The sequence below is a fragment of the Synchiropus splendidus genome, chromosome 1 (assembly GCF_027744825.2).
Source record: "Synchiropus splendidus isolate RoL2022-P1 chromosome 1, RoL_Sspl_1.0, whole genome shotgun sequence".
Lineage (NCBI taxonomy): Eukaryota > Metazoa > Chordata > Actinopteri > Syngnathiformes > Callionymidae > Synchiropus > Synchiropus splendidus.
This window is the reverse complement of record NC_071334.1, coordinates 45,874,710-45,986,763: the sequence shown is the minus strand read 5'-3', so window position 1 is coordinate 45,986,763 and position 112,054 is coordinate 45,874,710. Positions and strand designations below refer to the sequence as shown.

Sequence of the window (112,054 nt, the reverse complement as noted above, 5' to 3'; positions counted from 1 at the left end):
ATGCAGAAAATCGTTGACCTCTTTGCACTATGTGCCTCAGCATCCGCTGACCCCTCTCCATCAGTTGACATGGCCGACCACTTGGTGGCTGAGTTGCTGTTGTTCCCAAACTCTTCCATTCTCTTACAACAAAGGTGACAGTTGACTGTGGAAATGTCACGACTGGATGTGTTGCCCAGGAGGCATCCTATGACAGTTCCACGCTGGAATTCACAGAGCTGTTGAGAGCGACCCATTCTTTCACAAATGTTTGTCAAAACGAGGCCAGGCCACTAGGACACCTGATTCTCATCATTTGGATGGCTGAGCAAATCATTTTGGTCATATAGTGTATGCGCTGACGACGATCCACGAACAGTCGATCATTCCCGTACACAGCTCCACCAGATGGCAGTGTTGCTAAACTTAAAAGCATTGTCACCGTCCTCTGCTGCAGGTACGAACTGTTTGTATGGTTCTGAATTGACCTGTTTGGTTCATATGCAAACAGTGGTTGAAGTCAACTTTGACAGTTTTGTTCTCTGACTCATGACATATTTTGGCTCGACTAGTTATTGATACAAGTAGATAGCATGCTGGGTATGTAACTGACTGCCGAACTTTGGTGAGAGAGGCCCATTTAAAGTTGAACACTGTTCCAGTGTTTGTGTAAAAACATTTTAATCAACTGGAGAAGTTGAGTAATAACTGATTCTCGATTGGAAATTGGAATGGATTCTACATCTGAAAATATCTAATCTAAATAATATCAACAGCTTTTAGTAGTCGCCGTCAGTATGCTTTTCTGTCTATAGTTGTTATGAGACACAGTCTGATTTTCATCTTCCTTCTCATCCTGTATTTGTGTATATTCACTCGTCCAGGAAACACAGCCGTGACTGGCCCGTTTGAAGGGCAAACAGACCATCTTGTGCCCAGTTTGTCCGCTGCCCTCCTGGAGTGGATCTGTTTGTGATGGCCGGAAGGATGTGGGCTTATATTTGTCATAAATATTTGTAAATGCCCAGTGTGTGCACAAATAGTCAGCGGCGTGCGTTTGTGTTTTGATGTCCACAAATGTAACTCCTATTTTGGTATTTACAAATAAATGTGGATTTGTAGATATGACATTTTCTTTTGCAAAACAAAAATACATGTCTAAAACAGAAAATTCTGTTCATGCAAGAAGACGAAGATGAACAAAGAACCGACCGATTCACGTACGCTGCCGAAACGGATGCCTTGGCTGAAATTGAAGTGTCTGTTGTATGTAACACGAATAACCAATCAAGCCAATTCCGTAATAGTTATTTATTAATAATGACTTATTGTTATGTGTTTTTCTATATGGCGAAATATGTCTTATAATGCCTACACACTAAAAGTACTGTTTTTTCTGTTGTAGGATGTGGTGAAGGTTATCCTCAGTGAATATGTAATGCACGTTAATCCTATGGTTAGAAAATAGTCATGTTAAAGAAGGTTACAGGTAGGCTAACCCTTACTAGAACAAAGTCGACTTAAACCGCAGTGTGCATATTAACTAAACAGGTCTCGTGCTGTCTTATTCAGAACAAGGTCAATAGGTCATTTACAGCAGAGGGTAGTGACTGCTCCCGACAGGTCCATGATTTTTCTCTCAACTAAGTTTTCCCCGCTCCCACCACAAAGCTAATGGAAACACTACCATCTAGTGGAGGTATGCATGAAAATCCGTCGGCTGATGGTGGATCTTTGTGCATTCGTGCATCTCCCGTAGTGTAGCGTGTAATTTCAGTTCTACAATTTCATTCACATTTAAGTTTTGCAAGTGCATTTTTGTTTTGCAAATAAAAATGATGTACAATATTTACAAATCCACATTTATTTGTGAAGACCAAAATACAAGTGACACATGTCAAACTGTTAAACTCGTGGATATCAAAGCACAAGTGCAAGGTCACCCTCTGTGCGTTTACAAATATCCATGAGACAAATATAAGCCGATGGGGTTAAGGCCGGCCTTGTTGTCGTGGTGTCAGGGCCGATTAAAAAAACAAATCACCAGAATTTCACTTTTGCATTTTAAAAAATGCAATAAAAAAAAAGACTTAAAAACAGCCAGTCTGGCATCCTTGGACCATGCAGACGAAGAAAAAGATTAAATTGCCCAAAATCCATCGACAGTATTTCTTCCCTCAATTGTCTGAATCAGTGCTTCAATGTTCTTTTGGCCATAAAAGGAAAACTGTGGAAAGCAGGTGGTCACAATGTAATGGCTTATATGTGTAGCCCACTATTTTGTCTTCAAGACAATTGCTTCAATTTCCCCTCTTGAACACATCAGCTATTGGAGATAGTGGGAGGGAGACAGCGATGAATCCTCACTCGAACGTTTATTGCTCATATATGCAGGCGATGACTCCTGGCCTACAACCATATGTGCAACATCACATTGTTTAACCTTGAACGTCCTTGAATGGGAGAGGGAGAGAGTGAGCAGGCGAGAGAGAGTGAAAGGTTGGGAGTAGAGGGGGAGGTGCAAAGTCATCAATTATTTATGGTGGAATCTAATAAGAGGCAGTTTCGATGGAGTGCAGGCGCCGCCGCAGATTCAATGTTTTCCCTGCAACATCACATAGTGGGAATTCAAATCTGCCCCAAATGTATGGAGATTGTTTATAAATATTTAAGAAGTCATTATATTCAACGACGATACTTTACAGTATGTACCAGTGCCATTTTATTACAATTTATTGTTGATTTATTCTATTTTAAATTTTTATTTGGTTTGATGTACTTTTTTTCCTTACATTTATTGCACGTTTTAGTCATTATTTTAATTTCTATTTTCTATTTCTTGGGTGGAAATATCATTTCCTTTGCCCTTTAATTGAAACATTATTTCATTTTTGTTTTATTATTGCACAAAACAAAGGTGTGCAAGTTTTCTTGTTTTGGAAACCCTAAGTAGGGGCTGTGCTGTGTTCCTACTGTCTGACTTGTGTTGGGGAGCAGACAGACGGTATCTATTCATACCTAACCTTCCTCTGAGAGGTTGTCTCCTCATCTTAACCCCTCACCTGATTAACGTGTGAAGAAAGTCTAGTGTCTTTCTCTGCTGCTCCCTCAAAAACCTCCAGTGAGCATCTGCAGCAGGAAACTCTGCTAATGACGACTTGGCTGTCTGACAAATGACAGGATGCATGACTTGATCTCACACTTCAAGAGTCGACAGAAGAGAATCATCCAAAAGTTCTTACCGCGGCTCCACTGACTTTCTTTTTCATTATTTGGAAATCAAGAAAAACAGAAAGAAAAAAACAGAAAAATCTAGAAAAATGGTTGGTAGGGAATTACAAAATAGATGTAGGGTTTTTTTTTTAGTGAAGAGATGAAACATAGGGTTGAAAATAAATATCTTTACAAAGATTTATTTTCTATTTGTCAGTGCAATTCAACTATTAAGAGGGAAATCCAATGTTGCTTGGATATTTTTGTTCATGTCACAAGATTTAACATAAAATCATCGGTAGAAAAAAAAAACTGATTCACAATATATTAAATTCATCCTCAAAGTGGAGTCTGTATTTGTAGAATAATTCACTGCAACATGGATTCCATTCACAATGATTTGAACCACAGTTGTGGGCCTATAACAGGAAATAAGAGTCAAAACAGAATGTGCTACTCCATTTCACAACCTTGCCTTGAATTCTTTTCTATCAGCATGAGAAACTTTGTTGACATGTAATGGTGTCTTTCTAGAAAACACCTCCTCAAAAGACAAAACATGAACCTGTGCTGCTGTATCAACCAGCAACAGAGGTGAGTTAGTTTTTTTAAACTGACGTTCTAGTCAATGCTAACTATTTAAAGATCTTGCAGGTCACACAAAACGCCTTGGTTTGACACTTGACATAAAGGGAACTATGACATATTGGAAGTGTAGTGACACATCAATGTAAAACTGCATTATATTGGTATGCTTCCACTGAGATGAACCCAAACTCTCCCTCCAGTAGTATCAGCAGCAAGGTGGCCTCTGGTGTTGGGTTTCATTTAGGAAAGTTGATCCTTCACTCATCCTTGTCTCCAGGTTCCTCATCCATCCCTTCCTCATCCCACCTGCCTGTTTCCTCTGCTCTGCCTCGCTTGTTAACCCGAGGCCATGTTGCTCCCACTACACATAATCTCATTTCCTCATGTGCGTTATTTTTCTTCCTCTCTCCCTCCCGACTCGACTCTACCCACACGTCATTTTTCACACAGTTCCCACTAACTCTGCACTCACTTTTCGATGAGGCGCTGTAACGCTTGAGTAGGTCAGCACCTTATAGAGAGAACCTGGATGAAGTGAAAACAAACAACATTATGCTCCACCAGATATGCTGAACTAAGAACCTGTGAGAACCATTAATAAATACATATGTTTTGTTTGCAAGAGATTTTTCATTACATGCCTCTTCCAGGCAGAACATTGAGCTCTTTTATTCATTATGTTTTGAAAAGGAATTTGTTTCCTGGACGCTGATGATGGCGATGAATTGATGCTGGATCAATGATGGATCCATGCAGTTTACACACCCATCGCATGTTATGGACACGAAGGCTACAGAACTGAAAATACCAATCCAACTTTCCTGACTCATATTTCAAATATTGAAGACCTCCTTACCATATTGAGGCTCCGCTTTGAAGTTATTGCTTTAAAATCTCGGTGTGAGGTTACGAGAGCAAACCCTGACTCTGCCTCAGGCTTTTAGCTAGGGGTGTGTGTAGGAGTCCTGAGGACGCCCTAAAGATGAAAAAATGGACGCCATTTTGCATTCAGAACAGGCTCCCAGTTTTTCCCAGCAGGATCATTGGAGTGTAGATATGACCAATATATGACCGATAAAGAGTGTTTTTGCCTGGTAATTTCGCCAAATATGACGGAAACGTGTCAATTCGCAATCCTGTTGCAGTCGTAGCACGCCCAGTTGTAATCTCGCGGTTATCCACATCTCACGAGGCGCCACACTTGCTTCATGGAAGCACGCTGTGATTAAAGTCGAGATGAGTTCCACACTTTAAACAATTGTTTACAAAACAAACTCATAGATTTTTAATTGGAGGACTACGTTTTTTTCTGTTTTACATTGTTATGTTCATTGTTAACACAGGTTGTGTGTGTGTGCATGAACAACACAAACTGTCCTGTTCACGATTTGTCCGTCATCACAGGCAGACACCAAAGACAGAGAGGGACACAGAACTAAGCCAAGTCTCAGTCATTTCATCAGTATTAAATACAAAAGTGGTCCTTACTGACTTCGGTCAGATTCCTGCATAAATGCAGCTCTTCCCCGACTCATGGCTACAAGTGTATTTTGAGTCTAGAGTTTTCCGGAGACCAAAGCAGGTGTATGTTCATATTTAAACAGTGGAGCAGAGAGCACAGGAAATGATATCACACGTCAACTTGCTTGGACTGATGAAGAAGTGGGGATTTGGCTGCAAGTGATTTTGACGTCCAAGTGTGCAGTTATGTGGAGTTAAACAGTGCAGCAAGCTCCTGTTCCATGTGGGAGGCGTCCCAGACAGCAGCCTGATCAGAGGCAAGCTAAGGTTTCCCCTGACCAATCACAGCAGAGCTCAAGTGTTTTCAATGGGCGGAGCTTATGCACATTTTCTGTTATACATATTTCAAATTGTGTTCTCAGAAAGCAAATCGGGAAGACAGACAAGTCTTTGCTTGCTCTTTGATTTCGCTTTTGCCATATTCAGCTATGGTTTCTTCTCGTGTGAACAGCAAAACAAACAAAACTGTACAGTGGTACCTCGGTTCTCAACCACAATCCATTCCAGACAGCCGTTCGAGACGCGAATTGCTTGAAATCTGAATCGATTTTTCCCATGACAATTAATGGAAAAAGATATAATGCGTTCCAAGCCTTAAAACAGGCTTTTGTAGGAGTGAATGTAGAGTGTCTGCTGCAGGTGCGCTGTTCCTCTATGTGTGTGGCCGCTGCATGTGGGAGGGGTTGCCGAGTGAGTGACGTCTCTCCAGAAGTGAAGAGGTGCCCGGTGCGTGTCCAGCTCTGAATGTGCGCTTCTGTGCAGTTTGGCTGTGACAAAGTCATAAACCAAGTAACACTCTGTCCCAGACTCGCCTCATCCCTGTCCCAGCTCCAGCCGACAACAGGACATCAAACCCTAGAGAGCGCGCTCCAGCCTCGGAGGTGTGCAGACAAGAAAGGTTTTACACCTCAATATGAAGAAAAAACAGTCAGTAACTGTAGCTAACGGGACACGTCTGCATACAAAGCGCCTCGTGGGTCGGCTGATCGATCTGCACACGTTATGTTTTTTCCTGCTTTTTTCAGGGCCGTTCGAGTTCTGGATTTTCATTCAAAATCCGAAGCAAAAAAATCTCGAAATTTTTGTTCGAATTCCAAGACGAGGCACCACTGTATTTGTAAAAATAATGCTCAGATGTTGAAAAATGAAGGATTCAGGCAAATCACTTGAGAGGAGACAACGCTTATTAAAACATATTCACTCATTAAATGTTGTGCTGTAATCTAACTGGGACATATTTCGTGGCATAGAAAATCTCTCACAGAAAACTTTCAATCACTAACAGCAAAATAGGTCAAAGCAGCTGGCAGACGCTTCCTCCTGGGGACACAAGGATCTAAATATTGTGCCCTACATACAGGGATCCCAAATATTTAGACGTTTGCAAACGTCTGCGCTCCTTCCTTCGATCGCGTGTCTTCGGGAGAACCTACACATGATCAGGCAAGTGGTCATAATGGTGCGTCTGGTTGGAGGACATGAAGCAGAAGTCGAGGTGATGCCTTCACGGCTAATCTAATGCTTCCTCTCTGGTGCTTGACCTTGCTGCTGACCACCATTTCTGAGAAAACACCCCCCTATAGACCTAATTAGTGTGAGTGTATTGATTTGAGTCAATTATGTCAGACGTCCCTCTTGCCCTCACAGTCCTGAGGGCTGCTGAGGATCAATAAGCACGATCATTGATGACTTACACGGCATCGAGTCATCTCCAGGATGTCCTGGGAAAAAATAGTCTTGTGCTACTTTTTTGGAACAATATCCAAAGATGCAACTCACTCAGGAGCACTGTGTGTAAAAATAACTTTCATCTCCACAATGTTGCAGTATTGTTGGTGTGTTTGTAAACAGAATAATGGGATTTCGTGGGATTATTTCAATGAAACTTTTACCGTTGATGGATTATTTACATGCTGCTCGACCTCCTCTTTGCACCACGTGTGTGTGAAACCTTCTGTGTACATACTGTGAAAACATGAACCATTAGAGGCAAAAAAATAGTTTAAAAAACTGCAGAATGCAGCAACAAAAGAACTGAAAAACATCTAATTTGGTGAGTTTCCAGTTTGGTGAGTCTCTTGAGACTTTTCTATGTCCGTGCAATATTTACATACTGGCCGCTTGTAAGCGGGACTCTGAGGCAGAAAGCACTGGATTTATGAAAGTTTCCACTCGAAAACCTTCAAAAGTTACAGATTCAGGTAGCTAACGAACGCTGCACCTGACTCCAAAATGGCGACGGTTCCGGTTGTTTCTGTCTCCGCAAAAATGACATCTGAAAAAAGCTGCTCATCTAGCTTGGTGAAATGAATGATTATTTCTTGGGCAACTTGTTTAGCGTTCCAAATGTCACGCTCGAACCGGCGGGTGTTGTGTCAGCTGAGCTAACAGCCTCCTGCTGAGGTACCAGCATTCTCACTTTCACGAGCCCAGAAAACTCTGCGCTCCGTCAAGTGCTGGCACTTTAAATGCGGCGTATTTAATTTTAACACGTTAAACAGCATTTTCCTTCCAGCTGTCACACATGATCGTTTGTTGTGATCGGCAATGCCAGGTAGTGATCGGCATTCACCGATCACGCAGCTGATCACGATTGGAGCATTCCGATAAGAAATGATCTAAAATCTTCTGAGCAAAGCAGCAGCAGACAAGTATTGGTGGTGCAGACCAGGTCCTTCATATCACTGATGCTTCCTCCTCCAGATCTGCCACTGCTGATATTCCCTGTTGCATTTGAGCACTCTTGATCCCTCAATATAGCAGCCATGTGGCCACCCTCGTACAGATTCCCTATTTTAAGACTAATGGCTCCATTGTTGCCCATTTGTCCATTGCACACCGCAAATAACAGAAGAGGGGGCTCTCATTTCTTATCGCCATAAACTTCACAAAAACAAATACCACTGCACTGCCACCTTTACTGCTCTCTTGCATATCTAACTCGGATAATCAACAACCCTCTGTGCGCTGGAGGGGATTCCGCGCAGCGATATATCTGGGCAGAAAAACAAAAATGTCCTTCTATTGTGGTGGCGCTGGCGTCTTACTGCTGATTAATCTAATTAGGCTGATAAACGATCCTGCTGGCAGCAACAAAGCCTGGTAAAGCCCTCATTAAGCTATTCCTAGAGCCTCATGCCTTTTGTTTTGGTTGTGCACTTGCCCCGCTGCAAATATCCACTTGCTGATGCACACGCCAGCCAAACAGAACTGTGGCATGCGTGACGGAAATGCCTGAACACTTCAGATGTCTTCACTTTTATCTCCCAGCAACTGCACACATTTGGCATGACAAACGTGCACGTACTCACTGGATGGAACTGGTTTGGTCAGTTTATAATTTCAGCCACATTCATTCACATTCACTGAGTATGTGCGTAGCACTTGTTCCCACTGGCATCATGTGGTGTTCAAGAATACATGTTGTGTTTCTGGAGCAAATATTTTAGAACTTTTTATGGGATCTTTTTCCTTTTTTGGACAGAGCTTTAAATGTCGTTAAACCCAAGAGTCAGAGCAAGTCTTGTGACTATCAGGTGTTACAGAGTCCAATTGCGTCATGTCCTCACGGTTTACATTCTGCAGAAGAGAGCTGAACTATCGAAATATCATCTCTACGATGAGTGTGGTGGCACTATGAGCGCATCAGTCCTTCCGGTTTAGAGTAACATGCAAAGCTGATATGGTTTAATGCCGTCATGGACGAGGCACTGAGTTTTACTGCCCCAAAAATCCAGGCTCAATGGGTCAAAGAAGTGACTCAGACTTCTGTGTGAGATAGTAAGGATGTAGACATGTATATTAGGAGTTGAAACAAGTGAAACCGTCCTTCTTAACACCCACCTCTGCCCCATCAGGAGAGATGCATGTGTATGAAATGCATGTTTATTAACAGGAAACAGGAAACCAGCTTAAGAGATTGCAATATCCATCTCCCTTTAAGTTATTGGCTAAATTTAGCAAAACTATCTTGATGGTTCATAACCCGCTTTGTGTCACAACATGCATACTTTCCAGATTCAAAGTTTCGTGCTGCCAGGCTTTTAGCTAGGGTTTTGAAACAGGGCGTTCAAACAAACAGTAATAATCATAAAAACATTTTTACTATGATTCTTTCCCTTACTAGAAGCCATTGTATGTACAATGTATATTTATGCGAGATAAGCATGCAGTTGGATCAGCTGTGACAGTTTTCTAAACCCTCACAACCACAACATTCATTCATTCAAACAATACATATATAAAGGCTTGTGGCCTTTATATATATGTCCAAGACGCCCCCTGGCTAAAAGCCTGCTTGCTGCTAAGATTACAAATGTCAATCGACAGGCTGATCATATTGACACTCTTCAGTGAGGAATTTACTGACTTTAAGCTGGTAAGGGACACATATTACAACTTGGATTTGGCCCCTTGGCCTTGAGTTTGACCCAGGTGCATGGAAGAGACAAATGTCTAAACTCTAAAGATGAGCGTGGCCATAATTAGTAAGTACTTCAGCAGAGCCATTTTTATTTGTGAGTGAGTTGAGTGGTGGCATGCTGCGGAGGAGGGAAGGATGTGTGACAGAAAATGATAGTGACATTAAAAACACAACGTGGTTCACTCTCCATTGGATGGCTGACAATGGACCAATCCAGATGACAGCTTGCATCACCAACCTGTAATCCAGGCCAGGCACAGAAGACTCAGAAGATGAAGGAATGAATCAATAGCCTTACATCGTGTCTTTGTTGTTCTGGTGTCAAGTTTGACGGATCTGCTGCATCTTTGATCACAATGGACCAGTGTTTTTTTTTCTGACACAGAGACACATTTCGCTGCCAGTAAAAAAATGGCATCTCGTCGTTATTAAGCTGAAAACATCTTCAGAGACTGCAGACGATTTTCAGTTCCTGCTTGTTTTTGAAGTTATGGAATACTTCTCATTATCAAAACATGGCAACAACACATCATTTGTTTTATTTAGAAATAAAGACACAGCAGGGTGGTTGTTTGAAAGCGTTAAGCAAGGTTTGGAATTTGGACATTTCACTGGTGTTTGTTTCTCAGTGTCACATGACAAAATAACAGAGAAATATAAATTAGACAGATTAGAAGTGTCACGAAGTCAAGGATGTGGAGCGGGACCCATGTGCAGTGATGAAAGTTACAGGGAGGCAGGAGTGAGTCAAAAATAATCTTTTAATCATTAAACAAGAAAACCACAACAGAAAGCGTCACCGAACCGGGAGAAACAAAGCAAAAACTGAATGTCCAAACGGAGTAACCAAAACTAGCAGAAGTCCATAAACATGAGTAAAAAGTCCAAACAGAAAGCGTCACCGAACCGGGAGAAAACTAACTTAAATCACAGGGAACTAGAGGAGATGAAAGCACAATGAACCGAGAGTCAATCACAAATGAAACCAGGAAGCACATGAAAACAGGAAGAAATAAAACACCAACTCAGGCACCAGGGTTTAACACAGAATAATCAAAATAAGCTAGTGCACAGAACGAGAGAACGAACAAGGAGAGCCATGAGAACCAGGAGTCATCACAGGAACGAGAGAGGAAATCACCGGGAAACAATGGGAGACGATCTGGCACACAGTGCTGGAGTCCAGGTGCTCTAATACTCTGGTGATCAGGGGTTGATTGGCTCCAGCCGTGTGCCACACAAACATGAAGAACAGAGGGAGAAAACAAGACTCACCTGACAAAATAAAAGCGGAATCATGACAAGAAGTTTCCTTCTGTGTGTGTATATGTGTGTGTCCTACTATGTGGTTACCAATAATTAATAAGAAACCTCCCAATATCCTCACAATGATAGAAATACAAGTGTGTGTGTGGAGGTGTGTGTGGGGGCTTGTTTATGCTGCCTCGTGGGGACCAATTCTTGATAAAACTATGTCCTTGTGGAGAACTTGTGTCTACGTGGGGACCTTTTGCCAGTCCCCACAGGTCCAACCCTCAATTCGAGGATGAAGACTTCAAAATGATGAGGTGATTATAATTGGGTTTCAGTTTGGTTAAGTCCTGGTTAAGGTGAGCCGTGTGTTGGAGGGTTAAGTTAAGGGTGAGAGGCTGGGGTAAGGGTTATGGCAATGAGAAACCTCGCAATGTCCCCACAGGGATAGCAATACAAACATGAGTGTGTGTGTGTGTGTGTACTTGTGGGGACATTATGCATTTGTAAGGACCATTTGCCTGTTCCCACAAGTTCAAGCCTTATTTTGAGAATTAAAACTTCCTTTTTTTCTGTTTTGCAATTTGTTTTGGATGGTTAAGTTTCGTATGAGAGGCTGACAAGGATATAGATACAAAACTGTGTGTGTAGAATGACTTGGACCGCACACCACATGCAGCCTTAGATCCAGTCCAGTGACACACGAGTGCTGAAGAATAGACAGCTGCTTCTCTAAAACTGAAGAGAAATTAGCACCTTGAAGACCAACATGCCAGACTCATAAATAAAACATGAAGATTAAGGGCTCCAGACACATTAAGAGAAGATTAACAGCAAAGATGTAAATATCTTGTGGTCATTTTCATCCCGATGATTTAAAAGACAGGATTTGTAGATCTGCATATTTGGAATTGTTCTGGAGGGAGGATAGCTGAGTGTAGAACAAGTTTAGCAAGGACGAGAGAATGAGAGGAATAGTCAGGAGACACCAGGACCTTGTTAAAAGCTGAGCTGAAACATGGCTGCCATTGATGAAGTAAGCACAAAATCCAACATGTGGACGTTTCGTATTCACTGTGCTCAGACCATTGTGGAACAATCTTGGGCAGTAGTTAAACTGATATTACTAATGTTGTATGCTACTACTACTAGTACGACTGCTAATAATAATAATTCTTCTTCTTCATCTTCTTCTTCTTCTTCTTGCATACATTGCCCTCCTTCTCAATAACACAATTGCAGCATTCTTCTTCCATCAGATTCTCTTTTACTTTTTTTACTGCTATAAAAGATGCTTAAGAAAGTAGAAGAACGAAAGTCCTGTTTGAGAGACATCGATTCCATGGGCTTGTAAGTGCTTTAGCGCTATTTTTAGTCGCCAACAAAATTACCACACCGTATTCAAAGATCCTCACTCACCGGAGCCGCAGCAGATGGCTTCCTACTGGACTGGTTTCAAGGTGGTTTTCGATGACGGGTTGTTAGCCAGCACTAAAATTATAATTTGGAAGCAAAGCGCTGCTGTCATCAAAACAGTGCCGCTTCACATGTTTCTCCTAAACGGGGATTGTTGAGTTCCAACATGCGAGTGAGCAACATGCTTTGAAAACAGCCTTCTCCTTTCAGGCAAAACAGTCCAATAAGTGGTGCAAGTTTAAAAACAACTTTTTCTGAAGTTGCTTGTGCCCTATTGTGGAGAGAAGGTTTATAAGTTGTGGAGTGCTATGAGGTTGGTTTGCTACCCGGTTTGCAATTTTGTACGACAGTTCCACAGAAACAAAAAAAATATATAAAGAAAAACGTTCCATTTTTGGGATTATTGGCTTAATGGCTGCTAATAAATGATAGTTTCAGTCTAGATTTTTTTTTAGAGTTGGGTAAACAAGCGCACTGCCTCAAGTGTGGCCCTTGGATTGTCCTCTTGGCCCTCCATCGGGCCAACCTGGAGGGCAAGTCATGCTTCACCACCAGGGGACTTTTAAAAAAAGATAAATACAAGCGCCCACCCACTCCATGTAAACAGAGGGAGCAGCTCTATCACTGACAGGCAGAGCTCCGTGCAGCTGCCAGTGCAGCAGACTGTCTATGCCTTCAAGAGCAGCTTCCCTCCTCATAACTTTCCCTAAACACAGACCCCTCTTTCACGCAAAACATTCGATCACCAATATTTCATGTAAATTCCGTAATCATCGGGCCCTATATTTGCTGTGACTTGTGTGTGGTGACTGTTATGCATTTAATCCCATCGCCCCCGATGTGCATTGATAATATTTGGATCATTTAGTGCCATTTATTCGCGTGTGCAAGGACCTTCAGTCAGACGAACAAAGTGTTGCTTCTAGCAACAGCCGGGATCAAAAAGGTTAAGAACCCCTGCCTTGGCATATTTGTCAATATACAAAACAGAGATGAGAGCACAGAACTGAAATATACAGCATTTCAGGTGCATCCAAAATACTGTCCAGAGAGGTATTGAACAGTACAGGTGACACAAACTGTCTAGCCCTCGCTGAAGATGGGTCTGAATTATTTGTAGCAAGGAGAGACAGACTCTGGCACTGGTCATGAAGCGAAAATATCTTGTGATTTATTTAGAAGGTTTGGGCTAGACTGTTGCTACAGCACATTTCTGATGCCTGTTCTTCACGTTTTCTTTTTTTTTTAAATTGTGACAAGGTTCACTGACACAACATTTCTTTTTCCTATTTAAAAAAAAACGAGTTTCAATCTGGACATGGATGGATTTGATTGGAGGAAGAGGTTTTATCTAATAAACTCAATGTTTGGAAAAGTTGCCCCTAAATATCAGGCAAAAATAAAACAAATAAAGTCACCAGATATAACGCGGTGCCCCTTCGGTGACTTTGGTCAGCAGTGAAGAATTGGTGGAGCTGTAATATTGTTGTTTGCCGTCTCCTTCAGTCATCCCTGATCTAATATGGAGCTGTTATTGCTCAGCAGATGGGAGGAGTGAGACAGACACTTGCAGAGTCGAGCTACTCAGACACACACCAGCACAAAGCATTATTCCGCCTCATCTTCTGCCACGAAAACGATATATGCATTTATAGAAGTCTGATTAGAACCTTCTTATCTCTTCCACCATCTGCGCCTGGGACTGATCACCGCAGACAGACCCATCATTACAACAAGGATTTTTAAATGTAGTGCAGCATTCGTAAACGGACTGGAATTCGGAAGAGGAAGACTCTATATCTTCCCTGGTGGCTCTCGCCCCGTATCTCCGCTGCTTTTGAAGTGTTCCAGTCGAAGCAAAAAGGCACATGGGGGAAGATCTCATGAGACGGTGAGGAAGGATTTAAATAGAGGAGCGTGAAGATGAAAGGGCCACGGTGTTCTTGATGGGAGGGGGTGGGCAGGTGTATGAGCATGCTGGACAGTATCGCAGCAATATCCCCCAAGGTTAGGATCAATGGTGACCGCACAGGAAGCAGCCATCCAGATTTATAGCGATGACCCACCGCCTCTCATGGGTTTGTGTGGCCGCCTCTTTTAGCCACGTTTCGAGGTAGTGACGCAACCATGATCTGATTGAACATAGCTTCACACAAATTGTACTGGTATTGGCAAGTGAAAAAAAAATCTTTTCTCACTCTTTTTACTACTGCTCAAAGCAATACTGTGTCCCCCCCTTACATGAAAAAGAAGACTTATCTATTATTTCCTCCAATGGCAATGAAAAAAAAATCATTTTTTTATTGGCATTGTGGTGTAATGATTCCTCCCTTGCAGTTCTGATTTGTTGAACATAGTCAAACCTCTTAGCCCCCCGCCTCACCATTGTGGTGGTTTCACATGTTTGCATCATCCCGTCTGTTCGCCTACAGTGTCTCTCTTCCATGAATCTGTACCTGCCTAATGAAAGCCATGTTGCAACAGCTCAAGCTCATTTCAAATCTGATTCTGTCAAGTCCTTGTGGGACGTTGGTTCAGTGTAATGACGCTATAAAGAAAAGCTGGACGTCATTTCAACAGTAAGGACAGAAGGGAAGCTCAGGATTTTGCTATAAAAATGTTCAGTGGTGAATCACTGCCATTTAAGATGCAGCTCCATGAGGAGTAAATGAGAAAAAAAATTGAGGACAATTGTCTGGTGTTTTTAAGCAGCTCATCTGTCAACGTTGACATTTTTTTCATCAACGTGTGTGCGTGTGCACATGCCAGCGTGCATCGGAGAGAGCCATGAATTAAACAAAAGCTATCTCGCGGTTGTTCAGTAATTCTCATTTGAAAATGAAGAGGTGACTCATGGTGATCGTCTGCACGTCCTTTGGCTGTCAGGATGATGTTTGATCTATCGCACCGCCATTGAGGATAAATTCAGTTTGTAATTGCTGCTCTTCACAGAGAGGTCAGAGATCAGGGTTAGCAGTGAAATAAAGCCATCCAATCCGAAGCGGCAAAGCAGGTGACCTGCGGCGCTAGGCTTAAATCCAGCAGAGTTTATTAATATGTGACTATCATTTTAACAAATAGGATGTCACATGATCGCTTGTCAACATCGCACACACACACACAACAGATGTTCTCAGCAAAGGCTCATTTGATGCTGGTGGAGTGCGTTTTGAAACAGAAAGAAATATTTACTGATCCACAACCTTTACCAAACTCTTCTAAAGAAGTGTAATGTCTCATCCATTTGTGGTTTTTCACGCGCATGAAAAGGGTGTCAGACTTCTTCAGGATGAAAATGAACCCTCATCCATGTTTACTGCTGTGCTGCCATCCGTCACTCCTAAACAATAGAGACATCGTCCACTCCCCGCTAATCCACACCTCCCTGCGAGCGTGCACCACTGTACACACAAAAATACACATGTGTGTGTGGATACCCACCGGATACTGGCATTCATGTCCCGCCCGTCAGAAACTGGTGCCGTTTGATCAAGGCTTGTTTGGATTGAAATAGATTGATCATTGTTTTGTTGATAGTGACACGTCCTCTCCGCCATTAAAAGTGGAAGGAACTTTTAATTGGAAAATAAATGAGAAGCGGTGTCTTGGTAATCAACGGTGCTGATGAGAACTACTGATGGAAGCAGATGAATCTTCACCTGGATGCTGCGATGAACTGAAGCTGGTGAATTTTAAAATGCAGAAAGCTTGTCTTTACTCATGGGGGGCGGAATGATTAAAAGAATATGCAAAATAACCTTCTTTGCAGTTGTGGAGTGACCTTTGCCTGAATAAACCTGGAGAGCAGACTTTGGCTTTGACGCTTGGATCGACGCTCTGGGTGGGACCAGTTTTTTTTTCCATTTCCTCTCCCTCCTTCCAGATTTATTGGGGTTGAAACAGGCATGCGACATTAATAACATGCAAAAACAGACACACATTTGTGAATGCTCACGATACATCCATGCGAACACATTGATCCTCACCATGTGTCACAATCCAGGCCCTGCCGTCGAATATATCCTGTGTTCTTTTATGTGGACCATGTATGGATGGTTGGCTGGCAATAAAATTTGAGGCTATCATTAGAAATGTTGGAGATCAAACCCAAAATGCTTGCATGGAGAAAGACGTGTTGTTTAATCAAATATCAGAACATGCAGTACTTTTGATTAGATTAGATGACTCACTGGTTAACACCCTTGCCTTTCCACAAGAAAGTTGCAGGTTCGATTTCCAGCTCCGACGAGTGGACATTCTGTTTGGATGTTGTCTCCCCGTGTTCGTGTGAGTTTTCTCCGGGCACTCTGATTTCCTCCCGCAGTCCAAAGAAAAAAAATAAAGTAGAATAAGTGTTTGTTTCTACATGAGCACCTTTGCTTGACTGCAGTTTTCTGCTACTCAGAATACAATTATGTAAGTCCTTGAGAATAACTGGCGTGGAGTGTTCTGTCAGAAGTTATTTTAACACCAAACAAAGAGAGGTGTGCTAAATTCAGCCAAGGCACAAAAAAAAGACTTATTTCTGAAAGGAAATATCCTTTTATTTTTATATCTTTTGTTCATTTGCCAAAGAGACACAACTTGCTTTTTGAGGTGCATTCAGTATCGAGGAATTGATCTGTTTACACAGATGAAATATATGAGATACAGATTGTGTCCCACCGAAATTATTTTAATAGTAACTCAATGTATCCATTGTTATATCGGTTGGCTTGGTACTGCCAGTAAAACCTTGTGTGTGTGCTTTCATGTGCACCTTCACGTTTGCCCATGACACGCTGGCACCACCATCTGCTAACCCAAACTCACACAAGCAGACTGTCCTGTTTGTGCTCTGACCTGCAGGTGGCATTGCAACAGATGACAGTGACTACACGCTGATCCATCACCCTGTTCGCCCCTCCACACAAGAGTTTGTCTTTGAGTGCATGTAGGCCTGTTCAATGCAGCGAAAATGTGTGTGTCTGTCATGTTTCCCTCTACATTGTCTGGCTCCGTTTCTCTTGGACCCAGAACACAGGAGCACTTCCTGACAGTCATAAACAATGTGTGCTTTTTCAGAGAGGAGCCTCAAACAGAAATCCTGGTGTCAGATGGCAAGCGTTTGTGCTGGTGGTGGCGGGGGGCGGGTGGAGTGATAATGGGGGTGGATGAAGGAAGGGATGGGATGGAAGGAAACAGGAGGGGGGAGTGCTAGTCTGTTCACAACTCTTCAGCTTTTGTTCCCCCGGATAATAACTCTCCACCCCCTGACTTGGTAATAGGGATCCAATCCCAGGCTGAAACATGAGCGACATTAAGACTCACTGGCAACTATCTTTATTTGCAGTCTGGAACAGAAGTGTGTCATATTCTTCAAAGTCAATTATGGATGCCCAATGTTGACCTAAAAACTGAGCATGCTTTTAATTCCGTCCAAAAAGTGAGTGCAGGGGGCTGTGAAGCCTCGTCCCTGCCAACTCGCCTGAAGCACTGTCGAGTGTCTTGCCAGGATCAGTGACGGAAGCTGATATCCAAAGAGTAAAGCACACAAGGAAAGGGAAAACATTTTGTTTGAAATACAAATCTAGAGACCAACGACTATCAAAGATCTTCTGTGAACTGATGGAGAGGAGCATCATCAACCCCCACATCGGATCTAAAAATACTTCTGTGCCATTGACTGCTACAGTGCTGGATGATGAATAAGTAACACACTTATTGTATGTGTGTGGTTTCATAGCGGGGTGGTGGAAACCGGATATATTATGGACTCTGCTCTTTCTATATCAACAATCTGTTTGTTTAGCATTTATGATGTCACATGATCTGGCACAGAGATGATGCTGTGTGGAATAACCTTGTGACGCAACACTGCAAGTTCAACAAGTGACACAAATGTACTTTTTTTTATATGAACAGCTGAGAAAATCCAAAGCTGGTCTTTATTTTTTAACCCCTATTTTGATTCCTATCTGATCGATTACAGACTTCAACAGCTTTCCAAAAGTCATATTTCAGTTTTCAGGTGCCCAATCCCAAGTTGTGGATATCTCTACAGACAAATTCTAAATGCTACGTTGTTGAACCAATGTTCTCAAAAATCCCATGTCTTGAACCAACGGACAGCGGCAGCGACGGCTCCGAGCTTTCACCCGGTGAACTTCACACGCTATTTACAATCCCAGATAACCAGTGGAAGAAACTCATATCTTATCTCTCAGACGCAACCCACAGCTTGTGACTGTACGGTAGGACCATAGATCACCTTTTAAGTGCCGACAGATTAATTCACAATCCTCATGACTGCAGACGCAACACAAATGCACCTGTCTCGGGACAGGAACTCTCGCCAGTCTGGAGTGAGGTGCAACCCATTTTTGACTAGTATTTCCTTAGTGATGATTTGACCTGCTTCAGATTTGGTCGCGAACATGTCTCAAAAGAATTAGACCTCATGACTGACGCAGTTTGTGTGCGTGAGGGCTGTTCAACAAGACTTAAAAAAAATCCAGGGTCTATTTTCTTTCTTTTTCTTTTCATTGTGTATACGTTGGTTGTCAGACTCGACTCAGGAATGTACTGTCCACAGAAATTCTTGGATGCCGCTACGATGATAGGCCGCATTAGTGATGACACTGTGGTGGGTTAGAGAGGAAGGGTGGGACGACTAAGGTGTAGAAAAATAGCTCCCACGCAAGAGGATCAAGACCTCAACGCCTTGTTGTGGGCGTCCGGCGGAATTACATGGGCAGAAGATTGAAAATGTGGAAAAAGAACTGGGGATTTACCATAACAACGGGCTGGATGCCTCACACCACATCCTTGCCCTCCACAAAGAAATCTCTAACTCTCAAGACACTCGGCTGAAAGAGAGGAGACACTACTGGAATATCTGTTAATTTGAGAGCTAAAAAGTACCTGTCAGCAACACGGAAATATATATTCTCTTCAAAAAACTACACCAAAATACATGTTTATTGTTGTGCTTTAGTGAAGAGTTGTGTAGTATCACTGAGGGAATGTCTGAAGTTCTCATGTCATCAAACTGAAGATGGAATCCATGCTGTTTTTCAGCCTTCATATGGAAAGTCTATTCCTTATTAATCCATTCCAGGGAATATGCTTTATTATTTGAACTTCGGGTGATTTTTCTGATGAAAGCAACAGTCACAGACTTGTATTTCTCCCCTGGCCTAAAGCCCAATGAGTCGAAACCATTAGCAGAGACCCCCGGGCTGATCACCTCAACACCTCCTCTGTGGTGACCTCCCCCACCTGCCTCACTCTCCGCGCTCAGGACAGGTGCGAAGCCAGCAGAGCCTCCGGCCACGCGGCCAATCAGCGTCCCTGCGCGTCACCACGTGACTAAATCCCGCTGTCTAAATTTCCGCTGAGCGGCGAGCAGCGCGGAGTGAGCGGCAGCGCCGAAAGTGACAAGTGATCTCGGGACGCGCTGCGCAGGTAAGAATACTCCTCTATTCCTCTCTGTTGCGGCTGGGTATGGTTTGCTTGTGGGGACTAGAGGCTCGTCGGCTCCCCGGTGCAAGGACCGGACAGCAGCATCCTCGGCAGGTTGCTCAGCACCGTCTGCGCATTGAAACTCCGGCAGCAGCCCGCTGCTCTCACCGCCCTCCCCCGCTCCGCCTTCCGATGTCTCTGGCAGGAGGCTATTGATAGTTGGCAGAAGCCGTTTAATCCCCGACTCATCTGCTCTGACCGGTCACAACCATCCCCGAGACCAGACTGCGGGTTGAACTTTATTTCGCGTCCAGTTTGTAATAGCTTGGATTGACGCCGCGCGCGGACGTGAGCTCGTGTGTATGTGTGTCGCCAGCATCCCCGCGAGCAGAGGCGAGCTTTTATTCCTGAATTATTTAGAAGCCTGGCTGAGAGGGGATGCGCTGCTCAAGGATGGAGCCGCGCTATTTATCCCCCCATCTGGATATGGAATGATGAGGCAGTAATACACCAGTCATCTGCGTTGTTCCCACCGTCATCCTTTAGTTTATTTGCCCCGGCGTCGACCAACATTTGTCACGTTTATGTAATTCTGTTTAGCTGATCTTATTAAAACTATCTCAGACTGTCGTGTTGCCTTGCTTACTGTGGGTCATGTGGACATTTCTGAGCTCTCAAGTCATTCCAAAAATATTTAGTTTTTAAAATGCCCCCGGAGGACAGTGAAGGCAACGTCGCTATCTAAATTAAACCTTTTTTGACTGCTTGAATGATTGAAATCCAAGTGATAAACATCTTATATAATGAAATGTAACCACATAGATATAACTTAAATTAATAAACATAATTTTAAAAGTGCATTTCTACAAATATTACCGCCTTAGTCGTATTTATTAGTCGTTGACGATGGTTTACAACAACAAAAAATAAATATCTAATGGTACCTCATGTGTTATCAGAGGTTATTTACACGGAATGCAACTGAACACGGTCATTTCGCTGATCAAGTTGAACATAACACGGAACCGCCACTGCAGTTAACAGCTCCGCTTCACTGCGATGCGTTGATACCATGAGCGCATGCGCAGTGGCGCCCCGGTTGTCAAGGCGAACAGTCCGAGCTTGTCCTCGCCGCTGCTGGACGCCACCAGCCCCGCGCGCCGATCGGACTGTTACCCTGTTTGGATTTTTCAAAACATCAAGCCCTTTTCAAACTCCTTGGAAGTTCATTGACACGCCTGTAAGTCGGCTGATATGATTATTATTTTTAGTTATCTGTCTGTTTGTTGTGGTGCGTTGACGTGCACGTTTCAGCGGCGCCAGTTAGATGAGTTTAAAGGAACGACTCTGCCTCGCTGTCTTTATTTTGCCAACAAAAATAACAATGTTTTCCGACTAATTTTCATCGAGCTTTCGATTTCATGCAACAAGATCTAAACGAGGAACTGTGTATCACACGTGGTGTCCACTCGACTTCCCTGTTTAACTTACAAAGCGTTCAGCCTTGTGTTTACAATGGATTGAATTCATATTAGCGAGGTGAAGGCAGGTGCCCGACAGCAACTTCCGCTTCTTCCACTCGTAAAATCTCATACACTCTGTATTCTGTCGAGCTGTCAAAAACGCGTATCTGTTGTGAAGCTTTTCCTGCCGCACCATCATAATCCAGATGATCTTTTTCGACCTGTGGGTCCGTGTGCTCGATCCTGAAAGACAGAGAATGAATTGCTGACTGATTTGCTTCCTGCTGAACCAGCTAGTTTTCATACCAAAACACGCGCTGTTGCGCTCTAACACTCTTCCACTGTCCTCTTCTGCCGACAAGCCGTCAGGCTAAATCACAGCCTTTTATTTGGACCAACTTGTTTTTGTAGCACTTCTGGTTTCAGTAGTTATCCGTTTCTTGTGCCTGGTGCTCCACTAATGGCTCATTTCCTCTGGTTTATTTTGGTTTGCTCCACCCAGGTTTGTGTACAGGACTTGTCCCTGCTAATGCCACACCTGCCCTCTCAAGTAAAATGTGGGGTGTCTTTGTTTAAAGACCCGGCCCTGGCTCCTCACACATAGCAGTCTGATTTATAGACTGCAAACAGGCTGCTTTAGTTGACACTTGTTTTAGCTCCATAATGTTGCTCTTGTGTCGCTTCACTGTGGCTTGTGTGTACCACTTGCATAGGTTACTTTTTGTTTATGTCGTTTGCTTAGGCAGCAATATGTGTGTGTGTGTGTGTGTTTGTGTGCGCGCGCTTGAGGTTTTGCAGACTCTTTCTCACTAGCTTTGCTCGACAGTGAACTCTCTATCCGCACCGACAAAATAAGAGGATGAGCTTGTCATGTACGATTACAATGTTCTGTCCTGCTCTATTATTTATGTGCGCATAACTCTCAAGGCATCTTTTGGTTGATGTGCTATTTGGGCTCAGTTCCTATTTGGAGGCTGTGTAGTAAATTTTACTGGCGTCTTTCAGGGAGGCTTGACTGTGGTGTTTACATGACAACGATATTAGTGCTGTCCAGGGACAAAAGGCATTTTTTAGTCACAGACAGAGACAATTTTGTTCATACAATTGTTTATGTTTGCTGTGTGTGACTGGACATGATCCCGGACACAATGAGAACAGTAACTGGCTCACTATAGAATATGATCATTTAGATTTCATTACCTGAGCTTATACTGTACAAGACAACCTTTTCACCGTATTATTTTTTTTGTTGAACGTCTTATTTAAAAACATATGTTCCTCTAAAACTAAATTCTAATATTATTGCTAATATATTATTTGTATATCACCATCCTTGAATGAATATATTATTATTTGTTGGCTTAGGTTTGTTGGCTAACTTATTGTGCATTTTTTTATGACAATATTGAATATATTTCTCCACTCACTCGATATTATTCAATATTTTTTGTGTTCTCATCTGCGGCAAACTTCAGTCAAACGTTTACCAAGGATTCGTTGCTGGATCCATGGAGCTGACGCTAACATGTTAGCACATTCTGCACATTCCAGAAAAAAACCACACATCTCACTGTCAGCTTTGGGAGCGATGATTCTTTTAGGAGACCTTGATGCCCTGTGCCAGTTACCCATTGATCACGGCCAGAAATAAAAGTGTGTGATGCCGGCAGTAAGATGATGGCCTTGGGAGGAGCTATATTAGGATTTGCAACGCCATTATACGGGTGTGGTCATTCCACAGCACCAAAGCTTTGAGCTTTGTGTCTTCGGCAAATACCTGGACACACACAATCAGTTTATCTGCCGCTGGCATCTTCTCCAGAAACAGAGCTCCTATTTCAGAATTTAGCATAGAGCAGCACTTCTTCAGTCGCGTCCAGCGAGGAAATGTAAGACTAATGCAATTGACTGGAGGTTTAGTAAAAGCTATCCTAATTGGGTAATACAACAGCTGGCTGCCAAGGCTCCAGTAAGCACAACAGGGAGTTGTGTGGTGTCCCACTGGTGCTCTGGTGCATGAGAGAACAAACAGGGGTCAGACAGCAAGAGTGTGCTTCTGTTTCTAATATTCCTGTCAATGGAGCTGATTGACTTCCAGCTGACTGAGACGGTTGAGCTGACCGCTTCATTGTTTGGCACACGGATGCAGGATACACACATGCGAGTGTCTACAGGAAAAGGCTGTGTTTTGTCGCACATGCATGTTTTCAGGAAGCACCATGTCTCTGCACTCATCAAGTGCTGTTGAAACAGGAATCTTGCAGATGCATGTGCACGTGTGTTGCAAGAGGAAGCAGGAAAGAACAACAGTGCTCCTCACAGTCGGCGCATCTGTTCCTGTTTCTTTTCACCTTACTGTGCACGCACCGACCGTCGAATCTCAGAGAGGCAAGTGCGCAAGATGGCCATGTAAGGTTTCATCCAGTACAGCTCGGTTCTGACACAAACATTGAACCTTGACTAAGCTATTCAAGGATTAACCTTCCTGCTCACTGTAACTTGAACTTTGGCCCAGTGTGACTCCTTCACAGTGGAACAAAAGCCTGCATTCTTTCTACCGAAATGATCTAACACTCAAACTAGACGACTTCAGATTCCCAGCTGATTTACTCAGTGCTTACATCGACTGGCTGCACAAACCCGGGATGACCTGATAGGCCCTTCCCAGCTCACTTCTCTGTGTATCATACTCCTAGTGTTTCCTAGGATTTTGATCTTGTGCGACACGATATCGCCAGATTTATTTACCACAATAAATCTTGTTCAAGTAAAAAGCTGTCTTGTGTGCCCACATTTGCTGCGTCTTCTCAGCCAAAAATTGACAAGAAGAAGGAGAAGAAAAACAGAGGCAGGCTATTGAGTGCAGCAGAATGATGCTGAGAAAACATCAGCACTGACTTTGAAATTGTGTAAGTGGCAGCAATATTGGGTACTGACTGGAGATAATAAATGAAAACCAAGCAGCAGACGCAGACAATATTGTATGGTTCCTAGAGGATAACATTAGCTCTATGCTAAATCACCACCTGAAGTTGTCATGATACTAAAATTGCCAACAAAGAAATGACAATAACAAAACTATTAATGAATTAAATAAAAGTATTGAATGATCAAAAAGTGAAACAAATGCAGACATTTTCACTTCTGGTGCAAAAAATGCAGAAAGACAAATACAAGTGATAGGTGCTGGATACTCACTGATGTATTGCCACAGCCACAGCTCTGTTTATGTTCTAAGCATTAGGAGACTCAGGATCATATTTTTGTGGCCTTTCAAACAGTAGTAGTAGCAGTAGAGTGGGCTGTAGCTCCTAACTGTAGGTTCGGTCGCAGGTTGACTTCACTCTGCATCTTCAGTCGAAGGAAACATGTTAGCAAGCTAAAGGCTGCTAGCAGTCACGCCACTAGTTTCTCCACAACAATCACGATTAGCTTTTGGGTTTAAATTGGGCAATTGACTTCTACAAAAGAGGATGGGACGACCTGTCTAAATTCTGTCGACCCCCATTGATGGATTGGGGGTCCTTTCAGAGTGATTCCCACCTCTCTCCTATTGTTAGCTGCTGCTTTCCGGCTGTCTCTGGGGACAGCAGACTGAATGAATGAATGAATTGAGTAAAACCAGAACATTAAGCGTCAGTGACCTAGTGGTGTCTTATTCTGTTTTTTGCCTTAAGCAAACAAATGTGATGGTTTAGGTTCGTGTTCTATTTCACTGAGTGGCAGGCAAAGTCCTGAGATTCCCTTTCACTTTGACAGTAAGATGAAGGAGGCCCATCTGCTCTATCGCTCTGCCACTGCGGATCACTGAGTGTCACCTCTCAAATCACACACACTTAGAGCTACATGCAACACATATCCTACACGTGCTGATTCCCCATTTACAGAGGCTGCAGCCAAATTCTGGGCTCCCTGAGTCTCTAGCTGTTGAGAAATTTGCTTGCATGCAAGTGCGCTCTCACTCACATGTGTACCCCCCCGCCCCTAATGTTGCAGCTCAGCTTACTGTGTCAAAAAGAGCTTAGATCAGGGAAACCATAGCTTGCCCTAGTTGGAACTTCCTGGAATACCCAGCTACTTATTTTAACCAAGCAGGCCATGTTTGTGCTCTGACTGGACCGAGGCCAGATTTAATCTTGTTATGGTTCAGCCATTGTATCGAGCTAAGCTACTGTCTCACTGGCAAGACAACAAAGGCGGATGCGATCTTACACAGCTAATAGGTTGTTGTTCTGAAGCGCTTAAATATTGCTGACACCGGAGAAAAGTCTCCTTTAGCAAGAAGTGGAGTTTCCATTTTTCCATTGATGGATCACTGTAGGCCAATATGTGGATGACATGGCACCAGTAAAAGCTATCACAAAAGTTATTCACTGATCTGTCATGCTTTGGGATGGTGGCCAGTCACGTTAGCACAACTTTGATGTGGTGGGGAGACCACTATTATTATACATCTGATTTAGAGGCACTACTGCGTTATACCCTTCCTCAGCCACTTTGCGCTGCTATAATTATATAAATCCCTCCACGTCGTCCAGGGTCCGCCTGCCCAGGATCCGTTGCCTGGTGTGTGCCAAACCTCATTCAACTCAGATGCAAAATGATCCAGTGAGAGCTGATGGTGCTGGTGAGTGAAGCCAACCTAGGCAGCGATGTGATCCGCTCATAGAAATCCAGCCCATGAAAACCAGGAACAAGCACGGTGACTGTGCATGCGCCGTAAGAAGACCAGCTACCTCAATGTACAACTCTGATTTCGAGCTGCATAAAACAGCGTTCAAAGATTGATCTGGAACCTTATCTCGCCAGCCTGGTAGAGTCAGTTGCTGGTAAAAATACGACTTATGACTTTATTGCTCAATTTTGCTGCCGGTCATTAAAGCACTCCAGCTTCCAGTCAAAGTCTTGAAACAGTTCTCAAATACTGAGCCCAGTTTAGAAAGGTCAGAAGGTGAAATAATTGGCCTTTGCACTGAAAGGTCAGTGTACCAGGTCAGTGATGGTCAGCTTTGAATGTCGTCTGTCTGTATATGTCTACATGTTAGGAAAAAAGCCCCATGGCACATGGAATACCTTTGGTGACGGTAGTCATTTAAATCCACAGATCTTCTGAAGGGTCTGTCACTGTCCATGTAGAGGTTGGTTGTCAAACTGATCCACAATAGGGTCACAGTGGTTGTGGGTTTTTGTTCCATTCAAATAACCTCACTTTAGCTATCCAATCAGGCGTCTGCTGAAACAAGCACCACGAGACTGACTATCAATGGATTGCAGTCTTCAAACACATGACTGGTGTCCTCTTGGTTGGTTGGAGCAAAAACCTGCACTGGTTTGAGAACCCTAGTGTTGAGAGAACAGCTCTTCCTTCATTCCTATTGTGTGTGTCGGGTGAGCGAGTTTAGGAACGCTACTGCCACCACCTGTCCCATTAAAAAAACAAAACAAAAAAACAAAGCAAAACATATGGATGAAATAAATGCAGGGCAATAATATTGGCCGTAGCTGTAGACCACGACTTCAGCTGCCACATGAATGTGCCAGTGAGTCATGTTGTGTGAAAACGAAAGGTCCTCGTAATCTTTCAGTGGTGTCAGCAAACACATAAAACCAAAGTGAGTCAAACCAGAGATTATTCAATATATCGTGCCTGAACACAGTTGACCATGGCTTATTTCTTGTGAATAAAATCCAGTGTCCGTGTTTGTTCACTGTGTAAACTATTTAGTAACATATTCTTTTGACCACACTGCACAGAAATATTCTCGTATTTACACTCCCCGTTTTAACTGCCTCGCATGACTGCTTTAAATACAGGACAAAATAAACACACCAGCTCAGTTTTAATATCTCAGTATGAAACACAATTTTTACAATCGTTTCCCTCACTTTCAAATATTGTCTTTGTTGCTGCCGGAGGAACAATGAGCAATCACCAATTTAATATTGACAGTTGATTAAATGAATGGAAACATGAATGAGCCTGTGTCGTTGCTCAGTCATGCAAAAATGTCATTGTTTATAATCGCTAACTTTTTAACATGGTTATTTTCTTCGCTGCCTAATTAGGTAATGTCGTTCCTAATGCAAAATGATGTCTATTCTTGTAGTTGCAGCCGTGACTTAACGTCAGCTGCTCGGGTCATCATTTCCAAGACAAGCCGGGCGGAATAAGGATGGGTTCGGTGTATAATGACTGCATTTATTTACCTGATATATTCATGTATCCACTAGCTACCGCCTGGTTTTCAGCATCTCCGTGTTCACCTTGTCACTGAGGCTTCGAGCTCATTTTAATTCCTATCCGCTGCATGTACCTGGATTGTGTTAATAATCCCCCTTGGATTTCACTCCTTTAAAAAAAAAAAAAACTTCTCCCAACGCTGGTTATACTTCATTGAAGGTGATACGAATTGAAGGCATTATAAGTGTTTAGTCAAATAGAAGAAAAGGGAGAAGTGAGTGTCACATGCTTAAATTGAAATACATTTTCCATTGTTGCTGCCTAACCCAGTGTCCGTTCTTAACAGATTAGTTCCCGCTTCCATGCTAAGCTGTGGTGTATCAGCATGTAATTGGTAATGGAGATTATCAGTGAGATGATAGGTGGGACTGTGGCTTTGTGTGTGTGGAGAGATTTCTTTATCTGATTAGAAGGGATATCCAATAAAGAAGGATTTATAGGATTCGGATTTCTCTGCTCTGCACGCGCACACCAAACCTCGCTCACATGCCCATTAGGAGGAAGAGAAAAGCCTTTTTATTGACTGCAAATCGTGTTTAAGTTGACACACTCCGCGCTGTCGGCAGTTGTGAGTATGTTAATGTGTGGTTATGTCCCCCAAGCTTGCGTGGCCAGGGATTGAAGACGGTCCTTTTGCCCAAGGTAGCTGGGATAGGAGTGACACTGAAGCGGGAGATGATTTTTTGGATCTAGTTTGTAAGTACGCACTCATATGTATAGCATCTCTGATCAAGCCAGTACCTCTATGTTTTGTGTGTGTGCCAATGGTTGGGGGCGGATTTGGTGAAATGTTCGAAATATTGGTTGAGTTCTTTTTCCTCCGGCACTGTATATAAAGAAGGTAGACAGTCATTTTGTTCAGCTGCGACATGAACGTGCCAGTAAGTCGTGTTGTGTAAAAACGAAAGGTCCTCGTAAAGGTCCTCGTAATTGTTGTGTAGCGGTGCCAGCAAACAAATGAAACCACAAATAAGAAGATTATTAAAAGTATTGTGCCTAAACACAGTTCACCGTGGCTTATTTCTTGTGAGTAAAATCCATTAGGTGTCAGTGTTTGTTCACTCTGTAAACCAGAGGGTGGGCAATTACATCTTCTAAGGGGCCAAGTTATGTATTTTGACCGTTGAGAGGAAGTATTGGTTTAGTTCTTTTTCTTCCGGCACTGTAAATAAAGAAGATACGTGGCAGTACGTGGCCTGTTGTGGAGGAAGAGCCACACCTTGTTTGCTGTTTGAGGTTGGTGAAGGTTTTTGGTGGAACAGGGGCAGGTGGACAGACTTCATTTGATCGGATCGGGAATGCTGAAGTGGAATATCTGCATCACAAAAGACAAAAAGCAAAGACTTGACTCCTAAATCAATCCAGCAGATGACAATGTAGACAATGTGTAGAATTTCAAAATATTGTGAACAAGTTGGTTGTAGGAGTGAGATCACATTTAGCTGAATACATTTATTCAACTAAGCAACAGCAACTCTCAGCACTGCTCGTGGAACTTAAGTCCCAGCCAGACGTTTGGAGGAGGCTGGAATGAGATATACGATTCATGTTTTAAAAAATAGCGATTTTATTGTCATCAATTCAATACCTGTCGAAACTCCTTACTTGCTGCCTTGTTTCTCGGCTGGATGGCTACTGGATTGGCTAAAAAACATTCCATATTAGGTCAGCGTACCCCGCCACAGTTTCAGAAAATCCTGGGGGATTCGGTGATTAGACTAGTTGTTTGTTGGTGTTTTTGGCAACACGGGTTGATTGTAGCATTAGCCACCAAGCTATCAGATCCGACATGGCGCATGATGTCAGTTTCTGTGACTCGCTTCCAGCGTGTTGGAAGACTCATGAGAAGAAGACAACAATAATAACCAGAACGAGCCACCGTGGAGAGCAGGACAGATGATGCCAGTTATTGGGTATCTCTGGACAGACATAGCGCTGGTAGCTACAAAAACGGCCTGCAGTACAAATTAGGGGTGGGCGATATGGACAAAAAAATTATCATGATAAATGTTGTCATTTCAGAGATAATGATAATTATCACGATAAATAAATTTTCATACTATTCCATGTGTTGGACACTACAGTCTCTCTTGAAACTGTTCTATGATGAAACCTATTAATGGAGTTTGTCTCCAACATCACTATTTGTTTATGTTCAAATATAATAGTTAACCAAGTGTAGAGATGAGAAATTCATTGTTTCACGTCTCTGGTAGAAGCTGCTAGTGTCTGACAGACTGCTCTGCCAGCTTTATTTAGAGGTTAAATTGAGCCGTCTGTCTGCTATATCTCATGTCTGAACAGTTGAGATGCTATTGAAGAAATATTAGAAATCATTTGAATAAATGATCATTCAGTCATATTGTATTCTCCAAATCAATATTCAGTCTGTCAGTCCTTTGTTTGGTGTGAAAAAAAAACTGCACAATTCTCCCTCCTGAAATGTTTGCTTTTCATTGCCTTATTGAAGATTTCACTTTGACCACTTGAGAATTTGCTGATGCCGGGTCGTAGCATCACCGCTGCCTGTGAGAGTGTGTCCGCGATCAGTGAACCCTAATGGATGCGGAAGAGGACGCTGTGGCCAATGCCGGAGCGGAGGTCCGTCCAATATCCAACTATTTTCACCAGGGTGTTTCGCCGAGACCTGCATGTGTTGATGTGAACCAATGCAGACGACCTATGAGGACCACTCCATCTAATAAAAAAAACACAGATCCAGAGACTCATAGTCGACCGGTGTCATTATCAAAGGTTTCTTGTATTAAAAATAAGTTTAAAACTGCGATGGTGAACCTAAGTCCACCACACTCTCCACAACAGTCACACGACGGTGTCGGCTGTCAAGCGTTGGCTGTCTCGTCATGTTCATGTATGCAAGTCAAATGCAGTGAGTGGGCCGCGTATTTATCGAACTTATTGCGATATGCAGAATCCTCATCATGGAAATTGTTTTTGACGGTATATAGTGTACGATAAGTTATCGCCATGGAGATTCATGAGGACACTGCTCAAGCCTGCTCTTGCTTTGTCGTTTTTCATTTTCCCTAAAATAACTATAGAAATAAAATATCTCTGCTTTTATTAGTTCTCTTTACTGATGCTTAAAAAACAAGCATTTTATAAACATCAAAATAAAAAGATGAGAATAATAGATATTGAGCGTTATGACAACATATCTGGTGATATTGTTTTTATGCCATATCACCCAGGTCTACGTCAAAACATGCTGGGCAGTTTTCCCAACTCTGCCATGCAATGTCTTCCTCAGCTTGTTAGGCTCGGCAGAAGGCACACAGTCAGACCCAGGCGCACAGGCTATGCACGCTTCAACTGCATGCCTGTGAGCAGGAAAAACTCCTCTGTGAAGCTTCTCCATATTTCTCTTGAGAACTTTGGAAGCCAAGATTTCGTCTCACTCCAGCACTCACGCCTGTGTCAGTTCAATTACACACCACCCTGTGTGAGAGTGTCTAACTATAGCTGGGGGACAAGTGAAAAGCCAAAAATATTTATGCATCTGTAGTTTGGCTCAGCCAAACCCTTGTGTGGCGGGCCCACGCTTCACCACCCTTCCTCTGCTTAGCAGGAAGTGACTGCACGTGTCTTGGGGGCTGAAGATGGGTAACATTTTCATCATCACCCTGACTGGCTATCCCACTTGCAACTCTCCCCGTCTTAACTTAAAATGAAGACAACCATGGCAAGGATTCAGATTTTAACGTAATTGCATCTCATTTTGTCTTCTGAGCAAAACCTTCTGAGAATTACAAGTATTCTTCAGGCTCGCATTTCTGCCGGCTTCCTGAAGTAACAGGCTAAAATTCATGTTGCAATCAGAAAGAGAGGCAGCTGAAGTGTTATTGAGGTTAGCAAGTCAGCACCTCCATCATACCCGACTCATTGATTTTAGATGCCGGACAATTTGGAAAAACCGAGGTCCGCCTGTCGCTGTCCCTGCGGCTCACTGCACTCTGTCATGGGTTGTTTGTCCCCTGGCAGATTGTCACCGAGCTTGAGAGTTTCTCTCCATTGTGATTGTCATCTTTTCTCAAGTGCAAGTGCTTCTGAGGTGGCAGACCTCCAAACTCTTCTCTTTGCTTGAGTTGCAAGTAGGTCATTGGATGACTAAGCTTGTCACTTGATGTCTACCCTTTTGTCTTGTTCTTTTGGCGAAGGTCTCTGAGTTTGTGAGCCTTACCTTCTGGCTCAGCTCTTTGAGTCCCATCAGTGCAGTAATGAAACTGTCTCTTTGTAGCCAGGAACAGTTCCGATAGTGAGTGTTATGTTAACCTATGGTTGAAACTGTTAACTCACCTGAGCCGAAGCGATCCGGTGGGAGGTCAAAGCTCAAGACAGGTCAAAGCAACAATAATCTGACCTGAAAATGAACTGTTGGATCTGTGATGGGCACGCTTAGCAACACCCGCTGGTCAGAGCGGGACGTTCGGAATGACAAGAAATAATTATTTATTTCACCAAGCTAGATGAGCAGCCTTTCTCAGGTGTCGTTTACGGGGAGACCGAGATGGAAACGACCGGATCAGTCCCCGTTTTGGAGTCGGGCGCAGCGTGCGTGAGCCACCTGAAACATTTGAAAACGTCCGGAGTGGAAACTTTCATAAATGCAGTGGTCTCTGTCTCAGATTCACCTGCGACGTCTCACATCAAAGTGTTTTTCAGTTGTCCTTTTGACAGAATAATTGTTGCATTCAGCAAGGATTTTCTGTTTTTTGCCACCTTGAAGAGGTATATAAAATGTGTAATTTTTTTTTCACGTCATGGACACAGAATATCTCCTCATTTTGATTGACAAATTCATCGCCAATCCATGTGATCGGTATCGTTGATCAGTATCGGTGAGCAAAAGTCCTGATGGGATCATCCCTATCATCGAATCATCCCTCTTCTAAATCCATCCATCGGCCATAGATTTTCCTCGGTTTACTCAAGGTGCGGTCATGGGGACAGGCAGGGCTGTGTGCTACTGAAAACCGCTGTTCGTGTTCACTTTGAAATACATATACTGACGAATGGCCAACATTAGGAAAGTGTGCTGTGGGGGCCCGTTTCACTGCCGCGCGCCAACACTGCAGCATGTGCACAAGAAAGGTTGCACAAGAATGGCAGCCGACCACAGCTCTCAAAGCAAAGCACATGTTCGCAGTCAATCCTGCTGAATTGAACAAAGGGAGATGCTTGCCGATTAGAGGCCAGTTCCATTGAATTTTTCCTGTTTTTTTTCTTTGAAAGTCGCTCGTGATTAGTCAAAATGTACACTGACACTGGGCAGTTGCAAGCCTTTCTGACCCAGACAGCGCTGGCATGGGTGAACTTCAGAAGTATAACTTCAGTTCCATAAGTAGATGTGAAGGCTTCCACGAAGCACTGAGAGGCCAGAAAACAGACCAAAATCATGTTGGATTTAACATCTTACTTGAGAAAGTGTGAATGTTTATAGAAAGTGTAGGTGTCGGTGTAGGTGTAGACAACTTTTATATCAACAAGATACAGTCCTTATGACAGTAAAATCAGCCAAGCAACTGCGGTAATGCTTCTCCAAGAAGAAAATGTGTGTAAAAGTGTGAAGTCAAACACACACACTAAAAAAGATTTAACCATACCCAACCCGAGTGAACGTCCCTCTTCATGGATAATACCGGAGAATACTGCGGTGTGACAGTCTTTCAGCCACATCCATGCACCAATGTAGAATAACTAAAGAACTAAAAGAATGTATGATAGTGTCCAGATCCACTGGTGAAAACAAATACTCTCCAACTTGGCTGGTGTACCATGATCCTGTTGTTGAACATTGAGTGGACTTTTGATCAAAACATGCAGTAGGATGGTTGTAGACATCTACTCAGCTGCTCCACAACTGGCAGACATATTGAGATGCGGAGTCGTAAATGATTCTTTTTCTGCTTATCTTTGATCTTCTTTTCGCTGAAGCTCTTAAGAGCAGTGCTGCTGCATCCATCTTTTTTTTTCTGTCCATGGTGCTGAACTCTGTCAGGGATTGTCTTTCCTTCTTTGGTGATGTTCGGGGGAGATTTGGAGGATCAATTTGCAAAGTCTCTCGAATCATTAACTTTTTCTCTGGATATAGTTTTTAATTTTACCAACTGAACTTGGAAGTGTTTCTGTGAAGTCTTAGTTACCAGCAAAGACAAGTCTTCTGAATCACGTCGGTTGCCTCGCTGGACATCCCACGCCTGTCTCACATATCATGCGGATGGTCGGTTCTTAGTCACACAGAAGCTTTCATCATTATCAGTGCACCGCGGATATGAGTGCAGCTTTCAAGTTTTCAAATTCAGTAGTTTCCACAGCGGAACATTTGAATAGGCTCCTAATATTTTGAACACCATTTAACATCAATGAAAAAAATACTGATCTCTGTCCCAATGGATTTTAATATTGGTTTGGATAATGAAGATATTCCAGCTGTCATTTTTTATTTTAAATGTGATTAGTATTTTTATCAGCACAACCTTATTCGAGATTTTCCTGCCAGTCAACATGCGGAGTTGCTTTTATCATGTGGTTCACATTCACACAGTGAACCTCTTTTGAAACGTCAGCCTTTGTCTGTCTGGTTTTATTCACTCTTACCTGGTCCTCTTGAAGGAGTGAGATCACATTTAGTTGCATGGATAAATGCTAATGGTCACGTAATGGAGGTAGGTAGATTTAAAATAGTCAACACTAGTGGCTCTTACATGTTCATTTGTAGATAGGGTCGAGGGGAAATGGACTGGTTTGTGAGTCGCAGAAATCTAGGGTCAGTGAAGAAAAAAGAAACTATGACTTTACAGTGAGAATTCTGAGATTAAAGTCGGAATTCTATGAAGAATTCTCACTTTCATGTCAGAATTTTGCCATTTGTTTTTTCACTGGCCCTAGTCCTCTTCTGTAGAAATCACCAAGAGTAATGTGGGATTCCAATTTCAGTTTGAGAGCTGAGGCCAGCGTGTCATTCGTCTCAATCTCCTGCGTGTACCGGGGAGTGAGAAAGATGTCACTCACTCCCGCCCACCTTAATTATTATCTTCATCTCTCAATTATCCAAAATAAATCAATCGCCACAGGTACCTTTGAGTGGGTGGTGAGAAGCCGCAGGTATTTCTACTAATAGAGATGCAAACGTGTCATTATCCTTTCACGCCCACTCAGCATTTCTCTAAACATCCCCGACCACACACAAACACCACAAGTGCTCGAGATGCCGCAGACGATTTGAGCCATGAATTACAGACTGTAGTTGGATCAGCTATTTCTGACCAACATCGCAGGTTAATCCAGCTGGACCACAACTTCAGGGATATTCTGAGCTGTGGCTTTTCTTAAAATGGATGTAGCTGTTGACACTGACCAAAACCAATCCAGATAGCATTAGTGGAGACGAGGGATGGGCGATACGGACCAAAAAAGTTATCACTTTAAATATTGTAATATCAGCGATAATGGTAAACATCACAATAAATTGATTTTATAATATATTTCATAAATGGATTTTAATTCTTTTTTGACACTTCTGACACTGCAGTCTCTCTTGAAACTGTTCTATGATGAAACTTATTAATGGAGTGTCTCCATCATCATTATTTGTTTATGTTTAAATATAATGGTTATCTAAGTGCAGAGGTGAAATTCAATGTTTCACGTCTCTGGTAGAAGCCGCTGGTGCCTGACAGACTGCTCTGCCAGCTTTATTTAGGGGTTAAACTGAGCCGTCTGTCTGCTATATCTCATGTCTCTGAACAGTTGACTTGAACTATGGACCAGTCTGGACACATTTCCTAGATGCTCTTGAAGAAATATTAGAATTAAGGTGAATAAATGATTATTTAGCCATATTCTAGTCTCCAAATCATTATATAAACTCTCAGTCCTTTGTCTTGATGAAAAACATTTTCATACTTTGACCGCTTTAGAATTTGTTGATGGTCCGTAACTGGTGCCGGGTCGTAGCATTAGTGCTGCCTGTGAGAGTGTGTCCACGATCAGTGAACCCTAATGGGGACGCGAAAGAGGACGCCACCGCCAATACCGGAGCCGAGCTCTGTCCAATATCCAACTATTTTCAACACGGTGTTTCGCCGAGACCTGCATGTGTTGATGTGAACCAATGCAGACGACTGTGTCAGAGAACCTATGAGGACCACTCCATCTAATAAAATAAACAGGGGTCCAGAGAGTCAGAGTTGACTGGTGTCATTATCAAAGGTTTCCTGTTTCAACAATAAGTTTGAAACTACAATCGTGAACCAAAGTCCACAACACTCTCCACAACTGTCACACGCTGGTGTCGGCTGTTAAATGCTGCGGAGTCTCGTCATGTTCACGTGTCTAAGTGTCACAAGTCTAATGCAGCGAGTGAGCCACAAATTTATCGTTAGATGAGGAATTGTCATCGTGGAGATTGTGTTTGGCGGTATATTGTGTACGATAAGTTATCGCCCATCCCTAGTGGACACCACGATAAGTAATATAGGGTAGAATCGAGGGGACACCAAGGCTGGTCCTTATTTCTGTTACCACTTACTGTAATAGGCAATGCATGTGTGCAGTCTCCCAGCAGATATCAGTTCCTTCCTCAGATAAATGGGTCGCACCGACACCCAAGCAGAACATACATTGTGACAAACGGCCTACACAACCCTGAGCTCGAAGCATTCCTCATCAATAAAACTTTTTAATTACTGCTCAGAAGTGCTGAATGCTGCACATTGCGTGGTTTATAGCGTCGCTGCTGCAGCTGCAGAGTAAACTTAGAAACACAGCAGGAAGTGGAATATTCCGGCATTTTTAGACGCGTAACAAACAGATGGTTTTGTTCACTTTAAGGGACACCACATTTTAAAAATGAGCCTCATTATCTAACATTGGCTCGGCAAACATTTAAAACATACATATAAAAGTTTAGTAAAAGCAAAAAAGGTTATCAGCGACATTGTAGAATTTATTTATTCAGATTTTGTTTTCCTAGTTTTTCCTATTTTTCCTATTAAGTTCTTCAGTCATTGCTGCATGAAATTATCTTTTTGCTGCAAAAATAAGTGTAAGAAATCACATTGAATGAATGATAAATAATATACATATATTTTGAAAAGGACTTGTGTTCATTGTATTTTATTTAATTTTACACTAATATATTTGGATCCCTCTGTCTGATTTAGCTGGACACCGACTTTGTTAAAAAATATCTCCATTCCCAGCTGTTTTTTTCCCTCAATAATAATAATCTTCAACACATATCAGAACTTGTGCAGCTCAATGCAGTTTCTTTTTTGTTGTTGTTTTTGTTAGTTTAGTCGTAAATTATTTTTCTTCTTCTTTTGTAATAGAATTAAGATAAGAGGTGATGGAAACGGAGAAGCGCACAACTCTCTAGTCTGTTGTGGGAGAAATTGAATCTGATCATATAAGACTGGCTGTTCATGGAATACATTATTGCATATAAAGGTGAGAAACAAAGAGGAGTTTATTATTCACAAATGAGATGGGAAATTCTGGAGATGATGGCTGTGGTGTGTTGTGTTGTTCTCTGTGATGCGGACAGTCCGACAGACACACTTGCATGACTGATAATGGGCGAGAGTTGAGACAAATGCTCATCATCCGTCTGATGTCTTGGAAAAACAGATGGAGAAATCGATCACTGCAGTCAAGACCAGGATTCGATGTGCAACACAAAACCAGAAGATCATATTGGGAGAGTTGTTTTATATATCCACCATGTCCAATTTGCGACAAATGAGTGATTCACAAGTCAGAGGTGGAATGTTTTAGAGCTGCCTTTATGTATGAAAATGCACCCGTCCCTTTCAAACGATGGTACCGTCACTGATCGCATGCGTTCTTTACATTGCTGTTCACCAATATATCCACCGGGGGGAGCAGCCCAGAGTCAAAGGTTAATGAAAACAACAAACTCCTAAACCAACATGGCAACTGTGGAAGATGTTTTGATAATGTACCTCATGTACGAAAGAGGAAACAGAGGCAGCATTGTCGGAGTCGGTGGTTGGTGAGGCAGTTAGATATATCGCGTCTGGAGGATGGAGAATTTATTATGTCTTCTTCGTGTCTCATTAGAGCTACGTATCAGGTAGTAACAGCAACTCTGCCCCCATGGTTTACAGTAATACAGCTCTGTTTGGTCTGTATCCATGTGCTTTGTGGAAGCCTGCAGAAATACGGGTGAAATGAAGGCAGCTTCTGCTTCTCCATTAGAGATCAGTTTCATGTCAAAGTTCAAGATGATGTCAAGGTTGAGAATCCATTGGCTACAACAAGTCCCATCATCAAGATGGTAACACGTGTTTGCCACGCACCTAGGAAACATGGCCCTGGATCATTGTTTTTATGGAAACAATGCTGCCACGTGACCATTTCACAGTGAAGTCGATGCAAGACAGAAGGTACAAGTGGTTGCAGGTTGGGGTTCGGTGTGGAGGGCAGGACACACATTGGTGAATAAAAGGCATTCACATGGATGAAGCGAGGAGAATCTCCTCCCAGCCCAGAGGTGAGGAGAGACGCTGACTTCTGTTTCACACTGATACCACAGACAAAATCAATATGATGCCTTCTTCTCGCTGCTCTGGCTCTCACTGTGGGAATTCTGTGACCCAGTTAGCTCCTCCACCAGGCAGCAGCAGAGTTATTTTTATATATTAACAGTGGAGACAACACATTGTCCTCTGCTCGTCCTCCTCTCATCTGCATTCTCCCTCTCCACTGCTCCCATTCTTTCTTCTTCATCTTCTTTGATCGTCGCTCAAGTTATAACTCTTCAGCCACTCCTTGAACGACTTTAGTCAACTGTCTTCTCGAAAGCAGATATGTCTTTAAATACCCTTAAATGTCTCACGCTGGAGCACTGCTTGGCGGCTGCAGAGACGTCATGTTCTGATTGGCTGATTCTTATTCATTGCCTAACAGATCGACACAGACCTGTGTTTCTCTGGGCACTAGGGGTTTGCTTTTTGCCTCATTACACAGAGAAACACAGGATTCTCCGCCATGAGGCTGCAGGATCCCACTTGGAGTGAGCAAAGCACTGGAAACTGCACATTAGTGTTCAAACTAGGGCAGTAGCTGTTGTTTTAATGATTTCCTGAGACGACTTCTTGAATTATTGAGGGAATACAATTGTTGTGTACGCAGGTTTAAATGACTTGTGTCTTAAATCGTATAGAAAATTTAAAGGACACTGATGAAAGTGGTAGTAGTGGTGTCACAGTAGCGTGGCACAGTCAGAATAACGTTGAAACTGTGAGCAGTTTCAATTGTTGTGTTGAAGAGGTCCAGGCTAATAGTGGTTCTATCATTGCCTTTCATCGTAATGTAGTCAATTTAATGTATTTTTGAAGCACAAGTACACATTAAGCTGAATGACCTTTTTCCTGCCACAATAATAATACTGTGTCTCTTTTAACATGTGAGTTGCTGATATGACTTTTTACCACTGATGACGGTGAAGACCGGAAAATGTGCCCGTTCAAACTATCATACTACTATTTATTTATTGTATTCTAAGAAATTTATTGGAGTTCTCTAATAAGACTTTGTGTTTTTAGCAAATTCCTCTGAGTCTGTTTGTAGCACCACCCACTATCATTAGCATGTGGTTTGTTCTCTGGTACAAGGAAGTTCTCATGAGAGAAACGGAATCCAGTGACCCAAATTTGCACGACTCGCGGTGTGCCGAGATACAGAAATCTTAACTGTGAATTACAGTATTACCATCCACTGGCAGGGATGGCGTTGCTGGTGCCTGGCATTAAAGAAGCCCCAGCATTATTACTGTTCTTTCTATAATGGTATTATTATTTGTATTATTATGTTATTTTCTTGATCTCTATCATCCTCTTTCTCTTGGCTGCAAAAATGGATAAACAGTGATTTATTTTTCTTCTTCAGTATATATTTGCTATCTGGTTTATTGCTGTATATTCTGGACTACAGAAATATTCTGTCAGCCTTTTGAACTCACCACTGCAATTGAACCAGTCACATCTTTTATTGAATTTAAAGCAGTCAATATGCGCTGTTTCCGTTCGCATGTCTAAAGTTCCGACACCACAGCCGGTCTCAGCTGCTGCTTCTTGTCTTCGGTCCTCCAGGAGATCGGCTCTGTTGGCAGAGCTGCGGAAACACGGCCAAAAACAGCACATCTGGAGCGCCTGGGATTTCAGCTGTTTGATGTGATGAGCCTCAATATTGTGCCGGCACAAAACTTGCCCGTAAAAATACATATATTAGCTGTGTTGTTCTATAAGCTGCAGGGTATCTACAGTATGGAGCTGCGTTATTTTATTTACACATATTCCCCATTTAGTCCATCATATTGTGTAGATGTTTGTTTTTGTATTACTTTATTTGTATTTTTACACATTTCTGCATTGCCTAGTAGACATATCTTATTTCCCGTCGATAGTTTCTCACATACTATTTGTGATGAATTTGTATTCCTTCTATATCTATCATATATTTATATGCTTATTCCCGAGAGGAAAATACGTTGCCTCACACTGAATACTGAATTAAAGGTTTTGTTGAACATGGTTTTCCATTAAGCTGTAATCTGCTTGTATCAGAATCTTTTTCTTTCAAGCTCTCCTTTTATTAAGCTCCCTAAAACTCAACTCCCGATCCCCGGCGCCCCCCGCTCCCCCTTCCTGAGTGTTAAAGTACAGAGAGTGGCTGCAGGTGTGGACAGGCCATCTATTCACCTCCTAATGATGATGGATGGCAGGAGTGCAGCGAGCGAGGACAGAGAGAAAAGTGGAGCGATGCAGGGGGATAAAGAAAATAGCACAGTAACAGAAGACCGTGTTTATATTTGTCCACTGGCTGGCAGATGCTGGGAGTTTTTGGTGACATGTCAAGCTTCAGATGTTTAAATCATTCTCGTCATCGACCTGATAGCAGACAAACACGCACGGGAAGAAAAGGAAACTCAGAAACATCCATCAGAATCGCTGAGAGCACAAGGTAACATCCTAAAATAGCTTGTAATAGACCGGGCAGCTGTCTAAAGTAAGAAATATATCACTGAAACACAAGGCACTTTGATGGCGCAAGAAAACAGCAGTGGCTGCGAAAGCAGCTGAGTGGTGGAAAATGTTCATGAGCGATTTAGTCTGGATCTTAACAAGGCCAAATGATGAAGCACAAATGTTATCTTGCAGCAGTGAGCAGCGCAGTGGCTCACATCAACATTAGTCAAATGTGAAATGAATTATTCATGAAGCTCAACACCAGCTGAAGTAATGGTCAGATTCTGACTTTGCTGTGGTAACATTTGGCAAGAATGACACGCTGTCAGCTAAAAGTAAAGGGTAAAAATATCTCCTTCTAGTGGATCATTTGATAAAGAGCAACAGGGTTCTCCCTAGGATTTTCCCCAGCATCATATCCTACCTGACATGGCAAGAGTCCTACTCGACGGACAGTTGAGGGAACACTGACATTAGCGCCATATTTCATGACATATTGTCAAAAGAAGCTGAAAACTCCTCCTATGCTGTGTCAGAATCCCATAATTCTGTTAAGAACTGAAGAATTCCACGAGCAGCTCATCTCCTGGAAAACAGTTGAATTAGTCATTTGTCCATAGACACATCTCAACATTATACTGACTGAGCAAGTAATTTTGTTTGACAGTTGAACGTCACTTCATTAAGTCCCTTTGTCACTTGATATCGGGATGAGTGGTATTTTCTAGGGGTGGGATTCGATCAAAAACATTAATCTAGTTAATGAGAGAATGTGTGATTAATTCATCTCAATTCATCGCAGTTTAATGGTTTAAGAATATTTGCCACAAGAAGCCACATTTTTCAATTGGAATGAATTTGGTATAGTACTGAATCAAATGATGGAGCCATACATACATTTAAACAACAAAATATTGTTTATTTTGCATCAGTTTGACAATAGCACAATAAATCACAATGGTGGCTATATTCAAGTTTTTATATCACCTTATTTAAACTAAAGCTCTTTTAATGTCTTGAAAATATTTGAATAAGAATTACAATGTTATAAGAATTTCAAGTCCATTCAGAGTAGTGGAAACCCTGGCCATTGTGTTGTGAAAAACCTCCCTGAACCAAAGCAAACAGATGCTTTTGTTTGCTTTGGTTCAGGGATTCCTCCATGTTTGTTGTTGTTGTTATCATCCTAGCTGCCACGTGTCTTGTGCATCAGTGGGATCAGTGGACCAGGAACTCCTGCACTGACAAAGGTTCCCTGTTGTCTGGAGAGCAAACTGTTCCATTAAATTTAATCAAATTATTTTTGTTGTAATTAATTAATTGTAATAATGTTGTAATGAATTAATCATAATTGACTCGTTAAAGTCCCACCACTAGTATTTTCATATTTTTTTTTTCTCTTTTTTAAATCAGTTTCTCGATACGTAGTATAAAAATGTTCTTGACATACGGTATGTTGAAAAACAGTATTCCATGAACCATGAGTCGGAGCCAGAAGGATGTATGCTCACCACGATGGCTGCGGATCTTCCCATCTGTTGCCGAAAAATGAGTCTTCCTACAGATTTAGCTCTTAAATGTGCAAGCTGCATGTAACCTGGACAGCCACAATCTCCATATTACACCTCCCACAATATCACCATTTTCATGTATAGACAAGCTGTCGCTTTCGCAACCCAAAGAAACTGACTGAACCAAATTGGTGAGGTGACACCAAATAATCCTGTGGGTTGACAGTGTGTCACCCGGTACGATATGCCAAGATCAAGGTGAAATGAGCCCCTTTTAAGTGCAGTCTTTCTCATTTATGGTTGTATGAGCAAATCGACGCAAGTTTTGGTCAAATATTGCCGAAACTGCTGAGGGTGAGTCTGCCATTCGTGCCACTTCCTCACAATCGAATACTCGGTTCCCAGTTTCTCAGCCTCAATCTGAATTTCACACATCATCGCTGCGATGGCAAGTGCAAACAACCTCTTCCCCTTTCCTGACGTCGCTTCCATCCTGTGTGAGAACAGGCCCCTGTGAGACTGATAGATGTGGATCTGTCCTTGCCTTCCTGCGGCTGAACGAGGTGCGATGTCTGTTCCTATTCCAGGAGGTGTTGACTAGTGCACCTTTTATCAACATTCACGTGAAACGTGCTTAAGATCCCAGGTCTGAATGTTGTTCCTCTGAGTGTTTCTTCAGTGGCTTGGTCCCACCCATTCTTACTCCAATGGTGGAATATATTGACACTTGGAAGTAGAGATCCACCAGTCCGACTTTTATGGTCCTGATACTGATACAGATACCTGGGCTTCGAGTATCGATATCGATCCGTTACCAGTGTTTAACTATTAACATTCTTCCCTCGCTGTGGCATAGCACTGGTCATGCTTCAAGTGAAAAGCCAAAATGATTTCATTGGAATTACAAACTTGATATTTATTTAAACAAAGTGTTGGGCCGCAGCTCTGCGGTGTATGAAACCAAAACCATGGCTATTTGAGTGTGGATGACTGCAGTTCATGATCGTGGTTTTCATTGTACTTCTGACAGAAGAAACAGTTGCGATTTGATTAGATCCACAAACACACTGGCGTTTCATTGGACCTAACCGCTGTCTTTCTGTTACCTGAAGCGCTGCTCACACAGTCAGGATATGCTGCGGAAGGTGGAACATGCTTCGCTTGAAAGCCTAATGCTTCAACACGCGACACAGAAGGCTGCCTTCGGCGTCAGTATAGGACGCTAAAGTCCACTTCCCAACGTCAATGCTTGATGTTACATTGCCCCACTGTGGCACTCATGAAGGCCATATAATGGAATTACGCCAAGGGAGGACGGGTGTTTGATCAGTATCAGTTATGGAAAGTTCTTCAACTCCAGGGCTGTCCAATTAACCATTTACAGTTATTAACTCACAAAGCGCCTGTTTCTCTTTTGACTTGCAAGTCTGTGATCTCTTCATGAGGCCGAACGCTGGGCTTCATCTCTGACTCTACCCTACAGTTAGAGCAGGCCGTGTGTACTCAGAGTGAGTGCTCAGCTGCAGAATGACTCGGTGTTATGCATGCAAGACTCTATTCCCATCTGAATGCTACTTGTTGAGTTTGGAGACTCGCACCTGAGGTCCCTGTAAATGGGCACCAACTACTGCAGAGGGCTCCAGTGACCATGGAAACAGAGGCCTCTTTGTAAATGTCACTTTACCACCAATGACTGGAGCTCATTCTTGCTATGGGTGTGTGGAGTGTGCATGCTGAACATTTTGTGTGTGGGTGTGTGTTGTTGGAGAGGTCTGTTTCAGTGTGTGAGAGAAAAAAGTTTGTGCACTCAATTTCGGTCATTATCATTTGACTCTCAATTGGGGAGGACAATTGGTGCTCAGAACAGACTCTTGTAGCTCAGCTTCAACATTCCTGAGAGATCTCGGTCGGTGATCATATATGAGGTATAACATACCTCAACGGACGCTATTTTGACAGTAATGGCTGCTTTGTTTACATGAGCTAGGTCCCTCTGAAGTGAACATGAGGGGGGCATTGTGATGTCATGACTGGGAAACGGCAGAATCCACAAGAATGAAGTCAAACAGGCTGAACCAGTCAACTGGCTGGCACCTCTCACTTCACCTTTTCTTTCCTTCTCACTTCTATTGTTCTCGGGTGGCAGCCTCTTTCTTCCTGAGTTCTGTTGGATGGGTGTGAGCTGCTCTCAGGCGTGGTTCTGGAACGTGTGCCGGGTGGAGTTTACCCGATAACGTTTCAGTATCAAACTGGTCTTTCCTCCTTCTGTAATCCCCAAATCTACTTCCTATCAGGTTGACTTCTTTGGCCGGGCTGCAGCCCATAACTCAGTGTCCTCCCCTGCAGGATATTTCCTGAGATTGAGTAAGTAGAGATCTACTGAGCAGCTGGTGAGTGCACTTGTTTGGCTGATTAAAAGTGTTTTGATCGTGTCAAGAAGTTGCTAAGCGAACAGAAGCTAGAGGAGCTTGTTCTTGTGCTTGTTATTAAATGGGCAGTCCGACTTGAACCTCCACCGTCTCGCCGCCTCAAAGCTACGCACGCTATTTCCAAAAGGACTGGGCTCCATTCGTGAGAGTGTCGCTATCGTGAATCTGATTTATGGAAGAGATTATCTGGATTACAGATGCATTTGATGTTCTTTAATTAAAACGCTGTCACTTCATTATGCCATCATGAATATGTAATAGGATTACTGGATTTGATCTCAATAATGGTAAAGAGGGGAAAAAAAAACCGCTTTTCAGTCTCAAAAACCTACAGGTCTGTGAGCAAGAGTATCACTCCTGTGAAATGAAGTCTGAGTAGAATAGGCCTTTGTTAGTGTGACACAAATGTTCATCACAAAGAAGGTAACTTAAAGAAAAGAAAGGAGCAGTTTCGCAAGATAGTTATTTTGGGTAGCAGGATTCCACCAGTGCTTTAGCAGCGTCGGGGCCTGCTACTCTGGGATTTGTGAAGTGATGTCCAGCACAAGTCAAACAAGTCATTTCCAAGTTACTTGTTAAGTCAGTAGAATGTGCTTTAGCAGCGTTGGAGCCGCCTACTCTGGGATTTGTGAAGTGATGTCCAGCACAAGTCATTACCAAGTTACTTGTTGAGTCAGTAGAATGTTAAGGTGAATCCATGGACTGATAATTCATTCAACTTCCTTGTTGTCTGCTGAGTCATGTGACCAAGTGCTGTCCCACTGAATTAGAATTAAATAATCATGTAGAATATAAAAAAGGTAGGGCTAGAGTGATTCTAGCTGCTCTGCAGAGTTCTTTAGTTCTTAACTTATATTAATGTAATTGTGTAAACGGGGTTCTCCGCTGTTTGTCAATATGTTGTGACGTGTGAGACGCAATATCAGCGCTTCCTGGCCATGAATCACGGAGGATCCCGCCTTTTAAGGTGGAGCGTTTAGGAAGGACGTGTCAGCTGGTGAACATTTAGAAAATATCTTGCCAGTCTCTCGCACTTCGTATGATTCCAGTATTACTTCAGCAGGGTTTGAAATGTTTGCCAAGGGGAAGTGATCAATGTAAACAGACTTGTGAAGTGATTATCACGGTGTCGGTAATTTTCACATAGATAATAACTGACAGTGGTAACGGTGGCTAACAAGTTCAGTAATGTTCATGGAGTTGTTTGATGTGTTGGATCTTTTGCCAACGGCTGCTACATGGCTGTGATTCATAAACACGTTTACATCTCAATGCACCACTGCTTCTGAAAGTGGGATTTATCACCAGTAATGGTCCACAGCTGAGCAGTGGAATGAAACAACGCTTTATTTATGAGCTGCTTTGTGACTGTCTCTTATTAATCTATGAGAATCAATTTTCTGTTGTCTTCATTTATGCAGCGAAACACAGACATTTGTTGTCTGATTTGATTGTTGTGCTCCTGTAACAACATTCCATTGAGTTTACACTGATGCTGCACACACAGAGACTTCAGCTAATCCTGCCATGAAGTATTTAAAATATTGTCATAAAGATATATACGCTAATGAAGAGCTTCTGTTTCAAAGTTTTCAGTCTTGTAAAGAGCTGTAAAAGATCTCTTTTTGTTCATTAATAGCACAACAGGTGGACAAACCAGCCTGAAGGCCTGAAACCAGCAAACAAAAACCCAACAAAATGTCTTTAACAATCCTGTGATCGACTTCAACTGTTGCAGCACAGTATGGCAAGAAGGGTGGAAATGGGATCAAAATAATTGAACAAGGGCGCCATTAAAACATAAAAGCATAAAAGTGAGTTCAGACCAAATCTGTGCAGATGCTGTCTGTGATCAGATGTGCAACACTTGTCAGAGCTGCACAGTCAACAGTGAACATTTGTTCTGAGGTGGTTGTCCTGGCTGAGTGGCTCAGATGTGTTTACTCCACTGTGTCTATGTTCAGCCTGGTTCATCAGGTTCAATATTGACACATTTCTGCTGACTTGACTGTGTTTTTGGTTGTTAATTCAAAGTACATTTGTTGTTAAAAACCTGTAAACCTGATCAACCCATAGTGCAAACTTGATTTCTGAATGCTGTCATCAACCATATAGAGAATGTAAGAAATAATGTGTGCTTTATTTTCACTTAATCTCATTTGGATCTCAACAACTTTTTGCTTTGCCTTATTTAAATCACCAATTTATCCTCAATTTAGATTCCCCTCAGGCTCTGGCCTTGATATTCATCCACAGTGTCTTTGCCTCCTATTTTGCTCCGTTTTAAACTCCATTTATTCTGTACACGTCATACCGTTGCTGTCTCGCTGAGATACGTAAATCCAGTAGCTGCCCCTAATCTGTATTGACTTTTTACAGCTGGTTGTAATATAATTACACAGTGGAGGCCCAAGGTATTTAACAATAACTTTAAGCTTCAATAACAGAGATGGAATCCTTGATAACAAGGACCTAGTGAACTCAGGCCACGAGTGTGTAAAGAAAAGGCCTGAAGTTGCTTGAAATTCCTCTAGACGGGGTGTGTTTCTCCTCCAAGTCTCTTTCCTTGCTGCAGCTCAGATTCAAATGCAAACCACTGTGTACATTCAAAACAGGTCAGGGAGCGTTTTCTAATCTGGCAACTGCAGATGATAAAATTGGGACATTAAGGAGCCCCTGGACTCGTGTGACCCGTCTCTCTTCAGCAAAGGCAGTTCCAGTTAATGAATTATTGACTGACTTGATGCTGTGACTGTAAATACGTCTTTACTCTGTGAGTTGGTGAGGTTTCTCTGGGTACGCCTCACAGACACTCCATCTGACAGCAGTGATAGCTTCTGTCTTGCTGCCACAGTATGATCACATCAGTTGCATGAGCGACTCGAGGCAACTTGGATTCTTGTGCTGAGTCTCTAAAGATGCCTGACCTTTGAACTTGTGCTTCGTCAGGTGCTGCATTCCGTCTGCTGCGACACACAAACAACAGACCAGGAAAAAGAGAAGCGTGAGCCTGAAGACGGCCAGGAGGACAGAAGGAGGTGAGTGGATTCATTATTGCTGCTTAAATTCACTGTTTCAAATGTGCTGCGGCTGCTGGGCGCTCAGTTTTTTCTAATAAGCAAGTCATGATGAGAAAGGTCGTCCGGACTCCTGCTGTGCGAGCGCGTGAATAATCGTCACTATCATCGGACTCCTCTGCACCTCTGGCTGTGTGAAGTTCATTTCATCTACTCAGCAGATACGCTGTAATCATTAGCGAAGAAACGTAAAAGTGACAGATGGAACAAAGCTGGGAGCCTGAATCACACATGTTGATGCTCACGCAGCAGACGAACACCCACTCCAAGTCTGTTTCCCTTGTGTTCACCATAAACCATGAAATTGTTTACATCCAGCTTCATGTAAAATAAGCCTAATGTGTTGGAGAGGACTGACAAATTCCCCTATAAGCCCGTAACCATGGTAACGTACATCTTCATGTATCAACCCTTTTGATGGACTGTGTGAGAACTGAAGCATTTTTCATGTCGCTGTGCGTCTGTTTTACTTGGATCTACCAGCGTTGCCTTGTTGTTGTGAAGGTGAAACTGAGAACACCTTGAGGGAATAACTTTGGCGCAGGCTTCCCCGGCTGTTCTCCGGCAGGATCTAATTATAATTTGGCAATCAGGTAATAGTGACCTTGACTGAGCCCCACTTTGTTGGTTCCGTGTGACTCATCATCGGAGTCCAGCGTGAACATTTATACTTCACATTCAGAGAGGCTGTGGCTGTTTTCTAGTTTGGAGCAAATGTGTTTGAAGCCGGTGTTGCATCAGGGCTCCGACGCGTCTGCGAGGTCAGAAACATTCTTTGATCAGTGTTAGGGGTCTGTGGTTGTGGTCCAGCTCCTTCCCAGCTTTATTAAAACCCTCTGTTTGTGGATGTAAAGTAGCTTCCACGCCATCCACTCCTCTGCCGCCCCAACTATCATCTCGGCAGGGGTGTTTTGCTCTCCGCATGTGCGTTGACGTGTAAATAATTGATTGCTGTAGAGGTTTTACAGAATCACCGCTGAGACTCAGAGCCGGCACGATGAACTCGCAACTGTTTGCTCCCCTGCATTTAGAATACTCTGCAAACCGTGTGTCTGTTAGCCCTTTAATTAAAAACACATTCCAGAAAATCATATCTCTTAAGAGTTAGATTACATATTTATACGATGATCAAGTACTGAACGCTTGTGTACTTTAAGTCCATCCCCTGATACTTATGTACTTCAGGAAAAAGCATTTTTATTAAAGTTATAGATTTGTTTTGCTACATAACGTCTGATGTGTTTTCAGTGACTTCACTTGCGCTTCAGGCACTTTTCACTCATCACAACACGGCAATAATCGCTGAGTTTGTGATCTTCTGATCCCACTTGCATTCCACCATTGGTGGAGCATTGTCACACAAAACCACCTGCTGCTTCCTGTGGTGGTCTGGTGACATGTCCAGGGCAGGGGCCATACATACATTTAAAGAACAAAATATCATTTTCCATCAGTTTGACAATAGCACAATAAATCACGATGGTGTCTATATTCACGTCTTATATCGCCTTATTTAAACTAAAGCTCTTTTAATGTCTTGAAAATATTTGTATAAGAATTTAAATTTTATAAGAATTTCAAGAACGTCCAGAGTAGGGGAAACCCTGGCCATTGTGTAGTGAAGAACCTCCCTGAACCAAAGCAAACAGATGCTTTTGTTTGCTTTGGTTCAGGGATTCCTCCATGCTTGTTGTTGTTGTTATCATCCTAGCTGCCACGTGTCTTGTGCATCAGTGTGATCAGTGGACCAGGAACTCCTGCACTGACAAAGGTTCCCTGTTGTCTGGAGAGCAAACTGTTCCATTAAATTAAATTAAATTAAATTAAATTAAATTAAGTTATCATAGTCCAGGGTGTTCCCCTGTATATGGCCTAAGATCTATGTAGCCTCCTGCAACTCTTAGAAGAATTTTGATGAAATGCATTTGTTTGCATAGGATTTATTATTTTTTATAAAAAATAAATTAAAATCGTCTTTTAGTCTCAAATTTTCAAACTGAAACAGCTTCTTACCTTGTTTCACGTGGGTAAATATGAGGGTTAGAAAATGTGTTTCAAGTCATTTCAAGTAATATTTTTAAACTACATCTTTAAACGAATTTTACTTGAACCAAATTTCCCAATAGCGACCACTCAGCGAAGACCCGTAGAAGCTGTCACCGTATCCGCATACTAGCGTGTGCACACAGAGATGATTCAGAGTCCCTCTGCATCGCTCCCCTCCCCAATCTTCTTCCCCTCGCGTAGGTCCAGCGACACACCCAAGGAGGCTCCGTCTTCCTTCCACTTGTTCCATCATCACACACAGCCTTACAGTACAACCCTTAAGATCTTTTTCAATTAAACTTCCTGCTCCTTCCTGTCTGTCTTTCATGCTCCTGTAGCTGCAGTGTCCTTGAGAAAGAATGACTTTGACGTTGAGCTCAGCAGAGTGCATCAACTCTCTCTCTCTCTCTCACACACACACAGAGGACCTCTGTCATCCAGCCTTTACAAGTCTCTTTCCTTTAGTCTTGATAAATAATTCATGGTTTGTAATCCTGCCTTCTATTTTATGCACACATTGACAAACCTTTGCCAGAGACTGGTGTAAACTTGCATATACTCCACTCTGAAATCTAGCCTGTGCAATAATTAAATGCCCTCCGCCTGTAAATAGCATGCATTATACATCAATGTCTCCTTGAGCTCATACAAATGACTCGGTGGAAAACTGATCCCCGAGTGTCCTCGCCCTCATTAATTGAGACTTAACTAATCTTGGATCACGGCAGCCCATTGTCGCAATTTTCCGTGGCTCCTGAAATATTGATGGGCTCTGATTGTGTGCTCGTAAAATGAGATGATATTGTCTTCGGAGGCTGTTTGTCCTCTCTGGGTTTCTAGTTTCCATTGGAGTTCACCCAGGTGCGTATGGGGTCAGTGGCTTTTTGTTGCTAACACGTGATCCCCGCACTGGAGATCAAGTGTCGCTCGGGTCGTCCTGGTGACTTCATTCATGCTTTGATTATCAATAACATGTCCTTATCGTACCGTCCACAACTGGCATATGAACATGGTTGGGACCAGACCTTTTTCAGAGTGGGTCAGATGTGTTGAGGTGAAGATGCATGTGGTCAACTGTTCACCAGGTGCCAACACTCTCCGACCAACATGTCCCCTGCACATTCCAAATGATCTGTTTTTCAAACTTGTTGCTTAGATCCGGGGTTCTTTACCTTTTTGATCCCACCTTTCCCAACAAAGGGGCCCGGGACCCATTCAAATAATAGAACTGATACATACTCTTGATTTCATTTGTGATCAACATCCATATCTACTTACACGTAAACAAACCAAAACCTTGTGAAATGACACGAAACCATGTGATCATCGCAAAGATATTTATTTGTCATAGAAAAGTCCAACCAGCAGCAGAACCAGGTGCAAGTCATATTCATCAAATTTACTGAAGGAAAAAATACACTTGATGCAAACTGTCGAGAAAATTGGAAAAACCAAAGAAAATTCTTAAAAATAAATATAATAAATCCATGTCCAAATATCTATATATAACATAAAATAATTAATTTTATTTCAACTCCATAGAAGATATAAGTAAGTGTAACTGTAGGGAATAAAAGTATTGCCATAAAATGTACTAATTAATTTTCAAAACTGCCTCAACAGGTGCTTTCATGAACAGTTTTTACTGTTGGGGGCGCCATCAATTTCTTTATCATTTTTTCTCTTCCAGAACTCCTCCATAGTAGGCAACTATCACAGATTTGCAGCTGTCAAGTCAATTGTGTGACACACTACTGCCACCATACATGGCTAATGTAGTAAAACTGAGCGTCTCCCAGCCCTCACGGTGTAAAACAAAAACCGTAGGGCCACGGCCCAACCATGGTTAAGAATCACTGGCTTAGACAACACCTTTCATGTTTTCAGTGTCACACAACAAAAACATACCTCTCCATAATTCATCCCATAATCAATCGTATCTCCTGACTTTGTTGAATATCTGTTGATACCAAGCACTACTACAACAACTAGTTCACATAGTCTACATTAACTGAGTATTAAACTAGTCGCAGACGGCTTCGTGCTTCCACTTGTCATGACGTCATCGGGCGGTTTTCCATGTGAGCACAACTGAACAAAAGCGGGACCAAGTTCTCAAAAGTAATGGAATTTGACTATCGCCAGACGCAACATTCGCCTTTCAAAACACATTTTAGGCAATTTAAATTCAAATGTAGAGTTTCAAAACATTGGTCACCATGCAAGTGTTTACGACAATTTGAATACTTTTTTTTTCCATTTTAGTTTAGTTTAGTTACACTATGATCAGTCATCAACTACGTATTTGCTGTACATCGACTACTGGTCAATATAGTCGATTTTTGTTTACAATGCTGACAAGCCATGAATAATAGATTTTAACATAGAGGCAGAAGGCCTTATGAAATTAGATAATGACTGCAATGTAGGCTGCAGGCTAGACTTTGATCGTGGTTGGTTGAAATTCAAAATAATCGCTGAGAACATGAAAAGAAAAGGAAGATCTGGATATGTAGTGTCTGACAAATTAGCAGAATATTTGACTTCGATCATCTCTTGTCAATATTACACCTTGAGGCACAGAGGTATGTAAATTGTTACTAAAACAGAAATGAGTAAACTCACCTCAAAAGTGACTTGAATGTACGGTGTATTCATGTGAGTCAGCAACACATCCTCACTCCCATGGCGTAATATATTGACGTTGGGAAAGGAGAGACTTTTGACGGCGAAGGCAGCCTTCAGCGTTGCATGCTGACACTTACGTTTCAACGGATTCCATGTTTCCTTCCTGTGTGGTGTTCCAGGCGGGTGTGTGGTGTGGGGAGCATCGCGGGGGTTGGAGGGCGATTTAAAGGGGATTTAAAGATGTATGGAAGCTCTCTTCACTGAATCATAATGGATGTCAGTGGCTATTTATAACACCTAACGTGGCTCTCCTCCTTGCTGACGGTAGACAGTCACCATGACGAGAACGCACTGGCTTTAAATAGCAAGTAACATGCTGTTACATGTAGGATGCATGGTGCGCCATCCCATGGCGCTCCACACCTCCATCTTTTTTTCATGTTGCAAAGGAGGCTGAATGTTTGCTTCACTTGAAAGCCTAATGCGTCTACAAGCGACACTGAAGGCTGCCTCAATTGTCAGAGATTACGATTAGAGATTAGAGATTATGTTCGCCACAGTGGTTTCTTCACCTTAAGTCAGTCCCTCTCCAATATTTTCAGTTTCCCTACCATGTTTTTCCACTATCATGCAGCCTTGATGTGAACGCCTCTTTTTTTCATCAACCAATCCTTGGACCATATGCGTCCAGGAAAAGTGTTGCGCCCCACTATTTGAGTAGAGCTGCCTTAAGCACAGGGTTAATGACCAAGTAAACATTGAAACAGGAAGGAAGTGCAACTGTGTTCCGAGCTGTGTAACCCACAACACAAAGACATAGAAGCTCTGTTGAGCTTTTACAGAAGCAGAACCCTGTGGTGTAAAATGGCCGAATAAAAATCCGGATAATTACCATCATATGTGGAGGAGTTCATGTTCTACGTTACCCCAACATTCTCTCTGGCCTATTAAAATATGGATTCAGACTCCAGTCCAGCGGTGCGGTTTTAGTGCCGGTGTTCTCCACCTCTGTTTAGGCATTAGGGGCTAGTAAACTCTTAATGTGATCTGGCAGTTGCTGCAGATTCTCTTCCTGACAACTGTGTTATTTGTGGAAGCGCAGTTGATTAGTTCTTACATCTCAAACCAAAAGTCAGCGTGCTTCTCACACCTCTTTATGCGCATCCTACCTTGAACTGAAGAGAAAAATAACCTGTGGTAGCCATGGCGACGGATCCCTGGGGAAAAGTTGGATGAAGCTGAGTCTTCTTTCTGTCCTTTGTCTCTTCCTTTCTCGCCGCACACCAACAATCGCCTGACCTATTTTAAGACACAACGTCTTCATTAGAGGTTTTCTTGTCCTCCATGGATCTGCTATCCGACATTAATTTCTAGTGTTAAAGGATGTAGGTGAGTGTGATAAATGAATCTTCCTGACTGCCCTGCAACAGGACCTGATCGTGATCTTGTTCCATCGAGCCAAAATCTGATCTTCATTAGCTGCTTTCACTTGCTTCACATGATATGCATGAATACAGGGAGCATGGATGTAGTGTCTTGTTCCTGTTGTAGATTATAATTCCATTTCTGAGACTGGGATGCTGTTTTTGTCACATAAACACACTGAGACAGCATAATCTCTTGATTCTTAACCATAGGTCCATGGTTGGGCCGCGAGCGCCTCCTTGACAGCCACTAAAAGTTTTTTTTGTTTTACACCTTTGGGCCGTGAGACGCTCAGTTTTAATACATGAGCCACGTATGGTGGCCGTAGTGTGTCACTGAATTGACTTGACACCTGCAAATCTGTGATAGTTACCTACTATGCAGAGGTTCTTGAAAAGAAAAAATGATAAAGAAAGTGATGGCGCCTCCAACAGTAAAAACTGTTCATGAAAGCTGTTGGAGCATTTTTGAAAATTCTGAAAATCCTCTTTGGAGTTTAAATAAAGTGTGTTATTTACACATGGTTTTATTATATTTATTTTATTCAGAATTCCATTCAGTTTTTACACTTTTCTCAACAGTTTGCATCAAGTGTATATTTATTTCTTTAGTAAATTTGATGAAAATGACTGGTTCTGGTCTGCTGCTGGTTGGACTTTTTGATGACAAATAAATATCTTTGCGATGATCACATAGTTTCATGTCCTTTCACAAGGTTTTGGTATGTTTACGTGTAAGCAGATTAAATATGGTTGTTGATCACAAATGAAATCAAGAGTCGGTTTGGTGGAATGGGCACCGGGCCCATTTGTTCTGGGAAAGCTCGGCTCAGAGATCAAAGAGGTTAAGAACCCCGGATCTAGAGGTCACCCAGAAAGTTCTTGATAACGTTTATGGATGTGAACTGCTGACACCCGGAAACAGGCCAGTCCCGATGCCCATCCATAAGTCGGTCCCCATCTGATGTTCTCATTTTCACTTTTATTTTAATGTTTAAACTGAACAAAAACTGTGCATGAAAACGAATACAATTCTGTCAGAGTCCAGCTGCTGTTCAATACTGAGCTGTTCCTTTCGATGAATCTTTCCCCGAGATTTTCTGCATTCTGTCCCTACCCTCAACTTTGCCTCTCCATCTCTCTGTTCCTTCATTTTCCGGAGTCACTGAGATTCTGTCAGGGAAGCGGGCGAGCAGGAAGTCTGTAATGAAACCACCAGATAGAGTGCACGCTCCAAATTGACCTGGAATGAATGGAGCCTGAGATCGGCCCCTGCTAAAGTGGTGGAAGTGAGAGTGAGCCACCTGAGGGTGTACAGTATAGTTATTTTTGAACACCCATCAGTCTTAACATTAGGATCCAATGGTCAGCTTTTCATTGATGTCTCAGAAATCTGAGGAAGTGACTGTGAGGTCGGGGATGGAAATGGCTGTTTTGCATTTTACTCTTCACCACCTATCGTTCTTTGTCGCAGCTCCTGACCACTGCCGTCTTGGAGCACACATGCAGGGTTGGCAGCTATAGCGGGGTCCTCTGAAACCACGATTGCAAGGGAACATTTCTTCTAAAAAGCAGGAAAATAACAGGAGGCCGAAAGAATCCATCGTGTAAAATGAATATCTTCAAAAGACTTGATCCTCCACTTTAATGATGAATCCCACTAATGTGCTCATCTGCCGCCGCCACCCACCGGCGCTCTCCTTAATGAAAATGGACTGAGAGACGTGGAGAGAACCGGCACGTCACCGTTATAATTTGGTATTACAGTTTGACCGCTCGCCCACTGGTGTGTTTTATAGTTAAAACCCATTTAGAGAATTAGTGCACATCTGGACTTCCCTGGCCAACCCTGCTCTCGCCACACGGCAGTTTTCCGCCTGGAGAATTGTTTGATTTTATCGCCATGTGACCTCAATTTTAGTGATATTTCTTCTATTTTCTGACCATTTCCACAAGAGGACCTCATCATATTGGAATGAATAAAAATAGGGATGGACTTCCTTAACTATGAATGAGAGTCTAGCTTGTATCTTGGTCAACTTTAGCTACAGTTTTTTGAAAACCTTCAGTGAGCTAGACGGGCCAGAAAGTTGACTCGCATTTCTCAGTTCTGCAAATGTTTCTTCCTGTCTGTCGTGAGAAGATCATGTTTACTAATGTTGTGTTTTGGTCAACATCAGTTAAAGACCTTCACACTTCACAGTTTCTGAATAAGACAACTATTATTTTGTTTTAAAGGACTACCTTTAATAACTTGTTTGTCATGTTTCAAATGAACCTGAAATATATAGAGAGAGCACACGCACCTCAGTGCCATTATGTTGAGATACTTGTCATATAATACCAAATGTGTATATTAACTAAACTGCTTACTCTGATAGCATTCCTGATTCCACATTAAGTAGTGGATGATTAATTCATTCCACATTTTAAAACACTCTTCACTTAAAATCATGAATTATTTCAGGTCACATCAGCTTCTCTCTCGTAAAATATGAATTCAATAACTCGTCTGTTTCCACTAAAATGTTGCAGTTTAAAGGCAACTTTGGGGGCGAAAAAACAAAGCACGCTATAGAGACATACAGAAACTTTTTTTTAAATTGGTGCCACATTATTTCATGATAGTTACCATGTATTTTAGGATATTGAGTGCGTCCAAGCACTGCGTGGGTGAATGGCAAGCGCTCGCAGAAGCAGACGGCTAACCAACAAGGTGATGACAATAAAGGGCATATTTGCATTGCACAGCAGGTGACGACTTCTTCACTCATCTGTAGGCAGTTTCCTGATGTTCTTGAAACAGTAGTGGTGTAGAAGGACAGATAAGTCTGTCGAGGTGAAGCAGAAGACTTGAAGCCAATACTGTGGACAGAAACTTGCTTTCGTAGTCGTCACTCTTATGTGATGCAGCTGAGGCTTTTATCGTTGAGCGTACAGGATGCATCATGTTTATTCAAACAAAACTACAGTGCATCACGTTTCTCAATAATGTAAATCACTTTACTAAAAAAAACAACCATTACATCCAGTTGAAAATCTTAAACATAAAAAAATAGAAAGAGGTCGTATTTAAACCTTAACACGTTTAACTAGACCTTGACCATACAAGATATCAATTATAATCCAGTTGTTCCCTCTTTGACATAATTTTCCAACACATATCAAGAAATAACGTAATTGTAAATGCTATTAATGATATGATTTATAGCTTTTTGAAAAAAAATTCAATATGTGTGATTAGGCTAAGCTTTAACAACATGAATAATTTTGAAGTTTCATTCTCTTACAGACTAAATCAACAGTTCATTTGGCTCCATCTCTCAATGCAGACTGGTGGCAAAGTGTACATTTGTCTGCAGCGTTGTTTGTCTTGTAGCAGAGAAAGAAAGCGAGAAAAGATGTCGATTTTTCCATTTTAATTCACGCCTGCTTTGACATGAGTTAAGCTGACCGTACATTATTAATGACCTCATTAGTATTGTCAATGTTCCTGTAGCAAGTATCAGTTATCAACAGCGGCTGAAGGAATTACGGCCTTCCTACTTGTTAACAGGGTCATGTACAGCCCAGCCTTTTCCTCCGCGTGATCCCTTTATGTTGTCTGCATTTACTTGATTCGTCTGCTGGTGTCAGAGTGAAAGAATCTTTACGTGCCATTACACCAGCACAGGCCGGCGCCCAAAGGCTGAAGTGTGTGAACAAACATGAGCTCTGCAGCAAACAGCCTTTCAAGCTGGATTAGCCCACAAAGTGTCAATGGGACAAACAAGCGGGCCAAAGACCAAGAGCGTATCGCTTACGCCACCTCAGTCCGTGGGTGTGTTTCTGAAGTCATTAAAGAGTGATGCAGGCGGGAGGATAGCTGAGGAAATAATGCACGTATTTGTTAGTCTGCAGACGGGCTACAGTGCCACAGCAGCATCGAGTGAGCCATCTGTTCCTGCTGAAATCAGCACAGTAGGAGCTCACTGGTGTGGTCCCACCCACACACGCATGCACGCACACGCACAGACTGGCGCATCAGCATGCCGCAAATGGAGCATTGAGTAAAACTGAGCAACTCAAGGAAGATGGATTTAATGTTGTGCGACTGTGACCCCAAGTCTCTTTGGTCTGACACCACCAGCAGCTGGAGGTGTTTACACATGCATCGCTCCGTTTTAATCATTGACCCGCGGGAACAGCAGCGCTTCCTCGCTACCACCGGCAACATCAGCGATTCCTCTCCTCGCTGCGACCTCATCTAAATTCTGTGCGCTGGCATCCTCCTGACCCCTCACCTGGACTGAGTCAAGTGTTCCGCGTGAAGGCGCTTCATAGGCCACGTCCGGGCCTGTGTGCGATGCCACACACAGATGAAGACTTCAACTCCCAGGTGGAACTAGACGTGACTCCAACTCTGATGCCAGGAATTTTAGCTGGACGTGCCAAGCGTTAAACATGAAAGTGTGAAGGTAAATTACTCCAGAGAAGCGGTTGAAACTGTGGGGAAATCATCACGCTAATGCTGGACAGGTCATCAGTTTGTGCGTGTTATCAGTGAAATCATTTTCACTTCATCCATATTGGATGAAAGATTACGCTCCTGACTCACAGAGGGAATGTGAGGAGTAACAGAAGTCAACACTCATGAGTTGTATCGATTGAACTCATTCAAAAGTAGGATGGCAGTGCAGCGCCCAGCTGGGTCTGTTAGTGATGGTGAGGATGCCCACGTGAAAAAAATGTGCCGATTTAATGCCTCAAATTGAAAACAGCTGGCCTCTGTTTTGTCAGGAATTAACCGATCAGCCGTGGTTCTTATTTAATCAAGAGGTGAAATGGAGCCAGTTGTGCCGTTCCATTGTCAGGCGGCGGTTTTCACCGGGCCTGTTATCACAGGTGTTAATTGCTTTCTGTCCCGAGCGTCGACCATTAGCGCCGCTGCAGGAGCGAACAAACAGCCAAGATCATTTATTTGGGAAAAAACATGTTGCTGCAAACGGCCCTCGGTCGTGAGGCCTGATTGTTTTCAGAGCACGCATGAGCAAGGCCACATCGTGAGCATCATATCCTCTGCGTGGTTTGCCCGGTACGTGTGAGACCAGCCTCATGGTTCTGCATTCATCATGCATGACGCAGATCAATGGCCACCGTCACACATTACACAGAGATGACCAAAATAATGTTTGTTCCTTAGACACTTAGCATTTATTCATGTGCTTGACTTTTTGTCACTCTTAAGGGTGGTTACCTACTGGTCTAACTGAGGCATCACCAGATGGACACTTCTCTTACTGAGAGGGCTGGTAGTCGCCTGAAATCTCCATGTTGTCAAAACCTCCTACGGTTGGTAGTAGGCCTGCTCGATTCAGGGAAAAGTATGAATCTCATTTTTTTTAGCTTATAATTGATATCTGGATATTCTGCCACGATTGTTTTCCTCATGCAATATGAAATGTATTGCACAAACTCCTACATGCAAGGGTATCCTTCAGTCCCTGTGCCAAGAATAACCAGTCTGTAGGCACTTCATGGTTCAAGGCAGGCAATCTCAAATATTGGAGTGGAGCATTTGACCTCAGGGAACATACTTTTTACTATACTCATGATTATTTTTTTATTTTAGGCAAATGAATGCACTTTAAGTCTTTTCTGTTGCAGACAAAAACAAGGTTAATAAAGTTATTCTGTATTGTATGTTGCTCTATATTACTTTCTTTTTTCACCTTCACCTTCACCTTCTTCTGCCGCTTATCCGGGGTCGGGTCGCGGAGGCAGCATTCGGAGCAAGGAAGCCCAAACTTCCCGGTCCGCACAAACCTCCTCCAGCTCCTCCCGGGGGATCCCGAGGCGTTCCCAGGCCAGACCGGAGACATAATCTCTCCAGCGAGTCCTGGGTCTTCCCCGGGGTCTCCTCCCGGTAGGACATGCCCGGAACACCTCCCCAGGGAGGCGTCCAGGGGCATCCGGATCAGATGCCCGAGCCACCTCAGCTGGTTCCTCTCGATGTAGAGGAGCAGCGGCTCCACCCCGAGCTCCTCCCGGATGACCGAACTCCTCACCCTATCTCTAAGGGTGCGCCCAGCCACCCTGCGGAGGAAACTCATCTCAGCCGCTTGTATCCGCGATCTCATCCTTTCGGTCACTACCCAAAGCTCGTGACCATAGGTGAGGGTGGGAACGTAGATCGATCGGTAAATCGAGAGCTTCGTCTTGTGACTCAGCTCTCTCTTCACCACGACGGTCCGATACAGCGACCGCATCACTGCTGCCGCTGCACCAACCCGTCTATCAATCTCACGCTCCCTTTTTCCCTCACTCGAGAACAAGACCCCGAGATACTTAAACTCCGCCACTTGAGGCAAGAACTCTCCACCAACCTGGAGAGAGCAAACCACCGTGTTCCGGTCGAGAACCATGGCCTCAGACTTGGAGGTGCTGATCCTCATCCCGGCCGCTTCACACTCGGCTGCAAACCGACCCAGCGCATGCTGAAGGTCCCGGTCCGATGAGGCCAGCAGAACAACATCGTCCGCAAATAGCAGAGATGAAATTCTGTGGTTCCCGAACCGGATCCCCTCCGACCCCTGGCTACGCCTAGAAATTCTGTCCATATAAGTGATGAACAGAACCGGTGACAAAGGGCAGCCCTGGCGGAGACCAACATGCACCGGGAACAGGTCTGATTTCCTGCCGGCAATGCGAACCATGCTCCTGCTCCGGTCATACAAGGAGCGGACAGCCCCTAGCAGAGGGTCCCGCACCCCATATTCCCGGAGCACCCCCCACAGGACATCGCGAGGGACACGGTCGAACGCCTTCTCCAAATCCACAAAGCACATGTGGACTGGTTGGGCGAACTCCCATGAACCCTCGAGCACCCGGTGGAGGGTATAGAGCTGGTCCAGTGTTCCACGACCGGGACGAAAACCACACTGTTCCTCCTGGATCTGAGGTTCGACTATTGGCCGAAGTCTCCTCTCTAGTACCCTGGAATAGACCTTTCCAGGGAGGCTGAGGAGTGTGATCCCCCTATAGTTGGAACACACCCTCCGGTCCCCCTTCTTAAACAGGGGGACCACCACCCCGGTCTGCCAATCCAGAGGCACTGTCCTCGACTGCCACGCGATGTTGCAGAGACGTGTCAGCCACGACAGCCCTACAACATCCAGGGATTTCAGATACTCTGGACGGATCTCATCCACTCCCGGGGCCCTACCACCGAGGAGCTTACGAACAACCTCGGTGACTTCGGCCCGGGTGATGGGAGAGCCATCCGAGTCCTCAGTCCCCGCTTCCTGAGTGGAAGACGTGACGACGGGATTGAGGAGACCCTCGAAGTATTCTTTCCACCGCCCGACAACATCACCAGTCGAGGTCAGCAGTCTCCCACCCTCACTGTAAACAGCACTGGTGAGGCACTGCTTCCCCCTTCTGAGGCGACGGACGGTTTGCCAGAATTTCTTCGAGGCCGACCAATAGTCCTCCTCCATGGCCTCTCCGAACTCCTCCCAGACCCGAGTTTTTGCCTCCACGACTGCACGGGAAGCGGCACGCCTGGCCTGCCGGTACACGTCAGCTGCCTCAGGAGTCCCACAGGCCATCAAGACCCGATAGGACTCCTTCTTCAGCCTGACGGCATCCCTTACTTTCGGTGTCCACCACCGGGTTCGGGGATTGCCGCCGCGACAGGCACCAGAGACCTTGCGACCACAACTGCGTGCAGCCGCACTGACAATGGAGGAGGAGAACATGGACCACTCAGACTCCATGTCACCTACCTCCCTCGGGATCTGGGAGAAACTCTCCCGGAGGTGGGAGTTAAAGACCCCACTGACAGTGGGTTCCGCCAGGCGTTCCCAGCAGACCCTCACAATACGTTTGGGCCTGCCCGGTCTGACCGGCTTCCTCCCCTGCCAGCGGATCGCACTCACCACCAGGTGGTGATCGGTTGACAGCTCTGCCCCTCTCTTCACCCGAGTGTCCGAGACACGTGGCCGAAGGTCAGATGACACGATCACAAAGTCTATCATAGACCTCCGGCCAAGGGTGTCCTGGTGCCAAGAGCACTTATGGACACCCTTGTGCTCGAACATGGTGTTCGTTATGGACAAACTGTGGGTGGCACAGAAGTCCAGTAATAGAACACCGCTCAGGTTCAGATCGGGTAGGCCGTTCTTCCCAATCACGCCCCTCCAAGTCTTGCTGTCATTGCCCACGTGGGCGTTGAAGTCTCCCAGTAGAACAATGGAGTCCCCGGTTGGGGCACTGTCGAGTACCCCTCCCAGTGACTCCAAGAAAGCCGGGTAGTCTACACTGCTGTTCGGCCCGTAAGCCGCAACCGCTGTGAGACACCTGTCCCCAACCCGTAGGCGTAGGGACGCGACCCTCTCGTTCACCGGGGTAAACCCCAACACGAAGCTGCAGAGCTGCGGGGCTATGAGCAAGCCTACGCCAGCCCGCCGCCTCTCCCCGCGGACAACTCCAGAAAAGTAGAGGGTCCAGCCTTTCTCAAGGAGTTGGGTTCCAGAGCCCAGGCTGTGCGTGGAGGAGAGTCCGACTATATCTAGCCGGTACCTCTCAACCTCCTGCACAAGCTCAGGCTCTTTCCCCCCCAGCGAAGTGACATTCCATGTCCCAAGAGCCAGAGAATGTCCACACGAACCAGGTCGTCGGGCCCCCCGGCCCCGACTGCTACCTAGTTCTCTTTGCACCCGACCCCTATGACTCCCTCTGTGGGTGGTGGGTCCGCAGGAGGGACGGCCCATGTCATTCGTTCGGGCTTGGCCCGGCCGGGCCCCATGGGCAGAGGCCCGGCCACCAGGCGCTCGCATTCGAGCCCCAACCCCAGGCCTGGCTCCAGGGTGGGGCCCCGGCTGCGCCATGCCGGGCGACGTCACGGTCCTCGATGTTTTTGGTTTTGTCATCGGGGCTTCTGAACTGCTCTTAGTCTGACCCGTCACCTAGGACCTGTTTGCCATGGGAGACCCTACCAGGAGCATAACGCCCCCGACAACATAGCTCCTAGGATCATTCAAGGTACACAAACTCCCCCACCACGATAAGGTTGCAGTTCCAGGGGGAGTACTTTCTTTTTTCATTTCTTAAATGTTAACAAGGATACAATGTTATGCAGATGATACTATTTACAAAGGTGGCAGAGAGTTTGGGGGTGTGAAACATTTATAAACTTTCCTGGTTTCCTGGCAACAGAAAGCCATTGAGAAGCCCATAAGGAAACAACATTACCACTATGTTAGCAACTTAGTTAGTCAGTTAGTCTGTTTACGACAGTGATCGACTGTGTAGTTCACATACGCCACATCTATCATCCTCGATGGACAATATAATCTCCAGAATATCTGATTTTATTCAGAAAAACGAGTTTAATTGCAACCTGCCGAAGGAAGCGTGTTGACGCTGATGACAGCTCCATGACAGTGACGGTGTTTAACCATGGCTCCGACACACCTCTGCACTGTTTTGATGTTTTCATCCGTTTGTGTGCGTGAGATTTCCTCAAAAACAGATCATTGTGAAGGGATGGCTTCACGTGCTTCTCATTTAAGCCATGGTGGTGCGCCATTCTTGGTAATATGTAGTGGAAACCCTGGATTGGTGGGAGGATTTTCGTGACTAGTACCTGGTTTTTCATTCATAGTACATCTGTATCAATCCTGTCACTGAACTATCTTATCACTACCACCTGACTTTAAGGCCCTTTGTCATTGGCTGAGGGTGAAGCAATAAGCATTGTGGGAACAGAACAGAATTGGTGGAGAGCTGCGCCGTGACGCAACACACCTATTCAAGTTGTAGACCCACAGTGTGAGAACTTCATAGCAAATGACCAGAAAAGACAGACGAATCCAGCCCTGGTCATCCGGTGGATCTGGGGCTGGTTGTGGCCTTGTGGCAGCCTGTGTCTAGCCCCAAGAATTATTCTGTTCAAATATGTTTCTGGAAACATTATTTTTGCCATTTCAGAACACTTTTTTTCTCAAGTATTTGATTGAAAACTAAACTGTGTAAATAAGCAACATTAATGTGTGTGTTCCTTTCACCACTGTGACAAAGGCAATGAAAGACATGTAAAGAACTAATGGTAGGGGATTTTATGCAATTCTTCGCTTGACACCTTCACGGGAACATTTTTACTTATAATAAAAAATATGGCGTCCTATTCAGTAATCTGATATTTACTCTTGTCCTCCTGGCTCTCTGGCCTGCTGTCCTCTCCCCATATCGAAGCAGCAGAGACATGTCATTTACACCACAGACGTGGTCTGATGGAGGCGAAGAGGAGCATGATTCTGCATGTGTTCTATTTATTTGGCACCACATGGTTCGAGCGATTTCATCACAGGGGTTTGCCGATGCTGTGGTAATAGCTAGTGCACAAAAGTAAACAGATTCGGATCCATCGTGAGGCGAAAAAGACCTCCACAGAACACAAGAGAAACAGAAAACAATTTGACACAAAAAACAGTGAAAGAGTAGCAGTGTTTCAGAGGACCGAACAAATTCATGTAGCATTTAGAAATGAGTCTATTGTTTTTGACCATTCTCTGTGTGATCTTAGCTGTGGGGCCAAACGTGGCATTTGTGTTTTTTTTTTTTTTTTAATCACTTAGCACCAACACTCATTCACCACTTTTCCCTTCCCATTTATGTCCTATTTCTGCTGCCAGATAATAAACAGCTTGATAAACACAGAAGCCTTCAGTTGTGTCTCTTCATATCAGCCCAGCAGCGATACTGGCTGAGGTTTACAAGAGGTGCCGCAGTGGGGACTCTTACTTGTACTTGAAGAAATTCAAGTTGAAGAAATGACAGCCGTACAAACTCTTCTTTCCTCCTCTTGCCTCCTCACCATTTCAAGTGACCCTCTGTCACAGTGAGTCTCTGATGGATCACACAGATTCTGACTCTCAATTTCAATACCCATTTAGGAGACTTATTGACACTCTTATTGACTTGTTGACTTGACAGCTGCAAATCTGTGATAGTTGGAGAACAAATGATAAAGAAAGTGATGTCACCACAATAGTAAATGTGGCAATACTTTTATTTACACTTCACTTATTTGTTCTTTGGAGTTTAAATATATTATTTTCATTTTATGATATTTAGACATGGTTTTATGGTATTTATTTTATTCAGAATTTTATTCAGTTAGTCTTAGTTTTCAACAGTTGCATGAATTTTTTTTTCATTTTTTTTCGTAAATTTGATGAATATGGCTGCTGGATGCTGGTTTTTCATGACAAATATCTTAATGACGACCACATGGTTTCATGTCATTTCACAAGGTTTTGGTTTGTTTACGTGTGAGTAGATTAAATATGGTTGTTGATCACCAATGAAATCAAGAGTCATGAATCAGTTCTATTACTTGAATGGGTCCCAGGCTCATTTGTTCTGGTAAAGATCAAGAAGGTCAAGAACAGCTGCCCAAAGGGATGCTTTCTCCAAAAAATATAAAGCTTTAGGTGGAAGAAAAGATATGTATGAGCCTAAACGCTGTAAAAATCACCATCCTGTTCAGCTCTCGCTGGTCCTCCAAACATAATAGCATCGTGTTCACTTTTCCATCGTCTGGTACTGTTTCACGTCACTTAAACACAAGGGTTCTGTTGTCACCTCTTACATGAAAGATAGCTGCAGATGACTCACAATGTTTTCCCAAAAGGAAATCGGTCGTAGCTCTGACGCTAGCTTTGTGTCCGATGCAAATCCAAGTCTTAAATTAGATCTAGAATTATTCATGGTCCATCATTTCGTGATGACTAATGTAAGTCAGTCCCACCACTCATACCAGACGCCCTGTAACACACTGCAGCTCTTTGAACAGAACCAAATGTGGAAATCAAATTAGCATGTTTTAGCAACGTGAAATCTATTAGATTTAATAGAAAGGTGCACTAAGAAGCTGTCGCCAAACCCACTTACACCTTTCATAGTGCCCTCTGATTGACATTGTTTTCATATTTTGTAATGACATTCTTGTCGACAGTAACCTTCCCAAAGAAGAGGAACCTGTCAGATTTGACCAGAAAGTTTGGTGTCGGCTATAATTTTCTCTCACACTTCACTGATAATAATAACAGCTTGTCTCCTAATGTCACACCACAAAGTAGACACAAATCTTCAGTGTGTAATCACCATCCTGGAAGAGAATTCACGCTCAGAAGCAGCTTCGCTGAGCCCTCATTACCACCCTGGCTTCTTGTTTGTTCTTTTTTTATAGTCAACAGATGAAAAGGTGTAAATTGGAACCGCCTCAGCAAATTCTCCCTGCTCACTTCCTGACGCAGTGTTTTCAACAAGAGTATGCACATTCATGGTAAAACCCTAAGAAGCGAACGATGAGACGGCTGTTTTTTCTTATGGTACCGTAGCGTGATATTCTGTCACCTGTTAACTGAAAATAATACTTGACACGTAGCTCTGTGGCTGGACAGTTGGTGTTGACGCTACTCCCATCAATATGGCTGTTTGGTAAAAAATATGTGTCCAACGATATTTATTTGGGTATACAAGTGTTTTTTTTTTTTCAAAATAAATAAAGTATTCCCCATTTAAGGTAAAATATGAATTAAAAGGAGTCAATATAATTATTCTTTTATGTAATTAAAATAAATATATAAACAATACACCAGGAGGAAGCCAACCATTGAGACTCATGGATGTGATATAGCAGTGATTCTTCAGCATAGGGCCCATGGTTGGGCCGCGAGTGCCTCCTAGACGGCCGCTACAAGTTTTTTGTTTTTCACCTCTGGGCTGTGAGGGCCGCGAGACGGTGGCTTTAATACACTTGCCACATGCGGTGGCAGTAGTGTGTCACTGAATCGATTTGCAAATTTGTGATTGTTACCAACTACGGAGATGCTCTTGAGTAGAAAAAATGATAAAGAAAGTGATGGCGCCCACATCACTGTTCACCTGTTGGAGAAGTTTTTAAAAATGTATGTACATTTTATGGCAAGTTTATTTATGAAAAAACATGTTTTATTATATTTGGATGTTGCTTTATTATATTAATTTTTTTCAAAGTTTTATTCATGGCGTGTTGTTTTTCCAATTTTCTCAACAGTTTGCATCAAGTGTATTTTTTTCTTTAGTAAATTTGATGAATGTGACTTGCACCCTCTTCTGCTGGTGGTCGGACTTTTCCATGACAAATATCTTTGCGCTGGTGACATGGTTTCATTTAATTTCACAAGGTTTTGGTTTGTTTATCGGTACTGTATGGTATTGAACACAAATGAAATGAGTCATTCTGAAATCAGTAGTCACACTAATGAATCAGTTCTATTCCTTGAATGGGCCCCGGACCCATTTGTTCTGGAAAGGTGGGCCCTGAGATCAAAAAGGTTAAGAGCCCCTGTGATAGAGAAAGGCATGAGCAGCGAGGAAATGCTAAGACAGGTTGAAGTTCAGTGTGGCAACCTCAGACTAACAGGATCAATTGTCAGTAGAATAAAATGAGAACATATTTCGACGTGAGAAGGTCATCGTTTCTGGAGGAAACAAATAAATTACTGAACAAATAAGTCTCAAACCCAAGACCCGTGGGCTGGATGTGATTAATGGTTTTTCACAGTCGTCTTATTATGAATTTTGGAGTAATTTGCTGCGATGAAAAGACAGGTTGTACTCTCTTTCAAACACTGTCAATGACCCACAAAACTGCCTTTGTTTACTGGTGACGGTGGCTTAACTCTTTAAGCCTTCAGATTTTTTTGCACAACTAATCCAGAAACAGATGATTTTCTAGTCTTGATTTGTTGGGCTGCTCTCTGTGGGGTTCTGCTTAACACCATTCCATTTTCACTGTTCCATCTTTATGTTGTCCACTCGCTGCTTCTTACATACTCCCTTCATTTTAAAGCCTGTGTCTCCTGTGTATCTTCCTCCGTGAGGATTCGTCCTCTTGAAAAACCCCACTGCAGTGTAACTCTGTGGCACACCTGCCACAATTTCATTATCCAGGAGGGGTATTTTTATCTTTTGTCCTCTGCACAGAAGCTCGTCCACGTTGGGGGACACCATCTGTCAGATATAGTGTCCACATATGACACGATTATGCCAGTGATAAGTTATTAAAATGACAGATTAGGGCGAGTCAGATGCTTTTGGGTTCCCTCCTGTCTACCTTTACATAGGAGCTCTTCCCACTTGTGTCATGGTGTGAGCAATAAGTTGCTCAACATTTATTTAAACTCCTGGTCAGAAACCGCATTTTATTTCCAGTAGCGCTTTTAAAGGGAACAAACACGGCTGTGTTCCTCTGTACCTGCCCAACAGGGCGATCGACCTATAACCTCCAGCGGTCGCTAACAAGCAAACACGCTCGGCTATAAATGTCATTGCTGCGTTTGTCCGTGACCAAAAGCATCTGTGGAGTATCAGAGACAAGTCGGCTGACATTTCTGTTTTGAAGAAGAGATTTGTTTGTACGGCGTCCTCAGCGTAGCACTGCTATGACCACACTCTTGTTTATGAATGATGAATTATGTTTAGTGATATTGAATATAACTGTGAAATGAAATTTGTAAAATGTGATGAGAGAACTGCAAAGAGTTTCCTTCAGAGTTTTTGAACATCAAGAGGAGTCCAGAGAAATATAAGATTCTTATATGAGCCGTAAGCTCATCACTATGAATTGGCCACAGCTAACAGACACCCCTGAATTGCCTGGTTCAGTCACGGAGGACACATTTCTAAACCACACAAGAAAGAACCATCTGGGACTGACACCCACATGCAGACTTTTAGCTAGGATTTTGAAACAGGGCGTCCAAAGCCACACCACCAGCACATTCCCCTCCAGACACGACATGTCAGTGACTGACTTTACTACTTGCTTTGTAAAAAAAAAAAAACAAGCTGTAAACATCTATATGTACAAAAATAACTTTTTTTTAAGGCAAAATTGAACCAGACAGCCTCCTAGCTAAAAGCCTGCGCACGTGTCGTGACGACAAACTCGTGGAGTGGAGACAAGGGGGAAATGGTTGGCCTAAAGTCCAAGTGCATGTGTGAAGGAGTGATGTTGGTGTGTTTGAGTGTATGTTTGTGTAGCAATCAGTGTATGTGGAGTTGAAGGGGCTGAGTGTGTTTGCTCGGACGAACCTTCACCCAGAAAACTGAATTTGGAGTGTTCTGAGGGCAGAAGGGGCTGTGCTACGTTGTGTGGTCAAACTGATGTTTGTGTTGGATTTTGACATATTGTATGTTTGCAGCGGTGTAACAGCTCGTATTTTTCAGAAGCTCATCTTCTGGTCTGTGGGAGGCGAAAGCGACACATGGGCACATGACGAGAAGAAGCAGTGCAGCAGCAGCAGCAAGATCCTGACCAGAACCTCAGTCACAGCAGCAGCGGGCGTCAGAAGGAAGGAAACCTGCCAGTTCTCCGGGTACAGCCATGGTGAGACCCTCTCTTCCTGGTCATGAGTGTGCCTGCGTCTGTGTGTCTGTCAGTGTGTAGCTGTGCTCCTGGCGGTGTGTGGATTATCTTCAGCAGCAGCCAGAGGAAACAGAGTGGATGGTGCGAGAGTTCAATCTGATAAGTCTTTTCTCAGACATAACAACAGCGTTAACACGCATTTGGTAACAGAGAAATGCCAGATAAGAGTAGCTGTTTACGAGGGTTTCAGGGCGGGGATTGAGAATGACAAGCATCACACTTGACATGATCATTGAGATCATGAAAAGACACTTGTGATTGGGAGAGAGGAGATGGATGAAACTGGTCATACTGATCAATCATCTGATGAAAAGAACCCAAGCACCCAAGATAGTGCGGTGTTGACAATGGGCACTTACCTGTATTTTTGTGTCACTAGACAGACTGGTCCAAGTTAAAGATACATGGTCCGTGATGTGAGAGATTTCCTTTTGACCTCAGTCGGCTCATAAATACTGTCACTCCAGAGAGCAGTGGGTTTTTCTAAATCTTTGCCGGCGTTGGCTCTCGCTGAAATAAGCCTCCATTGAAATTCAACATTTCTGAAAAACTCTTCCAGTCATCTATGGTTGACTGGACAATTCCAGTAAGCGTTGCCGACTGAAAATGCCCATAATGCCCTCTGGCTCAGCTTTTTTTGAGGCTCAGAGAACTTGAGTCTAAAATGCTGGGATTATTCTTCAATTTGTCTCATGGTGAAGACAGACATGTGAAGAGTCAGCTTTGAGACATTCACCCTCAATGTGTTGTATAACATATGTCTAAAATTTGATTCTTTCGGTATTTATTTGGTGTTACAATTCTATTTACAATGCTTAATGAAGCCAACAGGCTATATCACCAAACAAAACCCTTCCCATCTCAGTCAACATCCTAACAGCCAGTGAAGATTTGTTTATGGTGTTTATTTGGCGTAATCTGTGAGCTATTGGATAATACTTTGAATGGTGGATCTTGGTTTGAAAACCGCTAGAATGTCGTACTGGAGGAGAAGGGAAACCCGAGAAGAGGAAATAGAGAAGCAACATTGTTCGGAGTGCTGAAAATGGAGGACAGGAGGTAGGTTAGGAGCAGAGGGAGGTAGAAACGGAGAGATGGGGAGAAACAAGGGATTGATTAATGGTCTTGGCCCGTGACAGTGGGAGCTTTTCCCAAGGGGTGGAGGGGGTGGGGGGGGCAGGTGCAGTGAGAGCAGAGGATGAATTATTAAAAAGTAGAACAAGAGGAGAGGGGAAGAGGAAGGAGAGCAGAGGGGGAGACTGAGGAGCGGTAAGGGGTAGGAGGAAAATAAATGATTGAAAGATGAAAGGAAACGGAGATGTTGCAGGAAGTGCTGAGCCAGCAGAAGAAGAGGACACAGGTTTTAAGGTCATAAATTACCAATCCTAATGAGATCCCACATGTGTGCATGTGTGTGTTGGCCAACAGCACACAGGGATTAGTCGGGAGGTTTGAGGAGACTGCCGACGACCTTGACAAGGATGTCGCTGAATTAATAGACCTAATATTAGATATGGCTTCGTCCACATGAGATCATGAAACGCAGGAGAATTCACTGATTCTGAAAATGTGTCCAAGTTTCATCGTCCAGCGAAGCATAGAAGCTAAATTGGATGGTTTCTAATGAATCCCTGGAGGGCTGTTTCACCAATTTAAGTATTGTTTTAGTGGTGCTTTGCTTTTACTTCAACCCTGAGAACTGCTGGTTGAGAAATTGTACATTTTAATGAAGTCACAAATAAGATGAGTTGCTTGGACTATAGCTGGGAAGTGGCAGGCTTTCACTTCATGTGGTGTTGCGACTATAATTTCCTCTCAGCTTTCAGCTGTGACAGTTTGCCTGTTTGTAAAGACCTCAAGAACTCAGCACAAGCTGTTTTTGCTTGTTGGCAATTTACAAATTTCACTGGAAACTGTCATAATATGGACCTCAGTCTTCAACCCAAGACATTTCCACCTCGGTGTATGTAGCTTGCTGTGATGTAAAACATTTCGTGGAAATTATTAGTTCTCAGAAGTCGAATGGAAATTTGCTATTAAACACACATTCTCCGTTAGATTAGGTGAGTTTCTTCTGGGCGCTCTGGTTTCTTCCCTAAACACACACAGATGCTCATTGATGACTAAATAGTTGGTAGGCTTTTGCATGTGTGCCTGATGCCCACCTGTCAGGGGTCTCTGCCTCTTGCCACAACTTGCTGGAGTAGTCTGCACTGACTAAAACCCATGTTTTATCTGTTTCAGGTTGTTTTCTTTCACAAACAATATTGTCATGATGGTATCCTCAAGGACCCTCTTAAATCCTTCATCGCTCAAGCATTTTACTTCAGGTTCTAATCACAACAAATGTATGGCAAGTGTGTTGCCAAGAATTCCCCCAAGTTAATTTGGTTTTAAAATAACTCAAGGAAGCATTGGACCGCTGCCCTTCCATTTTCTACATAGCTAACACTGGGTCTAAGTGTAGTGTGTCCCAATACTCCTCAGACCGAGGGCCGAGGGCACTCGCCGTTCACCACTTGAAATGATCCCTTCAAACAGAGGGAGCTCCGGAGCTGACTTGAAACCAAGTGGGAATATGAAGTGTGGATAGATTTCCAGGATTCCAAAGTACTTTATTTAAAAACAATGTTGGATAGGACAACAGGGACATTTTAGTAATGTTTGTTTACTTTGTCTGGTATCACACATTAGGCTCCGCCCTTTAATTCTCCGTCGGTTCACCAAACCAAGTGTGATGATCAGCGCTGATGCAAGAGGTTGCAAAATGTTGGAGCTGCCATTTCCAAATGTCTCCAGCACTGGATATGCAGGAAACAAAACACTGCTCGGCAGTGAGTTTGCGTCCGGAGCTCAGCTTGACTTGAAAAGCGTTGCATCGCGGTGGAACGGGATCTGAGTCATGTTTATGTGACACTTCCTAAAGACGCCCCCTCCGCGGCGACTGACAGAGCGGGGGAGCAATAAAACTGGATAGCAGAGTGTGACGGGTCGCCTGATCGGGCAGAGTGCACGTAAATCACAGGATGAATTTTTAATGTAATCTCTTCTGAGCTGTAACACAGATGCCAAAGAGGTTGCTGTCCTGATGTTGACCCATCACTCCAATTTGTCAGGGCTGATGTGCTTTCCAAATCCTCTTTGTCTGCAGGTTCACTTTGAGCCCAGCTACAACCCAGACACTCATGTCAGAGCAGGACAACTTAACGTCCAATGTTTTAAAAGCCTCACAAAGTTCCCACAGAATAATGCTTGTTGATTGTATGGGAGGAGAACAGACTTCCCAGAAACCTGAGAATAGTAAGTAGAGAAGCAACTTTTGCTTGAAGCGGAGAGGTTGGACTGGTGACAACTTTAAAGAAAAAAATGGTTCGTTGTTATTCACAAATTCAATGATAGTGGTGAATTGTAATGTGCTGCTGAGGAATGTAAACCTTGTCAACGGAGTAAAGATTCAGCGAGTGAGTTCAGATATGTCCTGTTTGTGTGACGTCGTCAGAGGTGTCTGATTCACATGGGTCAGGTTTAGTGAGTCCACAATCTATAATTGATAATCCCCTTGATGGCGCAGTTTCAGTCACGCAGGAGGGGTTGAAATGTAACACAATGTTGCAAACAAATTTCAGCTTTAGCTCACTACATTTGGAAAAAATGTTCCCTTTTGCCACCAACACTCACAGCCCAAAAACACAATTTGGCACCGTATAGCAAAAACATGAATCGACATCCAATCTTTCAAGTCAATTCATGCACGGGTCGCTCACCTGGGTTCATCCGGCTACTGTGCTGTACTGTATTCATGCTAAAGTCACAACCACAGACAAGATGAAAAATGGTCACAACTTATCAACTAGCTTTTGGCAGTGTTGCATTCCTGTAGGAAAACGCAGGTGAGTTTCACCCTGACACGGAGAGTCTTCTCCACAAACTGGAGAAAAACGAAGCCAAGGCGTTTTTGGAGCTCACTCAGGGTAGATGAAAACAAGAAAGAGAATTCTCGTGCTGAAAGATGAAATAACTCATCTGTGATTTTTATATTGGAAACTGGGGCAATCCAATACAGACAGATCTTCTCGCCGTTCTCTTGCAGTACTCTCCGGTCTTGTTTTCTCTCCCCCCCTTCGCCTACACCTTCATCTGTTCTACAATATTGCTGCGCTGTTATCGCTGCACTCAACGTGCACTTTAGCAGCATGACTTATTTAAGACCGGAGCATAAAACTTTTCATGCCGCATATGTCCGCTCGGTGACTACTGAAGAGTCATTGCAGTACGTGCGTGAGATGTTCAGAAATGAATGGAAACCGAAAGTGTCCGTCCAATCTCGCTGCAATACTGAGTCTTGTCTATGGGGCAGGTCATTTATTGTCAATTGCCGGCGAAATGAAACAGGGGCGAAGCGTAAACTGGACAAACACCCTTGGAGGGAGAGGGTATTGGATTGTGAAGCTTCTAAAGCGAAGTCACTGATGTGAGCTGGTGCAGGACAAATCTCTCCTCCTTCAATGAGGCGGGGGGAAATTCACGGCAGCGTGATGGTTCATGTTCTATGCTCATTTTCAGGCTTGACAAACACAGGTTTTCCTAAACATGTTTGCGTTCAGATTAGCGCCCAGACAGTTGTAAAAGCTGTGTAATGTCATTTGACTCAGACCTGCCAGACAGTTGGCCTCACTGGACCGTGAAATGGAGCGTAATTGGTGTGTGTTTGTGTGTGGTCCGCGAGCACTGCGCAGCTACGATTGAAGAAGACTCACGTGAGCAGACTGTGGTCGTGTGCAGGAGGACAGCTGGTGTTTAACTGTTGCGTTCAACCGCACTGCTCAGTCTTCAGAAGGCTCTTCCCACACTTTTCTCTTCACAGTGCCATTTCTGTTATGAAACCTCACCACTAGGAAGTATCAAATAGTACCTGTTTCACTGTCGCAGTGTCAGCATGTTTACTGTGAAGAGAAACTAGGAAGCGGCAGTGAATATTTATGTTGTTGTGATCGTGACAATGGAGTTTGTCACAGTGTAGAAGTAAGCGCTTTTGGGAGTCATTTACTTTTCCATCGTGCCAACTTGTACACACCAATTAGAGAGCAGAGCATATGGCGGAGTGACCTCCGGGTGTCAGGCTGCCAGGCCAGCCTGGCTCAAGGTCGACTGCTTTGGAGAGGGTTTGTGTGTGACAAACGTGTCTACTCAAGACAGAGAACAAATTCAGAAGCAACGTTTAATGCCATAAATCCTTCAGTAACTTCTGTCGAGCATCTCACAGGAGCAAAGCAACAGATTCCTGCAGTGTCTTTTTTCCGTCTCTGCTGAAGCGGTTTTAAGTGTCACCGAGGTGTCAGCAACATTATCTGGGGACTCGTCGGCCTCGGGGGTTGATTTCTGTCACTGACTCCCCCATAACTGCTGTGATTTACATGGTGATTGGGGCGGACGGGCAACAGCTCCCTCATGGTTGAGTAATACACACACACACTGTGCAGTGAAGTTTACAGCCACAGAAGCTCCCATTAGCAACGGCTCATCAAATTTGCGACTCCATGTGTGTTAAACACTTATTCCCAGAAAGCGGAAGGCACCACACACACACCGTTCATGTTTCTATAGAGACCGAGTGCAAAGTGCCGTGACCTCAGATCATCGTGTGGTTGATAGCTTACAACTAGTAGTAAATATAAACACTTTGGAAGATATGGAAACCTGTGGCAAACCTTGGAGTATGTCAGGTATCTAGGTGTGGGCAAGCAGCTCAGCGTCAGTCATCCAATTAAATACGCTGACAGAGCCGTCCAGACCACCTGAAGCTTCGCCGGGAACCGGAATGAGCAGTGGGCGCCAGCATCTTTTTCCTTCTTCTTAACATTGGTGTAAGAGAGGCGCTGTGCAGAGACTTCCAGAACAAAAGTCAGGAAACATGCGCACAGGCTTCCCCTGATAACTCAGCAGACCAAGCAGTCCGCCGAGGCAGGAGATCTCCTCGACGTCAGTGTAGTTGTTGAATTTCAGCAGTCATGATCCGGGGTTTATCCGTTGTTTTGGGAAGAGCGTTGGAGACTTGATGTGCCCGGTCCACTTTTAGAGGCTTGTCATAGTTTTTTTCTCTGAGTGTTTTTGGCATTTAACCACTGTCGTGTCGTCCTACGGGAAACTATGATGCAGATGTCCTGTGGCGCCTCTTTTAGCTTAGCTTTGTTGAGGCCTGTAGCTCACCACAAGTCGCAAGTCGCCTCAAGGGCCACGATGCAACTATCAACGGATGTTGAGTGATCGCTTTGCAGGTTAGATAGGATGGGGTCGAAACGTCTTTCATTGGCTGCAGGGTTCGCACATTTGAAAAAGTTTGGTGCCCTGCTTAACAATAGCAGCCAATATGCCCTCGCTGCTGGTGCTATCATGACAAGTTGTCGACTTGTGACTTTGGTTGTCTTCTTTTCTTGACAATTTAAGTTGAAAATGAAGTTCCAGAGAAATTCAAGATTCAATATGTCACATTAGCATAGAGGTGCAGGGATGAAATTCAGAAATATGTAGTGAAGCACACAGAGCTCAAACAAGTAGGTCTTATTCCACTGATTCAGCGAGCATTTTAAATCAATGAATAAATGAAAATGAAGGACTGAGTGTTCCAAAAGCTCAGATGTTGTGTCATATCCACTGGAGAGGAGATCCAGAGTTTCTCTGCCAAGTTGGTTGTGCATCCCTGGAAGATTTAGCTCCCTCACTGCAAGTAGGCGACTCATAAGCGACAACATGTTAAAGTGACGTTGACGAAAAAAACATGTTTCCTGTGCGTCCATGAAAATTTCAAAAACACACACACACACACACACACAGTTTGCTATCAACTGACAAGAGAGGTTTAACACACCAAACAGATCGTTCAACCCTAAAATGAAGATGTAGTGAACACACTCTTCGAGCTTCAGTACAGTATTGACCGCCCAATAGGTCAAGTGAAACCGTCCATCCTCCCTGCCGCTGTAACAAGGTTTCATGATGTCAAGACACTGGAGATTATGGATTATTAATATTTCTACAATTTGCCACATTTGTTGCTCTGCTTTGCTGCCGGTGAGTCACTGCTGAACTCTGGGAGAATGAAGCGTCCAAATCTGCATGCGGAGCTGAAGAGGCTGAGTGGATGTAGTTATTGTGCACTTCTTGTCCTCCATTCTGTTAATAGCTTTATCTCTCACTGTGCTGAAAGAGAGATGCCACTTTAGTGAGGGAAGTGCGCGTGTGTTGGGAAGCTTGCTGTGAATATAGGGAAATGTGTGTTCTGGAGATAAGCAGCTCGTGGAAAGCGTGTTGCGCACCGCTGGCACGCAAACGTCGTGTCACTACCTCGAATGACAAAACTCTCAGGCAAGGTAGCAGGTGAAAACTTGAAGCTCATAAACATGAGGGCCTGGACGGCCAGCAAGTGAGATCATCCATTCACTGTGGGTCTACAGAGTAATGACGTGACGGAATAGAGAAATGAAGGGAAGGCTGGTTTTGAGATGAATTCCCTGGGATGAAAAGAACAAGAGGCCAACAAAAGTCGACGCTATTTGTCAGTGTTACCTCAGTACCTGGACTTTTTTTTTCTGAATAATGGTGTCCGGCCCAGACCTCCCCTCCCCAGGTGCACCTGGAGGGTCCTGTTCACGTTCTTCATCATTATTAAAGCAATTTTCCACGCCGCCATATTTGTGCTTGCCATTTCTGTGTACGTGTCACTCTGCCATTATCTGTCTCTCTTTATGGCTCAAGCATCTTTTCATTTCCTCACGAAGCTGCCGTATCTCCCACCCAATCACAGAGCAGACCGCGTAAGCTGTGGCGAGAAATCCCAAGGCCACATCCTCAGATGGAATTGGATCTGTAGAAAAAGAGACAAAGTGGATTTCTTCATGAGCATGTGTCAGGGTCAAGGATGTGAAACATGTTCTCTGAAATCTGATCGAGCTTTTCTCTCTTCCTTTCAGAGGTCCTTCCGCTCCTTTAGCAATGATGACCGCCACGTCATGGCAAAGCACTCCACCATCTACCCGTCCTCTCAGTATCTGGAGGCTGTCCAGACGCTTGTGTCCACCGTGGAATGTGCCCTCAAACAGGTGTCCGATTGGCTGGACCAAACCAACGAATCTCAGTTTGTCAATCAGGTGGTCAGCCAACAACCAGAGGGCACAGAAGAGGAAGAGCCTGCAGATGAAGCTGGAGAAGGGGCCGAGGAGTCCAACGATATTAGCAGGTACTGTAGGATTTAGTCGAACCACATCCGTGATTTTTACTGACACCAGGATACCCCTGGTGTTTCCCATTCAAGGCAACAATCTCTTTATCCTCCTCTTACTCGGTGTTCTATGAAGTGATTCATATGGTTTGACTAATATGAAGTCCTTTAAATGAAGGGTAGAAGAAGAACTTATGTAGGTTAGAACGGATGACTGCAGCGAGGCAGAGAGGAGAGGTGGACAGAGAGGGGAGGTCAATGGCAGTTGAGTGTGAGGAGCATGTTGCTGACCAGTCAATTTGAACCTGTTGGTTAAAATGTTTAGGCAGTGTTTTTACAGTATAGCTTGTGACATTTTTGTAAAATATGCTAGAGGAATGTAAATGCTATTTGGACTAAAAGGACAAACGTGTTTAAAACATGGAGAAAATATTGATGCAAATTGGGCTTTTTGACCAATATCCTGTGAATTAAAACTAGAAAAACAGTGCTCTGAAATGGGATATTAACATTACGAGTTATGTTAAAAGGACAAGTGATCAAAAAATGGAAAATTACATTGGTAATTCCTTTAATGTTGGAGGACAACACGAGCAGATGGGAAAAAAATAAACCATGTCTAGTATGTATTGTTACTTGCTTCATCTAAATGGGCAGGTCTCAGTATACATGAACTCTTATTTGCTGTAACTCACCTGAAACTTGGCAAAACACCAGCACCACCTGTACATCTGAAAGGGCAGACTTCAGGTGTGAAGATCCTGGTCACACATAAAACCCACTCTCTTCTGCTCCAGAACACAGAAGGCTATAAAGAGAGCTATTAGCAAGCAAGCGCGAGAAGCGGCTAAACGGAAAACAACCCTCACCTCACTGCCATTAGCAGCTTTTAACATCATTCCCTGGGATTAGATTTATCCAACACTCACAGTGACCACGTCATCACAACACTGATGTTGGTCACTGCATTATTTGAGCTGGAAACGGACCTGCTGAGTTGTTGACTCCCCGGTGTCGTCATTGATTCGCTGAAACGCTCATCTTTCTTTTGCAATTAGAGAGAAGTTAGTGTTCACTGCAGAGCAGATATAATCCAAAGGCCACAGTCGATAACCGATCAATTCCACAGGAGATTTGTTGCATTGCTGCAGGCAAATGATGCGTCCATCAATTACTGGCCAGTTTCCATCCTCTATACCTCTGTGGAGGTCACTTATATGAAATGAATAGCTCGAGAATCTGCTGGCTCTGAATGAAACAAGCCTTTTCATGAAAATCTTGTCAATTATCGTCTTCCTATTTTCTCCAGGGAGTCGAGCGGTGTGCTGTGTGGAGTGATGAGAATCGGCTTGGTGGCCAAAGGCCTCCTGATCAGAGGCGACATGGACCTGGACCTGGTGTTGATGTGCAGAGACAAACCCACGCAGACGCTGCTGGACACCGTCTGCCACCATTTACCCACACAGATCCAGGTACGCGGGCTGCTTCCTGCTCTGCACGTGGCCGCTTCTCAACATTCCACTCTGGCTGGGGACACAGTGGTTTCCAGTCCAGTTCAAGTTCATTGCAACCTATTGAACTCAACTCTTTTTTTAACCTTGTGAGTCCTGACAGCTGCCCACGTCTCGTCTCTCTGTTTGTTACTGGCAGTATCATAACGTCAGTGATGTAACAGGATGTCAGGATGTAAATACCCTTCACAGTGTTGTGCTACCTTATTAACAAGTCGCTGAAGCGAGTCCCGTGACGCGCATGCAATAATTCACATCTGGGTACCGGCAGAAAGAGACACAGTCGGGTTACTCACAGTAAACATGTCACAGCTAACCTCACATTACAGCACCAGCTATCCGCAAACATCACTCACTAAAACAAACTACTCAAGTGCACTCGTGCCACACACAATATTCACTCAAACACACTCACCACCAAGAAAACCCACAACACACGTCTGCGCTCCTCTATTCTCCACACAATTGAGCCGGTTAAATGTGTGCACGAAACGGTGCAGATTTAAAAGGCGACGCTTGAGAGAGTGTTTGAACAGGCTCATAACAATGCTGGCGTATCATGAGGCGACAGCTCCAGCATGTTCATCTTGTCAAGCGATGTTGTGATCCTGGCCTCTGACCACCCTCTTGTGTCTGACCCCCACATGACAGAAGCTGTCAGAAGAGAAATATGAGGTCACCAGTTCCTCGCCGGAGGCAGCCATCTTGGTACGGACAACAACAGAACCCAAACTCTCGCTGAAGATTACGCTCACGTCACCAGCAATGAGAGAGGGTGAAGAGGAAGAGGAGGAGGATGAAGAGGAGCTGGAGGAGGAGGAGGAGGGGGAGCAGCAGGAAGACAGAGAAGGGTTGAACGGGGAAGAAGAAGAGGTGGAGGGGGGCACTGAGGAGTATGAAGAGGAGGAGCAGGAGACATGTACCAATGAGCAAGGTAGGACCTCGCGCCAACATGTACACCGCTGTCTAACTTGTGAACTGGAGAACAAGCTCCAATGAAGTCGGTTTCCCAGTCATAGAAAGGAGGCGGTGGGGGGAGGAGAGTTAGCCAGTAGAAATCAATAAAGGAGCGACGGCAAGCCGCTCATCCATCCCGTGGCCCCGTCCAAGTCCACACACACGCGCTCTTGAAACGGTGGACACACAGTCATATTTTGTGCTGACTGATAGAGATACACGTCACTCCCGATGTTGAAGCGCAGGAGAGTGTGTGCGCTCACATCTCTGCCTCTCCTACATCCATCACTCCCACTCACCCGGCCCAAATCCCGCTCTAATTCAAGTCTACAGGCCGTGTAAAAGCAATTTATGACTCTCTCCTCTTCAGACAAATTATTCGGGTGATGAGAGTAAAATACTTTCAATATGACTTAAGATCATGGGGATGAGGATTAAAGCTGCTAATAATTGTGATTGACTTCCCATGAGCCGAGTCAGCACTTTTCTTCTTTAGGTGCCGCAGGGGATGGATCAATTGCGCCTTGGGTTCTGATATCGGGGATCAATTCAATGATCCAGAGAAGGGCTTCGCAGTTTTATCTGCCACGTTAACTATTTACGAGCTGCATTACAGTAATTGAAATGATATGTAGAACAAGATGAGGGCGGCTGTTTAGGACGTCGACGTAAAGCCAAGCAGAGATCCATCATGTGATGAGCTGTCTTTGTTTTCTACTGCATCTTACTCCATGCACAGATTTATGGGATTCAAAGGCCTCAGTTCATGTTTTGTGGGCTTTTTTAGGACAGAGTCATAAGAGAATTGCTCCGTGGTCATAATATTACGGCTGTATGTTATGTAGATTTTTTGGATAAAAAGGTAAGAATAATAGATGTAATGGACGGTCTGAAACATGAGGCAATGCCTCAGGGCGAGGTGAGAAAAGAAAAATCTTATCATGAACTGAGGAGTCAAGTGACGCGGAGGACGAATCGGCTACGATGTCATCAGGTGTCATGTTTGACTATTTGGAGAAAGCTGGAAGGAAACTAGTTCGTAGTGGATGTGCATGATGAGAAATATTTATCAAATAAACTAGGTATGCACCAAATTGAAAATTTGTGGCTCTTGCCAAAGAAAATATGAAATGCTTGGCTGAACACCAAATAATACCGAATATCCAATGTGGTCAGATTATTTTTTTTTACTATTTTTTTAAAATGTTGCATAAATAGTGGGAAACAGATTTACATGCGTGTTTTTCAATGAAAGTTAATCTTTGTAAGATATAATATTTTGGCTTTTTTAGACTGCTTTTGAAATAATAATAATAACAAAAAAAAAAAAAAATAATAATAATGCATGTTTCCATTGTTTCACTATTTGGCAGAATATATTTGGAAAATGTTCGGTGCATCCCTAAAAAAATGTGCTTTTTTAAAATATATGAATACTGAATATGTCCGCCAACACAGCGACTGCATTGTGTGAATAACAATTAGCAATAAATAAGAGTCAACAGGATTTGAGTGGCATTTAAAAAATGGATCACGTTTTTAGAGCCAACTTCAGAAACCCAAGGGGATGAAGTGATGAAAGCCGAGAAAGAGGCAGGAGAAGAGGACTGTAATGATCCGACAGCAGCAGAGTGTTCTCACATGCAGCTGGGACCACCGACAGATCGGTGTGTGTTTGTGTGTGTGTGTGTGTGTGTTTGATGGGCTGCAGGTTACAGATGATGACCAGATGAGCGCTGAGATAAATCGAGGAAGATGTCCTCATGCTGCTTCTGAGGACAGTATGGTTTAACGCCACTTGAGAGAAGACTGAGAGGAGCGGAGCAACATATTTACCAAGTTGTGTTTGTGAGGGAAACCGCGGGCCTCTTTCTTTTCCAGTGGCTCCCTAAGTAAACCCTCTGAGAAAACCCCATGTAACCGCTCTCATTCACAGCCGCGTCTGCTTCATCAGGCCTCTCACTCTGAGCAGGAGAGTTTGGTCAGAAAGCTGTCCATGCCACAGGCTGAGGTGTCTGGCCGCATGAACCAAACGCCAACATGAAGAACTGCCCCTCTCTGACCGACCACAAACTTAACCCCCTGCCCTGATCCATCCTGTGTTTGACTGGCTCAGACTGAAGCAGATGTTTTGGTTGTTCTTTCTTTTCAGTTTTCAAGTGCTTGATTCTTTGTTTGCCCTTTTCTCTGCACCATTTCCTGATAAAATCAAGTGAAGTCAGTCCAGGAGAACAGCACTATTTTGACTCCTGCCTCGACTCAGACTGGATCAAAATAAACACAAATCCATGATTCAAATACGTCAAGGGGAGATTGATTTACTTTGTTGGGTCGACAAAACAATGTGTTTGTGTCAGGAGACTGAGCCCAGCCATCGTAAATCAAACGCTCCTTCAGTATTTGTGAATGTTTGTTGGGGCCTCTCCATCTCACAAGGTTGTCTCCTCCCTCGTTGTCCTCTCTTCAGTTCACTTTTCAGTCAATTGAACACATTTGTTATTATGTGTGTCACATACATTTCTGTGAAATGAGATGTTAGCTGAAGACATGGGCCTTCACAACATGCTGAATTATTAATAATGTCATAAATCCATCCCCAAACAGTGTAAAAACACCTCTAGGATGCTCTTGTTGTAATGTTTTCATTCAAAGAAATCTTAATCTGAACCACCACATGGTTACAGTTCAATTAGAAAACATTGTATCTTGAAAAACAATAAATATTGGTGTATGTGTCATATAATTCAAATAATTTTAAAGATATTTACATTAATAGACACACGCCGTGCAGGAGATTTACTCTTCAGTAATATTGGTCAGGAAAGAATTCATCATGGTTTAGCCTCCAGCTCTAAAATAAAATATGTGGAGCTTTAGATCACGTCACAAGGGCTACATCATTTGTTACATTTTTTTAAAAAATTACATCTCACTGTGCTTGGCAGCCCACGATGAATGAAGTTAAAAAAAGTGAAAAACCATGTTAGGAGTGTTGATCCAAACATTGTCCCGCCCCACTGAAATGAAATATGGTACTGTATTTGTTCTGAGCCCCGGACTTTACGAGGAGAAGGACAACTTTATGGCATGAAAAGAACCTTGTATGTATCAAATATATAAGTGTGTGTGTGCATGTGTGCATTCACGCAGACCTTCACCAGTGTCTGCCCACATTCACACACACGATATTTGACACACACACTCACACACACACACACTTGTTTGTGTGATGCGCGTGTGTGCGAGTTTCACGTTTTTTTCTATATTGGGTTGTTATTGTTTTGTGGCAGTGTTGGGTGCTGCTGCGCAGACAGTGGAGGCTGAGGCTGAGGAGGAGGAGGAGGAGGAGGAGGAAGGGGAGGTGCTGGATAGACACAGATGTCTGTTGGCCCTGGCAGCGCTGCGACACGCCAAGTGGTTCCAGGTCGGCACCCATTCACTTCCTGTCTTCCTGCCCGATGCTTTTTGCAGCTTTGCTCTCACTGAAATTCAAACCGATTGAAGTGATCAATAAAACCGTTCTGATCTGTTATGGTCTCATCAAAAGGCTACAAAAGCATTGGGCCTGTGATTTCCGTTTGGCTACTACATGATCCTTCCTGCTGTGTACAGTTGGTCAATGCTTCCCTTTGACTCTTGCCATCCCCTTTGCCATCTGACCTCACTAACATTCACATGGTTTGGGGGTATTTTTATAGAGGATCCAGAAGTGAAGTGAATATACACCGTCATAACTGCTGACTCTCGGTGGGGAGATTAGGTAGTTTAAGAACATAATTATGATGGGATAATGTGTAAGCGGGCTGTTATCTGTGTTTGCACGAGTATCACCGCTCCTCCGCTGATTTTTTATTTTTTTTTCCCTTCTCCATCTCACCCCCTCCTCTACTCTCGTCTTGATTCCTCTTCTCAGGCTCGAGTCAACGGACTCAAATCCTGCGTTATTGTTCTCAGGATACTCAGAGACATGTGCAATAGACATCCCACCTGGGAGCCTCTTAAGGGCTGGGTAAGCCATACACAACCGTCACGTGTTCCGAGGTCAAACTGCTTTGATGAAAAACTCTTCACAAGCCCAAGTTTTTGTCACTCGACTGTGATGTTATGAGCAAAGTGGATCACGTTAATGGAATGTGCCAGCTACCTAGGGCTTAACTAACAATTATTTTCGTTGGTGACTAATCTCTTTATTATTTTTTCGATTAGTCGATAAATTGCGATTACGTTTGTTTGGACCTATTTTGAATTTCTGTTGAACCTTAAGTTGCTTAAATCATCTCAATGTGACACTCAAACACCATACATTATTGAACAAGTATATTAAAATAATGACACATAACCGAAGAACATGTATCAACCCTGTGAAGCACAGACCATGAAACAGTTGACAGAGAGCTCCAGTTCTTTAAAACAGAGGTCTTTATTGGTCCTTAAGAAGAATTTAAAATCATCAATATTCATACATGTATCTCATATAAAATATCCACCTCAAAAGGTCTTATTTGAATAACAATCTAAAACGATGTGTTCAGTGTCGATCCCCAGTTCAGTTCTGGTTATTATTATCAGGAGGAGAGACACTGAGGACACTTCACTACATGTGATGTGACCTGTGTGACATCATTCAAAACAAATCAATCTCCTCTTACAAATTCGCTCCGTGCTAACCGACATGCTAGCTGTTAGCTCGAGGGTGTGTGGCGTCACAGGTCAAACTTGGAAAACACTTTCATCATTCTACTATGGTGTCGGAGGGTTTGATCATCCTTGAGACACGTCCTCGATGTCCATCCTGATGACGCATCAACGCACAGATTTTGACGTCGACGAATTTTCGTTATCGATGACGCCAACCAATCGTTGCAGCCCTACAGTTACCACCAGCTCATACAGTATATAGCGTGTTAGCGAGTCTGTGTGTTTGAAGACATCGACATACACAGATCACATACATGTAACACAAACTCTTGGAAAAACTTAAGATTTTATTTTAGCAGCAACTGCATTTCACCTCATGGTTGCGTGAAGGTACTATAGGTGTGCATTTTGGCTGTTTCCAGACCAGACAGATTTATTGCGACTTCTGGATGGTCAGTTCCGGGGCTGTATTCTAACAGTCTTCCTGTGCTGCTGACCTCAGTCCTCTTTGCTCGCGATGTGAGGGCTAGAAGACGGGGTACATGTATATGTGAGCTGTGATCCTAGGCTGGGTCCAGGCAGGTCGACACGCACCAATAAAGCCCTGATGTGCCTGGCTCAATATGTCTGCTTCCCTCATCCATTTTAGCTGATAGGAATAGTCCACAAATAGGAGTCAGATCTCCATGAGGAAATTGTTAGACCTTTCGAGATCAGTGGCATAGATGTTGAGGCCAGTTTAGCGCTGACATGGACAGAGCCATTAGAAAACTAGCTCTGCTTTACACATGTGTATTAGCGGGTAACAAATTGCCAGTCGACCCAGCTGCTCTCATTTCAGCATCATTATAGGAATGTCATACAACCACATGAAGTCTTGACGTCAAGCTCCAATGCTTAGTTTCCATACGTCTGAAACACTCTGCAGCTGACTTCATTCAGCCCAGGCAAAGTTCAACCTTGAGCTAAGTGGCTCTTTTCTTCACCCCTTAATGAATGTGTGTGTGTGTGATGTGTGTGCTCACGCAGCCATTAGAGCTCATCTGCGAAAAGGCCATCGCCACCTGCAACAGACCTCTGGGAGCGGGAGAAGCTTTACGACGAGTCATGGAATGTTTAGCCTCGGGCATTCTGCTGCCAGGTACGGCCTCACTCACCAGCAGTCACCATATTGCATCTGGGAGACTTACATTCATGTTGTCCAGTGAAGTGTAAAGGGACATAAATATGAGACATTCACTGGAGCCTTCAAGTGAAATGATTCTTCTCAGGTTGTGGTTCTACTGTTGATGTTGGTGTCACTTTGTTGCCCCTCCCGCAGGAGGCCCAGGTTTACACGACCCGTGCGAGAAAGAGCCAACAAACACACTGGCCAACCTGACCGACCAGCAGGCTGAGACCATTACCTCCAGTGCACAGGTACACACACGCACACACACAAACACACATCAACGTGTCAGGAGCAAGCGTGGCACAGCGACTCCCTGCAGAGTCCCACAGAATGTGTTGCTGAATTTTAATGACGGGCTGCTGCCATCACAAGTCATAAATCCATCCTCAAGACCCAGAGGAGAGTATTTTGCTGCCCTGGCTGTGTGTATCCGTACAGTATGTGTGTGTTGGCTGTCATTTCACTCACACACACACACACTCTCTGTCTGGCTCTCGCCTGAGCGGGGCAGCTTTGGAGCTTCATGGCTTAGTGAATCTTGCCGTCCATTTCCTTTGAAGACAGGCAGGACGCCGCTGGAATGTCAATGTGGATAATTGTATTGGAGCAGATACAAGAGCAGATAGTGGCGAGGAGGGCCTCCTGTCAATGAGCTACACCCAGGCTCATGAATATCCCGAACTCCACCTCCCTAATGAATTCATATTAGCAACGCCACCGCGGGCTGCTCTCCATCTCTTTGTGGGAAGCAGTGGAGGGAGGACGATCAATTAGCACTGCTGAGCATCTCCAGATCATATCGACATACTAATAGTTTTCCACTTGTTTCAGCATATTTATGATCAAGTGTGATGCAAAGGCACATGATGGATTTTAGGTGGCTCCTCCTGACACACAGCTGCTGGTGTTCCGTACACCCAATTCAAGCCGGGAACGTATACTGCATGCCCAGCTCAGGGTCCTTTTTTTTTCCATCTGCAAATGTGTTTTCCCCAAAGCTGTAGATCTGGTGTGGAGGGGTCACGTCAGTGCCTGGCCTGGAAAAACTAAATACACGCTTCTCAGACATCACAAACATATGTTGCACTTCTACCCTGACAACCTCTCTCGATTTACTCTTTGGATAAAATGTCACCAAAGCACTCGGCTAGACATGTGTGAAACACGTTTTTAAACACCACTATATTTCAGACGCTTGGCTCTTTCCCCTTGTGTCCACAACAATTCGGACTCTGTCTTAAAATGGCGTAAACTCAACACTCTGTTCAGAACAATGACACAGAGGATCACGTTCTCCTGTGGGTTAAGGACTTTGCTTGCATAAAATGGGAACAATGGGATATTTGGAACCTTAAACGTGGATATCACTATCACAGTGACACCATTAGCTAAGCTAAATTAACTAAATATGATTGTTGATTTGTTGAGTAGTATCTGTCCTCACTGCAGACTAGTCAGTTGACTAGTCAAAGTTTGAAACCATCCTATTAAAGTAGTCACGGACGGTTTAATGAGCCAACGCGTCACGCCATCATCGCTCTCTTTTGTGCACATGTGCCACATATTGCTGATGCTCCGGGACCACTGCCACCCAAGAACATCTATGGAAACACTCCGTGATATACACATCAAACACTGTTAGCTTTCCAACAGGTCCACCTTGCACCAAGTGGATTCCAACGCTCATGGTTTACTGCAGAGTTTTTAAGTTACGGTGGCTCATTGAAGACATCACGACTTTCTTCCACATTGACTGGCAAGTTGAGAAGGTTGAGTTGAGTTTTATTTCCAGACTAGAATCATATAAGATTTGAAGTGTACACTGATAACCACATTTTTGACTTAATAGTACTTCAAAAAATCATGCACACACTTGAAATAAAATGTGAGTCGGAGATACGTTTTCTTGCCTTGATTTTTAGTAACTGTAATGGTGTTTTGCGCAAGTATTTAATGCTCCATGAGACAGTGCATCTCATATGCCAACAAGACTGTGACTAGTTCACTATGAAAACAGCTCAAGTCCTCATGTGGCCTCTGTGTTTCCCTCACAGCACGCTCTCAGGCTCATGGCCTTCGGTCAGCTCTACAAGGTGTTGGAAATGGAGCCGCTCCCCTCCAACAAGCCCTCACAGAAATATCCCTGGGCTGACAAAGAAGGTTTGTGTGTCTTCATTCCTTAACGTCTGGCTCCTGCCCTCCTTCCACCTTTCACACAATCATGCTGCTGCATTCCTTCCTTCAACTATTTGGGTCAGTCTCAACAGAGGTTGGCCTTCAAAATGACCTTTTTCCATCTTGCCGTGGAGCTCCGAGCAATCTGTCGATATTCTAGACAGGTTGAGCAACAAGACTTCAGCAAAAGAGAAACGTTTTTATATCTGCTCGGACAAGAGGGATCTGCTTCTGTGCATTTCCGTTCAAGACTTTCATATGTTGTTACATCACATTTGAAGCTTGCGAGGTTTATTCCCACCTGGGTGTTTGTGCGCAGCGCAGGGTGCAGCTACTTCCCCTCCAAAGTTTGAAACCATTCTTTGTGAATTTGCATAAATACCTGGAGGACTCATTAGTGTGCTGAACTCCCTGCCAGGTTTAGGTCTGAAGAGGCCGTACGAGGATGGAACAATGGACGACAAGGACCTCATCAAGAAAATGAAGAGGAATCTAAGAAAAGGTACAATAATGAGAAGGAAGAAGCAGCCCTGTCTGCTGCTCTTTCAGCTCCATCCATTTCATTATTGCACTTGAAGCTTCCTCTCTGTCTCATTATTTCACTGCTAAACGCTCGGGAACAGGTAGTTGCACTGACACATCAGGTTCTGTTGAATTTAGTTGTTAACGCTGACCATTTTAAAGATGCACACAACTCTCTTGAATGTACAACCAGTCAGATGTGTCAATACTGTTCCTTCACCACCGTTTCTTACACATATCAAGGAATGTCTGGGAAGCAAACAATAGATTAATGAAAGTGCCTTCTTGCAACTAACAACACAATAATGTCTTATAATATTCAGTTAATAAAATATATTGCTCAAAATGTTAAAACTACGTGATCAATTAAATTTGTCTTACTCAAAAAACAAAAAAATCATTCAAAGTTACCTGTTAAGCTTCTGTGTGATGACTTTTGAAGTTTCTACTTTTAGGTATTAAGGTAGTAAACATAAAAGTGAAATAAAGTTGTAACACGACAATTTTCATAGGTGTTTGATCATGTGATCATGAGATCTCTAAATGGCAAATTTAAACAGCACTATTCTCCATACAGATATATGGTACTGTAACCCCAGAACTGTGTACCATAAGGAACATTGCAGTGAACGGCAGCACGCTGTTTCCCTCATCTATTTATTCTGTCTTCCTGCTTCCCAGCCGATTTACATCCCTCGGTTTCAGATCAATGCTGTTCGATCGTGAGCGTTTTAGTAGGCCAACCAACCATCCCAGGATTTTCTCCTCACAAAGTGAGGATGAAACTGGATGATGGGAGGGGAGAATCTAGAGGAGAGTCTAAACTATCAAAAATCAAAAAACATGAAAAGCAACACAGGCATGAGTTTAAAACAATAAGCAAAATAAAGCAGCACAGCCTTTGTTTGATATCCTTTTATAAACCAAGTAACTTAACCATGTCAGATAGAAAAAAGCACTTGATTCAATAGCACCACTTTTAAAACACCAATCCACCTTAAATCAGGAAGAGCATACACCACTATCTGCTCTTTATAGGTCAAACTCAATCACATTTCTCCGAACATTATCGCCATTTTATATTTCCTGCTGCAAAAGTTGTACAGAGCTTCATATCACATCACGCTCACTTTCAAGCTTTGTTCAACAAATGCTCAGTTTTGGTCTCATCTAACAAGTCAAAGACATGTCCTCATGATACAAAGGAACTGGTGAAGGGTAAAACAGCAACCAAGTCACAAGCAGCAGATGTAGGGTGTAATTTTACCCCAAACTTGTATTATTTCAAGTAGAGAAATCAGATGTCGGTTATCAGGCCCAGGGACAGACAAAAATAGGATTGGTGCCTAGTGGAACTAAATAAGGATGAATATGTTGTGTATGTCTGTACTTCAGAGCTCATTTACACATGACTTCGTTGTGGCACAGTGGTTAGAGCGCGTCTCTCAGGAAGGTTGTCGGTTTACGTCTGGCTTAAATCAGCAATCCAAAACTGTGGCGTGGGCCTGTACACAGTGCAGGTCGGGGAATGATGAATGAATGTGTATTTCATTCTCCTCTAGCATGTATTACAGGACAAGCTTTATGGCCAGCTCATTTGTTACATTGCATTGAAAAGGAGCAGAGTGTAGAGCAATTTTCAGAGCAATCTTCTGCCTCTCAGTGTGGTTCTAGCATATGGTTGGTAGCGGTTCCCTCGTCTTCTCTGCTCCTCCGCATCAGGCGTTAGTTACCCTCCACTTCCAGAATAAACACTGACATGCAAGTGGTGCTAAAAATCTATCAAAACCTCACAATGACTCGGTGAAACACTCTTCACACAACTGAAATTGTCCTGCCATTATGTTCTCCTGGCTTCCTCAGTCCTGGACAGCAAAGCCATAGACTCCAACCAGCCAATGAATGCCCTCATGCGACTGAACCAGATCCGGCCGGGGCTGCAGTACCGCCTGCTGTCGCAGTCGGGTCCAGTTCACGCTCCAGTCTTCACCATGTCCGTGGACCTGGATGGGACCATTTACGAAGCATCCGGTTCCTCCAAGAAGACGGCCAAACTACACGTAGCAGTGAAGGTGAGAAACCGATGGAGCGTCTCTGTTCCGCCACGCTACCTTAATATGTCTGTGCCTCCCTGAATTCTGACTGTCAGGGTGTGTGTTTGTGTGCGGACGAGTGGAGGTGGCAAATCCATGTAATCCCATAGTGCTGGTGAACAAAGAGGCACTCTGGAGCACAGAGCCGGAATAATCCGTTATCGGGTCCTTTCCCATAAAAGGCTCTTCCCTTTCTCTCTGTGCTTCACCTGTGATCCTTCGTTCCCTGCCACTGCCCCTCTCCATTGTCTGCTCTCTCCCACACTGGCTCCGAAACCTCAGAACCTGAAATATATCCAAGCATCTGGGTCAGCACAGAGCAGTGTGCTTTATCTTCCACCAGCATGTTGTTGAGGACCACAATACATCCCTTTGTCCTGGTTATGACCATTCATGGATTATACCTCCTGCTCAACTGGGTGCTGCAACTCTGTCATCATTACCTTCTAGGTTCTCCAGGCGATGGGCTACCCAACGGGTTTCGACTCAGATCTGGACCCAATGAGTTCAGATGAGAAGTCAGATGGAGAAGGAAAGAGCGAGTCGTCGACCACCTCAAGCAATAACGCAACACACTCCACAGACTCCAACACACTGGAGGTGAGACGCTCTTCCGTCCACAGCGTCGGCCTCCCTCATCTGACACCAATGCACTGTAGCTGCTGCCAGTGACGCAGTGAAGGAAAGAAGACAAGTAAATTGAACAGGGTGAAGATTTGGAAATGTTAGAGGTCGACTTAAATCCATCGACTGACCTGAATGCATGTTATCCAACTGTTTATGGAGCCAACCGCTCTCTCTTTGCCGAGTTCCTTCTCAGCAGCAGCAGGTCGATAGAGACGTTTTACGGAGCCCAATATGTCTTCAGAGATCATGAGCGTGCAATGGTTTCAGCAATAGACAGCCCTCAGTGCACCTGCATTCCACAGGATCCTGAAATGAACCGTGTGTCACCCAAGAGTCTTTATCCACTGCCAGTCTGTCTGACACTTGACTTGACCCCCATCCAGGTGAGAACTCAGGGCCCCATACTCACGGCGAGTGGGAAGAACCCCGTGATGGAGCTGAACGAGAAGAGACGAGGACTCAAGTACGAGCTCATCTCTGAAAGTGGAGGAAGCCATGACAAACGCTTTGTGATGGAGGTGAGAGCTTCATGCACACACTGCGCCTGGAAACCACTTTATGAAGGACACACTCACACTCGGCGTGACACGTTCTGCTTCATAACCGCATTACAGAGGACATGACAAACAACCGTGGTGGTGAAGGATTTCAGTTAGAGAAGTTCACGTGTGCAGTGGGCAGATTGACACACACACACACGCACAGTCGATCAGTCAGCCAGGGCCTGGCGCAGGTCTGCTGTTTTCCGACATGGCTGGTCGCTCCATCGCTCTGCTGATTGATTGGTTCTCCTGGCTGACAGCAGGCCGTCGCTAAACATGCGGCGCTGATCGGAGCAGCTCGCGGGCCAAATGACTCACAAGGGACTTTGGGAAACAGTATGTCAGCCATAAGGTTGAGGCCAATTTAGATCTATTTGTTCCTCTTGAATTTTACTTTGTACTATTTGTTGTGTATGTTCATTTGTGTCACATTACAGCGGCTGTCATCAGTGTTCTCAAACAATTAGGGATTTGAATTTTTGAAAACCACAAAGAATTTATTCTTTGTTTTTCACCCGGGGTGCCGCAGCACACGAGTGTGCCGTGAGAGAGTGTCAGGTGTGCTGCGGGAAAATGATCCAGTTTCACCTCATGTGTCCGGAGATAGAGGTGGAGGATATGATGACATTAGATCATGACAATTAGAAGGTGTTGAGGAGCAACCAAGGTGAGGAGATCACATGGGTTCACTGACATTCTTTCTCTCCACTCTACTGTAGAGCTACAGTGTGTTGATGCGCTGATCTGTCCGTCAGTCAAAGCAGCGCTGCTGTGGTGCGCGGCGCTCCTCTTCCCACACACTCACAGCCAAGAAGCCGCTCACATGCGCAACTTCCAGCTGTTTTTGAACCTGATGCGCCTCTAACTTGACCACACACTTTCACCACAGAACCATGGAGGGAGGGATCCTTGTCGCACCCGCGACGCCAAAGACTGTCTGCACCGCAGAGCTAACAGAGCTCACGGCTAATGTGACGTCTCACTTCAAAACTTTATTGATACTCATGGACTGTCAAAGTTTGCTTTGTGGTTTAAAAGTTGGTGAAAAACTAAATACACAACAAAATAAATTCGCTCCAAAATGTGAAGAGAGAAAGAATAATTGTTTTATGAAGCAAGTTCAGGCAAAGAATGCTAAGGGTTTGTCTGGAAACTCAAAACTACAATAAAATAATGCAAAAGAGAAGTAATAAAATCCAAACAGTTATTTAAAGTAAGTAACTAAATAAATAAATCATGATATATTTAGCCATATTACCCGCCCCTTTCTGAACACATTTGAAACAAACACATTTACAGCTATTTGTTTCTGCCAATATCCTGGCAAAATAACAAGCGAGTGTCAGTAGCTACAGTTCTCCACAAATGAATAGAGATTTTCTATAGGACTGTAAGCACAAGTGCGCTTTGGCCGAGGTTCCTTTGGTGGTGTGACCCGGGATTCTTTCTATGAACCAAGGGTGCCGTGGCTAGAAAAAGGTTGAACAACACTGCTTTACATTACTAAAAACAAAGCAAAAAAATTGAAAGTCAGTTATTTAAGGGCTTCTTAAATTATTTAGCAAAACCAAATTGTTCTGACGCTGAACATGGAGGTTACCACCATTTTTTATGTGTGTGCACCAGGTGGAGGTGGATGGGCAGAAGTTTCGTGGGGCTGGCCCCAACAAGAAGGTTGCGAAGGCCAGTGCGGCTCTAGCTGCTCTCGAGAAACTGTTCTCTGGCCCAAATGCAGCATCTGCCAAGAAGAAGAAAATCCTGCCTCAGGTGAGAAGGCCGAGCCATTGAACGGCCCCAAATGTTCAGACTCAAGTGTAAGTAGCTGTAATTGGTCCATGTAGCTTAACACAGATCAATATGTGTTTAATATGTTTCCCAACCAGATCAATAGAGGACCTCGCATGAGTTCACACTTGCTCTGTGGGATGAGCTCTGTATCACTGACCATGACTCTCATTGAGTTTGAATCAGAGTAGAGAGTGAGGGGTTGAAGTTTTCATACTGAAACACTGAGAACAAATGCTGTGTGTCCAGACTAAAGGAGCGCTGGCCGCTGCAGCCGCCGCCTCGGCAGTAGCAGCTCAGGTAGCCAGAGGAAGAGGAAGGGCCACTCTGGCACGAGGAGCCTTCGTCAGTGCAGCAGCGCCTGGATACGTCACCGCAGGTAGCAGTTTCTTCTCAACTGAACGTCAAAGCCTTTTCTCTTTCGTCTTTTTATAGCAAGTCAGCTCTCTTCATCCAACGCACTGTGACAGCTCTTTTGTGTTTTACAGTCAAACAACATGAACTTACACAGTTTCACAAAAAAGAGAATGTCGATCAGTTTAACTAAAGGCATGAAGTTTATAATAGTTATCATTTATTATTAAACGTCACATTAAGATGTGAAAGTAATAACGTCTATCAATATGATCAGCTGAACAGAAAGACATTTTTCAATTTCCATTTTATTTCTGTCTTGGTTTAACCACTTTTTAGGAGAGCCATTTTATGTGAGCCATACGATATGAGCTTCAGATATGAGCATAAGTATTGTTTGTTCTATCGTGATCCAGGTGTCACACAAAGGCATTTTACCATCCTATGTCTTCAATTGAGTCATAATGCATAGATTTATGTCTTAACAATATCCTAAACTGGATGGTAGAAGTCATATCCGTTGTTTAATTGGAGATTTACAGAATTTAGACTCACATTTTCAAGTGTTATGTGGTAATAAATCTCACCTTCAAGTTACTAGCTAGCTAGCACTGCTATTGAATAGCTAAGCTAGCAAGTATAGTATTCAGTTTCATGCGCATGAAATGGAGCATCTACAAAAGGCACCACTGCAGTAGACAGACCCTCCGCCTCCCCTTTGACCGATCAAAACGAAAACAGAAGGAACTGAATCTATGAGTGCTGATATCAGTTAACAGCCAGCAAATCATCTTCCATTCATTCACTTGCCTTAATGGGGTCGCAGCAGCCACTCACACTTGCAGTGCTCGCAGACAATTTAGTTTTGGACGTGGGAGGAGAATCGGAGCACAACGTGGTCCACTCATCCGACTGTGTCAGGCCGCACACGCGCACACAATCCCAGCCACCACAGTGCTGAAGAGCCCGTTGTGACTTTAACCCTCTCACCTCCTCCCAGCAGGTTTCGGGACGCCATACGGCTACAGTCCAGCTGCAGCAGCTGCTCCTGCATACGGTTCGTGACTATCATTGATTTGCTCTGGCTGTCTGGGTATTGCTTCCACTCAACTTGTCGGATCTCTAACTGCCCGTCATCCTTCGCACTCACGTAACCATCTCCATCAAATGATCTGCAGCTCCCTCTGGTCTTTTCCTGCTCACACGCTCCCCACTTTCTCACTGCTTCTTTAACTTGGTCTCGTATTTACTGCAACTGTTTCCAAGAGCGGCAGGAGTTTGTTACCCAAGTTCTGCTTTGGTTAGCTGTTGACAAGTTTAGGCGACTGGCTCTGGTCTTGTCCAGTCTGAGCTGTGTTTGGAAGAGACGATTGAAAATGCAGTAGACGATCTTAGACTTCACACGTTGTAGATGTAGTAGTTTCTCCAGCTTCATCTGTCACGTCAACAAAAGCAACCCAGTGCACGGTGTGTTTGCCTGCAGCCGGACGCTTGAATGGCTGTAATGTTCAGAGAGGAAGTGCTGCACAACTCTGATGAGAAGTCGCAGGCGCCGTCATGAAGTGCCGCTCAGTTTCACTGTTTACGATGGAACGTGCAGGTCTTAGCTTAAGTCCCTGACCAACACACACTGCACCATCTGATCATATCAGACCACGAAGCAGTCCAGTGTGACTTTTCTCTCTTTTTTTTTTTTTTTTTTTTTTTGGTTACTCTTAGGGGCTTTTCACACTGCGGATTTTGTCTTGGGTGGCCTGAGTTTAGACAACATGCAGATCATTTGGGCTCCAAATATGAGAAGAGAATAAAACACGTTGGCTGCATTATCTTCTGATGACCTCTTGAAACTACGGTCACAGAACATGGACTGAAATGTCACTGCTTTTTCAGTGGACTTTCAAAGTCTATTCCAGCCCCGTCAGCCAGCTCCAAATTCCCTACATGGAATCTCTCTACGTGGAAGTGGTGCTTTCACCTCTAACACAAATGAAACAGAAGGACCTCTTCATCTGCCCATTTTTACTAGGGACTTGGATGCACATGTTGTACAACCTTTTGCACAATCTTCAGTCAAACAGCACAAACAACAGTGACATCAGTGGTGACGGACACTGAGTGCTGGACTTATTGGAGGCAAGCTTTCAGTCGTGGTCCTCAAACTTGTGTCATGCATTTTGCTGACACTGTCTCAGATATTTGTGAGTCCATGATCTGTGATAGTACACTGAAATAAATGTGTTGGGTCTGTTGAATGAAGGCATGGAAAGTTTTCTTGGGGACTCAGCGGCTCTGCCTTTATTTAACACAAAAAATACTCCAGCAGGCTTTTAGCCTGGGGGGCATCTGAACTGCAAAACATAAACCACTGGACGCTCAGTATTCTCAGCAGGACACCCTTAAATTCCAGTCATTAGTGCCTGTATAATGCCCAACCCGTAGTATCAAACTGGTGAACATGAAAATGATGTTTCCACCTGGTGTTTTCGTAGTTAGCTTGTAGTAAGGGAAAGAATCATTGTAGAAGTGTGTTTAGTTTGTTTTTTTACAAGTAAGTAACAACTGCAGAGTAGTGCCATTGTGGCAAGCGTCACATCTCTGTTATTTGACTCAGATGTTTGTTTTTATAAAAAGTTATTTTTGTATGAATAGTTGTTTATAGCTTCTTTCTTTTTTTGCAAAGTAAGTTGTTCCGTAAAAGAAGTCGACGATCTAGCGTGTAGGGAGAGGAATTGAGTGGGGGTGGGGTTGTGGCCTGGGGGCGGGGCCTTAGTTTTAAAGTCCTCGGTAAAAGTCTGCATATTAAACTGTACATAGTGATGTGTGTCTCGGTGACCCTTTAGTGCGAGGGAACAGATTAGCCGAGCACTGCAGCCGACTCCATATATAGGGCTCAAATGGGTACGCGATCTCGAAATCCATTGTGGGACGCGGTCACTTTGTTTACATCTGAGATTTACAGGGCATGTATCTCTCGGAGCAGAGCTGAAAATGCAAGGCACAGCAGCCGCTCAGTGAAAAACCGTGGCTTTCACGATGTCGGAATCGTGTTGTTTAAAATCGCAATTTCACTCAGAATATGATAAATAATTCAGCCCTATCACAAACTGGGGCATCTAAGAAAGCCCATTTCAATAGGTTGGTGTCCATGTGCTTCCATTTTGTCGCAACATAGTATAGCAACCTGCTGCTTGAGTCCAGTTTTGCCATTTACTGAATTGGTGACAATAAAAACATTAGTTCTTAATCATAAGCAGTAAATCTCTCCCCCATCAGCAGCGGTCCGTCTCTTCATATGTCCGGCCGGAATGTGCGACTTGAGTTCCGTGAGCAATGGACTTCAGTTTCTTTCGGGATTTTCCCATGAAAAACATGCTGAATACCGACTGTCCACCTCCATGATGCGCTGTGTGTTATCCGTTTTTCTCGATGTTTCCACTTACTTTGAATGTGCTTGGTCACATGAGACTTGATCTTTAAAAAAAAAAGACAATTTTGCTTTCATTTAAGCCGTGGCAGTGCGCCCCACACGTTTACATGTAGGGGAAACCCTGATTCATATCACAAACACACAAACTACCCTTGAACTTAAATCCTCAGAGTTATTGAATCGTTTTCCCCAGTAGGGAAGTAATAGCTTTGTTGGACATGGATCAGTTGTTGGATATGTTTGGACCCTATTTAAAGGCTCTGAACACTCTGATGGCCGTTTGTACAGTGATTTCTGTAACACCAATCTTGTTTATGGATAGAAAGTCTCTGTCCTTGAAGGCAATTCAAGGAAATGCAGAACACTTTTTCCAGTGTTGTCCATGTTGGAATAGAAAGACATATTCATCCTCATAGCCTTTCCTTTAGAGTGAATTGTTCCCAACGCAGAAAAGAAAAAAAAAGTTTACAAAAGCTTAATACGGGTGAAAGACGCGCTCTTGACTCTCCACTTCCCAACTGTAAGCTTTAGTCCTGTTTCCTCTCTTTCTAACTCGCCTGCCGTCGACGCTTTGGCATCTCATGCTGGAAAACAACTAACTGCTTGTAGTAGTTCTGTCAATTTACACAACCTCTTGGTTTAGTACAACTTTGGTCTTTAAAGGTTCAGTCTTTATAACTGTAACTGACACTTATCCCAGCAATCCACCCCTTTAAAGACCTCAGTTGTAATAAACCTCATTTCTCTTTCAATGTTCTTCAACTAAACCCACTTAAACCGCTGCCGGAACCCGGCGTGACGTGCGTCTCCCGTCTTGTCTTCGCATCTTCCGTGGAGGTTTAGTGACGGCCTGATTTTCTCGTGTCTCCCTCCAGGTTTGCCCAAGAGAATGCTTCTGTTGCCTGTCATGAAAGTGCCCGCCTACCCCGTCCCCCACTACCACTTTTTTTAGCAGCACAAACCATCCAGCCGGTTTGAGTCAAGAGACACTTTTTAATTTTATTTTTTTATTAATCGATGAAGGGGACATGTCAAAGACTTCTGTTTCCTAATGGGCTTTATTTCACTTCTCCTGGAAAAGTCTTCTACATTATCCATATAACATTCAGTAGGACATTTACATGTCTGTACAGTGGTGCGTTCAAGTGCTCCTCGGACGGTTGAATGGCTTGTTTCAAACATCATGGCAAATGCACTACTGATTCGGCTTGTACTGCGGTTCTGACTGGTCAACAGATGTTGCAAAAGGCCTTAGGAAATGTCCTGGTGTGTCTTGACTACATTCACACTCCTGATCCAACTACTTAAAGGTCGAAATCTATTTTTTCCCTCATCCTATTGTTAGGGTCCTTGTGGCAGTAACCAGACTACTGTCACTGTGCGAGAAGATGGTTGGTGTCAGGAGTGATACGCGAGCCTTTTGATGGATTTCAAGTTTTATTTTGTTGTTTTCTAATCTGGCAAACACCTGTTTGTCGTCTTCTCCGGCCATTCAAGAGCTCCCCACCGCCACCACTAAGCCCCTCCCATCATCCACCTTTAATGTCTAAATGTTTTTGAACAAACTAATGAAAAGAGCTTCTTATAGATGTGAAATTTAAATCATATAAATGCAGTGATGTACGTGTGGAGCCAGGCCAAAACAAATATTGTTCCTACGAGCCCATGAACGCACCACTAACAGGCTGTGCACGGTGTACTTTATTTTCCCGCCAAAATTCGTTTTACAAATGGGTTTTTGTTTTATTTTCAGGTGAATACAGTACACATTTTTTTTGTATCAATACAATTTTTTTGTATCATTTCTAAAATAACAACTCACTGCAGGTTTATATTTCTTATTAAACTTGAAGGATTTGTACTGTGAATTTTTACTGTTTGTTCAGGCTAAGTTATACATGTATGTGTAAACCTTTTCTTGTTTATTCTTCGCCGAGAGGACAACTTTTACAAAACTTCTTTGTTGAAATTAAGGGAAATATTGTGTGAAGGATGTTCAGGGGAAGTAAATGTTATGAAGACAATGAAATAATAAAGTTAATTTCATATAAAAGATGATGGTGATTGTTTTGAAACAATTGTTTTGGACTTTTAAAATGCATGGAAACAGCTTAGTCTGGCTACTGGAGAGAAATTGGAAGTTCTCTTAGTGGGACCACACAGTGAATAGCTGAGCTAAGCTAAGCATGTAGCCGAGTAGCTCCACCATGACCGTACTGGCGGATGTGCGAGCGTCATCCAAGCAGCGGAAGGAAATAAATTCTTCGTGTGTGTAGCTAGATGTGCAGTGTGTGTGTGTGTTCCTCGGTCTCGGCCGATGAACACAACAAAACTTACATCCGCCGTGTTTTGAAACTCACGACGATGACGCTGATCTGCAGATGTGTAGATTTGACTTCAACTTCCATCAGTTAGTTCTCACAATATATATACATATATACGACAGGTTTCTGAATAAAATTTTATATATCTATCTATATACATATATTATATATATAGTTCACTATGGACCAGTGAACAAATTTGCATTGTGTAATATACAAACATGTAACTGCAACTGTGCCGCCTCCAGTTTTCACTTTCATCTTCATTGTTTGATAGTATCAAAGTTTATTTATCTGGTATTTTCTGGTATTTGAAGATGTTCTCTGCACCAAATTGTGGCCTTTTTTTTCTAAGCCTGCTGCAGAGAGAGTAGGAATAATGAACAGCCACAACAGAATATGTAATACATTTTGAAAATAAATATAGGTTTGGGATTTTTTTCTGGTGGTTGGATCATTGTGACTTGGTCATTTCTAAATGAAAAAGTGTGGTCTGTCCTGTTCTGAAGTATATATGTGCACCTTCGTCTTAACGTTCTCTTGGCTCAAGTTTTCATGAAAATGAACAAGAACACACACTGGTGACGAGGCTTTTTCTGTATCAGGTCATCACTGTGGCAGGCATCTGATGAGGTGTTGGTGTAATATATCCGTCCATTAAAGACTAAAAATGCTTTCCATGCTCACCCCGGAGATAAAAAGCAGTTTATTAATCACTGGCCTGATGAAAAATGTCACTCTTGCTGCTGGCTGATCTCCTCACAGCCATTGTCGGTACAGAGCTCCGAGGCGGAGCGCGACAGGCGAGAAGACAAAGGCGCACCACTGCAGCATTTGTTAGATCCGGCATCTCGCATTCAGCTGCACGATCTCATTACCTCTCATGGATTATTATTTGGCAGCTTTCCCACAGCGATCATCTCCCGCACAAATGGAGGTGTGGTGTGTTTGCTTCATGAGTTACCTGGAGCTTTTGGCGGCAGTGAGATGGAGGGAGAGGAGAGAATGATGGGAGAAGTCCCTTCATAGATCACAGTACTATCAATTACACTGCAATGTGTCTCAGCGTGTTTTATGTTTTTGTTTATCACTGCCTTGACACGTTACCATGATACATAAGTTTCACACCGTCACATCTTCCATCCTGCGAGAGGTGATGTCTCCATGGTTACAGCTCAGAGCTTCGCTCATTGGATGAGAAAACCCCCAAATCCCGAGACACAGCTTCTCCCCATACCCTTTCTCTTGTTTATATTTAATGATTGCAAAATTGAGGTTATGAAAGGGTGAATTATGTCGTGTAGGAATGACATTTACAGTAACATCTTTGTTTTAGTCTCTATAGGACTAATAATATTTCATAGATTTGGTGAAATTCTTTCTGATCTTTCTAGCTTTGATGAAGAATTAAAATCATAAATCTAAGGTAACGCAACGTCATATAACATCATATAATATTATAAAACATAATATAATATCATATAATATAATGTAGATTTTCATAAAACCAGCCCCACCTCAACTGCAGAAGTCTGTCTGTAAAAGCCGAAGCTCTTAAGTGAGATTTCAATCTGCAGTGGTCAGGACGCGTCATCAACAGTAGAAAAACAATAAGGAACGTAAAATAGATCCTACAAAACTGTCGGAATCACTAGGAATATGTGCACTAGTGCAGCGTGGTCCATCCTGATGACTTTCTTCACAACATGTTTACGACCTGAGCAAGCGGTAGCTGCCTGTGCTCCAGAGGTTTGCTGACTCAACAAAAGCAGCCACTTTGGCAGCAGCCCTCTGAACGTAAGAATCTCCATGCACATTAGGTACCAGATGCTCCTGACCGGTACTGTAAGAATAACCATTGCATCTTTCATCTTTGGGTGCTGGGCAGGAGTTTAAGGCCATAGTTGGACCAAAAGGTGAAAAGGCAGGGTCTTACTTCAGCTCCCCACGACTCTGTTTTCCTTCTTTATCAGGTTTATCTCTGTCTGAGTCTTGACTTCCTCCTCTCTGGTCTCATTGTAGGAGGTCTGTTCATCGACAATCCCTTCTACCAGCCACGGACCATCGCTCCATTCATCATCCACTTGGGACCGCAGGATCTTTTCTCTGACTTCTAGAGGTGCCAGGTCTTTGGATTTGAGGCTCACGCTGACTCTGCACAGGAGCCCACGCGTTCATCTGTGCGCACACGTGGCTGCTGCCTTCTTCTCCTCCTCGCCGATGGACTCACACCGCCATAAGGACTTTGTCTGCTGGAGGACCTCACCGCAACACGGGACAACAGCAGCTGGCCACTCTACACAAAAGCAATACTGGGAATTTGGGAGAAGGGTCCGGCTGCGACTGAATGCGCTGCTTTTTCTTATAGCAATACACCTGAACTCCTCTCTTCAAACTTACTTGAGAAGACGTGAATGTTGGAGTTCCTGCGTTGCAATAGCTCATTTTTTGATTGTATATTCATCGTATGTGTGTGTGTGTGTGTGTGTGTGTGTGTGTGTGTGTGTGTGTGTGTGTGTGTGTGTGTGTGTGTGTGTGTGTGTGTGTGTGTGTGTGTGTGTGTGTGTGTGTACACATGTGGCTATAACATGACTATATACACATATATATGTATGTTTCTATAACCACGTGGTGACAATACTATCACTATATTAAAATGTATCTATGTAAATACACTATGAAATATAACATGTTGGTATAAATTATTTTAGAATGATAAAGTGAAATGTATCTGTAATATCACAGTATAGCTTTCTTCCAATTTTATATCCACTGAGCATCGAGAGCTAGTTGTAGGAGACGCAATATTATCTTTATTAATCTGTGCTGGTAGAACTATGACGCGTCCTCTGTTCTTTCTCTACTTTCATGTAACTTTGATGTCGTTCTTCTGAGTCGTTGCTGCCTGGGATTATTGATGTGGGCCACCTCCCTGTCAGAAAGCACAAGTCTCACCGCTGACAAGACCAGCACCAAGTCCATGCTACATTTGCTGCCTGTGTGCGCTCGCGTTTGCTGTTGGTCATGAACCCAAACGCCACCCAGGACGGACGTCTGCTCTGCTGACGTCTGCCGCCAGCCTGATTTTCAGGTGGTGACAGAGATGAGGGGCAAATCTTTAAACTGGTCCCTCAGGTCACTGCAGAAACTCAAGCTATCAAGTGATCCACCTCACCATTCCTGTCACGCTGAGACAGCATTGTTCACAGACCACGCACAGGAGTCAAATCCAACGTATGTTATTTATTCCAATTACGCCACAAGTTGAGTTCACAGCCAAGATGCAAAAGCACTACAGCAGCAGCAAAAGCTCATGCAGCAAAACCTTTAAAAAAAAAAACTGCTAGGCCTCTGTCTCTGTATCCTCAGTCGGGGCAGTAGTGACCGAGTGCACATGCTTCATTCTGCAGTTTCAGTACAAAACACACACCAAGCCAACAGGGCATTTTCACCATATTTCACCATATTTCAATACACCAACTTCCACACACCAGCTTCATTGAGGGAGCTCAGCAGTGGCATGCACAACGCAGCATGGGATGTCTGTTGAAACAGGTTGTTGAAGACCCCAGTCGATTTTATGCAGTGACTTAGTGGAATAAGTGGAACCTTTTGGATGCACCACCATCTCCTTCTTCAGTCAGACTCAGACTTCATTGACTCTGGAGGCTGAGAATAACTTGTCTTCAAGAGAGTTTAGCTATAGATGTGCACATGCTGGCAGGCGATTGGGTGGAAGCCTGTTGAAAAGGGTTTGGCTTTGAACTGACCAAAACTTATTGACTCTTCAGCTTCAGTCCTGAACTGCAGTGGATGGCTGGGGCTGATGTGGCAACAGGGCGAAGTCAGGAGGCTCTGCATTTACACGCACAGATCATAATCCAGCTGTCACTAGTTAATCTGAGCGCTTGTTTTGGGATTATGCCCTCATAGATGCTTCACAGGAAGTCAAGATCCTTACCTTCGCTCCTCACGTGAGGCCATCACGGCAAAAATCACATATGTTGTCGGGTGAGCGTCAAAGAAAAGCGCAACAGGAAGCCCATGACTTTCAAAGAGAAAGTTGCAGAACGTTTAGAGAGAATTGAGTGTGTTCTTGCTACACTGAGTAGTGTTTGGTGTAACGGCATTGGTCATTTCAATGCATGTCACCAACCTTCTCTATCGACCAACACCTTTGTTCAGTTGGGCGCCAACAGCCATCAACTTTTGCTTCTGAAAGTGAATTTTTAGTCAGCCGACGCTCGCCTCTCTCTTTCCCCCTCACAAACAAATCCACCACTTTCCTCCAGTGGGAAATCTCTGTGGAGAGAAAGCGAGGCTGCTGATGGTGAAAATAGCTTTGTCAAACACTCGCTGAGGTATGAAAAAACAAAAAAAAAACCAAGCTTTAATTAGCTGTGCTGCTAATTAAAGAGAAGGCAAACGGCTTCAGATGCTCTCACACGTCTGTGTTAGCCTCAGTATCATGGGAGGACGGAGCTGCTATGGAGCCCTCGTGGGGAGTTCTGTGGGCGATTGTAGGGGCTTCTCAGTGCTTGGATTGATGCGGAGAGGTTTGGATGGAGTTGTTTCACTGGAGGGAGAACAGAAGCGACTGAGTCAAATCACTTGCGTGTCCTCACTTTACCTGACGCAGACTTGAGACCAATAAAATCCACATTTGTGAGGTTGATAGATTTTTAATGAGGAAACAGATGGTGGCTGGATCTGTGGCTCAGACTGGTTTTTGAAGTGAGCTGTGGTTGAAGGGCTGAATTCATAGACTGGTGCCTGAAAAATGAATATACTAAACACTTGTCACGCCAACCAAACAGGTGCATCAGTGGGATGTGCGCCGCATATATTAGTCTTGTGAGGTCTCGGCGCTTTGTCTTGGCTCACTCTTTTCATTTTTGTGTGGCTCATCCTCGTATTTATTGTTAATAATTCTAAATTTACTTCTCGATGTTATTCACAGTTGTGCAAAACAAGCCATGTCAAACAATATTGAATGACATGATGACAACAATCTGGACTAAGAAACACTTTCCGTAGAATTATCAAGGCGACCAAAATAATTTCATCAGTCACCATAAATCTGTAATCTCTCCACATTGCATTACTCTGCAATCTCTGTGGTTGTTTTCTGCTCTCGCTCAGATCAGACAGTCGAAAGATTTGGCTCTTTTTACTCATTCATTCATTGGTTACGGCCCTTTGGCGGGATGCTGCTGCTGCTGCTGATGGCCTCACCCGGTCATATATTTGACATTACTAATACTTTGATGCTTATATCACGCCGTGTACTGCATTACTACCGTCGGAAGACTCTGATACAGTACAGCCCACCTGAGGTTTACCCTAAAGAAGGGGTCAACAGCAGGGTACCAGCCACAAGCTAGAACTTCAGCTACACTGACCACAGCCAGGACAAGGCCGTGGTAGAACTGTGATCTCTGGGAGATTGATTTATTGATCGGTACCTGGAGATCGATGACTTCCTGCTCTTCATTCGAAGCTATTCTTGTTCAGCCCAGAATGGTCAATGCTCCCATGCAAAGGTCATGTCGGCATGTAAACAGATCCAATCCAACTGCAACAGTCTGCGGCCTGGTTGGACTTGAGCGGAGTCCTGTGGTGCCACTGCGCCGCTGCGCTTCGTCCCAGGCTGTTGGATATTTATTATGGGCTAAAAATAAACCTGTCAGGAGAAACAAAATCAAAAGAGCTGCAGTCTCGGTCTGATCACTTGAGCAGGGTTTCATCCTGAAAACAAACTATTCAAAGAAGCAAATGTGTGATAGTTATTGAACGACTGCTGTAGATATTATCTAAATTAATCTTCAATGTTTCACTGCGAATCCTCAGTTCAGTTGGCTGAAAAACTGAAGCATCACTGAGCGGCGCTTTCACATGGCACGATAGGATTGTCGCTTCTGCACAACTGGCAGAATGTTGATGTAGCTCTCCGACGCACAAGGAAAGGATCTGGAATCCACTCGAGACACTGGGCATCTCTGTCCCCTTCAAGGGCCCCTGTTATCCACCTCTGGAGGCAGTTTATCACAAGTCAAACACTTGAACTTGAAGGAACTTAAACGTCTTCATGTTCCCAGAGTGTAAAACCGCCGTCACGTGTCTGCTGGTGTTATCAGGAACACAGAGAGCTATGCGCCGCATTCAAAGTGGACCAATTGATGTAACGATCTTGAGATGCTGATGAAATTTGGAGTCAATGAAAAGAAGTGCTTGAGCGATAATTTGTGCAAAAAGTGCCGTTGTCTTATCTGCGGTTTATTCTCACTAGACAGTGGTTAGTGTTGGCAGCTTCTTTGTTGAGTGGAATCTGGGTAAGTGCTCTACCTACTCTCTCATAAATCCAGAGGCTTGGTGGAGGTGCTGTTGCTTGGTGAGGCGCCACCTAGTGGAAGTTGGGACATCACTGCAGGCAAATAAAAAATAATGTGAGCAACACAGCCCGAGGAAAGTGCAAATGACCTTAATATCATTTTCACAATGTTGCATATATATATTCGCCTTGTGCGTTCGATTCAGTTGCATAGGTCTTAACAGGCCTCCAATGATTATTATTTTGGGACATACACAAGCCATAAAATACAATGTAAACATTTTGCTTTAAATATATGAATGGCTTCATGAATATGTTTAACACTTTAAAAGACGTGTGAATGTATCACAACATCACATCTAGCTCCCTCATCCATCCATTTCTCTCCCTCTGATAGGAGACGTGGTTAGTGTGTGCGGTTTATCTGCGACTGAGCCGGTGGATGGCTTCCGCTTCTTCAGAGAATAGGGGTTACTGTTGTAACCTTCCTTCATTTTGCAATGACTGAGTGCCATATGATTGAAAAGTGAAAAGGAAGGACAAGGATGTTCAAATTACACAAGAATGTGAAGCTTTTTAGCCCAAATTCCAAGTATATATCCTCATGAATTTACAAGTTTGACTTCTCAGAGGTTTGGTGGACAGGAGAAATAGTTTTCACGGTTGCGTGAGAGGACAGAATCATTTCTGACTTATCAACAAATTTTATATGTTTTCATCTTTAAATTCAAGATGCAGGATGATCCCATGAGCCAAACTTCTCTGCTTTTGTTTCTCTTCCAGCTGGTGTAACACACTGTATCAAATGTATATGACGTGTACAGTCGACAACTGTGCAGCAGTTTCAAGAAATAACCTGCAAAAACTCTTCAAATTCCCGTCTTGTCAGGGGGATTGCACCTCTTTCAGTGAACCAGTGAAGCACAACTGACCCCCACATTGTTCTCAGGTCTCCCTGACATGCACATGTATGCAAATACTCACATACAGCTCTGCAAGTACTCAGACACTGAGCACATAAGGAAACACAATTTGCTTGCTCGTCACTGCAGTACACATATGTATTTCACCTGGTGTTTCTGCTTTGGGATTTTGAGCCATGAAGAGGCACAGAAAACCCGGTTGTGATGGAAGTGCTTGGCATTTGTCCTGTAGCATTGTACATAGAGCTTTATGGCCAGGTCTGAAGTAAGAGTGTGTCAAGTGTTGGGGTTTTAGTTGCCATACATAAAATATAAAGGTCAGTCAGGTGGGGCTTGACTTCAGCCACACTATTAACAAACACTTGGAATGTAAAGATTCAAATTTCAGTAGATTCCGCGAGGATTCTGAAGCTTTTGTGACATACATTTAATCCACCTGAGGGGTTTGGAAGTGCAGCACCAACCCAGCCAGCATCAGATAGGAGACGTCTAGACGGCTAGAAAATGTCAAGCCTGCTCTTTAAGAGGAAGCCGTTCAGCTCAGTGCTGCATTATCACAGATATACACAGGCTTAACTGGGACCAGAGTGTTAATGTGCTTGGAAACACAACGGCAGAAGAGTCTAAAAGAGCGATCGGCTCTGCAGAGCAGCAGAAATAGATCCAGATCACGTTTCACCTGCTGAGACCAAGTTAACCAGACTAACTGCTGAACAGATGGTTTTCCAGCCCAGTGCATCCCAGTGTGTGTGTGTATGGGTTAGTGGAAACGGTGAAGAACCCACAGTCATTTGCACAGAGTCATCATGTCACAGTCACACTGAGCATGTCGGGCCAGCAAAAGTCACGACACTTTGGCTGAGAATGTACGTTGTCCTTCTAGTGATTGTAGAGTAGAATGTATTTACTCGTAGAAAGAGTACCTTGCTTTTTTACTGCAGATGCATATATACCTAATGTATACACACACACATATATATATATATATAAATATATATATATATATGTGTGTGTGTGTGTGTGTGTATGTGTATACATTGACACATATATATACATTGACACATATATATGAACCAATATTGTAAAACTTATAGTCTTTTAAATCTCTCAAATTGTTTTAGGTTCATTTCAGCTTTAATGATGCATATTTCTTCCCCTTCTACATTTTACACTTTTTTTATATATATATATATATATTTGGCATTATGGCATACCAGTGACACAATTGTTCCACGTGAATATATTTTGCTTTTTTCTTTTTTGAGAAATACAGGCTGAAGCAAATGTTTGACATGTTGCCAACAAAATATACATATATATAAATAAATAAATAAATTATATATATATATATATCAGGGCAAAATGAAGACAAAAAATAATGGATGATATTTAGGCTGGCTGTGTTATATTGAGTAGCAACATTTATGACATTGATGATGTCTCTGTTCCCCACACAAGCGATGCTTGAGTTGATGAATAAAGTTCAGAAGGTTTTGAGTCTATTACTGAGTGAGTGTTTTTTTCAAAAATACAAATAAATGAAAACCTACACTGGTCCACATGTCCCTTTACAATGTCCAATCCTTCATTTTCACTGTTCCAGCCCATTAAATGCTGGTGGTCCTCACTGCAGAACCAGGTTCCATCCCAGCCAGCAGCTCCACTTCCACTGGGAGCAGGGTTGGACCTTTGGGAGGGGTCAGGTCAGGGGGCGTGGTCGGACCTGGTGGGTCTGTAACAAGCAGGGTGTCCATTAAATCAGGGCCACCATTCTATCTATGTTCGCGTGATGTACATAGCTTCAGTGTTTACACTGAACAATTCAACCGTACACCTTTGTGTAGTGTCCCATGCGCAGGACAGTCCAACACCATGACTACAGTTACACTCTCACATAGCAATTGGTTTCGATCGGTAGCTGTCCTGTCGTGTGAAATCCTCGGAGCCTCAGCTGATGCCAGTTCTAAGTGAGTGATGTTGGTGACGCCACAGCACCATATGTGAGCGCTGCATGTTGCTGCTGCTCTTCTGAGGCCGATGTGGGGTCAGACGGCTCTCCTTCACTCATCATAGTAGCATGACCACAGCCTCAACTGTTTCAGTCCCGCTCCAACACCTGACAGTGCTAAACGTCGCGCCAGAATAGAACCACGCCGTCGGAGCCGCAGGTGATAATTGGCAAGTTTGTCTACATGGAGTTCCAGGACCATGACGCCTGAGCAGTTTGAGCCGTCAATCATCATGAGAGCAGCGTTTCTGACAGCAGAGTCTGAGATCGAGCGACAGCACTCAGGTGCCAATCAAACAGCCCAGCGCACGTCTGTGCAAGTGTTGGATGAAAATGGATTCTTATTGGGGCAAGTGAAACGCCGGGATGGAGAGAGAGGATTGAACTGTGGATTTGGTGGCTATAATTCTGACAAATGGAAACGCTCATTCTTGTCAAACCAGATGGTCTGTCAGACTAACACTGTACTCTACGAAACAAAAACAAAACCTATAAATGGTGGATGGAAATGGAAAGTAGTTTCACTTTTTATCAAGTTGTGACTCCATAAGAATATGGAGAGCAGTATGTGACAAGGAGGAGCACTTCCAAGAGAGACTCCGAAAAAGAAGCACAATTGTCAGTTGGCCACTGTCGAAACAGTCACTGTGGTGCCAGAGAGAAACTCAATATGTGATCAAGCAACATCGAGCAAAGCAGAGGGTGTGGCTCGCTTTTTTTCTGATTTAGCAGAAATCTTTGGTGTTATTTTGAAGATTTAGCACATATTTGTTACGTTTGAGACACTAAACTTTAATGTTACATCACATTGTTTCATCTCTCTAAGTGTTCATCTTCAATTTGAATCTAAATATTAACTCTACATCTTAAATCTCAGTTTTAAGGATTTAGACGCTCCTTTCCTCCAAGTGGAGATTCAGACTCTCCCTTCTGCTCCTCAGGCTTGCAACTGAAAGTCTGCACCACAAGGTGCTTCATTCCTTCGCAGTCGGCATCATAAGCAGCTCGCTCACCTGCCGCCATTTCTAAATCACAGAGGGGCGTCTAAATCTTTAAAATTGAGATTTTGATTGAATATGTAGATTTAGATTTAGATTTAATATTTGTATTTATTATTTATTTATTATTTTTTAGATTTAAGATTCAGATTAAGATTCAGATTTAGATTTAGAATTTAGTTTGAACACTTTCAGAGATGAAACAATGGGACGTAACATAAAAGTGAAGTGTCTCGAATGTCACAAATATTTGGTAATTCTGTGAAAATATCGCCAAAGATGTCTGGTAATTCAGGAAAAAAAAGCAGGTGTCTTCATTTTTACATTCGGTGCCCCATAACAGGGCCCCTGGAGAAGTGCTACATGCCAGTCAGGTGAGAACAGCTATACATTTTTAAAACAGCTCTTACTGAGTCCGTTGTCAACAGCAGGTTAAGGTTTATATTTCAGCACACGGTCAGTGATCCTGGTGAAATCTAGAAGTCGTAATTAAAGAGGAGAAGGATGAAATGGCAGCGTGTGAGCGCAGGCTGGCACAAACCGCCGAGACCTGGAGGTGTCAGGTTTGGTGGCTCTGTGACGGAGAGGCGTCAAAATATTCACCAACAATGTGCAGTTTCCTCGACCCAACAGCAGTGGGACGTGGAACAGGAATCGCTTCACGTTCCTGTCAAACTTTACTTTCATTTTAAAAGCATTCTCAGTTTCTGAAGACGACCTAGGATCTGGAGCAACTCGCTACATTAATGGTTGGGGCACATTAGGGGCAGGAGGTGCCAATGTTTACAGTAAAGTTGAGTCCTGATAGTTCCGATGGATCACCAACTTAGTTCGGCCAATTTCTGAACGACCTCACCCTGTTTCTCGCCGCCTGCTTAAATACACCGCTCCTCCGTTGTTGGTGTTTTTGGCAATGTTCGCTGAAGACTGCAGTCTGTTTATAGCATTAGCCACCAAGCTAAATGGCGCAGACACAGCGTGACGTCACTTGATCAGTGTGCTGAGTGTAGCCTTTCTTTTACTCCAGTTTCCTCCCACAGCCCAAAGACATGCTCACTAGGTTAACTGGACACTGTGTGTGTGTGTGTGTGTGTGTGTGTGTGTGTGTGTGTGTGCCCTGTCCAGTGGATTCCTGCCTCTCGCCTAATGCTGCCACTCCCCGCAACCCGGAACAGGACTAAACACCTTCTAACTGAAGATGGATTTATGTACAGTTACATGTTTTACATTTGTTGAGTGGACATTGGTCTTTCTTATATATTATCACTAGAATTTCATATTTCTGTTCGCTTTGTTGTTTCTCTAATGTCAAACTCTTTGTAGAATCTGTTTTTTTTATTAGTTTTTTTATTCCAGATGCTTCAAAAGATTTGCTTTTTGAAAACAATCTTTTTTAAAAACAAGAGAATGACGGAGAACAAACTTTTTTTTTCACCAAGCCTGACTTAAAATTGTATTTTTGAAAATGACTTTATTGCAGAACTGACAAGAACTTTATTTGTCAGTAACTCCCTCATAGATCCAAGCAATTTCATCATCTAAGGCTCTAAGGCTCTGAAACCCAAATTATAATGCACTGAAATTATGGAGAGTCCAAAAGAAAAAAAAAATCCTCACAGAGTCAAGCTCGATAAGGAGAAAGTAGTTGGATAGCATGGGAGATGTGGGAGGCTGAGTGTGTGAGAACGGGGATAATGTGCATTCTCATGCAAACAAGACGAAACACATTGGGTTGTGTTCACACACTGACTGACATATAAATGGCAAATGCTTATCCAGCAACCAAAGTGCTTTATACTAAGTCACTCATTCACACACTGACAGCAGTAGGTTGCCACATAATAATAATTATTATTTTTATATAATAATAATAACAAGATAATTATAATAACAATAATACAATAATAATAATAATAATAACAATAATAATAATAATAATAATATTGTGTATAAAATGTTTATTACTGTTGTCATTATTATTATATAAAATAACCAATAATATTGATGACGACCAATATTATTATTTGAATACTATTACTACTACGACTGAATATGATACTCAAAGTAGTATACAGGTAACTAATACTAATGATACTGGATTTTTTTGTACATGCCAAAGAATGTCTCGAAAGGCTAGACATTGCAGAAGGTTGAAAACTCCAAACACATTCACGTTGATCAATGGCTAACAACTCAGATGACACAGCCAATCGAACACATCTCACCCCTGGAGGATCCTGTTGCCGCCTGCTGCTCATATTTATAGCGCTGCAGGCAGAGAGAAGCTGATACTTGCTTTCTCAAACAAGCAGGATCCAAATTTCTTA

General features: G+C 43.5%; 1 protein-coding gene across 8 annotated transcripts; it reads left to right on the top strand.

Annotated features, from left to right (window-relative positions):
- Positions 1–19,694: 19,694 nt before the first annotated feature.
- strbp (spermatid perinuclear RNA binding protein) lies at positions 19,695–108,210 on the top strand. 8 transcript variants are annotated; one of them, XM_053854419.1, is made up of 19 exons: positions 19,695–19,837; positions 47,441–47,529; positions 68,931–69,087; positions 77,094–77,359; positions 78,651–78,813; positions 79,504–79,786; positions 83,100–83,233; positions 83,723–83,818; positions 85,477–85,588; positions 85,769–85,866; positions 87,673–87,778; positions 88,212–88,295; positions 90,179–90,387; positions 90,859–91,008; positions 91,419–91,553; positions 93,204–93,344; positions 93,612–93,741; positions 94,717–94,773; positions 101,490–108,210. In XM_053854419.1, exons 3-19 carry the CDS (start codon positions 69,085–69,087, stop codon positions 101,582–101,584), a joined length of 2,262 nt encoding a protein of 753 aa, XP_053710394.1. In that variant the 5' UTR covers positions 19,695–19,837; positions 47,441–47,529; positions 68,931–69,084; the 3' UTR covers positions 101,585–108,210. The 8 variants fall into 8 exon arrangements, with proteins under 8 accessions (XP_053710394.1, XP_053710391.1, XP_053710393.1 ...); XM_053854416.1 differs by having other exon boundaries at positions 68,928–69,087; XM_053854418.1 differs by lacking the exon at positions 19,695–19,837 and adding an exon at positions 20,927–21,074.
- Positions 108,211–112,054: the final 3,844 nt, after the last annotated feature.

Bases quoted from the DNA above. Each gene is read 5' to 3' on its own strand.
- strbp (XM_053854419.1), top strand. The intron at 85,589-85,768 runs GTACGGCCTCAC...CCCCTCCCGCAG, and splicing joins CTCGGGCATTCTGCTGCCAG to GAGGCCCAGGTTTACACGAC. The intron at 85,867-87,672 runs GTACACACACGC...TTTCCCTCACAG, and splicing joins CCATTACCTCCAGTGCACAG to CACGCTCTCAGGCTCATGGC.